This window comes from Rhamphochromis sp. 'chilingali' (assembly GCF_963969265.1).
Source record: "Rhamphochromis sp. 'chilingali' genome assembly, chromosome: 14".
Lineage (NCBI taxonomy): Eukaryota > Metazoa > Chordata > Actinopteri > Cichliformes > Cichlidae > Rhamphochromis > Rhamphochromis sp. 'chilingali'.
The window spans coordinates 8503102-8647280 of record NC_137941.1 but is presented as its reverse complement, the minus strand read 5'-3'; positions in this window follow the sequence as shown (position 1 = coordinate 8647280).

Here is a 144179-nt window from a genome sequence, read left to right as displayed (position 1 = left end):
ACCTATGGACTTTTATTGATTCTTCCCCTAAACACCGCTGACTGTGGATCAGATTCCTGGGACTGTAAACTATAAAACACGTCATCCAGATGGTTGTAAAGCTAAATTTTTAAGCCTTGAATAGAGCTCCCATGTTGGTTTTTGGAGCCGGATGTGATCACAATTAGCTTTGCTAGGAAACTAGAGCAATACACAAGCAACGGTACCTGTTAATTAGCGCTCATGACAAATAAAATGGTCACATTTCAATCGAATAAATTGGAGCTTAGAGTTCTTGAATCATTTATTATTACAATTAACTGCACAGCAGCCATATTATTAGTCGAATAATTGCATTATAAATGCTCCAAAATGCTCCAACAGCACAAAAATGGTCCAGATGTCCAGTTCAGGGACTCCAATTAGATGAAGTGAAGCCTAGCAGACAGCTAGCAGCTACAGCTGCCTATGTCGCTATCCGATCATTCAGTCTGACGTCACTAGCCGTGTCTGGGCCTAAACTCTGCTGCAGGCCCATATACCAAATGATCACTGTGGCATTACTGAGAGTTAAAACACTGTCTAAAGTTTTCATCTTTAATAAAATTATCAGCGTTCTGCTCTACCAGGTGTAACAACTGAGTTTAACATCCAGGCATCCATGAAAACGGAATTTATGACATTTAACGGAGTTAGAAGTTAGCAGGAAGTTAGCTCGCTGGCTTCCATCTAAATACAATATAGCATGTCCTGACTGCGGCGGTTTGGAAACAAATTAAAACGTACAGCTTTGCTATCACTTCCAACATAAATGAAGACAGAAAACTAAACAGCAGTGACGTTTGTAGTGTTACTGAAGTTGGGCTAGTTGGTATATAATGATGTGCTACGTGACCGCTAGCGACACAGCTATGTTAGCATAATATAAACAAGCTAACTTTTTTTCGACTTGATAAACGTTAACGTGAGTGTTCTCGGTGGTCAGGAACAAATGTAATCGCATGGCAGGATGCTGTAAAAGGACCAAACTTCAGCCAGGAGAACAACTGAGATAATCCATCCACAATACGAGGTTAGTCATTCATATACTGCTGCATGGGCTGGGCTGTAGTTACATCCTAAGGTTTTAAAAACTGAGCTTAAATAAATGATTAGCGGTAATAAAAGCCAAGGGAGGTCAACAGTGATCACTGACTTTTTTTAGGAGCTTTTTGAGATTAAATAGAAGAAAATACAAAGCATTAAACATGTTAACAACACAAAAGCCATATTAAACGCAGACTACTTTAGGCCTGGAAGTAGGATTCGTCACGTCATCACTTAATAATCGGATACACTTGTCAGTCAACGAGGTCACACCCCCAACTTTAAGCCAGTGTGCATATGGTTAAGTACTATAAAAGATTGATCTCTACAGTTATTACAAAGGAGGTTAACTAGCAACAGACATCAGAATTGTTTTTGCAGCAGGCTGTAAACATGTTTAGTTCTACTTTGAAGTTGGACATTTTAACATTGCAGTCTATGAGGACTAACTCATTGCTTGAGCCTCTAGTGGACATTAGTGACACTGCAGGCTTTGGAGTTTCCACAGAAACTGCAATTTTCAGCCTTAGATTGTGCTTCTTGATTTATCTCAGTAAGCAACGAGTAAGACGTAAAACACATTTTAAACTTATTATTTTGGTCCTGTTGAATATGAAGGGCTACATTTACAACAGCATGCATGGCAGAATAAAAGCAAAAGTAGAACAAACCTGCTTTAGCTCTTTTGATTTTGTTGCTGTTAGATAACATGTTGGAAAAACTGTTTACTTTTGGAAAAATATACAGAAATCATAGAGCTGTGTTTTGGTCTCCTCCAACCCCTGGGAAAAACATCTGGCTCTGCAGCTGCTGAGACTTAACTTTTTTCCATTAGCTTGTTGCTAACTGAGACTCTGTGTGGCCCATGCAACCGAAGCAGCTGATGCTAGAACAGCCGAGAGGAAAAGCAGCAATAATTCTTGCTTACGAGCAGTGAGTGATGTGAGGGCATTACTGAGTCATTCGTCTTAAGTGTCACCTTTAACCATCTCAATTTCTGTGGCATCCATCGTAGCTATGGGCTGGTATCATAAACACAGTGGGTACGGGGTTGTTTTTGGATTATTCAGCAGGAAAACATGTACAGAGCGTAGCTGTCAACAAACCCTGAATGAGTGAGATAAATTCCCCAGCTCTACTTCACTTCTCATATCAGTAATAATCCTGTACCTTCCAGCATATCTGGGAGGGATTACCGACTTCAAAGGGAGGTTAACTGACTTTTATCTTCTTTCTCAGCGGTGACATACTTCTTATGTGATCTCAGTATAATAGGTGTAACAAAGCTTACACAACCACAATATTATCGGTCTATTCTGCGAATTTACAATCAGGACCATTTGTGCTGTAGCTCCACATCAACACGTTCATTTAATCCTCCTCTGTTTTAGGCCGTGCTAATGAACTCGCAAACGAGTAATTTACTGCAAGCCGAAGCCGAGGACGTGGAGGTGTCCTGAAATGTCGGCGCGGTGTGCTTCGCTCCCCTCTTGCCAACAGATTTAATGGTGCGACTTCATCACAGAGCTCTTTAATAAGGCACTTTTTACAAAGTGATATTAAGCCTGCGCGTGTGGGAGATAATTACTCTTGCAGGGGCCACAGACAAATTTGTCCAAATGAAAAACACAATTAGGATTCTTTTGCTTCCCGGATTGGTGATAAAACATTACAGGCTCAAGTCATGTGTACTAAATGGTGTAATTCTATTTCTTATCAACAGAGTGTGGAATTAGCTCAAAAATGAATTTGACATAAAAAAGTTTCCACTTAAAAAACAGATAAAAGTTACGGGTTTCTTTTGGTCTGAAAAACTAGAAAAAAAAAAGAGAGAGGACCCCCCTCCCTTCCATGATTGGGACTGTGCCATAGAAATTCATCACATATCTCATTACAGTGAGCCACAGGTGAGCTCAACCCTGCTTACATCACACAGTATCATGGCACAGGAGACGGGGGGGTTTCCCAGGAGGTCAAAAAGGGGGCCTGACAGGATATCGAGTTAATGAAAACCACCAAGCTGGGGGGATGTCGGTGCCTACAGTAGGTGATAAAGCTGGAGACAGTTGGGAAATTTGTGGTTTGGGTTTTATGAGAGTGCGGCGGCCCCTGGGAAGTGTTTTAATTTAGTTTGTATGCTAAAGGAAGGTGTGGGTGGTCTCGTCTGCTGTCGCATGCTGTTCCTGAAAGCTATTAGCATGTGTGCTAGCTGTTTTACCCCATGTTTGCATCGCCATTTATTTAGCATTTTATTCGTTTGGGTTTTCTTTTCCTTTTTAATATAGAAGTAGACATAAGAACAAGCCTCAAACTGATTGTAATCACTTTATTAAAGGAACTAAAACAAAAGTCTCCTCCTAGCTCCGCCACGGTCCTTAGTCGGCTTTGAAAAGGGGAAGAAAAGGACTTGTGACTGTATTTAGAGCAGACGTGTCAAACATACATCCTGTCAAAGGACCCAGTCCAGCCCACTGAATGGCTGTGCAGATAAGTAGAGAAGGATTTTTGGACTTTTCATTACATTCATGTCACATTTTGCACCAGGAAGATTTGTGCTGCGAGTGGTTAGGAAGGTCTAAGTTCTCCGGCACGGTGCCAGAAATCCTGCGGCCGGTTTTAGATTCATAAATCCATCATTACCTTTAATGAGAAACATTTTTTGCTTACTGTCAAGAAGCAAGGATATGGCTGTATATGTATTTATGAAGGTACAGGCTGAGCAATAATGAATTTCTCTGCCGTTTGGAGGTTTCACATTGATATAAGGATATTATATAGAATCAGGTATCAACATGTAGGTAAAAAGCAGATCTTTCATTTACTCCAACTTATTTTGTGCAACCACTGATTCTGCGTGATGATACATTGGATTTGCACTTTTTTCCAGCAAATTATCAGATCAGACATCCAGGGTACTAATGCTTGTTTATTGATGGATCCCATGATACTAATAGTCGTTTTGTCAAAATTTTCGCTTTGTTTTGTTTTAACAGAGCTTAAATGTGTTTTTATTTTTGTATTTTTAAATGTAAGAGGGATCAAAAGTGCTGGAAATAAATAATTCCCTTTCATGAAGGTAAAACTTTGGATGGCTTCATTAATTATTTTAAAATTGGTGTACTGATGCATCAGGGTGTGGTCTTTGTATCTTACATAATCAAAAGCAGGATAAGTCCATGTAGTCAGGTTCATAACCAGAAGAGGAGAACGAGTTACTGGAACATATTTTTTCACAAAGTTTAAAATAAGACAATTGTAAGCTGCTAGTTGTTGTTGTTTGCTCATTTGCTGACCAGTCTCATGATATTGTAGCTTAAGCAACATATATGAGAAGTGCATGATGACACTTACAAGTAGCACAAACTCACAAGCTGACAGTTTCTCACCGTAATTAAAATATCTGCTCATATGTGCTATAATTACACTGACCTGACCCTTGTACACATACAGATTTGGCCCTCTGTGGGTCTTCGGTACATGGAGGTGGGGGTTTCTATCTCTTTTGTCCTTTTAAAGGACATATTTTGAGAGGACAGCGTTTCAAGTGGTGCCAACAGCTCTTCTGTCCTTTATCCTCCTTCCACCTTTTGTCTGTGAGTGGCGCTCCATGTCACAGGCATTCCTCCAGATGATGCTCACTGCACTCTCCCATCCCCCCAGCCATCCTGACCTGTCCCCAGTGCTGTTTATGGAGGAAGTGTCATCCAGGCTCTTATTATTCCAGCTGGGCACGAGCTACCTCTGCCATGCAGCCTGCACCACAGAGGTTGGCCCAGAACAGAAGCAGAGAGGGTTTCCAGAGCAGCACATCCTCGTCTGTGCCAGATATCTTTTTCATCCTTTCTGTTGAAGCTTAAAGATAATAAACAAGGGGAAGTCATTTTAATACAGCTCGCTATCTGAGGGCTGACTTAAAAAAAAGTTTGGATGACCCTTGTGAGGGTGTTATCCGCTATGTGAGCACTCTCTTGTATGTCTGGAGGAGGGTGGGCCGACTGAGGTGTCAGATATGAGGTAAGAAGTTGTCGGTCAGGGAGTTGGAGGGTCAAACAGGGTTGGGCTTGTTTTTCAAACAGACACTTCCAGCTCCGAGCCTTCATCGGAGTCTTGACGCAGGGCCGCTTCCTGCTCTGAGCCCTGTGTACACGATATGTTCCAGCTCGGATCGACCAGTCAGCAGCAGCTTAGGCGAATCTGGCAAAGAGCAAATTTAACACGGCACCTCTCATATGCTCCAGAAACAAATATTCCATCTAAGTGATGCCACCTCCAAATGGGAAGGATTTAGAAACATCATTCATGCAGAAAATCTTTCACCAGCAGTAAGTCACATTGGCAGCCGGGTTCGCCAAAACACCTCCCTAAGCCTTTGCTGTAATCATATACTGTAATGATATAGTACCCACATCAGCATAGTTTAAGGGCTACAGCCAAGCTTTGCCTCATTCAGCTCTATTACTCCTTTAAACTGCACAGAGACAACTCCAACACACAGCCACGTTTCAAGTGCGTTTTACCAACTTTTCATTTGTTGTCTTGCATCCAGAGTTTGCAGACAGCCTGTAATGTAATGCAGCATGTTTTATTAAACACATATACAACACTTTGCATATAACTCAGAACACCCCCCGACATGCCAGCGAGCATAAGTCATGCTTAGTAACGCATTAAAAGGCAATATGATACACGCAAGAAGAGAAAATTTTTTTTTATTTGTAGCCACTGGCATATCCTCATTCTGTCGGCACATCTACCATACGATTATTGCTTGTTTCCATCATCGTTATTAACCTGCTCTCTCCTCTGTGGTTCATCCCACAGTGTTGATTGCCTGCAGAAGCTCACCTGCATGCATATAAACCCAGAGAAGGTGGAGCATGAGCTCTCTTTTCCACTGCTCTATTAGCATTGGTATTTTTCCTGTTATTTTTTGGAGCCTTATTAATTATCAGAGTACCATCACTCCATGTTTTCCTTTTTCCCCCTGTTTTCATAATTTACTTATTTTAGTTTAGGGGAGAAGCCTGAGTCTAACAGCCTGCTCTGTGGTTGTTTCGTGATCTTTCTTTCTTTTTTCATTGTTTTTGCTCTTTTGCCAATCTGTCCTTTTTGAGTTAAATCTTTGAAAGAAAATATTAAAAATTTATGAACTGCAGCAACATTGTGTTATCTCATATATTGGGTTCACAGAGCAATGGATTTAGGGACTATACAGGGAGTGCAGAATTATTAGGCAAGTTGTATTTTTGAGGAATAATGTTATTATTGAACAACAACCATTTTCTCAATGAACCCAAAAAACTCATTAATATCAAAGCTGAATGTTTTTGGAAGTAGTTTTTAGTTTGTTTTTAGTTTGAGCTATTTTAGGGGGATATCTGTGTGTGCAGGTGACTATTACTGTGCATAATTATTAGGCAACTTAACAAAAAACAAATATATACCCATTTCAATTATTTATTTTTACCAGTGAAACCAATATAACATCTCCACATTCACAAATATACATTTCTGACATTTAAAACAAAAACAAAAACAAATCAGCGACCAATATAGCCACCTTTCTTTGCAAGGACACTCAAAAGCCTGCCATCCATGGATTCTGTCAGTGTTTTGATCTGTTCACCATCAACATTGCGTGCAGCAGCAACCACAGCCTCCCAGACACTGTTCAGAGACGTTTACTTGTGTGTGATGGAGCATTGTCCTGCATGAAAATCATGTTTTTCTTGAAGGATGCAGACTTCTTCCTGTACCACTGCTTGAAGAAGGTGTCTTCAAGAAACTGGCAGTAGGACTGGGAGTTGAGCTTGACTCCATCCTCAACCCGAAAAGGCCCCACAAGCTCATCTTTGATGATACCAGCCCAAACCAGTACTCCACCTCCACCTTGCTGGCATCTGAGTCGGACTGGAGCTCTCTGCCCTTTACCAATCCAGCCACGGGCCCATCCATCTGGCCCATCAAGACTCACTCTCATTTCATCAGTCCATAAAACCTTAGAAAAACCAGTCTTGAGATATTTCTTGGCCCAGTCTTGACGTTTCAGCTTGTGTGTCTTGTTCAGTGGTGGTCGTCTTTCAGCCTTTCTTACCTTGGCCATGTCTCTGAGTATTGCACACCTTGTGCTTTTGGGCACTCCAGTGATGTTGCAGCTCTGAAATATGGCCAAACTGGTGGCAAGTGGCATCTTGGCAGCTGCACGCTTGACTTTTCTCAGTTCATGGGCAGCTATTTGGTGCTTTGGTTTTTCCACACGCTTCTTGCGACCCTGTTGACTATTTTGAATTAAACGCTTGATTGTTCGATGATCACGCTTCAGAAGCTTTGCAATTTTGAGACTGCTGCATCCCTCTGCAAGATATCTCACTATTTTTGACTTTTCTGAGCCTGTCAAGTCCTTCTTTTGACCCATTTTGCCAAAGGAAAGGACATTGCCCAATAATTATGCACACCTGATATAGGGTGTTGATGTCATTTGACCACACCCCTTCTCATTACAGAGATGCACATCACCTAATATGCTTAATTGGTAGTAGGCTTTCGAGCCTATACAGCTTGGAGTAAGACAACATGCATGAAGAGGATGATGTGGACAAAACACTCATTTGCCTAATAATTCTGCACTCCCTGTAATTTTGGATCGCGGATAAGCCCCCAAATATGTTAAATTCATACTCCACATTTTGTCGCACAGAGGATAGACGCTAACCTGTTTTTGATTTTACAGGTTTGAATCATAAACTAATATATTGGACAAATAGTAAATAGTCTGGCCTGATAATGGTGCTGGGTGAAAAAAAGTCGGTATAAATGGTAATTCATCAGGGGGCCAATGAATCTTTAAATGAAATTTTTACAGTATGCTCTGTCGCAGTAGAGTCTGGTAACCGAGGGCTAACAAGGGACATTTTTAAAACAAAAACATTTATTACAGAAGCACTAAAATCAGGTGGAATAGTCAATGCTACAGTACTTAGATAAAAAATGGATTATAGTGAAACAGTCCAGTGTCCTACATGCAAAAAGGACAAGGCCAATTGTGCGACAGGTTGACTGCCCCTTTGAGTAAACCGACAACTCCCACAGGGTCTGGCGGATGCCCTCCTAGATCCCACTACCTTGTACAGAGCAGGGAGTTCAGCATCCCTGTCAGTCCACACTCTGCGTTCAGGCTGAGGATGTTCAGTAGACCCTGACCTGCGCAAAGAATCAGGAAATGTGACCAGCATTCAGCTGGATCTTAGTCATCCCAACCACAGAAACACAAATGATTAACTTATATCTAAGCCCTCTTAAATCTGAGGTGCATAACATATCAGCACATGCCTTCAATTAACCTAACCAAAGTTCACCTAACTCTTAAATTATTGCTAACTACTAACAGCAAATGTGGAGGTGATTTTCTATGCAGACGATACAAATCGGACCGATTACAGTTACACCTATCAGGTTGCGCTGAGATCAAGATGTGAGATTGACCTTTTCTGCAATATCAGAATTTATGTTCTGTTTATATCATGTACTTCAGAGAGTTCACCTTATAAGGCAAATTCATGGAAGGAAGATTGGAAAGGTGAAGAAAAGGATTAGAAATCCTATTTTTGGAGTGGACTTTTTTGAGCGGTGTTGGTTGAATGTTGGCAAATTGTTATTCATTTTCTTTCTGCTCCAGTGGTTTTCTTTTTTGTGTTTTGTTTTTTTGTGTTGCTGTTTAAACTAAATTAACATATTCATGTAAAGAAAATTTCTGCCAGCCACCAAGTCATTTAGTCTAGGCGAAAATGTTTGACCAACTGACTGAAAGCTCCAGGGACTTTACCGGGATTCTCACTGTCCTTTGTACTCCTGATATTTCCATTAACCTGCAGAAATGTGCTGAGAAATGTGGCCATCCATCAGGATTTAAGCGGATTTTATGAGCGTCTGCATGACTCATTGTTTGTTCCTCTTTGTGTCGATCTTTCCTACTTGTGCGGCCTGGCCTTGTGTTGACACGTTGCAGAAAAAGCTTTCCCCGACTAATTCAGCCACTTAATCACATCATTAAATGCATTGTTAGACACATTAGAAGCCGCTTGCTTCACAATACCTTTTGTTAATGTAGCGAGTAAAAAGGGCTTCAAGGGTTAGCACAAAATTAGCCATTGACAGTTAGAGTGATTACCTAAATCCAAATTACCTGTTATATTTTCCTTTTCATTTTCATTGGCCGTTCAGCCGCCGCTGGTCACTCTCCGGGAGGCTGCCTCTTCCCTGACAACAACTACTTGTACTTGCAGATGGAGCGACCTCGCCTGACCTCGCTTTGCAGGTTCGCTCTCTGTGTTTTTTCTCCCTGCGTCTCTTTACAGATCATTTATAATTAGCCCTGTGAGAGACAGAGAGTTTTTAGTGAGTGCTTCACTAATTGTGTCGCTTTATTATTTTTCTTTTGCTGCCTTTATGAAAAGGGGTATTTAGCGAAATCGAGCAGCGAGAACAGCTGCTGCATTTATCCCCCTCATTTGTTTTGACTGTCAGCGCCAATTCAGACCTGCCTGTTTGTGTACCTTTGCCCCGTGGCGCTGATGGAGGTGGGTGGTGGGAAAGCTAACAGCACATGGGAGAGAAAGTGCACATTATAACGGCATTGTTGGCTGATAGCAGGGATTATGAAAATTACATTTACCTTTCCACCGGCCTGTCATTTTATCAGTTCTGCTGTTGACCTGAGCACCTGAAGTTGTTGTTAGTGTCTGTGCCTGCATATATTTACAGTATATGTGTGTGTGTGCCTGTGTTTACTCGTTTGAAATTGTGTATTTGTTCAAATTTTGGTGCAAGCTTGAGTGTGTGTTTGTGTGTTTCCTGTGCTCGTTCGTGTGTGTCAGAGATAGATCCTCCTTGTCTACAGTGTGTCTGCTGTAGTTTGCATTCTGCAGCTACAGTGTAAGCAGATTTTCATGTTCTCCACTGCAGCCTGTGGGACTGGAACCAGAGGTCGATCCAGGACAAGGGCATCTGCCAGCGGTGTGAATAATGCAGGGCTGCTGTACAGTGGGAAATTTGTGTAGGGGTGGATTTATCGCTCTGTTGTTTTTGGTGGTGGTGCCGTGACGAGTCTACATGCCATATGGAAGTGTGCAAACATCTGTACATGAGTGTATTTGTTTCATACAGAATCTCCTTTCCTTATTTTCTGCCTCACATATCTATTTCCAGCCGTGGGTATTCATATTAGCATAATAACAAAGCTGAAGCTTGATGTAATGAGTTCAGTGTATGTATAGTAATCCCTCTGAGCCAACAGCTCGGGCTTCTCACTGCTCTAAACACTCACTTTTTCAAACCTTCTGTTTATGATGGGCAACCATTCACAAGGTGGAGGAGCCCAAACTGCTTGTTTCAGACAGTGTAAGATACAGAAGGACTATTGTGATCTGTAAATCATGCAAAGCCCTAGCAGAGACTAAAAATAAAAATATGGGTGTGGAGATGGGAAGAACTGATGCGCACTAAAGTGTAGACAGAGACGATGGTCTCTCAGGAAGAACACGCACAAACTTGTGTTGTTTTTTGTGATTGTCTTGTTGCCATTTTTTATTCATTCTGACTTTTTATGGGCAATTTATTTACATTTATTTTTTATTGTGTGGTTGTTTCTCTCTTTACTGTTTCACCTTTGTATTTCCATCCATGTCTTAACGACTCGTCCACTGAGGGCCACAGGGGGTGGCAGCCTATCCCTGAGGTGTACTCTGTACAGGTTGCTATTTTGTGCCTTAGTTGAGGTTTTCTTCTTCCCTGTAGCTTCCCTGTAACTCTCTTGCATCTCTTTGTGGCCTTTTAAAGAAATGTCCTTTTTGCCCACTGGCACTCTCACCACTCAGACCTCTTGAGAAGCCTGGTCAGTTATCCTTCCCTGCATGGACTCTGTACACTAAACAGACTGAATGAAATTTGTGAGCCTCTAAAACAAAGTAACATTTTTCTCATTAGTAACTACTTCTTTAATTACTAATGTATTATCTTCTTTTCTCATGAGACTGTAAAAAAAAAAAATCCAGGATTTTACTTTACTTTTATTTTTTTTTCGTGCATGTTCCATTAAGAGGCTGCTGGTCTGATGATCCAGTGTTGTTCCACAGCTCCACCCACTGAGTGATTCAAAGGATAAAAATGGTTTTCCACTTGTGAATTCAAGTAGTCTACTTTTACCTTATATGGGTCTGACTGATGAACCACAGACGGTCTCCTGTAGGTTAAAGTGAAGAACTGAGCACACTTGTACTTATTGCACAGTGTATGATCTCCCACTGAGGCTAAATGCCTTCTGTTTTCAATTAGGTTACTGACTAAAGAGACCTGGAGACGGCCTGAATGTGGGGCTTTCATATCTGATATGATTATGCAGAAGACCAGCAAGACCACCAAAGTAAACAATGCGTAAATAAAGTAAAAGTATATGACAATAATTTAGTCAGAAACAGTGGTGGAGGTGGGTTGCTAAGCAGCTTGCAGCTGTTCAGGCAAGAAGGCTAGAACTGCTTGAATTTTCACCACTTTTAGGCCTGAGATCTTCATCACAATCACCAAACAGCACTTTTCAGTCCTTTTTTTAAAAATGTTGTTTGAAAGTGTTCTCAGATAACCCCACACAATGGCTGCAGGTTGAAAGAGTCCGTTTGAACAATAATTATTTTCTCCAAACTACAAAGAGTGCTGGAGTTTCACCTTGGAGGACTTAAAGCAGCCCTTGAAATGATCAGTTTTTCACATTTAGAAATGAAATAAGCTCACAGCCACTCCAGCCCAAAGCTTGGGGACCTTTGCTTCTGCCTTCTGGAGTGTGTTCAATTTTCTATAAATAACTCAAGCAATAAAGGATTTACAACCCAGCTTTTGTTGAAAGGTAAAAAGCCAGCTCATAGTTCATACATCAGTAGTCATGAGCTGCCTGTATTACATGGTGTTCTTTGTTTTGTTTTTTAAAGATTGTTGTATGGGGCATTTTTGCTATAATACAGTAGAATAAGAAAAGTAAAATAAGAAAATTATAGTCAAGGTATGCAGCAAACAACCTGAGCAGTGTGCAACCTAACCACCCAGTGAATGGGTCACTCTCATGGGGTTGATGTTATTAAAGCTTCATTCTGTTGTTTGATGCTTAAAGGATAATTCTGGTATATTTCCAAAGGGCACATTTTCTTATTGCAGGAAAGTAATGGATGGTGAAAATGGTTTTTCCATCTGGATTACAGAGAGAGTTGATGTCCCAAATGACGGGAGGGATTCTAAAGACGGAGCAAGAAATGGACAGGCAGATCGATGCAGATGCAGCACTAATGCAGCAAGAGAGGTTTAGTGAAGAGAAAGCCGAGCCACAAGCAAAAGAGTTCAATCTACCATTCGTTCTGTGTTCCAGTCCCTCACCTTTGGTCATAAGATTTGGGAAGTCATGGAAAGAACGAGGTGCTGACTTCAAGCAACCAACATAACTTTCCTCTGGTGGGGGTGGCCTTGGAGATGCGGTTATGAGTCCAGACATCAGAAGCAAGCTCAGAGTTGAGTTGATGTAGAATATAATCAAGAGGCCTCCTCAATACCTTTCTCTGCAGATTTTCCAGCTATCCGCAACTGCCAAGTATCTAAGGCAGTTGGGGAGTGTTTCAAGATGCCTATGGAAGAATTTTACATTTTTGTTACATATCAGGACATCAGGAACTCCCTGCATGCATTCTGCTACTGTGACATGATGGATGCATGGACGGATGGACACATCATATTTTTTTTCTATCTTGACAATCAAAGCACATACACTAAAAAGAGATGCTTGTTTATAAAATTAAAAAAAAAGGTTAGAGTCATTTCAGCCTCCCCAAAAACACTGAGGATTCAAATACGGTGATCTGGGCCCAGTGGAAAATTTGTCCTGACATTAATCTGGACATCTCAAAGACAAGGAGGCAAGGTGTAACCAAAACAATCCATATCCCAATAGGACTGAGCATTGGTGAGGTTTGCTGATACAATACTGATCAATGGAGGGTCTATCCTGCAAAATCACAGGACCCAAAGGACCCACAAACAGAGGACATCACAGAGATCCTATGTCCACGCTCCGATGGGAGCTGTTCTGGCAACACAATGGGGTTTTACATAATATTAGGCTGGTGGTTTTAAAGTTGTGGGTGAGAGAAATAGCTGACCTTGGTGAAGGTGACATTCTCAGATCATGAAATAAAAAAACTCATGAGCATGAGCGCTGATTGTTATAGTACTGTGAGCATTTACCGAGTCAGTAAAGGAGAGAGGGAGCAGGACGGTAAAACAGCTCTATAAAGCTCCGGAGTTTCACAGAGTGGATGGAAAAATGAGGAGACGAAGGGATAGGGAGGGAGGCGACACACTCGACTTTCCCTGAGGCCTTAAAAGACGAAGGCATTACAGACGAGGGTTTAAGTGACAAAGTGGGATTGGACACACAACAGCTGGGACATTTCAGGCTGAATTAGACTATAATTGCTGTTCTGAGGTGGCCCTCTACAATTTTTATTTGCTACCAATGTCATTTGGCAGAAAGCAGAATTCCCTACAGCCTAATGTTCATTAACAGCTGACCAGCAACAAATTAATATTTACCCAGAGGCTCATTTCCTCATTAGCACACACTTTTAAAAACAGATTTTCATCCGCAGTCAGTTTGTGCTGCATGAACCCATGACCTTTGCTCAAAGCTCCACATTACTACCTTGAACTCACCGTGGCTGTTGTTTAAACCTGATTTGCAGGTGGTAACTTTAGATCATGTCATTACACACCACCAGCGTCCTTGACCATCAACACGCGAGGCTTTCGCTGCTAGTCTGCACATATTTCACCATCTGAAGACTCTGAGGTACATTCCTTGGAAGGACAATGGGTTTTGTTTAGCATATTTCCACCACACATGCGGGGAGAGGCCTGAGGTGTGGGCCTATGTGCAGCCACATGTGACACATTTACAGCTATTTGAAGGGAGGCTGTGAGATAGATAGAGATATCACGGTACTCTCGGGTGCAGGTGTCCATTACATTCCAAGTATCTCTTGCATTTTTTATCTTTTATTAATGGAGAAAGGGGGAAATATTCAAAGCCAGGGCTCCTCTTAGGGAACGACAGCTTCAGTATGTCACCACCTCCTTCCCCAAAGTCTCAGACACAACAAGGTGAGGAGAAAATGAGGGATGAGAAGAGGGAGCAAAGCATTTTTTACTACCTCTGCCTCTTATTGGATGCTCATGAGGCTGATAGCTACTTCAGGACTTCAGATATAAATGACATAGTTTGATTTAGAGGTGATGAAAAACAACGTTAGGGTGATATTAGAAACCTTTCGTTCAATGGGGACGGGGCTTTACTGGATTTGGAGATGAACGTATGTATTTAATATGCAAAAGATATATATGGTATCCTCACACCTCTGGACCTGGTTCTTGTTGTACAGTAAAGTAAAATAATGGATTTAAATATGTCAAGAATATAAAAATAATAAGTGCAGTTTAATTTTGCCATCTTTTTATCTTTTGTACTCATCATTTGTCTCTTTGTGGATAATTTTTATCATTTTATTGTCACTGATTTCACTGCTCTCTCATTTTTATTTTATTTTTTCAGTTTGCTTCTCTGTGGATTTTTTTTTTTTGTGCTTTTTCTCTTTGCATTGCCAACACATTTGTATCCCAGTGTATCAGAAATGATACAGTTTTCTCAGATGACGCTGGTGTCATCTGACACGGGTGTCTTCTCGTTACTCGTCTGTTATATCATCCCTTTATCCACCCGGTCACAGCAATATCCAACACTGAGAGATATAAAAGTTACAAAGTCCGGATTAGAGGTGGGATTAGAGTCTACTGTCAGTGGAACCACAGTACAAATCCTGTTTAGACATTTATGGTTCTCTTTGTTTTTACTCACTTGTCAGATGGGTTAGGTTTGGGGAAAGAACACAGTTTGGGTTAAAATGTGTATTTTTTACAACATTAAACCTATATGGTGAAAAATTATGTGAAGAGGTCATTTAGCAGCATTCATGCTAACACGATGAGTCAGACTGACACAAAAGGACACCCCAGAGGTGAGAGTCAAATATGTTACTTCAGGAATAAGCAGAGGCTGCTGTTTAACAAGTTTTCCTGCATCTAAAGTAGTTTTGGCTTGTTTTTATGCCCGCAGACATTTTTGTATCTTTGTTTCTGTTTTTCCATTTTTTTCCTTTCGTGTCCATTTTTGTGTCTTGTGGTGGGGATTTTCCTTGTAATTGTTATTATTCTGCATCTCTGTCCTGATTTTATTTCTTTTGGTCTCACCTTTTTTTCTATCTGTTGATACACAATAAAAACAAATGAAAAAAATCTGTAAAAATAAGGCACATGGCAGCTTTTTAAAAGTAAGGAATTTTTTATAATAATATATATATATATATATATATATATATATATATATATATATATATATATATATATATATATATATAAAACAGATAATATATTGTGTTTGCTTTTGTATGGATTTTTTACAGTATATATTGCATCAACTTATAATGGGTTTTTTGTTGTTTTTTTGACAGATACTTTGTCTTTTTATTACATTTTTGTCCTTTGTGAACATTAACACTGTTTCCTTTTAGTGTATTTTTTGTGTCATTGTTTTGCATCTTTTTATTCATGGGTTTTGTCTCCTTGTGGGGTACATGCATGTCGATATCTGTCAATCCTAAATGAATCATGAAGCAATACTAAATGAATTACTTCAGCTGACATCAGATAAACTAATTCATTTAGTATTGCTGGCTCAGATCAATCAAGTTATTCTATGTACTGTACACTCACAATAAACAAGATAGCTTAACTTAGCCAGCCTTAAGTTAACTGTAGTTAATTTTTCTAAGGCAACCAGTTTGCATAATGTTTTTTAAGTGCCAATAGCTTCTAAGATTTTACATTAAGTAGCAGTTTTTCACTCTAACATGGTTCTTTTTGTTGTCATTTTTGGTCATTTTGGACATTTATTTCTGTCAAATCTTTCTATAAGAGGCCTTTTTTTTTTTTATCTCTGTGTGGTTTTCTTTTTTGGCCTCTTTGTGGCCATTCATCATTTATGTGCCAATTTGTGTATCTTTGTTGTTCTTTGTAATCATGTTATTCCTCTTTGCAGGCGATTTGCATCCCTTTGTCGTTATTTTTTGGTCTATGATCCTTCAGCATGATAGTACCATGAAGAAAACAAGTCTGGGTGTCACTGGCAGATCCGTAGTTTAAGTGTTTACCTCGACTAAAAGACAGCAATCTGCAGTATAATGAGAGACCGAGGGTTAGTGAGAGAGAGGGAGAGAGAGAGATGGAGCCAAACATGTCGGAGGTGTAATGGAGCTCTTCTTCATTAGGTATACAGGACGTGAACAAACAGTGACGAGAGTGAGTGTGTGTGCACAGGGCCGAGGCTGTCGATGGCTTTTTGCTAATAGGCTGACACATGACATTATTTGCATTCATTAGCAGACAGAAGCTAAGTCACGGCCACGTATAGCAAAGGTCACCACAGGGCTTTGCATCCCCCGTAACCGGCACGAGTGACTGCCGCCTGTCTGGTGATCAAATGGGAAACGGATAATGGTCGGTTAAATGAGGAGAGCTGTCGGTCTGTGACCAGAATCAATTAACAAGCTTTTCCAGAATGTTTCAGTATTCTGATGGAGGCCTGCCTGGAAGTGTTTGTTGCATGTGGCAATTTCCCTCCATTCTAGCCGGCAAATAATAAACAGATCCTCCCTGAGTTGGGTTTGATGCATTCAGAAAGAGGTGGGTGAAAACATATCTGTATTCATCTTTCATATGAAACCTGAAGAACAGGGGAAATGTAGAAAAATCAGAGTGAATGTGTGCAGAATAAAGCAGAAAATGAAAAAGTCGAATAAATCCTGAGCTCAGAGGAGGCTGCAGCTGCTCTTATTTCTCATTCTGATAGAAGCTGTTTGCATAGAATGTGATTTTACACTGTTAACATGCACAACGGTGACGAAGATGCCCTGCATCGTCATCTTACCTCTGACACAAATTGCCCCTCCAATCAGCAGCCTGTCCATATTGTGCTGTTCTTAATTTTATTCTCAGTAGTAACCTCCACGGCTAAGAAAATAATGAGTCTGAAGCACGTTATGCCTCTCATTTATGGCTCTCACTTATGGTTTCCTGGAATAAATTGAGCAGCACCTGATGGGACTGAAAAGGACAGACAGTGTGGAAGTCTGAAAAGCTGCAGTTCCTTCAACGTCCACGAGAGACTCCATCAGTGAGTCCGTCCCCATAGACCCTCATGTTAAAAATGTCCAACTTTACAGCAGAAATAACTTTTTTTTTTTACACAGCCTAATAAAGCAAACTGCTTTGGGCTCTATAGATAATTATTTTGGGTTGTGCAGTGGGTTAATCATCTGATAACTCACTTTTTTAAATCGTATTAAGGCCTAAAGTTCGCATTATTAGAGGTGCGGCCTCTTTGACTGACAGGTGGTTGGTGACACAGGAAGCTGTGCTGGGCTTCACCTTGGCTAACTGCACATCAGAACTGTGCCTGTTCTGTTGGAATATTTGTAATGTAATTCTGAGCTCCAGTTTTTGTAAAATTCTTCGATTTTATTATGATGTTACTGAATACTAGGTTGCAGGTATCTGTGTCTGTGTGATGCACCCATATAGATGCAGCCAACTGCCGTCTTCGATCACCATAACAATAAATGGGTAGAAAACACTACCACTGACCAGTGGGTGATTTCACAGTGGCTGAATATGTAGTGTTTATATGTTTTTATGGTTATATTTTCAAATGGTTCTGGCACATGCTCTCATATTGTACAGCAAGCCAAAACATTTAGAGCATGGTTTATTTCAATCCAGATGAAAGTGCTATTAAGCTGAAAACACCAGCACCCTCATCCCCTTATCATTGCAGGCTGGAAATGGATCCAACCTTAACCATCATACCTTTGATGGGACATAAACATAGCATGTATCTCACCTTCTAACACATAGTAGCTCAAATTATGACTAGCTAAGCGTCAACAAATTCATGACAGCAATATCTGTAGAAAACCAGAGACAAACAGCTGAAAACTCTGAGTCTAAACCCAAACTGCAGTGTCCTCTGCTCTGTGAACGGCTGTGGAACAGTGAAAATTACAGCCCTTTTTGTGGTCCAGTTATGGTCACACATTGGTAAATGAAATATAGATGATTTTATTTTGACCACCTGTAATCTAACGTGTTTCACAGCAAGGCCAAAGAAACTGAGATTGCACCTAATTTGAGATCAATTCACAGCACGCCAACTCCACTAAAATAATTCCAACACACACACACATACACACAAAATCTTTTGTAAGGACACATGAAGAGTTTTCACAAACAAAGAGTTCCAGCTGACTGAAATAATAGCAGCAAAATAAAAAGTAGCACTGCCACCAACGAGCAAAAGAGACATTTTCCGATGTTATAATTTACTCGATCTTCATTGTTGTTTTTTTCCATGCTCTCTCATTGTGTCACAATTAAAGAGAGGTGTGTAATTATTGCACATATTGTGTTTGCAGTGTTTCTTTCTCAAGTTACTCTTTGTGAGAAATTTCATTTGCATGCAATGAAAGTTAAAGTGTTTTTAATTCTATTCCAATTTATTTATATAGAGACAATCTCAATAAACAGACATCTGCATATGAATATGAAGATGCGAGGATGTGAAGATTTGTGTTCTTCGAGGTTTTCTGCTTTCCATTTGAAGTCTCAGTTCTTCCAATAAGCTTTGAGCACGCTTTGGCTGCTGTCAGGTAAACTGTTCATGTGGAGAGCAAAAAGGGAGTCCATGAGGTGGAATGCAATCGTGAAACCATTGACTACCAATCAATCACTTTTCAAAGAAAAACTGGTTGAAAACTACAAGGCAGGGTTAGTAGACTTGTGGGTTTAAAGGGCTAAAGCAGAGCAGAGTGTGTTGAAATGTGCAGGTCCTGTCTGACTGCCAGAATGTTACCATAGACCTGAGATGATTCATTAATGCAGTGGCGATAAATCCCATATAAGGTTCTCATCAAAAATGGAAAGTAAAGTCTGGATTGCTAGTGAAATATGTTCAGCTCTGGTCTTAAATCCAGAGTTTTAATGCAAACAACTCTATCAAGGTTCAGCACAACTCTGATAATACCTGAACCTTGAGAAAAAAAGATTTTTGAAGGGATTAAACCGTGATCTTTTGGGCGGGAGAAAGAGGAGGAGAGAGAGAGATTGCCTGTGCTGCAGCGCCATGACCACAGCTGCTCCAAATCATGCTGGGAATGAGCAGAGTCAGCTGGCAGTGTCACCCTGTCCTTCATCTACACTGTACTGTACGGACACAGTGGCACCTACATACGATCACACGTGTGTGCGCTCACACCTTACCCACCAGACAAACACCAGAGCGTTCATGTGCCGGTTTGGTTTTCAGATAGGTTTGGATGCTGCTGGTTATAATTATTATAGTGAAATTTAGAGTCATATCAAGTGTACATGTGTGACTTTGAAAAAGGGTACGTTTAATTGGTTGTTTTCTGGGAGCCAGTAATGAGATTTAAACACGCATCAATAATCACCTGATAAACTCGGTTAGAAATGAGCCTCAGAGGCACTAAATTACTGCTGATGCATGTTTTATTACAAATGTATTTCTGACTGTATGATTAGGCCCACAGAGAGTGATCGGGTCCATGAATGAGCCAATTATTTCAGTGGGGATCTGGCTCGGAGCAGCATCAGGTGCGGCGCACGGTGGCTGAAGCGCGTAGCGTCACGTCAGTACACGTCCAAGCCGAGGTCGAGGTAACGTGGATGAGTCCACGCAGGGTGGGAACCAGGCTATTCTTATTTGCATGATGTCTCCCTATTCTGAGAATATGACAAAGGCTCACTGTCAATGAGAGATTAGGCTGTTAGAGTTTGAGTTTACATCCTCTTTCTAGTGGACGTTAACACAAAAAAACAGAGCAAAACCCATTTTAGCTTCTTTTGCATTTAATTTGCATAACTGGCAAAGCTAATCCTGAGCATCATCACCAACAGTATGTCCCTTTGTGAATCTAACACACATCTCTTCTCTTTTTCTCTTTCGGCAGATTAACCCTTTAAGACCTACCATAGAACCAAGTCCACCAGAGCTTATATTATATTTTTACCTGCTGTGGAGCCATTTTTGGGAGCATTTCAAGTTGCTATACATCAATACAACCATTATAGCCCAGATTTTAATAATATGTATTCATTAAGTGCATAGTAATTACATAAATTGCAAAAAAGTGCAATAAACTACAAAAAAATTGAAAATCGCTTTTGCTTTTTTAACATATACTTGTAGTTAGAGAAATTTAAGAGGCTTATCCCTCAAAACTGTAAATACAAAAAAGTTGCACAAAATAGTTTCCCACCACAGGAAATTTATTTTGAGTGTCTTCATAGTTTTATTTTTGAAATACACCAATTTTTATACACTGCAGGAAAAACGAAAATAAATATTATACTGCAAATTTGCAAAAAAGCAGCATATGCATCAAAATAAACTATTTCCAGCAGTGCAATATGAGTCCTAAGCATCCCAGAAACGACACAGAAAGTCATAAAGTCAAAGATAACTTTTAAAAAGACGAGTATAGGCCCTGAGGCCCTGATAGTAAAAAAAGACTACATTTCCGCGAAAATGACGTCACTTCCGGTTTCGGCAGGTAATGGCGGAAATGCAAAAGTTCGCGCTGACGTCTGTTCCAACGTAGGAAGTGTTATGAACAGCTGATCGAATCGGTAAAGCGTGTTTCTGGAATATTATGTTTTTGTTCCATCAAGCGCTTTTTATGCAGTTTTTGCAAAGCTTTATGTGGAAGGAAACCGTGACCTAGGGCAAGCTAATGGCATAAGATGTAAGTACAACTTCTCCAGTTTCATATGCAAAAAAAATTATTGCGCTAGCTTACGTGGTTGCAGTGCTACTGGGATTTTAAAATAGTTACGCAAAACAGAGCGTGCCCGCTCCGATCGCCTGTAAAGGGTTAAATTTAATGTAATTTTGAGCACTAAACTCTGTTTTAATTAAACCATATGTTCAAATTTTGAGCTTATGCTGAATCTCATTTAGCTCACAGCCTGAAAAAAGAACTATAATTAAACCAGAATTAAGTTGTCTTTGAGGATGTTCCTTCCCCCACACCCTATTTTCTGGAATAAAGTTTGAACACACTCCACTATACAGACTCCCAAACCCTGCAGTTCCTCTAATGTCCACTGGAGGCCTTAATATTCATTTCCAATTTTTTTAGTGACACAGTCTGCCAGGCTTTACATCAGCTAACTGGAGTCCCTGAACTGGATCTGTAGACCGCGTTTATGCTGTTGGAGCCTTTTGAAGCATTTTAATGCAATTATCTGACCAATAATATGGGCGCTGTGTGGATAATTGTACTAACAGACCATCCAAGAAGTCTATGCTCCAGTTTTTCTCATTGAAATTCAAGCATTTTATTTGTTACTGAGTACTAAATAGCAGGTATATGTGTCTGTTGGATGTCTGTGTGATGCTCCAATACAGTCTATTGATGTAGTTTCCTACTAGAAAAGCTAAATGTGATCACACCTGGTCAAAAAAGCCATAATAGGAGCTCAAATCTGCAGCAAGAGTACTGGCAGTGACTAGAAAGAGAGAGCATATTTCTCCCACATTGGCTTCTCTTCATTGGCTCAAGAACTTAATTTAAAATCCTCCTCACATACAAGATCTTGAATAATCAAGCCCCATCTTGTCTGAAAAACATCATAGTACTGTATAAGCTTAATACAGCACTTTACTTTTAAACTACTGGTTTACTTGTGTTTCCTGGGGTTTTTTAAAGTGAAATGCTTTCAGCTTCCAGGCCCCTCTTCTGTGGAAACAGCTCCCAGTTTGGATTCATGGGGACCTTCCAATGTAAAGCACCATAATGCAACTGTTACTGTGATATGACACTAACGAAATAAAACTGAATTGAATTGAATTGAAAACCAAGGCTTCAAAATGTAACTTTGCATCTTGTGGATGATGTGTTTTATAGTCTGCAGTCCCAGGAGTCTGATCCACAGTCAGCAGTGTTTGGGAGAAACACTGTTCTTCTGTTTATGCTTTTATTTTAAGGAGAAGCTGCTAAAAGAATTTAGCTTTTCTTACAGCTGCTTCACAAGAAGACCTCTAGTGGATTCTTTTTATTGTTGAGCAACAGCAGGATATTTTTTAACTTGTGGCTGAAGAGACTGAAAGTTCAACCCTTAATCTACTGAACAAAGCTGTTATCTGAGGCATGAGCTGAAGTGCAGAGTACTTGTCCTCTAACTCCAGGCCACTGAGGTGCAGTTAGAAAATCAAAACAGTGGATAAAGCTAAACACCTCCAGTCTAACTTTGGCTGGTGTGGTTCAGCTTTTGAGTCTGTTAGGGCAATTTAACGCACAGCCTTCAAAGAGGACAGAGACAGTCATTCTCAGAGCTGCAAAAACACCTGAAAAATGTTCTATTTACTTGTCTTCCTTCTTTCTGTGTTTTATTGACTGATGCATCTCCTGCTTAGCATATCGTACTGCATCACCCTGCAAACTGTGCGCAGCGAGGCAGTGAGTCACAGGTAACTGACTCCTTACAAACAGGAGTGATGAGTGCCAACGGGCTCACCTCCAGCTCTTAAATTCTACACAAGACTCGAGTCGGGCTGGAAAAAATTGATAACCTCACTTTGAGGTTAGTGATCTTCTTGTCTTTGTTATTTATTTTTGCCCATGAAACTGAGATAATGGCGATTTGCCGCTCTTCCGTTCTCCTCCCATTCCAGTTTTCTTGCCTCCTTCTCCTCGCGTTTCTCCGCCTCTCTGCTGAGCGCTGACTCCCTGTTTTGATTGGACCTGATGAGCGCAGGGAGTATTTGCCAGTTTTGGAGGCCGGAGTTATCTGCAGAGGACCGTAGTTTATCTGACCCCGCGGGCTGACCTCCTGTTTCCTCTCTGGCCCTCTGACGCTGGGACGGGACTTCCTCTGACGGCCTTATCAGTTTGAACCACAACATTGGAACAGACCCACCGACCAAGATCTCACGAAAAAAAATACAACTGCTGTCAGAAAAGTATGTCAGAGTATGAGAGATGTGCTCGAGTTCAGAAGAATCGCTGTTTGTTTGAGTGTGTCAAGATTCCTCTATTAAAAGGTCAGCTATTATTTGACCTGACGACACACACAGCTGACCAGAACACATAGGCCACCCGATGGCGTATCAACACTGGCTGACACTCAGACATCATCAGCCCCACAGCAAATACGACAGTGGGGATCAGGACAAATATTAGAACAACATAAACTGATGAAACAATTACAAAAACGGAGTGCGTCAACAACATTTGAGCATATTTGATTAATTAAATGTAAGGTGTCAAGCTTAAACTGAAGAAATGCCAAGCAAACCACATCTGTGTTCTTCTTGCACCTGCAAGAGCACCTGGGAAAATCTGTTAGCTTACCTTAATTTAATCAGCAGCAAGGCAGGGGCATTCACAAGGACCCACAAAGAAGAGGAGCAGTCCCTTCCACGGCGACAAATAGAAAATACCTCATCCGCACTGGACGGGCAGACACATTCTTTAATCTACACCTGTCTTTCTACCCAACAAGTAATCAAGGCAGTAAACCCAGTTTATGTAGACAACAGAGAAGAACTGGTTTCAAGACTGGGTACTGGACAATATCAGCTGAGGTCAGTCAGAAACATAGCTAGCTCCTCACAGCAAATAACACCTAAGAAGAAAAACAAATCAGAAAAATCACCGAAGAATGGATGGAGAGGAATGAGGGAGCTCCACTGGGGGAGAAGAAGCAATTAGTTTGCATTTAGTAGGTGAGAGTTTGAACAAAGGTCCAGCAAGTGGTTTTGGATTGCAAAGCCATTAGAAACACCCAGTGCACACACAAATGACTTCAGGCTTCTGGATTTGATGGTCGGAGCTCTATTATTCTTTGCTGGCTTTGAATAAACAGTGCTGCTCTGAGCCTGGCTGTGTTGATTCCAGAGGGCAGATAAGCAGAGTAAATAAAGCTGAACTCGGACTGGAAAAGGTTTCCACGACTGCTTTACTGTCTAAATGCCTCCAGATGGGTTGAGTTAAGGAAGCGTCGGTGAATCGCGTCCTGTTTTCTAGTTCTTAGAAAGTGTAAAATAATCTTTAACTCCACCTCGATAGGGCAGCTGGCAACTTATCCAGGGTTGGGACTAGGGATTGGTTTTGGTTTAGGCTCACACTAAATAGAAATATTCAGAAACTAGAATGTGTTACATTTCAAAAGAAGCAGTCTTCCTGCCTTTACACCTATCCTAGATGGGTTGGCAGTGACCTGGTGGATGTTAAGAGGTAACAAAAGACCTTCACTGTACTTTGCATGTAAAGCATGAGCGCGATGACACGCAGTCACAATGGAGCATTTATCAGGGCTGTCTGGGGACTTTCTGGGGGAGCGATGGGCATGCGATGACTTATCTTTGGCAAACACCTTGCGTATAAAGAGCACCGCATAACTTAGCGGTGAGTAATAGTTTTAAGGAAAAGACTAAAGATACGTCTTTTATAAAAGTCACCGTGAAGCAGAGAGAAAAAGCGATGTGGCGTTAAGTGAAAGATGAGTTACTGTATGTTTCTCCAGCTCCTGCAGACAGATTGCACCAAGGCGACTTCCCTCCTCTCCAAGTGACTGACATTTATGGTGATGGAAAGGCCTGCGTCTCTTAAACAGCGGCTCGTTATTCTATTAAAGGTACCCTGCTAGCGACTTACAGGAAGCAAAAGTGATGACAAGGTAAAATAGATTAATTAAGGCACCTCGGCGACGAAGCAGCCACTTAATCATAGATTGTGCTTGTCACAGGGATTTAGGATCTGATTGACTTGAACAGATTATGCCTCTCTTCATTTTCTGCCTTTGTGCAATGGAAAATTAATTGTCAGTGACATTTGGTTGTAATCCCCCCCCATCTCCCTCCTACCACCTCCACCACCTCCCCTCTATCTGTACTTCCTCAATTAATTATTGGCTCCCTTTTATATTCTCGTTCCAAGGAGTTTCTTTCGGAGATACACAAGGGGCCGAATCATTTCCTCAACTGCTGAGGACAACATCCGCCGTTTGATTGAGTCGAGGCAATCTAATCATCAGCTTCTGCTCTCATACTCAGACTGCTGTGTCAGTGCTATTACCCACCACCCCTCCGACACACACACACACACGCACGCACGCACGCACACACACACACACACACACACACACACACACACACACACACACAGTGAGTCTGAATGACAGCTAAATAGTGGAAAGGGTCCACCTTGACTCGTCACTCTTCTACAGCTTTGACAGCTGATTTCACTTCACTGAAAAGAGGAGGCGAGAGAGAGTAAAAAATGGAAAGAAAAGGAAGAGAGGAGAAAAAAGAAGGAGAGGGAGAGCAGAGGAGAGAGGAGGTGAAGGAAAAGAAGAGAGGAAAAAGTGGAGGCGGAAGCAGGTGTGGGAGAAAGATGAGAAGGAATGAGGAAGACGACGTGATGAGTGAGTGAAGGGAATGAAAAAGGGAGTGACGGAGGAAACGAGGAGGAGAGGAAATGGAGGGACTAATTGTGGGATGCTGGATGAGAGAGGAGATGGTATCATAACATGATGAAACTGAGGTCACCTGTGTGTGCGCGCGTGTGTGTGTATGTTTGTGTTTGCTTTCTATGTCGAATTAAACCACAGAGGCAAAGTGAGACATTTCATTTCCCAGATATGATTGATGGCTAATGTGTGTGTCCCAGAGAGGCATCAGATAGCCTGTCCTGACTCAACACACAGACACACACACAGAGTTACACACTGATTGTGGTCTTGTCTAGACAGGCAAATAAGGAAACAAATGAAAGCCAGGCGCACACAGTGTGTACACGTGAAAATCCTCAGGGAAACGCTGATAGTCAAACGATGCAGACTGCACGAGTAACATCTCGTTCCCACTGCCTTAAGTTAAATATCTGAGTTTGGACATTCTTTTGCAACAAACTGCATCACAATGTGAGTTTGTGAATGTGTTGTAATTGGCTCACTGATACATTCTTCCAGTTTTCAGCAGTCTGTGTGTCGTGATCATCATTGTTGTGCAGTTATTGTGTTATTGCATTGGATGGGAGAGAACAGAGTCCTGCAGTATGCTGTGGTTTGGTGTTCTTGGTTTATAAAGCCAGATTCACAGATGACCTGTGCATGCGTACAATTCGACTGACTTATTTTCTACAGTCATCCCATCACTGGCTGCACCTTTTCCAACATTTCCTCCTCTTCTTAACTCTGTGAGGTTGAAGTCATCCTCAGCCCTGAACGTGAGAACAGAAAACAATCAAAAAAGTATGTTTTTGGAATGAATTGTTTCCTGCCAATTGGACTGCTTTTTAATCCCCTTATTGCCAAAACGTTTGAGAACATCCATCCACCCATCCCTCCACCTTCTTCCACTTATCCAGTTCATTGTGCCAGGAGGAGGCAAAACCTGCAAGCTCCACACAGAAACTTGGAAGACATGGATTTAAAAGAAACACAATAGGGGTCAGAGTTAGGGTCATCACTGATCACAACTTCAACTTCACTGTGTATCAAAATAAGATCTTAAGCTTCTATAAATGTCCTCTTCAGTTTTTAAAGTTAGGAACTCTTTTAAGGACTCTACTTTGTGGATGCCTTTTATATTGATTTTTATTCAACACTAAGGGGAAATTCATTAAAAACATCTTAATTCTAACAATTTTCTTACACTCAGGTCATTTTGGTCATTAGGAGCTACCTTTAATATCAGGAAGCTTTGTGAAGGCCCAGAAGACCAAATTATCACTCTTACATTAATTTTGGATCAGATTTCAATGTGGGTGTGACAAATAGATGGAAATTCCAGATAATGGAGTTGATGTAAATTTTAAAAGGTCGCTGGTAACCTGATGAATGTTAAGAGGTTTACTGAGCTGTGTTAACGTCACCAAATCTAACCTTTAATTAGCCACACATCATTGTCATGGTGCACTCACTCACTCGGCTGCTCTACAACAATGAATTGCTTTGGATTTATCGGCTTGTCGATCTAATGTCAGTTAATGTCAGTGTCAGTGCTTCCTAAAGATGCTTCAGATTAACCCTTTAAGACCTACCATAGAACCAAGTCCGCCAGAGCTTATATTATATTTTTACATGCTGTGGAGCCATTTTTGGGAGCATTTCAAGTTGCTATACATCAATACAACCATTATAGCCCAGATTTTAATAATATGTATTCATTAAGTGCATAGTAATTACATAAATTGCAAAAAAGTGCAATAAACTACAAAAAAATTGAAAATCGTTTTTGATTTTTTAACATATATTTGTAGTTAGAGAAATTTAAGAGGCTTATCCCTCAAAACTGTAAATACAAAAAAGTTGCACAAAATAGTTTCCCACCACAGGAAATTTATTTTGAGTGTCTTCATAGTTTTATTTTTGAAATACACCAATTTTTATACACTGCAGGAAAAACGAAAATAAATATTATACTGCAAATTTGCAAAAAAGCAGCATATGCATCAAAATAAACTATTTCCAGCAGTGCAATATGAGTCCTAAGCATCCCAGAAACGACACAGAAAGTCATAAAGTCAAAGATAACTTTTAAAAAGAGCAGTATAGGCCCTGAGGCCCTGATCGCAAAAAAGACTACATTTCCGCGAAAATGACGTCACTTCCGGTTTCGGCCAGGTAATGGCGGAAATGCAAAAGTTCGCGCTGACGTCTATTCCAACGTAGGAAGTGTTTTGAACAGCTGATCGGACCGGCAAAGCGTGTTTCTGGAATATTATGTTTTTGTTCCTGCAAGCGCTTTTTATGCAGTTTTTGCAAAGCTTTATGTGGAAGGAAACCGTGACCTAGGACAAGCTGATGGCACAATATGTGAGTACAACTCCTCCGGTTTCATATGCAAAAAAACTTTTTGCGCTAGCTTACGTGGTTGCAGTGCTACCGGGATTTAAAAATAGTTACGCATAACAGAGCGTTCCCGCTCCGATCGGCTCTAAAGGGTTAAAAGCCACCCATCCACATATTCTCTTCTGCTCTTCCAGTTCAGAGAGGCGAGGCAGGCCCTGGACAGGTCACCAGTCACGTTCACACCTACTGCAAACTTTGAATCCCTCATCACCCTAACATGCATGTCACTGGACTGTGGGAGGAAGCTGGAGTGCCCATGCAGATGCACAGAAAGCCCTACTGATGCAAAGAGCTCGTGGATGCAAGCTGAACACTAATGAAATAATCCAGCAGAGGTGGATCATCTGTCTCCAGCCGGGCCTCGACCAAACATGTAATGTTTGATTTGGCAATGATTTCACCCGGATGCCCTTTGTGATGCAGCCCTCTCAATTTACCCAGGCTAGAGAGTGATGGGAGGGCTATACTGGCTTGAGGCCCCCAGGGGCAAGGTTACAGAAAAGTAGAAAGAATAGAAACTAATTAGTGGTTAATAAAACTACTTTATAGTCATGATTTGGCGTGGCTCTGCTGCTTCACTAGATTTAGCGCTTTGAAAAGTGCATTAATCTGTGTTTCACATGGAGCAAATGTTAGAAAATTAAAGCAATAAATAAAGTGAACTGTGATTACATTTCAGCTTGGAACGAAAGGTCTAAAATCTGTTTGCTTGTTTTGTGTGATTGTATTACATGTAGGTCATCATTTTACTCAAAGGGGACATATTTGCCTTCGGAACAGCAGCAGATCTTCGACCCCTGTCCTCCTGTATTTACTCAGAGTCAGAGAAGTGGGCTATTGTTTGATTTTCAGTTCTTGTGGTCGTGCGCGGCCTCTCTGCAGAAGGGCTTGGGATCATCTCCCTCGCGCAGTAATCACTTCTCTGACTATGACACCCGAGACCACAAAAGTTTAAAGTGGCCCCTGGAGGAAGAGAAATGTTTGGTGCCTTTTGCGGGACTCGGGGGAGATTACCGTAGGATTGTTTGACAAACAGCGAATGGAGTGAACTCGTCTGTTTTCCTTATGGTCTGTGTAAATGCATGTTTCAGTTTGGGGGATTAACGGGAAAGCTCTATTTATGCGACACGGGGGAACGCTAATATTCTGGATAATTATCCTATTTCCTGATTTACAAAACTGTGCGGCCATATTTGTGAGAAAGCAAACAGGGAATGCGGCTCCACCGAGTCGGATCTATTTTAAACTTCGCTTGTACATGCAAAGAAAAAAAAACGAGGAAGAAAATACAGACAGAGACAGCATGAGAAACAAAAACTTGAAATGAAGTAAAATAGCAGGCAAAAGAGGGGTGGAGGTCACCCTTGAGTCAAAGGGGAGGGAGAAAGCAGCTCCATTTAAATCCTCCAGAGTGAAGGTTACGGTGCTGACATGCTCGGTGCTCTGAGGCATCCGCCCAGTGTGGGTCATGCCCTCCGGGGCCTCCGCAGCTCACCGTGATGTATGTGCAGGCGGTAAGGGAACTGTCCCTGCTCACTCCACAAACGGAAACGACCTCTCACCTCACCGCTGAGAGGAAGCCTATTGGACGAGCCATCTGTGTCCATTAATTGTCATTAAAAACTTGAAGTTTTCACCACCATCGTCTGACCCTTCCAGCCTCGGACAGGCTCCAGCATGCATCATCACCATCATCATGCAGGGATTTTTTTTATTTCTTACAGTTTCCCTGCGCTGCATGTTTATTATCGGGTATAAATTTTGTCAGTTTAGACAGTTACACTCGACATTACAGGCCGTGAGGGCGAAGGAGGCTTTGCATTGTTTATGTGGATTTCTAGTGGCTGAAGCAGAAACCAGACAGCATGCTGATTTTAATGATCTGAGGCTTGACTGGCTGCGTTCACCTCTAAAAATTCCCGTCTGCTTGCAACAAGAGGGGGATTGTTCTCCAGACAGTGAGAGAGACACACGGAGGACGGTGAAATTTGACGTGTACGGGCGCACTGTAGAGAAAACAAAGCAGGTTTGAGGGAAGACGCTTCAGATTTCACAGGCTCCTGCGACCTTGAATGGATGTTTTTGACAGACGATCCAAACAAAAATATAATTCCTCACCAACTCGGCTTGGTTGTTCACTTTCACGTGTAACTTTTCACCACCTAAAGTTTACAACAAGAGGAAATTTTTAATTTAGCTTTCAGTCAGCTGTCAAGTTGTTGTTGTCTTTTTGCCATCTTTACTCAGCGGGAGGTTATGAAATGTAATATGTATGAAAACAAGATTATAAACCAGTTATTTTGCTAAAAGAGTATTACAAAGTAAAAACTTCCACCGGAGACCCCATCTAATCTAGGGTTGAGGTTAAGGTTAACGTTGGGTTTTGTTTTACTCACATACTAAATACCCACATTTTCAGAAACCAGAAAATATTAGTTTCTAAAGAATTAAGCCTGATATATTTTGACATTACAGTTTTCTGTTAAAAGCTTTTTCATTTGCCTGTTCCCAACTCTTTAAAAGGTGGGGTGAACATTAACGAAACCCTACCCCTAATCTAAGATTGGTCACCAATTAACTGATGGACACTAAGAGGCTAAAAGTACTCTCCTATTTTTTTCCTCGTGCTAAATTAATTTAATCTGGAAACTAAATGATGCAAGCCTGAGTTTAAAATGTCTTCTGAATGCCTTCATGAAAATTAGAGGTTTCTATTCAAGCTCAGTCGTCCAGAAGTTGAAGTGCTGACCAGTTTGCTCTTCCTCAAGGGGATTTACACGGTAATGTAAAGATGAACAGACGCTATGAGCAGCACAGGGGGATGGTTTCATTGGAAGAAATCCTTTTTAACAGGAAGTTAAAATGTTTGTTTTACTCTTTGGTCAACAGTGAGAGGACATCGATGTGAAGACACAACCAGTGGATCAGTTATCGAAAATCACTTTTCTGATTTTTGCCAGTTACTGTTCTGAAGAAGTAACTAGTAGGATCAATGATAGTTGGCTTCATAGTGTGCATACAGGCAGATAAAAGAATAGCGTACTAGTTCCTTAATAAAGTGTTGGTCTAGGCATTGATTAGCCTGAACAGCATTCTTCACCACATTTTGATGATCTTACGTTGGTGGAGATTGTTATCTAGCACATTCCCAAACCTCCTGTTGGTGTTTGCCAGTAATTTTTTTCTCTCTCCACCAACCCTGGTCCACAGATTTGAGTCGTCACGCGTTTGTGCTATTTCTCAAAATCAGTTTTACTTTGAAGAATCGGTTTTGAAACAGTGAAGGAGATCCAGGATGTCTCACGTAGTGCTCATTGTACTTCCTGGAAGTTTAATGTGATAATCCAAGCAGTGATAGAAAAGGTGTCTGGCTCTACAAGGACACCACTTTGAAGTAAAATGAAGGCCAAGGTTAAATCACTATGGTATTTTTTTGAGGCTTCATTTATGTTACTGTTAATATGGTAAATGGCGTGGTTCTTATATAGCTACATATATCAACTTGAGCACACCTACATGACCCATTCACAAAAGCAGTTTTGTCTATGCTTTTTCTACCAAGTGCTTTCTATCCAACATTTAAACACTTTCACCGTCCAATGAACGCATCAAAGAGCAACTTGGGGATGTTATCCTGCCCAAGAATACTTTGGACTGAGCTACAACCACCCAAATATCAGCCCATGCCTCTGTGAGTTTTGGACACGAGCTGCTGGAGCTCAAAGAAAGGCCTGTAATAAACCAAGCTGGTTTTCCCTTTAACATTAGTCTGTACAAACTGAACCGTGGGGAACAACATGGGGATAGCTTAGTTGTAGGATGAAATTTGGTGGCATTTCCTTTAAACCCAGACGCTCCTAACCCCCAGAGAGCAGGTCAGATGGAACTCTAACAGCCCCGGTGAGGGACATGATGAACGGGGCGCTGCACAAAGCCAGCACTCAGCTTTAATTGGACGGAAGGTGGCTGTACGCTTATACCATAAATAACTGTACCCAGGGACAGCATATATATGTGTGTGTGTGTGTGTGTTTTGGGGGTGAGTCGGGGTTGGGCGAGGAGGGTTAACCATCACGCAGTGAGCTTAAGCACCACTGAGCCTAAGAAAGGCTGTCAGGGACCTGGAATAAATATCCTGCAGGCTTACTGATTTGTCTACGGTCGTAAACACGACATAAAGAGCTAATATACAGGTCAGCACCAGCATGATTTACACCCCCAGGAGCCTGAAAACTTCATCAAAGCGTTTCATTTCCCTCCTATTCACAATCACAAGGAACTTTTCCTGCAGAGGTGACTTTTTTTGATTTGTTGAAGGAAATGTGGATTTATTTCTGCAATTAATACATACATCTTCTACATAAACAGGTTGGATGCTTTGTTGCTAAACTTCAAAGATTCAAAGAGAATCCGTGATCAAGATTTACCCGATAGAAGTCTTTTAATTTGTTTGTGGGCTGGGACTCATAATCAATCAGGCTCAGTCTCAGAGACTAATGCATCTGTCATTATCTGAGCCGCTCTCAGCTCAGCATAGAAACACAAAGAGAGATGAGAGAAGCATTAGGAAGAAGAGAGACTGGGATAGGACAGAACATTGATGAAAACTTCAAGGATAGCCACTTCAAGATATATTTTCGTCATTGAAATACGTCAAACCTCTTGGTAATGATTATGTCTAATTTACTTGGACAAACCAAGCTAGCAATAATTTCCATTTCTGGTTCAACTATTTTATTTTTCTTGCCCTATTTTTCTGAGAAATATACCACTTCTTTCTTCTGGTGAGCTCAAACAGCAAGCTATATTGTTAGAGACTTTTTGGTGCAAGGACACAAACAATGCTGCCATGATATTTTAGTATATTTCCATGTTTGTGTGCTTGTTAAGCTAGAAAAGCAGATCTAACCAACATGAATGTCGGCACCAGTTTGTGCCTCCATCCTCGCACTTGTTTATGCCAGGTACAAAGTCTATGCAAAGACGAGCAAACAAAGCAATTAGGTGTCCAAAATAATTGAAAAGACTTGATTTTTGATAAAAAATTGCTTGATGCTGTGATTTGAACCGAGTTAGCTAAGTTAGCTCACCTGTCAACTGTCGGGGGCTTCAGGGGAATCCACCTTGCATCAAAATACACCAGCTGAGATGTCGAAGAGGCCTACTGGACCCTCATAGGTGAGGTGTCTACCTGAGGGGTGTGCTAGGAAGCGAAATAAATGGCTTAAGTAGCTTGAAGTCAGAGATTTCTGTGTCAGTGAAAGCAAATCTTTCTTTAGGAATTCCCCTTTGATCTGCTGACAAATTGAAGCAGTTTCCACATCTCCATTATTAGGCTGTGGGCCAGTAAGCTCAAATATTTAAGCAGATCCAGTTTACAGTTTCAGATCTCTAATGTGCAGCTGTCAACTTACGAATAACCAAAAGCATTAAAGTCATTCGTTTGAATTCAAATGTTTATTTTATGGTTCTGTGTGATAAATCCCAGGATCAATAATTTTCTGCAGCATTTATTTCTTGTCTTATATCACGTATATCACCAGCACTTGCAGGCATATGACACATGGAACTGCTTATTTTATTAAAAAAAAACCCTGGCTTAACAAAAAACGTGATACCTGTTATCTCCAGCTGGGGTTTTAGGTTTTGTTACGCCAGCTAATGCAAAGAAATTCTGGCTGTGTTGAACTTCCTTCGTAGCACACCCCTCAGGAGGAAACCCTGGCAGAGACCCAGGACATGCTGCAGAGACTGCTTCTTTCAGCTGGCTTGGAAATGTGTTGGTTTTCCCCTGGAAGGTCTGTAGGTGGCTGGACGGGGAGGTCTCTGCTTCGAGCTGGATGCAGATGATGGATGGATGGAAGGAAATCTGGAGGCCTAGCTTAGCCTGCCTGTGATAGCTGCTGAACATTACCCGTATTATTGCAATTATCTTAAATAAGTTAGGTTTTTAATATATGCTCTCAGTTCTTGGTAAAAATCAGAGGAAGGTCGTGCTCGTGGGAGTTTAATTCATTTGAAAGAAAAAAAATGAATGAGCTTAAATTGATATTTTACAGCTTGTCTTTTAGAAAACAAACGCTCCTTCTGACTTACTAGTCAAACGCTAGCATTCAGGTCATGTCATTATTATGCATTTAATGGCAATTCACAACAAGAGCTGCCCCAAGGTGACTGAAAGTGACAACAAAACAGACTCTGAATTCTTCTCTCAAAGGAAGAAAACGCATCAACATCCTCAGCGGGGAGTCAGCTGAGTGTCAGGTGTTTCCAGTATCATATGATCTCTCTGTTGACGTGTTTTCCAGCGGCGCTACATGATCATGTGTCAAATACATTTCTTTCTGTCCATTATCTCACGAGCAGCTGTTTTTCTCATGGAATAATGGCTTTATCTTCCTCTTGTGTTCCTCTTGTGAGCACTCGACCTGCAGTACGTCCATAAATGAAAACCATGTGTTTCTGTGACCTACACTACATGCATGTTGAATCAAATGCCCCAAATCCTTTAAGCGAACTGATTTCTGGTGATACGCACAAGTCAGTCTAATTTATCTTCCTCATGTTTGCCCTTGGAAAAACCACAGCTTGTCCCTTTGTGCAGGAGAGTGTTCAAGATGAAAGGCGTGGAACGTAAAACTCTATCATCATCAGCCTTTTTTTCTCTGCGCTGGCCCTAATTGCTTTTTTCTCCTTGTGTGTGTGTGTGTGTGAGAGAGAGAGAGAGAGAGAGAGAGAGAGAGAGAGTCTGAGACAAGGTGTCCATCTATAACTTGCAGAAGGAGGGACCCCCGCCCGGGCTCGCCATCTGTCACCCGGGCACCTGCAGGGGCTGCAGTCTTGTGCGGCTTAAAAGGTGAAATCATTAAGATGTTAGAATAACAAATGCCTGGTTATGTCTGACTCACACTATCACACCGACCGGTTCGCAGCTCACGCCTCTTTCAGGGAGATGAATATCCCCACGTTGTTGGCTTGTTGAGGAGATAAAGAAGCATCACTTAGGAGGTGCTCCTCTTCTCGTCACCTCTGATCGGTCCGGTTCTCTGGCCTGAATCCTGAAACTGGATGTTATTTATTTTTGTGTCTGCAGTTAGCAGGGCCTGCTGCCCCGCTGAGACAGAAATTAAAATAGCACCCAAGAACGTGGAGCCGACCACATTCCATCACTTCTTCCGAACCCGTCTCTCCCTCATTTTTCTCCTCACACCACACAGGCAGAGACCCAAGGTCAGTGAAGGTCTGACGGGACGTTGATGAATGGATGTGAAGGGTGTCATCCTGGACAAACAGAGCTCGGGCCCACATGCTGCTACATCCTGAAAAATATGTCTGCTACAGCAGCAGCTGAGGGAAATGGTTTGCAGCTCTCTCACATCCTCTCCCAGCGCTCTCTACGTGGAACATACATATTTTGTCATTCCCTGAAAGTGAAAAATAACACGCCTACACCACTGCATATCAGACACACTCAGGTTAAGCTGACAACAGTACTGAAGGCTAATATCTAATACACGACACAAAGAACGCACGCTTTCTCCCGCACAAGGTCAATGTTTTTTGACAAACGGCGGTGCCGCCAACAGTCCCGCTTCCCACATGCTGATCCAGCCAAGTAAATTCGACTGCCTCTGCCCGCTAATCTCTGATGCCACCCTGCCTCGCTCCTTCAAGAGTGTGCAGATAAATAGCTTAAAGCAAACAGCCTCTTAAAAATATGACATCGCAATGCTTTCAGTGGAAGGAAGGGGGAGAAAAAAGGGAGGGGAATTTGGACATGGTGGCGGGTGATGGAGGAGGCCACGATGGAGGAAGACAGGAAAGATAAGTCAGCATTTTAAATTTATCACAAAGGACAGAGTGAATCTTAACAGCGCACATGCAGCCATAAAGATGGAAAGACCCCGAGCTTCGCAGGCTAATTTTCTCTCAGGCATGAAAGAAATTTCAGATCAGTCCAGACGTTTGTTCGAGTCACGTGTCCGTCTTCTCTCCTTTGTGCAGGTCTCCTCTTAATATTTTCTCATTTAATACCTTTATGACTGTCAAATAATTCCCTCATATCTTAGTCCTCGATGCTCTGAAAATGTCTTTTTGGCAGTTAAATTTGTTCAGCTAACACATAATCATCCAGGGTGTCAAATACAGCTGTTCTGTCACAGAGGTACTCGCGAGGTGTCCGTGCCTTGAGCTTTAGCAACAGCAGCGGTTGATACAGAGACATAAAGCTGTCTGTTCAATTCAGTTATATAAAATTATATAAAATAAAACAACAGTCGCCTCATGGTGCTCTACATTGTAAGGTAAAGATCCTACATTGGAAGGAAACTCCAGCAATCAGACGACCCCCTGTGAGCAAGGACTTGGTGACAGGAGGAAGGAAAAACTTCCTTTTAACAGGAAGAAACCCATCAGCTGCGACCGGCTGCGTAAGGTCAACTGTAGAAGACAGCCAGACATTAATGATAACTAACGACTGAGTGGTGTATAAAGACATAGTGAGAAAAGAAAAAAAATACTGTGTGCATCATGGGAAACCTCGTGGTCCATTGCACTATTACAGCAAAACTACAAGAGGATTCAGGGTCACCTGAGGGCTACTCGGAAGTGAAAGTGAAAAGCAATTTAAAACAAATTGCATCATATCAACTATACACGGCAGATAAATGATGATGGCTCAGTGAATTTGAATCTGGAGCCATTTTTGTCCTTTTTAAGAGTTCAAATATGAAAGTTTGCATCTGCATTATGTAAGATGGATGTAGCCATCATGATGTCCCGCTGTGTTTTTGTCGGTTTCTGAAGTCAGACACGAGCATGTCTGCTCATCAGCTAAATCAGGCTAAAGAGATTCAGTTTGATGAACATGTGTATTATTTAACTTAACATTAAATAAAATCATATACACTGAGTTCATTATGTATCCACAATAATTCTGTTACAAAAGTAATGTTTTTTTTCCTTTTTTGATATTTTATTTTAGAGTTTTTATTCCATTTCATAAACCCTGCAGAACAAAACACTTTGAGTCCCACTAATGAACATTTTCCCAATTCCAAAGATTTGAACTGTTGCTTGTGTGTTTCTCTTTCTCGCCAGTTTAAAAAAAAATAATCTCTTAATAATGTGAGAAAAAGAAACAAAGACACAAAGAATGTGCTGCTGGGCTTCCAAACCAAAGGTGACACAAAAGTGAACATATTTAGTTTTGGCTTTACAGAACAAATGGATTATAAATTAGCTCATTTTCAAGAAGCTAGAACACTAAACACTACTGGAACTGTGCAATCAACAGCAAAGTGCGCCTGTAGAAGTGTCTCTTACTTCTGGAGCTTTAGACTATTATATATATATATATATATATATATATATATATATATATATATATATATATATATATATATATCTTAATAGACTTTTTATATGCATTTTATTATGGGCATATTTTTAAGCCTTTTGTCTCAGACCTTTGCACTGTGGATTGCATTTAATTTCGTTGCACATCTGCAATGACAATAAAGACAAAATGACAGCGCCACGTCAGGTCGGACATATCCAACATGTAATCTAAAACTTTGAATGACTGTTATGGGACTTGATTTTCTTATTTATTTAACTCTTTTTGTGCTTTGAGACTGTTTGTGAAAAGTACTTAAATGAAATTAGCACAACCCAAAAAGTTCAGACTTCTACAGACACATCGTCCCTCTGATGGTCGAAGACTATAAAACACAAAGACATCTGGACATGTTCTCTAGTTCATGTGATTTATTTATTGTCTTTTGTTTCCTGTGACAAATGGTTTAAGTCAGCCTCAGATGTTGTTTAGACGAACCCACAATCAGCGCACATTCAGTGAGCGAATCCTTACATCTGTCCTCTTTTTAAAACACTGACTTGTCAGGGTCAACAGTAAATTGTGGCTATAAAAAAACAACCTGGGTTAGCTCTCCACAAACGTGCCCTGCACCATTTTTTTACAGCGGTCGGTGCAGCTTTGCATTATCTCTCTGTGCTTTCTGGGATTACAGCAGCTGATTTATGTGCTGTATATTAAAGCAGAAATGTTCTGAGAGATGAGTCATTGTGCTGTGTGGTTTTTTTTGTAAAGCTGCACCAAGCGCACAATAAAAACATATCGGCTCGCCACATCAGAGCTGGTTCGTTTGTTGCACGGCAACAACAGAGTGGTGCAACTGTCCTCATCCTTCAGAGAGGGATGACGGGAATGATGAGACCCCCCAGTCAAACCCCCTTTTATCTCGGTCCTGACTGGACTGAAGTGCGTTTTTGTCGACTGCTCTTCCTCACGTGGCTTGAAGATCCAGGCAGAGGCACAGACAGATGGACAAAAAATACAGTTTTACACAGTGAGAGGACGAGGGCGGGAGGAAATAAGCAGAAAGGAAAGAACGTGTTTGGGAGGGTGGAGGTGAGAGGGGGTTTCCATACAGTGCACGCGGTCGGAGATATATGAAGACTTGTCACATTGCGAAGGTTGAGGTATGGGCTCTATTGGTGGAGACAGTGACCTCCAGCACGGGGCCAAAACATTTCCAGATGTCTGCCAACAGCATTACTGGAGCTGCTTCTATGTGCAAGCTCATGTCAGGGAAGTCTGGGGGAGGAGGAGGAGGAGAAGGAGGAGGAGGGCGAAGACTACAGCAGATTGTAAAGGAGAGGAATGAATTGCAAATCAAATGACGAGCGCAGACATAAAAGTCTTTACAGAGAGGCGGAGGACTCTCCGTGTGTGTGTGTGTGTGTGTGTGTGTGTGTGTGTGCGCGCGCGCGTGCTTGTGTGTGTGTGTGTATCTACAGTAGATGTTGGTGAAAAATGAAGACAGAGACATTAAAGTGCTTTAGATTTCTTCCCTCTGTGCTTCTTGCCCAGAAGGGAATCTTTGACGTTCATTTATTTTGCTCCCCAGCGTGCCAGCTTTCCGAGGATACAACATCAATCACATCGTTTCATTTTTATTTTTTCTAATGTTCATTTTGTACCACCATTTTGCTTTTTTGGTTCGTCATTACTGGTGATAAATAGGCAAAGGCATTGTCTGGGCAATGGCTACATTAGGGGTGATACACCGGGGAGTCGGCATTATGAGAGGATTTGAATTGTCGGGAAAATGCTTTTTGCCTGAATGGAATTTGAAAGTTAAAGCTCAGGGGAGGAGAAACAGCACTTGGGCAAGAATTCTCCGCACAGCGGCGTCACACGGGATTAAAAGTAGGTATTAAAGCAGAACAAAATTTCAAACATGATCGCTCGTGTTTTGCATCAGCTGTCAGAAGCAATTGCGCTGGTTTCTATACAGTTAAATCCATTGTCTCGGCTCAGAACAGAGCTGACGAAATGCTTCTCAGTAGTGTTTCCAAACTTACAAAGCAGAACATCGTGAGAGCGCTCGCCAGAATTTCTGGGTCACACTGCATTAGTCCGTATGAATGACACTCCTTTAAATTCCTGGAATAGTGAAGAAAAATCACAGTAACCCTTACAGCAACTTTGAGAAGCAGACAGTCTAACTGAATAATTTCAAAGTTGATCCCTTCCTTCCAGCTCCTCTGCAAAACCTCCCGATGTGGGCCTTTGGTGCTGAGGAATGTCGGTGAGCCTCAGGCTGTCTCTGCGGGCACTCTGTTTCCCGTTCCATCTCACTTCCACCTGTTGGATATCCCCTCCTGTCTGCCTGCTACGCCTGCTGAATCTAAAGAGGTTTCCAGGCAAAAAAGGGAAACTTTTCAGTCAGTCACAGAGACAATGAAAACACGAGCTGAAGTGTAAATCTGCTGAGAATTTCACAAGAGGCTTGAAGTGCCAGGTTACAGTGGGTTTGATGCTAAAAACGTTCATGCTAATGGTAATGAAAGCTTGAATAAAATGGAAAGCATAACGGAGCAGACAGATTCCTGTGGAAAAATCAAGAAAAGGTTCTGCACACAAACACACACACACTCATTCATCTGTGTGAGTTCTTCCAGTGAGCTGTTTTGGTGTAGGGCTACGTCTTGTTGTCTGATTTTGCTCCATGCTGAAAAAGTCATCACATCATTTCTGCACATGCATTCTACAAAACCTCTCTTCTACCACATCCCAAACCAATGAAACCAGTTTGAAACCTCTCATTGTTTGCTTACCCGTTAAAACAGGGTAGACATAAAGGGACAAACATGGTCTGCAGCAACACTTGGAACGACTACGGCCTTAAAACCTTGATTGTTGGCATTAAAGGTCTCAAACTGTGCCAAAACTATCCCCCACACCACAAAGCAGGTGGGGTCTGTGGATTTATGCTCTTGATGCCAGTTTTTGAGCCTGCCATCTGCAGCCTCAGCAGAAATTGAGATTTATTATAGATCTATTCTTGAAGTTACCCACTCTTTCAGGTCTTTAGGTTTCTGTTCTTCGGGGACAGGAGTGGACTTCTGATTTGGAGAGCCTTCACTTCAAGGTTTGTCAAGTGAATGAATTCTGAGGAGCTTTTCTCAGCACAGATTTAAAGAGGGGTCAGATGATGTCAGAGAAATGGTTTGGCTCCAGTTTGCTGACAAATTTCTGGGCATTTCAACCTAAACGGGTTGATTTGGATACTAAGGTATTGTTAGCAGCAAGAGCTGGATCCAGGGGGTCAGGATGACTCAAAGGGAGGTATCTATGAATAAATATCTGCATGGTACAAGGGTTTTAATACTAGAAGACTTGTGGATTTTAACCATAGTTAACCAGTCATATGTGATCAGGCTTTATTTATCTGCACTTTAAGTGCTGCCAATGTATTTGTCATCTCAAAAAACCTGAGGTTTACATTCAGTTTTTGGAATAAATCTGAATTCAATGAGAAGCATTCACACCAGGAGCCAACAGACTTGCCATTCGTTTCTCAGACTTCTGTGGACTTAAAACTCTGTGAATCTGATGCTTGTATTATCTGCTGAAACTGAACTTGCACTGTGTGCGTAATTTCACTTGGAGAATGCATAGTTCTCTAAAGACCTGTTTTTCATTCATATTCTGTTGGTTTGCTCCAGGGTGACTGGTCCTATGGTTCCTGAAAAGAACTGGTGTGTGAGCTAACTGGTTCTCTGTTGGTTGGGAAAGCATCACAGGTTGCTTTGTGCATTTTGAGCTGCAAAGAGTTGCGCCATCCTACTCTCACTTATATCATCAACAAGTTTCCATCTGCAGAACGGCTGCTTGCTGAATACTTTTTGTTTTTCGCACCATTCTGAGTAAACGCAGCGCTGATGAAAATCCAGGAGATCAGCAGTTTCAGATTTATTCAAACCAGCTGCGTCCCACCTACAAAGCCACAGTCAGTGTCACTGAGATCACACTGTGACACATTTTAGAGGTGAATACTGGCTTTCTGGGTAGTTGCATGAATAAGCAGGCGTGCTGATGAGTCTGTATGTTCCTTATGAGATATCTAGTAAATTAAATGGGATTAAGTTAATAATATGTTAGAAAAAATGTTCATCCCCTCCTGGTCCTTGGGCTTTTCTTGCATGCACTTCAAATGTTTCCTGGAATAGAGTCTCACTACAAATATAAATGACCCCAGATAAAAAATAATCTTCTTTGACTTTAGTGGTCCTGACCGAAATATTGATCAGGAAAGTTTTAAGAAGGTGGTTAGAAATGTGCCGACATTTGGGAATCCATCAGTAGAAGCAAAATCCCATATCATCCTTTATGAAAACATATGGTGTTAATTTAACACGAACAGCAGGCAAAAGTACGATATGTAATATGAGCTGAGAGATTTTCTGTGCCAGTCTGAACATTTCTGTGGTGTCACCTCAGCACAATCCCGAACACTGTAATAAATACTAAAAGGATTCATTTCTTCACACTCCAGGATTGTGGTGGATCTATCGCTCTCCCTCTCTCTCTCTCACACACACACACACACACACACACACACACACACACACACACACACACACACATAAAACAGCTCGGCGTAGTGTCAGCGTGTGATTTATCTGAGCTGCTCAGCTGTGGACGGAAACATCTGCCCCAGCTGTCTGTGTCAGAATCTGAGTTAATGCAGCCATACGGAGATCCAGCTCTTTGCAGAGCTCCCAAATTGCAGAATGGGTTACCAGTTTAGTTGAAAATATCACCCAAGAGATAGGACTTAATCAGGAAATTAAAAATTTAGACGGAAAAACATGATAGTAAGTTCACTCCGTCCACCTGAGCACATGTGTGTTCCCAACAGCTTGGCTGGAATCGTGCTCCATTTCCCTTCCACAGTGATCAAATGTTGAGATTTAATCAGGGCGAATAGCCTCGCTGATAAATGCTCCAGCCTCACAGGTCAGGTTAATCGTTTCCTTTCTTATCTTTCTCTGGCTGTCACGCAAATTCCACACTCAAATTCCAAGGTTCAGACCTCACCTTCGTTGTCCTCGCGTGCCTTATAATGAGGCTGCTGGGTGTATGACCCAGGTGTCACTTCTGCATCCTTGCCTCTCTTAGTTATAACAGTTGCCACTGGTTACCTGGAATAGCTTCCTATAAATACACTGATTTCTTTTCCAAACCCTCATCATGACAAAACAGAGCAGTACAGGCATGAACAGTCTTCTAATGTCAATAACGGTTGCAGCAACAGGGTAAGAAGTGTTGGCAGAAAGAAGTAGAAGCCCTGAAATCACACAACACTTTCAACATTAGCAGCGTCTCTTTAAACGGCCTTGTTGGGGAGTGTCTTTGGGCTGATTGGGGCCTGATGAATGTAAAAACAAAGAATTACCAGATTTTCTTTTTTTTTTTTTACCTTATTTTTGTTTTTAAGAAAAATGAGAGCCACATATGAGGATATTCATTTAAAATTTTGAGAGAACAGTGGCAGTATAATCTCCTCGTAAGTGGATATCAGGCCCTTGTAGAGCAAAATTGAGTATTTTGGACTAAATAACCCAAAATGCGATGTCCACATATGTGGACACTAGGTCCAAGCCGAGGAACAGCAGTAGTCGAGGTGGTGAGTTAGTCCATGTAGGAAACCAGAGTTTATCTCCCTTTGGGGACTTTTTAAATAAAAGCTAGAACCGAGTGTCAGAGCTAAAGTTCAAATTTTCACTCAAATTAAAATGTCCAGAGGCACTCAGCGTGTCAAAGTTCCCTGAAATAAAAGAAATTATTAAGCATTTGCTTCTGAATTGAAACCAAACCTCAGGTATCAGCAATTTTTTCTGGCATTTATTTACGAAAACACAGGCAAAAGGGCAAACTAATAAAACACAAAGTAACCTGAACATGATAAATGCAACAAAATAAAATGATACGACCAAGACAAAAACTGTGGTGTTTTGTAAATATAATAATAAATGTGAATTAACTGTGAAATTGTGTAACTTTACTAGCAGCGTCCTCCGGAAATGCGCCAACAACATTAAGAGTAACATCCTCCTCTCTGCCCCTTAATGCTCCCTGGTCACAATGTAATGCGTAAATAGTTCTTTCAAAATAAGACACACAACTACAACATGGAAAAAGACCCAGAGAAACCGAGTTAACGATAAAAACCCTGAAAACCATGAATTTCACACCCGAGCCTCAACTCTCGCGGCCTGGTTCCAGTCCATGGCCCGGTGCCCTTTTTTGCACCACGGACCGGTTTATGCCCGACATTATTTTCACGGACCGGCCTTTAAGGAGTCACGGATAAACACAACAAAATAAAACTAGTACCGGTACCGAAAAAAGAAGATTTATTCATAACACACATGAAAAGACCCAGGAAAACCGAGTTAACGATAAAAACGATGACAAAATAACACTGAAAACCGATAAAAACCCTGAAAACCATACATTTCACACCTGAGCCTCAACTCTCGCAGCCCGGTACCAAACGACTCACGGACCGGTACCGGTCCGAGGCCCCGGGGTTGGGGACCACTGGTGTAACACATCGATAGTCCATGTATGTCTTGTACTTTGAAACTATTTTATCTTTTCACTACATTAACCTCCTAGGACCTGGTGTCCACACATTTTGGGTCGTCTAGATCAAAATACTACATTTAGCTCTACAATGGCCTGACTTCCACTTACGAGGACATTATCCTGCCACTGTTCTATCGAAATTTAAAGCTTAAATGTGGATCTCATTGTTCTCAGAAACAAAAATCAGGTAAAAAAAAATAAATCACATAATTCTTTGTTTTTTACATTCATCGGATCCCAATCAACCCAAATAGCAAAGATAAATTAAAAGTGCATACCATGAAAGAGTTTCGGTCTTAGGAGGTTAAAAATTACCATTACAGTGGATCTGAAGTAACAGACGTTTGACCGTGCTTCTCTAGTTTTAAAGAAGTTGCTTTTTATACTTTAAAGAAATATTGGACTGGTGTGGACCTATGTTTGCAAAAGTTGATAAAATCAAAGGGTCTCTGTTAAGATATGAAACAAGTTCCATTTAATTTTGTCAGCAACTCCTGAAAAAGTACCAAATACTTTGCGTTAGCCTAGTCACCCACAAGCCCAACTAAGAGGTGTGCAGTGTATCCAAATGTGATGTGAGAGATTAATGGTAATTGGAAAGGATGCTGAAGATCTGATGTAGACTTACAGCAGCCTGTTAGGGGTGAATATGAGCGTTTGGCCACGCTCCTGCAGCAGTACCTGTCAGGCAAACAGTGGCTAATGCTGACTGACAGCTTGGCTGTAACACCTAAAGAACTGAGAGCATGTCAGTGAAACAAGAGCAGTTAAACAAAGTCTTGATACTCCTCTGTTAAATTTTCATCATAGTTTCATTCCTGTGTGCATTTCTTTGTTTTTGTTATTGTGCTTCTTGATTCCTGGAAACCATCCAGGGTTAAAAAGATATTTGCTCGAGGAACACTAGCAGTCTGCTCAGTAGTAGTAGTTATTCTTGGCATGGCTCTTCTGAAGACGATCCTCCATTTAGTGCAAGTGATTAGAGCTAGTTATCCCTTATTAAAAAAGATTAATACCTTAGTCTGTGATGCTGTGATGTGGTTCTGTTGTGCTTTGATTTTAGAAGGATATGTAATTTAGTCTGTTACAGTCTTAAAACTTTGAAAGCAATATGGAAAAAAAAGGCATTAGAAACACCCCGCATGAAAGTTTGAAAGTCTATTGAGTTTAAAGTCCAAAATAAAACAAACAGAACTGGTATGTATTTATTGCTTTTGTTTTATCAGACAGGTGTGAAGCAGAGCAGGACGGCCAGGCATCGAACCCGACGATCGGTCAGTCCCAGACTCATTTGGGCAGCTGGCCTTGATATTGACCCTGTCTCTGTGGTGAGAGGCTGAAGTCCTGCTGACCAGATTAAAAGTAATTGAAGGGTAATGCTCCTTGCAAACATCGAGGCAGCTTCCCTTCTTTGAGGGAGTAACGATGCATGTCCTCCATGCTGCTCTTTCACTTTCTCCCTACTTCTTTTCCCTCTCTTTCTCTGTGATGCTTCAAGATGGCGCCGAGTATGGCAGCCTCGTCGCGAGCTCCCCCAAGCAACGGCTTTCTTCTGTGTTTAATTTTACTTTTCCTTTATTTTTTCACGAGCAGCACTTGTCTCCTTGTGTACGACCGACAAACCTTACTGGACATAAAAGACGGTCTTTCTTATAACTTTCCGGAGTTCAAGTTTTGCAACACGGACGCTCCGTTTGCAGACCCCCCATTCATCTCACCTGAGACGCCTTTGTTCTCTGGCCCTGGAGGCCGCAAACGCCGACGCAGAGGGAGAAGATCTGGCGTTCTGGTTCGACTGAGACGGCGCACTTACAGACCACCGTTACCCAGTTTATTACTGGCTAATATGCAGTCTCTGGAGAACAAGCTGTGCGAGCTTCGGGCACGGATCTCATTCCAGCGAGAGATGCGGGACTGCTGCGTGATCTGCCTCACAGAAACCTGGCTATTGGACAAAGTACCGGACTCCGCAATACAACTGCCGGGGTTCTCTGTGCACCGTGCGGACAGGTCACAGGATCTTACTGGGAAAAGCAGAGGCGGTGGTGTGTGTTTCATGATCAACAACAGCTGGTGTGATTATGCGAACGTGCACCCGGTCAAATCCTTCTGCTCACCGGACCTGGAGTACCTGATGATTAAGTGCCGGCCATTCTGGCTACCGAGGGAATTTACAGCAGTGATTATTACGGCTGTTTACATTCCCCCACAAGCCGACACTGACCGTGCACTCAGGGAACTGTACAGCGCGATCAGCAGCGAGGAAACCGCACACCCAGAGGCAGCGTTTATCACAGCCGGAGACTTTAATAAGGGAAACCTGAAGAAAGTCTCACCAAAACTCCATCAACACATCCTTTTCAACACACGTGGAAACCGGCTACTCGACCACTGTTACACCTCTTTCCGGGATGCGTACAAAGCCCTCCCCCGCGCCCCATTCGGCCAATCAGATCACTGCTCCATCCTGCTCCTGCCCGCCTACAGGCAGAAGCTGAAACAGGAAGCTCCAACCCGGAGGGCGGTGCACTGTTGGACGGACCAATCGGAGTTTGCGCTGCGGGACTGTTTTGATCACGCGGACTGGGAAATGTTTCACGTGGCCGCCAGAGACATTGATGAATACACAGACTCAGTCTGTGGATTTATCAGGAAATGCGTGGAAGATGTCGTCCCATCCAGAACAGTCAAATCCTTCCCAAATCAAAAACCCTGGATTAACGGAGATGTTCGCGCGGCACTGGCGGCACGGAACACCGCCTTTGCCTCCGCGAACACATCGGACTACAAACACGCACATTACCAACTCCGGAAGACGATCAAAGCAGCCAAACGTGAGTACAGGGACAGGGTGGAGCAACAGTTTGACAACCCTCGGAGTATGTGGCAGGGACTAAACACGATCACAGACTTTAGAGGGAAAACCAGCACACCGCAGACCACGGCCTCTCTGTGTGAGGATCTAAACGTATTCTACGCTAGATTCGACACAGCGAACACCATGAGACCGGACAGTGTGCGCACCGCGGATGACGTCAGTGCGCACACTGTGTCTGAGGAGGATGTGCGGAGGTGCTTCAGGAAGGTGAACGCACGCAAAGCTACTGGTCCGGACGGGATTCCCGGCCGCGTCCTCAGGTCATGCGCGGCTCAGCTGGCTGGAGTGTTCACGCACATCTTCAACCTTTCCCTCTCTCTGTCTGTAGTCCCAGCCTGCTTCAAAATGGCCACCATCGTCCCTGTACCCAAATCCTCCACCATCTCCTCATTGAACGACTGGCGACCTGTAGCCCTGACCCCCATCGTAAGCAAATGCTTCGAGAAGCTGGTCAGGGACTTCATCTGCTCTGCACTACCCGACTCACTGGACCCTCTACAGTTTGCATACTGCCACAACAGGTCCACTGATGATGCCATAGCCCTGACACTACACACTGCCCTGTCACACCTGGAGAAGAGAGACACGTATGTGAGGATGCTGTTTGTAGATTACAGCTCAGCATTCAATACCATCGTTCCCTCGAAGCTGGACAGGAAACTGCAGGATCTAGGACTGAGCAGCTCCCTCTGCAGCTGGATCCTTAGCTTCCTGTCTGACAGACGCCAGGTGGTCAGACTGGGCAGCATCACCTCATCCCCCATCACACTGAACACTGGTGCTCCACAGGGGTGTGTACTGAGCCCTCTCCTGTACTCACTCTACACCTACGACTGCACAGCCACTAACAGCTCCAACATCATTGTGAAGTTTGCGGACGACACTACAGTGGTGGGTCTTATCACCAATGGTGATGAGACGGCTTACAGGGAGGAGGTCAGCGCCCTGACCCACTGGTGTCAAGACAACCATCTCACCCTCAACGTCGCAAAGACAAAGGAGTTGATAGTGGACTTCCGGAGGTGCAGAGAAGTACACACCCCCATCACCATCAACGGCGCTGCTGTGGAGAGAGTGAGCAGCTTCCGGTTCCTTGGCGTACACCTGGCTGAGGATCTTACGTGGTCAGTACACACAAACAAAACAGTGAAGAAGGCGCAGCAGCGCCTCTTCTTTCTCAGGAGACTGAAAAGATTCGGCATGAGCCCCCGCATCCTCAGGACCTTCTATCGCTGTGCCATTGAGAGCATCCTCACTGGATGCATCACCACCTGGTATGGCAACAGCACCGCCTACAACTGCAAAGCTCTCCAGCGAGTAGTGCGGTGCTCTGAACGGATAATTGGAGGTGAGCTTCCCTCCCTCCAAGACATCTACAGGAAGCGGTGCCTGAGGAAAGCGGGGAGGATCATCAAGGACTCCAGTCACCCCAGCCATAAACTGTTCAGACTGCTTCCATCAGGAAGGAGGTTCTGCAGCATCTGGTCCCGTACCAGCAGACTGAGAGACAGCTTTTTCCATCAGGCCATCAGACTGCTGAACACGTCATAGACACCTCAGCTTCACTACTGGAACTTCAACATTATGCACTCCACACTGTATATAAATGCCACTTGTTTTGCACATATTCAACTCTGTATATTTTATATATTTTATTATTATTATTATTATTATTATTTTATTTTATTTTTTTACTATTTAATTTGTAAAAATGTGTATACACACACACACACACACACACACACACACACACACACACACACACACACACACACGTAGGAAAATATTTAGTATACACATCCAGAAATGCATACACTATTATATATTGTACATATATTTATTCGTTTCAGGTTGGCCATTCTTGTATTTTGCTCGTTTGTGTTGTTGTGTTTGCACATCTCTGTTGCTTGTGGGGCTCGCACACAAGAATTTCACTCGCATGTGCTGTGCCAGTGTGCCTGCACATGTGATGTGACAATAAAAAGTGATTTGATTTGATTTGATTTGATCTAACAAATTCTGCATGCAGAGTAATGAAAACAGCTTGTTCCAACAGCATTACCTAACTCTATCAGCAGGTCAAGTCAATACAAATGGTCAAATATATCAGCGTGGTTAAATAAAGAAGTAACCTAATATATCCAGATAAATTATGTACCGCAATCTTTGAGGAGTCGAGCAGACTTGCTGAAACTGTACTTCTGTGCATCCCCTTGGCTTTTTTTTAACAAGCTCAATTGGATTTACCCCCTAATGCTCTGATAGATAAGCACTTTACTCATTAGCATGGATTCAAGGGCCCTGGAAGGAATGAAGCAATCAAACGGTAATTCCACAGACAAACACGGAGCCCATAAATCACTTGCTCCCACACACTGAGATTCCAGATTACTTTGCCACCGTGACCGCCCAGCAAATACCAACCCGCAACCTGCCGACCAGCCGGAACGACCTCTAACAACTTTACATGGCTCCCAATGACATGCAACTCACACTGCGTATGTGAGGTATCGAGAAGACGAGAGAGGAGGTTTTACAGTGATTCAGCAGGATGAAAAACACTAGATAAATGCTAACCATCCAACGGATTCATGCAGCTTAAAGAAGCTTTAGGAAACTAAAAGGAGGCCGAGGCAAGCGGCGGCAAAAAGGCTGATCTCCTCACTCTGTCCAAACCTGAAGGTCTTGCAGGTCATGAGGAGAATCTTAGAATTTGATGGGGATGGAAATCGTGAAAACATCGAGACTCCTGTGTAATGGGCTGATGAATTATTTAAAGTTTTTCCTGGGAGTGTTTTCTGGGAGGCATCCAACTTAGGTGCTGGCACAGGTTCTGTAAATATACTTGATTTTATCACCCTGCTTGTATCTAGTACTTTGGATATGTAGTTGTAATTTTTAATTTAATGTTATACCTACAAGCCCACAGGGTGCAGATGCAAATTAGCACATGGCTAAATCTGGGATCATGCGTCTCAATTCCTATGGGAAAAATGTTTTTATGGCTTGGTCCCTGACTAAACTAAGCTAATGTTTTTCTTTAAGCTCGTCTAAAAATACCTCAGTGTTTAGATTGCCTCTGAGAGACACACTAACTTATTTTGGTGGTTTGCACTTACAATTTATAACCAAAACTTGTAACTATATAAGTAAGGGTTGGATTCCAGTCACACAGAACTGCAGTGATTTGCAATGAATGCAATGAAAATGCAGTTTGTCCTTCATGTAGCACAAAAACTACCCCAACCTGCCATAACACAGACTGTGTAAGACCTCAGAAGGTGTCTGCCATGTTTGTTGCAGATCCGAGTTGTGAGTTGGAGCCACTGTGGACCATCACATTGCAATCGTCATTTTCCTGTCACCAGTTTATGGTCAGATTTTTCTGAGATAGTTTAACTTTACCAGCGTCACTGGTTTGGAGCCCATGTCAATGTCAACAACTCTTTTTGAGGTAATGTTCAGATTTTTTCACAGTGGCTCAGGAGGTAGGACAGGTCATCTCCTAAGTGGAAGTTTGGTGGGTCAATCCTTGGCTGCTCCAGTATCCACAGGCAAGATGCTGAACCTCAAATTGCTCTAAATATGTGGTAGTCTTAGATAGATAAACCTGTTTGTGTGTGTAAAATGCATTGAGTGCTCATCCCATATGGAAAAGATATATATAAATCTTATAAAGTTTGTATCTGTCTTGTGTGAAACCTGTATGAAAAGCATACAAGAGTGAAAACAGATATAAGATCCCTTCAAAAATTATATAAATGAAACTTGTATGTTTTGGATACTTCCTAAAACAGTATATGAGATTAATGAGAAATTGGCACCTTTAATGAGTAAATCATATGAACCTTATATGATTCACTATATGAAGCAAGCCAAATTTGATGTAAGTTTTTTCTATTTCTTTTCCATATGGGATGTGGGGTGGAAAAGCACCATTTAACAACCAGTCCATTTACGAAAGCCATTCCATTCAACATCTAATAAACCTCTTCTGTATGCATAAGCTATCTTATTTCCATTTGTAGTCTGCTTGTTGCAAGCGTCTGTTGATTAGTCACATTTCGTTAATTTAAGTAAACATTTCACATAAAGAGCAGAAGACATTGTGCATTTTCCAAAATGCAGTTTGAAACCATTGTCTATTGTCTGATGATTATTTAGCGTAGCTTTTAAATTATGTCTGCATTCATAAACAACGATTAGTGCAGGGTCTTGGCTTGGATTTCCACTGTCTGCACCACCATGCAAAACTGCATTTCCCCTGGAGGCAAAAGTCAGCAGTTTAGCCAATGGGTTCAAGGCTGCTGTCTGATTGCTGGTTGTTGTCATGTTCAGACATAAATGCATACCACACCATAGCACCATAGTAAGAATAAAAGAGTTGAGATGCCCCAGGACACGTTTGAGCTGTTGGGTCCCGGCTAACACCCTCATTTTTCTATCTGAGAGGAGAAACTCTTGATTCATTTTGTGGTATTTACATCCTAATTAAATCTATAAACCTTTAAGCAGAGAGACTTTCTGTGAGAGTCGCCTCACAAACATTTTTGGCTTTTGCTGTTGATTTAAACACCTGCTAGTGAAACCTGCAGCTTGTTTGGGCCTGTTATCTGCGGGCAGGTAAATCTCGATCTGGGATTTGGAGGAAATAATAACTGCGGTGGAAATATGGATTATTCATAATGAGGGCAACACGGTAGACCAAATGAATTTCCAGACAAAAAAACTTCCAGAAGGCTTTCGATACCTCATACTAATGATGCCCACCAGCGCAGAGAAGTTCTGCTGAGGGCTCCTGGTCTATATGCAGTTCCACATGTGCAGTCATCTGAATACAGGCTGTGTAAACAGTTGCACTCCTGCAGTCATCTTCTGGCATCACATATTCAAAGAGAACGCATTACACTACCAGTACAGTGCACAACAAGCCGCTGCCTGCTGTGAAATGCAAACAGATAAAATGTGACCCCTCCAGAGGCCAGTGTAAATCAAAGCACGATAAATAAACTGAATTATTTTCAAGCTTGATCAAAGGCAGCAGAGGCCACGTCCCCCCTCCCCACAGAAGGGCGCAGTGTCCTGTCATCCCATTTATCTCTGCGATGCATCCTTTTTCACACAGAGTTCACAGGCATCCACGACTGCACGGCCTACATCGCCTCCTCTTCTGATGCACATAAACGTACGCCGCTTATCATCTGAGAAGGCTGCTGATTGAAGCTGGCTGGGAGCAGAATATATGGACCTGTTTTCATCTATCCTCTATGTTCCCACATATCTGAAGAATCAGTTATCTGCCTAGATGAAAACAGAGCACAAAACAGCTTCTATATGCGTTTAAACAGAAAACTCAACTTCTTTAGTTTATAAACTGTGATTTCTTTTTCAAATAGAGTAAACAGGAAGGGCAGCATGACACGAGATACACACGAGATACATCAATCACTTTTAAGTGGATCGAGTGATAGTGGGCAGGGCTTTGTGAGTGCAAAGAAACATTTCAAAGAAACGTTCAGCTATTCGCACTTTCATGAGTTTGATTTGAGGTTAAATGTGTTTCAATGTGATTTCGGAATTTCTACATAAGAGACCAGAGGCAGACAGAGGCCCAAAATTAAATCTGTAGAACCCCCGGTTAACTTCATACATGATTCAGGCAGGAAGTGGGCTAAAACATGATTAACAAATCCATTTTCCTAACAAAAATTAAGAAAAGATAGAAACTATCATGGTCCCCGTGTCTCTTGGGCTGGCTCACTCTGGACTACAGGTCATTGTTTTGATCTTCCTCGCTGTCTCCTTCCTGCCTGGGCGGAGCTCATTATTGGGCTCCCACCTTTGGCCCACCACCTGCTCTAAATGTTAACACCTGTTGCTGATTGTTCCTGTTTCCTCGGCCACTACTTAAGGCTGTGGCTCAGAGTTGAACAACCTGAGTTGGTGCAGCCCTGGCAAATCATAGTTTGTGCTTTCTATGAATCTCTAGCTCGTGCTAAAACTCTTCTCTGTATAGAGAGTGTAGTGTAAGAAGCAAGGACGTGAGTGAGCAGAGGAAGAGTGAGGTGTTCATGGTTTCCCCTTTTCCACCTTCGTGGTTCCCCCGCCCAACACTTTCTATATATTTTGGACTTTGGTGATTTTTGTGAATAAACTTGTGAACTCTTCTCTCAAAATCTACACCTAAGTCCGTTCCGTCCATTGTGACAGAAACAAAAATGATAGCAAGGCAGCTAGGAGATGTAGAGCATTACGGTTAGTAAGGTTATATAATAAGTAAGTGATTGGCTGATTGACCTTAGGTGAGAGGAAAACGCTGGAGAACAGTGGATGACTTCTAAACTAAACAGGAAATAACTTAACAATGAAAAAAGTCCAACTGTGATCTTACTGATATGTACAGTAACTAGGAGATGATGAAACCAATGTCAAAAAGCACATTTTAGGAAATCAGTTGATTCCTGTGACATTTTACTTCAAGTGAGACCACTGAGATGTTAATCTGACCTTCCACCAGCTCTGTGCATCACTCGTTTTATTTATTTTTAATAGAAAAGAGAGCCTACATAAAAATAATGAACAAATAACAAGGAATACAGACCGAGGCAAAATGTTATAATGTAACACTCTTTTATTAGTTCAGCTGATATCTGTCCATTTATGTTCCCTAAAGATGGATGAAGATGGTCTAGATTTGGACAACACTAACTGTGAGTTATGCTCTCTCACTGAAAGAAGATGGAAAGCAGGAACTAAGCTCCCCTGTTGTCGCTCTCATCACAAATCCTGTATGCAGAGATGGACTGAGGTTAGCACAGTTGTGCTGATCTGCTGCATTGTTAAAGCACAAAATTAAAATACATTTAAATACATTTAAAAGTAAAACAGTTACAAAACCTGCAGCATCACTCTCATTGCCCAATAGTAACATCCACAACCAAAAATATGCTCCAATTTCCTTTTCCTATCACAATAAAATTCCAATCAGAAGAAACTTCTAATGATTCTGAGCAAATGGCAAGCTGCTATAGTGGGAGTTACACTCTTTAATGAAGGGTGCACACACACAGTAGTGTACTGTCTCTGCAGACAAGTCTGCATGGTGGACAGGCAGATGTCCACTCAGGCGCACGATCACCATCTGATGGTGAAATTCATGCCACCTGGACCCAAGCAGACATGGAAACTACTCATCTCATCTTCCTGCCCATAAACCTCTAACAACAACAACAACAACAACAACAAAAGATGAAGTTGCTTCATTTTTGTAGGTACTAATCTGACATGTGGATGAACTTTATCACTGTTTTCACCAGGGTCTCATAGCAGTGGACATCTTCATAAACCAACAACCAGCGACTGGAGAAATATTACTTTTAATCATTTATTCAAAAACTACAAGTAAACTTTTGACTTTTCTCTCTGCCTCTCTCTTTTTTGTATAAGATGAGCTCAAAGTAATGCATTATTCCACTGTTACAAACAGTAATCCTGCCTCTCAAAAGACTCATCCTATGGCTCCATGTAGAAATATTTCTCAAAACTCCAATATGAATCACAGCATGTTGAAAGCGCTCCCAGGAGGAGTCTCAGCCCTGTGGGTTAGTCATCTCTGGAACAGTCCTGTGCGTCCCCAGAGGGCCTGACAGTGATAGCTGCCTCTGCTCAGAGAAAGGAAAAGCACTTAGCCTCCTGAGGAGTCTCCTCAGTGCCGCAGGGAGAGCAGTGACAGGGGACGCCACAGTGTCAGCAAGTCTGTGCTTTATGGCGCTCGTGAAAGCAGTTCAAGGTGCCGGATCCCGGGTCAGGGTTAGGAGAGAGTGAGCGGAGGAGGGGGTCAGAGGTCAGGCTTTGATGGAGGATACCAGTCAGCCTTGGGCTGCAGTTTGATTGACTAGTGCAGGTGTGAGGAAGCAGGGTGATGATGGGGCTGCAGAGAGTTACGACTGCTGCTCGATGTGTGTGTTGGCAAGGTGTATATGGATGCTATCTGAGAGAGCTACAACCCACTGAGCTTTTGATCACTTTGCAGGCGGCTGCTGGAGAAAGAGGGACGTGCTGAGAGCTTTTACTCACCCAGAGAGAAAGAAAGAGCAGAGGGTGTCCTGACACAGGTGGATGCTGGGAAATATGTGAAGAGGCACAGCTGTTTTAAAACACAATGAGGAATACACCGAGACAGCTCAGAAATATCTACAATAAGAAAATTTAAAAAACATCCCTGGAGTTCCTCTAGAGGCCAAAATCATCTTTCAGGAGTCGATGGGATGTTTCCACAGCAGAGAGCAGATATACTGTAGAGGAAAAGGGAGTAAAAGGGAGTGAGCACCCACAAATCATAGCAATAAAGACTGCAGACTCCAAGTTTACCCAAATGAGTGGCCACTGAACAGACCACAGAGGATGAGCGGAGGAGGATTAGGGAGAAAAAGTGGATTAAAAAGGAAGGGAGGAGTGAGAGCGAGAGCAAGGTGAGTGGAACAACTGTGTGTTCATTCCTCCCTGTGACCTCCTGTTCTGCACTGTCAACCAGCTGGAATCCATGGAGGATGAAAGACGTAGGGAGTGGAGGCATTAAAAAAAAAAGAATGCGATGGGAAAAAGGTGAGCTGGAGAAGGAAAAAGTGACAGGAGTGTCTTAAAAGTGATGACAGACACTAGATTTGTTTGACGTGGTTACAATAAAAAAAAATGTTTATGGCTGCATTTCTGAAGGGATTATAAAAATGATTCATCATCTTTCCTGTAGTATAGGGGGGATAAAAATACGCCTACCCATTTCCCGTTCAAACATAAAACCCTCAGAATGCACCAAGTTTGGACTCGCATGCTTTTACATCCAGAGCAAAACAAAATCAGGTGAATCAGACTGACTGTTGGACCTGTCCCCTGTTCCAGTGGTGATGTTCATATTAAACAATAAACATGGACAAAGTTTCAAATAATAAGCCCAGAGCTGAGGCTTCACACCTCTCTAAACACTGTTTATCACAGTTTTTCCTACTCTTGAACCCGTATGATGTCGCAGAGAGGGACGTACCTAATACTGTACGCTCAGAGCACAGCTCCACCACACTGTTGTTCAAACCTTGTGTTCAAGAAGAGCAATCAGAAGATAGCTGTCTTAAAGGAGGAGGAGGAGCTAAAGCAGATATATGATCAACTGATGGGATGCTCCAGGTCCCAGCATCATATAAAGAAGGATTGTTTTAAGCCTGAGTCATGCAAAGCTGCTCTCGAAGAGTTGAAGGATCAAATATGGGCACCATAGAGCTCCTATGCAAATGTGAGCATCGCTGCAGTTCACATACTGGTTGTGAGCGTCATTAATACCGTTGGTTTTGTGTGGTCACACAGAGCTCCATTAACAACTACCAATCAGAAAATAACAAATTAAAATGTGGCAGAAAAGCTTTTAACAAGAACAGAAGAACATGAGCACATTACTCAAATTTTAATGTCCCCACATCGGCTCCCCATTTGTTTTAGAATTGATTTTAAGTTTTTGTGATTACTTTTTACTCTTCATGGCCCCAGAATATAAAGCAGCTCTGCTTTTTAAAACAGTCCACAGCCTGAGATCCTCAGACAGGAGCCTGCTGACTCTTCCCACTTTAAAAACTAAAGCAGTAATGCGCACTCATCGAGGGTTCATGTCAAACTGAGATAAACAGCAGAGAACAGGGCCAGGCAGTTTCCACTTACAGCTCATCTTTGCTCTTTTAGCACATAATGGCAAATGTAACATTACTAACCGCTCAAAGTGCTTTAATAATAAATATAATAAATATATTTTATCATCATTGTTGTAATGCTCTTTCTGAAGAGAGACAGCATGTAATGGGTTTGTTTGTTTGTTTGTTTGTTAGCAGTCTAGCATCCACAGTTTTCAAGATATCGTGTTCAAATTTGTGGGTGTGGGTGAAAATCAGTAAAAACCACAACAAAATGCTGGACCTCAAGGGACATCAGTAGTTAGTTTAGCTTAGCATTTGACCTTGACCTTCATTATTAGCATCCAAGGTCAAAGAAACCATATTGGGTGATATATCATATAAAAGAGCATGGAGAGAGCTGTCCAGCACACTTTTTATGTTTTTAATACAACGCCCTATGATGTAACAGCGACACCATAATTTTGCAAAATTACACACTGCATGAATATATCTTAAAATCTCAAGTTTTTATAGCTTATAGAGGCCAAAGATTTGAGCCAGTTCTGCTCCAGTCATATGGATAAGATAAGATAATAAAATACAGCATTTTAGTATACAATGCGTCATGGTATTAGGTCAAAGGTCAGACATCAGCATGTTGTAATAAAAGCAGGCTGATGTCATGCGTGCATCTGGTCCATGAAGAGTTTTTCCATTTTTCTTCCTCCTTATCTGGGTTTGTTTGGCTGAACCAGGTTATTGCAGAAAATGTATGACATGCCATGAATTCCTGACATCTGTGGGAAAAATTAAAATGACTGATTGGATCAAATTTAAATAGCTCATTTTAGTGAGGCGGCATTGCGATTTATTTTGGAAACAATGATACCATTTGGAGGGAGATATATGTTCCCCATTGTGTGACAGGAATTTGCTGCATGTTTCTTTTTGACAACAAACGCCCTCCAAGGGGAAAAAAAAAAAAAAAACCCAGACCCAAACCAACAAAGAAAGTGATCCTACTAACAGCTATTGTGTATGTGTGTAACCAGAGCCTGATATCTTATTCCTCTGAGCTCCATTGTGGTCCAAAACCCATTAAAAGCACATCAGTGAGGCACACTGTTGCACACAGTGACATGAGCCTTCATTACCATGAACACACACACATTTTGATTCATCCCAGTACACTGTACTGCTGCTGCTGTAATGCTCAATTTAGAACAACAGCTGAAAATAGTCCCTAACAGTTGCACTATTTCCTCATGTTTAGGCAGCCTTCGTTAAAAACTTGGTATGAAACAGGACGCTGGGGATAAACTGGTTTCCATCTGAATACCACAGAGTCAAAATAACTTTGCTAACAAGAGCTTAAATACAGAATAAATGACAGTGAAGCGGACTAGGCATGGACACAAAAGCACATCTGTACAGAGAATCCATCAAATGAAACCAGTTTCCAGCTCATCCACTGATTTTATTGTGTTTGGGTGGTGTTTATGAGTAAAAGTTTGAGTGAGATTGCATTTTTTTTTTAACAGAATAGCAGTTTGGATCTTCTGTCTGTACTCATCTACATTAAGGCACCGAAGTAATGAGACGTATTGGTTTTAGTTAACCAGATGTTTTTTTGGCAGGCGCGCTCTTTTGAAAGCTCAGTTTTGCAATACCGTGCGGTTAACGCTGTTGCAGGCTCCACTCTAACGCAAACCATGATTTATTTTCTAAACCCCACCAAGTAGATCTGATGCCGGAACCTAACCAAGCGCACACAACTAGGTCCAAAAATAATATAAAAATATAACAGGAGAGGACCACACAGGACATAAATCCAGTCCTTGTGACTTTCCACCGCCACACCTCCTGAACTTTGTAGCTCTCTAAAAGAAAAATCTGTTATAATTTTATTTGAAGCTTATTTAAATCTTTTTATTCATCCTTTTATCGTAAAATGCCGTATGACTAACACACCTTACAGCATGATGTTGTCTGTCTGGCTGCCCTGCAAAACAAGCTATTCTCCATTCCATATAGACTAGCTTTGCATGAGTCATAGTTCAAAATCATCCTTCGTTAACTTATACATCTCTCTGTCTGAAACAAGCCACTTTAGCTCCTGTGAGATGATCCCGTCTGTCATTTTATTACATCATAAAGATCCAAAAGTAGATCACAGTATATCCATTGACCTCGTTATTAGAAACCCGTCCATGTTTAATATGAACATCCACTGCTGTTAAGAGGATTTGTATGACAGGAAATAACAGAGTAGAGTAGGTCTGTTTTAATTATGCTATCTCCAAAAAGAACCATGACCTATTTCTGGTGTGGATAATTATGGAGGAGTGGTTTAAGTTTAATGTTCTAATTGACACATTTTGTGTTTATTTCTTTATTTTAGTGTGTTTACCTGCTGTAAAGATCTGAGCAGGATCCATATGTCTTATATAAGGATCCCACGATCATATTCTGCAGCAGCGTGCTATTTATATGCAGTTCCCTTTTATCACATTATATCTGCAAAGTGAAAGAATGTGGGCGAATGCCAACAAAACAGCTTGGAGCGCTTTTATTGTGAAATTAATGTTTTAGTGTGTTCGCTTTAAACATTTGGCCTGTTAATGAATATCTCCTTGCACGACTCCTTCTGAGAACATTTCTCCATCCTGCTTGGTGTTTGTAAGAGTAATCCTTTTTTTTTTTTTTTTTTAAATCTCATGAACATTAAGCTCGTTGGTTAAGAGAAAGACCGTTTAATTCACAGCTCAAACTCTGTAAATGGGACGCCCTTTTTTCTGAGCGTTTATACACCGTGAAGAGGACCTGACCATTTGAGAAGCTGCGTGGGAGGGTGAGCTGCTGTATACTGGCCTAATTCTCTCTATTACGACGTACTGTAAAACTACCTGAGCAGTGGCCTCAGTTCTCCACTATATAAATGCAGTATACAGTCTGGCTGGTATTTCCCCGCGGGCTGGTTGGTCAGCTTGACCTCTGTTAAAGCTTCCGTTTCTGTCACCAGCAGCCTGACTGAAATAAATTGGCTTTGGTCTCTACGGGGGTTTTGCTGTTTCTGCAGACCTGAGGCCTTATTGGTAGAACTGCTTTCTCTATGGGGAAAGCAGCTCTACCGTGTGTGTGTGCGTGTGTGTGTGTGTGTGTGTGTGTGTGTAACCCTGACCCCAGAAAAAAGGTGTGTGTATGAATTGCTTTGACCTGAGAGACTACTGCAGTGTGTAGAAGAGTGTTTGTGTGTTGTGTAACTTCAGTAAAACCAGAACAGCTGAATGACCGTGACTTCTGCATGTTGACATCAGCATGTGAGTTTCTGTAAGTTTGTGTGACCTCGAAATGCCCTGAGTGGGAGAGCAGGGGGGGAGTATTCTTCGGAAAGCATCACTGGATGATTGCGGTCCGCCCACGCACCACGTGGGGTTTCATCACTCCGGGTGTGGCAACGCTGATGAAAAATTTCCTGCCACCATGCTCAGAAAATATGCAGAGACAAGACTAAAGCATTACTCGGAATGAAATACGATACAGAGGGGGTGCAGCTGCAAAGAAGACACAAAAAGCTAACTCCTTAAGCTCAAGATCAGCATCAGGGCTTAGTCATAGTGTGTAATCCAAACCACACAACACCAGATTAATCAGTAACCTCATGTTGTGGATGGATCAAGTTTGGTCCATTTTTGGTGTCTTCTTAATGCCGTATGACAACAAGTAGCACGTCATTGGGTGTCAACCCGCAAGACTACGCTAACTCTCCAAACGTTTAAGATGAGGGCTGTTGATGAAAATGCAGAAAAAGGGTCAGGTGAACTCAGTCACGGCGATAAAGGGGAAGGGAATTCAAAAGACAGGACGGTGCATGAGGAATTAACCAAAAGAGGAACACAGAAAGTTCCCCCAATTGCACAGACAGTGGGAACATAGAAGACACTGCAAAAAGAAACCAACATGGAAAAAACACAAAGGAGTAAGAACTAACTATTACAACAGAAACAGGATGTGCAGAGTGAGCATCAACTGAAAACAATGCATTATTCTGTATGAAACAGACATTCACATTCCTTATTCATTAATTACAAAACTGCCGAGAGTTATGTGGACACGATGTGACCTGTGTTGGAGATATGGCAGCCGGACTCACTCTGAGTTGGCACCATCAGTGAAAGGTGTAGGCCAAACACTCATCGCTATCCGGGAAGTGAGATGCAAAAGAGGTTCGCTGTTTTTGGTTCAGCGTCTACCCGGCTGATTAGTTCAGCTGGATGGCAGAATGATAAAATAATAAGTAATTAGGGAGAAGTTTGAATACGAAGTCATTTCATTTCTCCTAATTATGCATGGAGAAATGAAAGAAAGCCGTGAAATCCTGTGAGCAGAGTTGTCGAGGCTGAGAGGTTGCTGATCCTCTCCGTCATTATTCAGCACTTTAAAGTCAGGATGCCGGGGTACCTTTCAGCGCAGGCGAGAGGCTGCGAGGGCGCACACGCCGAACGCCAACTGTAGACTTCAGCCATGTGATGTGAATGTAAATGAGGCAAATCTTTACCCCATCTGGCTCTAACGCGGCTATGAGAGGCAAAGGCTGACAGCAATAGGGTGGTAGTGTGTGTGTGTGTGTGCGCGTGTGTGTGTGCATGCATGCGTGAGACAGAGTTCATAAGAGTGAAAGTTTCAACTATTGATTTGTTCAGCAGTAGCAGCAGTTTTATCATATCTTTGTTCTGACTCATTGCATCTGCTCCTACGTTGCATGTGTTTCTATACCATATGTGGGTTGCTTGCTTGCTTGTGTGTGTGAATATTTATCGAAGTCATAGTCATGGGGCAGATGGTGAAACTCTACAGTGCATCTGTCCAGTCATCACATGCTAGAGCGTGATGACTGGACTCTTTATGGTGCAACCCTGTTTGGATCAGCTGCTGGTATCAGTATTGCTAAATTGACCTCGGTCAACCACTGAGCAGCTCTTAAGAGTTTCTGCAAACAAAGGAAGTTGTGTTTAGAATAATTATCTGCCGTTTATCCCTTGAGTCAGAGAGAATGAGTGGATGCAGGAAAATCATCCTTTTAAAGATGTGCAAAGTTGGTTATGTCACAACATTGTTGAATGATGCTCTTTATTAGCTCTTTATTAGCTGTTTCTGTGATAACCAAAGCCAAATCCCAGAATAAAATGTAAGCATTGTGCTTACCGTGACCATCGGCATCATCCTGTCATTATTACAACATGCTTGACAGCTGTGCAAAATGTCAAAAAACTGAAAGCAACAAGTCAACAACTCTCAGGGCACGAATGACAGAGATTTCAGATACTAAAAGGAATGGGACAAATGCTCACCATACAATAATCATACACTGTTTATAAAGCCAAACATGGCTTTTATCTGAAAAGTGATTTTTTTTTCTTTCGTCAATTTATCTTTTTTTTTTTTTTTTGGTGCACTTGAAGTCCTGCCAGTCATGCAGACACAGTAAATAAGATTAGCAGTGATAGCTGGCAAAGCAGGAGATGAGTTAGCACGCAGCTAAAGTTACTGGAAGTTCATAATGAGCTATCTGCTTGTTAATTGTTACAGTAAACACTCCTTTAGTCAAAGCTAGGGTTCAATAAATGATCATAATGAGACTCCCTGAAGAGAAAAGACAAACTTGAAAATGGATCAAACTTCACCCAAGAGATGATGAGTCATTAATATGTTACTGTGTGGTTTGGATTACTCGCCATGAAAAGGTGTTGATCTTAAGCTTAGTGTACACAATGAAATGAATGGTTCTATTCTGATGTTAAAGTGGGTCAGAATCATCCAGATCCAGCAACTTCTGATCCGACAGTCACTGTTGAATGAGTTCATTTTCTGTGTCCTACATCCTAGTATTGCTTCCAATGATGGCATGGAGGTATTTATAGAATAAATATAGAATAATGACACCCAACAGCTCGCTTATACATTGAACAAATCCTTTTTCTTTCTCTTCCTTTTGACGTGTTCGTGGTGCAAAAGTAAAGTTGCCGTTGCAGTACCTCAAACTAGCTAGCTACAGATGGGACGAGGATAAACAGAGTAGCGGGTAATTTTAAATGCAACCTTTCAAACAAATATCTGCAAACAGAATGCGCTAAATGTTCAGCTCGTAAGAAAAAATATGAATGCAAGACTGAGAGATGGAGAAAGATAGTCAGATAGAAGAGAAGGACTGCTCACCAAGTGAAACACCTTGCAAAACAAATTGAAGAACACTAATAACACTAATTTGTGTTATTCAAAATTTGGGTGAAAATGTTGTACTAAGCAGTTTCATGTATTGTTAGATAAAGGGCACCAATCCACTTCTATTTAAAGTGATAATGCTGATCAGATTCACTCACTGAATTCTGCTTTTTAGTTCTAGTTTTATAGTGTATATAAAACTAGTGTGTGTAGTGTTAACTGTTGTCTGTTTTGTTTTATACTTTGTTATCCTTGTGTGAAGCACTTTGTGATCTTTTATCTAGAAAGGTGCTATATAAATAAAGTTTTACCTACTTACTAGTGCCGAGTGGTCTTAAATCATAACTTGTGAAGCATCTGCTCATATCTTCTTAAATTTGATTGGCTATTTCCATAAATATCAGAGATCAGAGAGAAACAAACTTTAACCCCTGCATCCAGGACTTTTTTGCTACACATGGATGAAGATTGAAGATAATTGAAGATTCAGTGGTTTTTCGTTTATGTTAGGGAACAAGCGATGAGAGCTTCACTTAAGGCAGGAGACACCTGGACAGGAAGTCAACAGGTAACAAAGGTACTCCTGGGTAAGTAGTAAGTGTCTCACTTACTACTACTCCGTTTGTGTAAAACAATGCAAAATATCATCTTATCCGTCAGATGATGAGCCCGTTCTCTCTGCTGACGCAAGCATCTCTGCAGTAAATCGTTTATAATATCGAGCCTCCTTCCTGTGTTGTCACGCTGCTGAACTGAAGCCATAAAGCTTCAAAAAGAGCGATCCACTTTCTGTTTTCCTCATCTGCCAGATGTCACAGCTTGTCTCCACCTGTGACCTCTTATAGCAAACCCGGTGCTCAGAGAATATTAAGCAGAAAGAGCCTGCATAATACAGGATATTCATTCAGTGTAAAAGAATTCATACCTCAGTGTACGTCATAATTAACACACCATTTTCACCATGCAGAATAGCCTCCTGCAGATGTGAATGTCTCTACAGTGCTTGTATGCCATCTTTATTTTATCTACTGATAAATGATCCCTAATTTGGCCACTGAGTGTGTTCTTCTGATATGTTGCTCTGCTGTATCCTGATCCTGTTTGTTTGAGATTTACAGATAAGACCTAAGAGGAAACAGATGAACATGCTGGGTCACAGCAGCAAACACTTAATTAATAAATCCCTTTCTGTTATTTTTGGACCAGCCAAAAGTTCTGTATTTAGATTTTATAACAGATCAAAGCTGCCTGGTATTTTTAGATAATCATGATAAATGAGTTCATTCACCGCAAAATGCCGTCTTAATTTTGCAAAATGTTTCGAAAATCAGCTTAAAAAGGTTGCTTCCTGTATTTTCTGAACAGAAAGGTCAAATCATTCATTTCAGTCTTCTGTTTTTCCAGAAATTGTTAATTTGCTCCATTACAACAAACAACTTGCACATTTTTGTTAAACATGGCCACCAGAACCAGCTCAGCACAGCTGCACTTTAATCACTTTTAGCTTTAGTCTTGTTAAAGTACAACCAGAGACAAGAGAGCGTGAAAACCACCTGTGGAGGCCTTTGGGCATAAAAACGTTCCCTTGCAACCAAAAGCATCATGACTATCAGGTTTGTTTAAGGTTTAATCCAAAGGACGATGCTTTGTGTTTGGTTTTGTGGAAACTGATAATCATCTGATGAAAGTTGCCATCCCAGACCAGATGAAACAGTCCTGAAAGAAGGTCTCTGTGGATGGGATGAGAAGGTTCTAAAATGGTTCACACGCTTCTGAACTGGAAACCTGTTCTAGCCTGCAGAACATGTGAGCACGACAAAGTGTAAAATATAATAGATAAATGTGCAGAATTTTGGCACTCAAAAAAAATGTCAGTAAGTAAATGAAGCGGACTTTAGAACAGATAAGGAAGGATATACCCATTGCTTATACATGAGTATCCTGGGAGTCTATCAATTAGTTTAGTTTCCTGTATTATACATCATAAAGCCCGTCTTTAATAGTCTTGTGCAGCAGATCCCTAATGCCGTGTTCTGACATTTATGGAGCACTTGCCTGGTCTTACTGACCACTCAAAGAGCTTTAGTCCCATTTACTTTATCACACATATTCACCCAGCACTTTATTCTGTAACCTAAAACACTTTATCTACCTCCTGTTCACACCTACGCCCAATTTAGACCCACCAATTAACAGGCACGTCTTTGTGTCTGCATGGCTTCTCTTTGGGTACTCCAGCTTCATTCCACAGTCCAAACTCCACAAAGAAAGTTCTGGGATTCAAACCAGGAACCTCTTCAGCATAAACAACCTTATGAATAGTTTTGCATTTATTTATGTTTCAGCAGTCTGGATGTGTAGTGGTCTTAATTGTGCATCGGGTCCGTTTTTCCACATCCTGGGCCCACATCCTCATTTTAGGTTTAACAGCGTTTTAGTAGGTAAAGGTGAATGTTTAGACCAGAATTGAGCTGCAGTTTGGTGAAGGCCTCAAAGGGGACTGGCGGCAGCTCCTGGGCCTGGCAGATCCCCGTGTACTAAACAGGGTGGGACACGTAAACGAGAATGAACAGCTTGCAGAACTGGGGAAACCTATATGGATGACAACCGGAAGGAGTGTGTTTGGAGGCGTGGTCCTGCTGCTGAAATTCCGATACATAATCTCCAATAAATAGAGATGTTGAGTTTTCCCTGCTTCTTTTATGAGCGTTTGTGTAAAGAAGACTGCTCCAAAAGCCCGATTTGTATGCTGGGACAATGACTTGGTGCAATGACTTTTGGGTGTATCAGACCAAGTTAGTCACACATCAATGGAGAGAAAATATTTAAGCTTTTTCTAACTGCTCATTTAAACATTAAAATACAAATTTCACTAATGCACTCGAAAGCCTAAGGCGCCACTTTTGTGTCCTCATGGGCTGGCCTGAACCACAGAGATGTTTCTGAGTACTGAGTTTTGCTTCACATTTGGTTAAATATCCTAATTAGGACAGTTTCTGCTACAATGCAAATGTAGCCAAAGTCCCACATGTGTCATTTTCATGATTTATCTCCATGCACTTTTCCCCTATGTGTGCTTTCCGCTTAATCTAACGTCTTAATCTGATGTGCAGATGTATTCACAAACATGTTCACAGTGTCTTTTACCAGCAGCATCCCGCTCGTGCTTATTGTTCAGGGCTACATGCAATGGACCCTCCTGCATGCCACTAAATCTCCTCTCCAAGGTTAGACCTGAGCTTCACTCTCATAATTACCACTGAGGGTAATTAGTCTGCACAGCCCAAGGTCTCTGGCGCCCCTCTGCACACCTTTATCCTGTCACCTGGGTCCTGGCAGGAAAAATGAATGGCTGGTTATGCGGGGTCGAGCAGGCCCTCATGATCCATAATAAGGTCCCCTTTGGAGTGCTACTGGATGTGTGTGTGAACAAGGAGCATTACGACAGAACTTAATGATGTCTCTTTCTTTTCCAAAGACAGTATCACAATGTCAACGGTGAGAGAAAATCATTAGCCTTCACACAGTTAATGAAAGTCAAAGATTAAGTCAGCCGTTCTTAAGAGACTGATATTATTCAGCCCACAGACGCCGGGCATCATTAATAAAGTTTTGTCCCTTGCAGCTACATGTGGGTACTTTCAGCTTGTTGTGACTCCTTTTTTTTCTCCTTCAGCAACTTTGGGGAGGAGAAACTTTTTCAGCAGCTGCTACGAAGGCACAGAAGTAACCCCTCCTCCTCCTCCCACCAGTCTCAAGTGTGCATAACACCACAGGAGAATCACGCTGACTCGTGGATAATCTCTGCCACATAAGTGCCTACCATACGGCGAATCCTCGCTGCTGAAGCAGGCCATAATACACCTGTCACTCCTGCCTTCTCCACAGAGACGCCCAATGTGTTGACCTCAGCCTTTATTTTTCTTTCCTCCACCTGCACCGTGTGGTGCTTAGGACCATGGATTCGGCCCATTTCCATCACCTGTATCCCATCTGCCCTGTCCTCACCTCATCACGGGAGAAAAAAGCACGAGCCGCACACACCATCCCTCCTTCCCCTAATGTCCACCGCCATCTGCGTCTCCTGCCATCAGCTCTAATGCCACCTCATAAGAAGCCCGTCATATCCGTACAGGCAAGCGCTAATGTTTACCCCACCATGTCCTTACTCGCTCCTCCTCAGCCTCCCACTGTTAATTCACTTAATGACGGCAGCACACCTTGTAAAGGACCAGTGATTAAGGGGAAAAAGTCCTCCGGTGTAAACAAACTTTGTTGAGGAGCTTTGTGTGGTATTGACCGCCCTTCCTCCACAACCTCATGGCAGTTTGATGTGGCTAAGAGTAAGACATCGATTGAGAGCATCACAGTCTGACTGCAGATCAATGGAGAGCAACAGTGAACACGGGTTCTCCAGCAGTCATGGCCAAATCCTGTGGACACAAAGAGGTCAGGCTCGGTTCTGCCGATACACATCAGGACTCCCACGCAGGAGAAGCCCATTTCCTGTGAGACTAATGCACTGCTCACAAATACACACTTTTAGCCCGAGTCGGAGCCTCTCGGGGCTGCTGATCGTTACTCTGTGTGACTGGGCCCGAGCTGGTCCGAGCGATCCCCTCCAGCAGCGGCCATTAAAAATGCCAATAGCTTCCTAATCAACATCAAGCCATTACACATTATGCATACAGTTGGGAATCTGTGTGGAGGGAGAATTTTTGCCTGTGGAAATATCCAGGACATAAGATCAATGGAGCGATTCAAGAGGGCACTCTTGCATTAAAGCGTGCCTCTTTTTAATTATCTCCAGTGCAGATGGCCCTAACGAGGGGAAGGACTCTTAATTGAGAGGGGAGAGGAGGGGGCTAATGAACCCTGGAGACACTTGGAGGCAGCATGCCCTGGCTTGCCAAGGCCAAAATCCTCATCTCTGCGCTGGCAGCCAGTCACTCACCCCACCAATGTCGACCCGCGGCACAACCCATGCGTGTCAATAAAGCTTTAGAGAGTCAAATGAAGTGAAGAGGAAGCTGTTTGCCTGTGTGTTTTTCTCACACCTTTCATTCTGATGACAACACAAGCCTCATTTCACAGGAAGCTGATAGAAATATCGGCCAAATGACTCTAACCTCTTCACCTCCATCAGGCCACCAGCGACCCATCCAGGGTTAGGTTTTTGTTTTGCTTTTCTGATGAAGTCTTGACTCTCCCAAATAGACACAAATTCTATAAAAGGGAGTGGATGATTATCAAACCCACACCTTATTCCTAACCCTAGATGGGATTTTGGTGACCTGGTGGGTGTTAAGAGAAGCTAGAAACTAGAAACTGAAGTTAGCCGGTTAATGTGAATCGGGTATTTTAACAAAATGCTTCCATGGACATTTTCTAGGCATGCTCAACTCGGAGGAGACCCTGGTATAGACCAAGATATCTATAACTGTATATCTCACCTGGCCAGAGGAACTGGAAAACATTACTGTGGAAAGGACATACCCTGATCCTGCGCCCACCGCAATCCAACCCAGACAAACACGAGGCCAAAAGTCGAAAATGCATTTTCCTCTTACTGACATTTTTAATTCTGTATGAATGTAAATTAGTTACTGATTAGAAATTACTGGTTTCAAGTTTCCAAGGCCTTACTGCATGAAAGTCTAGATAAAATTACAGATAATTTAAAGTCATTTGAAAAAAAAAATAGTCTGAGGATGGTCACAAACTTCAGCTCAGTAAGTTCTTGCCACTGTGGCACTGAGCCAGGCACCAGGCTCTAATACTGATCATCACTCCGGCTTTAACCTGCACTGCTGAAACTTTCTGAATGCCTGAATATTAAATTAAAAACTCAAATCCAGTTAAAAAGCAGCCTTGTGTCAATGTTCAGCAGCCTATTTCATATTCTAAATGCTGCAGTCTACATTCAGATGGCAATAGGACTAAATACTATAACTACTGTCTAAAAACTACATGACAAGTTATTAAATGTTATCAGTCCTTCAGTTGACGATAGTTTCATATTACAAAGATATTTGGTCTGCTAATGGTTAGTCAGCTGGGCTTATCAGCTCAATTCAAATTAATACCATTCAATAAAACAAGTGAATGCATGCCTCCTTCACTGAGTCCAGAAGGAATGTGAAGGAAAGCTCTTTAGCAGCTGACAGCCTGATGTAAAGACTTCTACACTTTAAAGACCTTCCTCTCTGCAATTGCGCTGACTGACCTGACTGACAGGTGAGGATTGGATAGCTTCCATTAGCATGCAGCTGCGTGCCAAGAAGTTGGTGCAAGACAGAAACATTGCAAATACATCAGGAATCTCCTCGTTTATTTATTCTGTTGTCACAAGGAAACGTTTCATTGGTAATATACTGAAAAAGCAATCAAATGTGTCAAAAGCTCGAATTTCAATACTACACTGTTGTATTCTGAGTACTTGAGTGGGTTATCCTGTCATGCCTACAAAGATGAAAAATCACAATAGCTACAGTTCCTCCAATGTCTACTTGAGACAGGCTCCTAAAGTGAGTCAGTTCCCAAGTTAGAATATATAAATACATTTACAGTCTGATACAAAAAAACCTGTTTTGGTCTTTTGGGATATTTTCCACCTTCATAAAAACTGTATGGTAGCTGCTAGCTGCTAGCTGCATGCTAGGATTCACCAGGGATAATCGATATCCCTGAACTGGACATCCGGACTGTGTTTATGCTGTTGGAGCCTTTTTATGAAGTAGTTTTTTGCCCTGCTATGTAACAGAGATCATCCAGAACATATGTACTCCACTTTTGGTGAGTGAAAGTAGTATTTCTGAGGCTGTGTAAGCTGTGGATGCAGCTTGCTAGCCAAACTAGCTGTCATTAGCTGATGACTTTCCACTTTTCTAGTCCTGAAACCAGGGGATGATATCCATCTTGTAAACTAAACCTCACCAGTTAACACATGATTAAATGAACAGCTCATAAATGATTAGCATCATCTATTAAATTTCAAGTTCATGCCCTGTATTTACTGCAGTGCTTTAGATTCAACAGGTGTGCCCATTATTAAAGTAGCCTTGGAGCACATGTGTCTGTATCCACCCACCTGCAGAAAGAAAAGAAGCTCATGGCTGCCTCAGCCTTCACAGACTGAGTATCAGCGATTGTAGTTATGTACGCTGGGTGCGCGCATACTTGTTGTTTCTTTGTGTTCAGCGCGTATTAACCGCTCATATCAGGAAATCGTATTTGCATTTGTTTACATCCCCGCAGTCTAATGACCATGTAAAGCAAAGCACGGATCAGATCTGAGATGTGCAGCTGCATCCAATCCTCCTAAAGCCTGTAATTGTATTTCCTCCTTTGAAGTTGCGAGACGAAGATTGTTACACAGCTAAAACAATTTGCCCTTAATAACCCTTTATCTGTCAGGAAGTCGTACAGCTGTAATTGTGATGTTTCTATCCCTCTGCCGGGTCAAATGAAAGAGCAGAGCGGAAATATGGAAGTGGAAGAGGAGAGGAGCGAACTGCGCTGCAGCAGTTAAAAAGTCGAGTGTACAAAGTGACCTTTCAAGTGAAAATGCCACGTCAGAAAGCCCGCACATTTTCTTCACCGTGTGAGACGTGAAAATCAAATAACTCCAATTTTTTTTCCACCTATATCTGATTTTTTTTTTTTCCACTCAGGGCTTCATTTCTCTCTGTGGGCGCTGGAAATTACATGTTACTATGAAGAAGAAGGGAAAAAAAACTTCCAGAAGTGGAGAAGAGGCGATCAAACAGAAAATAAAGCTTTAAAGATACAAGGATTTTTTTTCTTTAGTGGGTTGGATTTCTTTCTGCCTGCTACCTCATCTTCAGGGTCACGTGGGGGTGCTGGATGCCATCCCAGCTCACATGAGGAGGAATCATGCTGGACCCGTCTGCAGCCCATCGCAGGGTTGCTGTCAACTGATTTTTCCCCCGATATAACAACAATTTAATTAAAGCATGGCAGCCTATGCTTAATTAACACCTACTTACTGTTCGTAGCATGAATTTTCACAGTTTCCTCATCCCTCCCTACCCACCCCAAAAAAATCACGCTGTGACCAATTAAACAGTCTGGTTTCTACAAAAAGGATTTTCAACCCCAGGCTGGATTCTCTAATCAGGAGACATGTGCACAAAGAGGCTCGCAGTGATGTATTCAGCACTTACTGGAGTGTGTTTGGCTGCTGCCTCTGAGCTCGAATAAAATGTGCCCTTTTTTAAAAAAAAAAAAAATTGGCTGAAGCATGCAGGAAAACTGACATTTGTCTTTATTATCAGATCAGTGATGTGTCATGTTTGTAAATATATATCTGGGCCTGTTGGTTGGATTGGAGTCAAACAATGATGACGTTTAGTGCAAATAGAGAGTAATTAATAAGAAAATGAAGGAAAACATGTCATCAGAGCTGATATATGGTTGAGTAATGAGTAAGTGCTTTAAACATTTATCGAAATTCATTCATTTTGTCTGTCAATTATGACCAATTCATTCTCAGTATACATCAGATAATCTTTAAAAAGGCATTTAAAATAAAAATCAACTACGGTAATCTATCTATAAATAGTTACTTCTTAACTACTTCATTAGGTTTTTACTTCAGAGCTGCTTTAGTTCTTCATGGCTCAGTGAGCAAGGTGCTGGAAACATCTCTCATGATACCATCACACAGTTGTTCCAGGTTTGTCAGCTACACGTCCATGATGAGACTCTCCCATTCCACCACATCCCAAAGGTGCTCTGTTGGATTAAGATCTAATGAGTGTGGAGGCCTTTTGAGGATCAGTAGACGAAGATAAAGGGGAAGGCATAGTCAGCAACAATACTCAGATGGGCTGTGGCATTTAAACAGTGCTCAGTTGTGTCCAAACAGTCCCAAATTGTAGCAAAAAAATGTCTGCCGCACAATTACATCCAAGTGTTGCAGCAGAAATTGAGACTAAAACAAGAACAACAACTTTTCCAGATCTTCTATTATCCAGTTTTTGTGAGCCCGTATGATGTGTAGCTTTAATTTCTTGTTCCCAGCTCACAGGAGTGACACCAGGTGTGGTCTTCTAGTGCTGTAGTACATACACAAGTCCACGGGTGTGGTGACAGCACTTTTATTTCATTAACAATGTTCACTGTGGTTTCAGCACAAACACTCACGCTCCGCTGTCACATCCGCTCACCACCCTCCTCGACTGTCATTGCCACATAAAGAGTCACAATCAATCACTTGTTCACTCCGCCTCCGCGCCGCCCTGGGAGCTCACTGTGCCACCCCTCCCCTGCAGCGGGCCAGAGACCACACCCACGTCACAATGTGCAACGGTTGATGTGCAGTGTATTAAGAGATGCTCTTCTGCATACCTTGGTTGTAATGAGTGGTTACCTTACTTTCTCCCTTGTTGTGAGGCTCAGTTTGAATTTCAGCAGGTCATCTTGATCATGTCTAAATTGACCTGCTGCCATGCAATTGGCTGGGTGGATACTTGCATTTTGAGCAGTTGAACCAGTGTCCCTAATGAAATGGGTGTATAGTTTTCCTATGCCCATTCTTCTCAAATTATTCAGTGAACTTTGTTAAAATAGGACTCATGTGACTTGTATTTGACCTTTTGACCACTTCTTTTACCTTGGATTTGACCTTTTGTAATGCTGAGATTTTAAAGTTGGCAAGTTGTTGTTTTTTTTAAGAATATTAAAATATCCAAGGGATATTTTTAATTTTCCTTTACTGTTCGCTGCAGTGTAAGTCTCTGAAATGCACATAACCTTTCCTTTTCCTCTATTGGTGGGTAGCATCATTGAAATAATAATGAAATATGTTTGGCTGTGGATATTTCCAGGGACAGAAACCAGCATATCCTCATGTCACAGAGTTCTGATGTTGACCTGGTCTGACAGGCTGGGATCTAAACAGATTAAGTTCAGTTTTGGGGGGAAATTAAGGTGGAATAACATTGTTATGGTTTCTAACATAATGTTTCATATTAATCCATCTCTGTGTAGCCCTTTTTCTGAATTTCAAAATGTGAAGCAACCATAAACAGATCAGAAGACATAAGTTTATAATTTATGATAAATTTTAATCTAAACAAAGTACGGTGGTGTGAAAGGTAAAGATGTAATATGTTGGAAGCTAATAAACTATTTTAATTGTGATATTTGGATTCAACTTAAAAACCCATAAGAGGAAGCACATTTAATCTCTGAAACAGGCAGCTTTCAAGACCAGTGATTATGAATTACTGAAGTAATACTTATAGTGACATTTTGGTGGATTAGCATTTATATTTTTCCACATATTTGTCTTTTTTTTATTCTATTTTGGATCTTTTATTCATTTTGCATTCATTTATTACGCAATGGTTTGTTGTATGTTTTGAATATTCACTTATTTAGTTATAAATTAGAAGACTGTGCCACAGATATTGTTGCTTTTTAGAAATTTGGGCGTGGTGTTGTTTAGGGTCTATCTCAGTAACTTGTTGGCCCGATTGCTGCTCATGGTGGAGGAAAAAGTTTCCTTCGTCTGCCGGACTGGACAGAGTAGACTTTACTGTTTTTGATAAACGTCACACATCCATCCTTAGATTACAGTGAAGCTGCGGTACATCTCAGAAACAGCGTCTGGACGGCCACATGTTGTTGCTGTCGCTGTGATGGTGTTTTGAGGGAAAGCGCTGCTCTGGCGGTGTTGCGACTCGAGGCAGGAAGCAGTAAGCCAAGACTCCAGAAGCTGCAGGAGCTCAGGCATTGATCAGCATCTGTTCTCCCCACTTCTCCATCATTCTGTCTTCTGCCTCCATCTGCTTTTGTTTGCTGCATTTAGTTTTTGGTTTTTTGGGGGGAGGGGCTTCGTTCTCCCTCTGCTTCTCCTTCCTCTACCATGTTCCCTCTTCCATTAGTACCTCTCTTCACTAGAAGCATTTGTTCATGCTGCCATTAATGTTTAACTCCTATTAATTAACAATTTTCTTGACTATTATCCCATCACTTTATTGCCTGTTTTGCAGGCTGACTGTGAAGTAATGACCTTCCTCAAAGGGGGCAAGCCAAGAAATAATTCCCCAAAGCAATCATCACATTAGAACGAGGGTGCTGCTGATTTATCATTTAAGCTCTGGTTGTCCAGCTTTTTTGTGGGGCGAACCTCATGTGCAGGGACTTCAGTGAAAAAGAAACGCAGTTAAAATGAAAGCTGGAGGCCATGAAAACACTTCAGGAACACATACAGTACAGGCAGCAGATGAAGCGTGCTGATTTGGGTTTATGTTTCTTATTGTTTTTCAGCAATGTTCACGACATGTTCCCCGTTTGAAGCTCTTATCTCCTCAGACATCAAAGCTTTCCACTAAACAGAACAAGCCTCCATCCACTTCCTGTTCACTTGAAGGAGTCCTTTGTTGCTACAAACATATGTGCCATCTGTGCTTTTGTTTCTAAAAAATCAAAAATTCAAAACCTTGTTTAACATCCCCACCAGTTAGATACCAACCGTCTTGAGTATCAGCAGCTTCATCCATAATTCTGACATGATGAAGCTGATTTTGGTCCTTTTGAAAGGCAGATTGGACAGATAGAAGTCACAACACTTTGCTCTTTAAAGGCATGCAGCGCTGCTCAAAAGATCCGAGACACAGCAGAGGCACAGAACTGACGGCACACAGGAAGGATCACAGTGAACCCTGATCTATTGCTTTCGGCAAGGTATAGGAAATCAAGATTTTCTACCTCTGACTGAAATCCGCTGTGCATTAAACAGTGTGGGGGGTTGTGTAAGTGGGGGGTATGATGCTTCAGGCAAACTGAGAAATGAAATGAAACCTGGGAGTCCAGTCTGAGTAACAGGCTGGTGAATTTGAAGGTTTCTCAAGCGTAACGGTTTATAGTACTCTGACTCAGGATTTTATAAGTCTGGAAAGTTATCACTGCTGCATAATTATTGCAAGCTAAACTCTCCCCAAACACCAATCATCCATGGATGATGTTTTCTGAGGGAAATCTGGTTGTAGCTGTTAAAAAGAAATCCCCTTTATGTCTAAATTTGATTGAAAAGTGAAAGGTCAGGCAGTTACAAAGACTTGAATTCAACCTCATTTCACATTAATTCACTGAGCAATTTTCTGTTGATTAGAGCTCTAACAATGCTCTAAATGCTGCACAGCCATCAAGGCAAAAATTGGGTTTGGTTCAAAGGTTTAGTTCACATATAAAGCACATGTAGCTGTTTTACAAATGTACCTCTCTTTGTTTTCTTTTAATACATTTGATTTGACTTGGTTGTGATCAGAGAGCTAGACACTTAAAGATGCATTTTAAATGGAAAATTGCAAGAGTATGTCTATTATATACACAGAACCGCTGGTTTCTCTTTCATTGGAACACTCTAAGTTTATCATTCCCACATGCTTTGGTGGCACGGTGGTCCAGTTATAAGCACAAAGAATGATTTGCCTTCAAAGTATACAAAACTCGAAGCTCAAGCACAGGTTTGGCATTTCTGTGTCGCAATTTTCTCCTCATTAATCTGCCAACATCCTGTATGCTGGAAAGAGAAGCATGCCCAATGGTCATGAAGACCCAATTTTAGTATGCATGCAATACTTAATTTGTGTTATGTTGCTGTTTTAATATCTTAATGTGTTGGTTGATTGCTATGGTTTAAACCACCTACCTGATACTGTGGACACAGGATCTCTGGGGGTGTGTTGAGATGGCTGGCAGTAGATCTTTTGGATGTTGTGGGCTGCAGAGTAGGCCCTTCTTGGACCGGGCTTGTTCCAGTGTGTTCCACATAGTTTGAGGCTGGGTCAACAATTCAATCTCTTTGTTGTTTTTTTGTGGTATTCCTGAGCAGTTTGCAGTGTAACAGGATGCATCATCGATGTGGGAGAGACAGCTTCCATTATGAAGTACCATTGTGGGGTGTGTTTAGTCTTCAGGAATAGTTACATGTCAAAGCAACATCTATTTGAATGCCAGAAAACTAAAGTTTCCCAGTGAATGTTTCAAGCCTTCCTTTGAGCCTCACTTTCACATTTATTAATTTTGCCAGATTGTTTAAACGTTCTCAGATGAGGACCTACTGGTTGGGAGTGTGCACTGCAAGGGTATCCTCTCATTATTGATTCCACAAAAAATAATGTAGATTTAAAAACAAATCTAAAATGTAAAACCAACGAACCAGAAAGCAAGGGATCAGAGGCAGCAGGAACAGGTCTGTAGATCTTTACAGGGATCTTTACTGAAGAAGTTAAAGTCAAAAAGGATAGTTTGCACTAACAAAGTACCATGTAACACCTCACATTCAGAAGATAAGAAGGCTGATCTGATGATGAAGAACAGGAACAACTTTTCTAGAGTAATTTTTCTTAAGATATCTCTGGTGAAGCTGAGGAGTTCCAGCTTCCTGAGAGGCAGCTACACGGCATGTGGTTCACTGCTTGTGGTTTCCACAGCAGTCTTCATCAGTCTGTGCCCATTAGTGCACATATTGAAGCTGAACTCGCTATTGAGGGCTCAGTAGTTACAATGGCTCAGTTTTCTGTGCAGATGATTTCACTACTTTGTTTTGATGGTGCACTCCTTTGATAACACTTGAGTTAGCAGTACAAATCCATCAGCAAGTATCATGACTTACCCTCTTTAAGACAACAACAAATTTTTATGTGCTTTTGGTGTTGTTATCTAAACTTTTACACTGGTTACTGTTGTCAAACTGTAGGCAACAAGCGTAATTCCTCATTAGATCTCCAAGTCGACTCTTTAGTACGTGCATCCCACCTACATCGTGAAAGTTTAAGAGCAACTGTAAGCACTGAATATTTACAATTTCTCCTGACCGAGATGCTGCAGATAAAGAGAGACACTGTGAACTATGAGCAGGTGCGCTTTCTTTGTGGCCCTTCATAGACCCAAAATACTCAGAACCATCAGCAGACATTGGGCTCCTATAAGCTTCATTGGTACCAGACTTTGTTCAAACCATGTATTTAGTGAGACCAAATAGATTTGGTTAACCCCTGAAAATCTGTCCCACTACATATTCACATACAGATATCCTTTTAATAGATACCATGTTTATAACTAAATTGCTCTCAGATGCAGCTTAGGCAGTTGCCAAGTTACTAGGAAAATTGTATGACTATTTGCGATGTACCTTTGTGTCTCTATATGCTGTATTACCTTCTGTTATATGCCTTCATGGTATTATTTATGTGAAGTTACACATTATTGGTTAAGGATGCAGGTTGTTTTCAGTATTAACTTTACCTTAGAAAACCCCGCCTAGAACAGCTGTGAATAAAAAATAAACTTTGTTGATTGTTGAGATCTGGATTTATACAACTCTCATCTCTTCAAGTATCCTCTAATCCCTTTATCGCACAGACTGTGCTTACTCCAGTCACAGGTGAGATAGTCTCCAGTTTCACTAAAGAAAATTTTGTTTTTCCTTTCTCTGGAGGTGACAACATTAACAAACTTTTCCCTTAGTTGGTGGAGCGAGAGTTCCAGCGAACCCTCTACAGAGGATTATCTCTGTCTCAATGCAGCACTTATCTTTGAACTAAACCTGTGCATGCACACATGCACGCACACACTCCAGTGGGCCACCTGTTTTTCTCTCTCTCACACACACACACACACACACACACACACACACACACACACACACACACACACACACACACACACACACCTGGCACCAAATTTCTTTCACAAACTTCAAACACCGGCCTTCATACGCTTGCACCGTCTGTGGAAAAGGCCTGTTTTCAGCTCAGCCATGGGTATTGTGGCAGGTATTAAGAGGTGGCCGAAGGGTTAATATTGGAGGCTGAATGAGGCAATCTGCAGCTTTTACATACCGCTGAGGAGAAGAGAGCGACTTGGCATCATTTCATGGGTCACTACATCTGCAGAAATTAGATTGGAAGCAGTATTCTGAGCGCTGTGGAATATCAAGGTGCGTGTGAGTTTGTGTGAGTGCGTTCAAGTCTAAAAGCTAGCTCAGCAGGGGACGACGTCTGCAAAAAGCACCAAGAGACTCAATCATCAGTAACAGCAAAAGCACTTCAATTTATCCAAATCCATCAAAATCAGCCGAGACGTGTTGAGTCATCAAAGCAAATCCAAGTGAGAAATTCTGTTTCTTGCCTCTCGTTTGACTTATAAAGGTCATAAACTGACGTTAATTTCATTTATCTCTTGAATTGTGGGGATATAGTCTCTGCCGCTTGGACAGATGAAGAAGAATGACTCTAAGGACTCTCTTTGACCACATTTTTGTCATTTCGTTTAAAATACCCACTTGTTGCTACTTGTAGTTTGTATTTTGATCAACAGCACCGGGACACTGCATCAATACAGCTCTTTAATATAATGCTAAACCCCCTTAGCACATCATTATATTTCCCATTTTCACCTGAAAAAGCAACACATAATTCAAGTCAAGAACAGCCGCGAGGCCAAACCGAGCAGCATTAGGCTTTACTTTTATGAGACTGTTGTTTATAGTCAGATAAATCACCATGCCTGAGTGAGAGTTCAGCCGGATCCAAGCTGTGACTTAGAGAAAAACAGAGGAAATATAATAAGGGTCAGCACCAGCGTTATCAAACCTGTTAAAAATGTTCAATTTCAGCTGAAGCAAAGTTGATGTAAGAGAAGCCTCCTATGCCCTTTTTAATCACAGCAGTACTGGGTGGCCTCTCCATTGAAAGCTTGAATAACGTGAGCTTGTGTTGTTTTCGTAGCAGACAGCAGCCTGGATACGCCGGTGATCTCCAGGGTTTACACACAGAGGCTGAAATTTGCAGGTATTTTGCACATAAAAGCATCGGACAAGTTTTGATCTGATCTAGGAAAACTAAATAGGATTCATTTTCTGCCATGTGTGTCAGTGCACAACGCAGAATGACTTTGACAGAAATCCCTGCAGGATATTTTGAGGTATTTTAGTCTCAAACTACCCAAGAACCAACCATCATCCCTAACAACAGATTAATGTTTGACTGCAGTACAAGAGGAAGAAACTGAACTCATTCTTCCTGCACTTCTTTCAGTCTCACATACTTTTCTTTGGACTTTTGCGCATGTTGTTCAGCCAAGTACAATAATCAAAGGAGCGTTTCTTATGTTGGATGATTTTTGCAGTTTTGGACGCACATGGAGCATCATTTTGTGACAAGAGGCCAAATGCATTTAAAGGAACCACCTTTAATTTCTGAAATAGTTTTTGTTAGCATGTGGCTAAAAGGCAGTCGAACACTGAGCAGTTTGGTGCTGACCTGGTGGACAGCGGCGGCTAATCAAAAGACGGCATTAGGGCGTAAAAATACCCAGTAAAAATATTGCAAGACAAGAAATTCATCACAAAAATAGGAAATGTATTTAAAAAAGGCACAGTTTGCTCATACAATAGAACGTGTGGTTGCCCACCTGCGTCTGCCAGAATCGGTCTAGTGGACAACTTCCACTGTTCGTTAATGAATTTATAATATAATTATTTATCAACTTCTTCGTATGGAAGGCTGAGCTTCAACTGGAGCTTGGAATTCGCAATTCGGGGGTCATTCTGTGCTTCCTTGGCCATTTAGCATGGATTACCTGCCTTTGTTTAAGAATTTGGTCAGACAATTCAGCATCATCCGCACATCGTCATACCACAGGCAGTCTTATCTTGAAGCAGAAGAACTGGCACTCACTCCTTAGCTAGCTCTTTAATCAGAAAGTCATTGAAACATTTCCTTTCTTACTCTCTGCGCCAGTCACAGTGGTTATCCCTTTAAACAGCCCAAAGTTTTTACAAGTTTAATGTGAGGCAGAAGTTGAGTCAGCGGCCTCCATCTGGTGTCTCGGGGCTAATTGGTTGGTAATTCATCACCAGTCGGCCATTTTCGATGGGACGTGAGATCCGAGCATCAGCAGCACTGAGCGTGCCTATTCAGAAGTATGAGATTAAAATCTGCTGCGTACAGGCCACAATATGGAGGAACATCAACAGTGACAGATGGGCAGATGATGGGGCTGATTGGAAGCTGGGCTGAAAATGACTGGGTGACGAGCTCAGAGCCAGCACCAGCGCTCGCGCGAGCCAAAACCGGCTTCCTGCACAACAGTTTAACATAGCCAATGAAAACATCTCGCTAGTGAAGAGCCGTCGGTTTGATTCACAGATAGAGCTGCATCTCGGGCTCCACTTATCCTTATGAAAGAAAAGTAAGGAATGCTACATGATAGCACATAAATCTATTTCTACACTTTGAAGTGTAAGTCCTCGTGGATAATCAGCAGTAACTCTGACAGCTAATGGCTGTTTTACAAAATAATAAGTGAACTTTAAAGCATTGCCACAGCCGAAGAACATTTTCAGAACGCAAAAATCTATATGTATTTTGACACCATAGAAGTAAATGTTTAGTGTTGGTGGGTGGGAGTACTTATCTTTGATGAGGACTTGCACCTCACAGCAAACAGATGCAAAGTGAGGAAAGTCTTTGATTTGGGAGTTTGTTAAATACACGAACAAAAATAAACTGAAATCAGCTGATTTTAGTGCAAAAGAAAAAAACATGTTTTTCTATCCACCTGGCACGCAGATAACTGAAGACCTTTTGTCATGCAGTAGTAAGTAACTTTAATGTAATTAATGAATTTAGTACAGTAATGAGTTACATATTCAAAAAAAAAAAAAAGTAGTTTAAATGACAATGAATCTAATTGAAACAGTTGCATGTTATGGACTTGGCCTCAAGGATTCTTAGTTTAGATTTAAAAGCACTTAATGAAATGAATGCAGTCATTTTCCAGTCAGATATATTTAACTCAAATACAGCTGACATAACATGATGAAGGACTGTAAGTGACTTTTAGAGACAAACAGAAATTTGAACCACACAGACATGACATTACTGACAGCACTTTTTTTCATAAGCATTAGAGCAATGCACTGGAACAACTAACGGTTACAAATATTTATAATACAACATCATGAAATGTGGCAGTGATTTTTACTGTCATAATAACTGTAATAATATTAATAATGATTGTAACAATGATGATGTTTGCAGCTCTGTCTTGTAGTATTCTATTGAAAATAAATAAATGTAAAATTGTTTTCTTCAAAGTTCAATTATTAAAAGCCAGAAAGAGTCTTTTTTAAAATTGACTACAGCAGCATTTGTTTGTACCTGGACTGGCAGAGGTGCTGACTTTACATTGTTTTCTCTGAATACGTCTCAGGATGTTCATCGTCACAATTACGATTAAAATCTTGACAAACTTCCACTCCAATAACAGGACTGATTCAGAGGTGTTTTTTTTATAATATATACACAAATGATCATGAGAAAAACCTTCTGTGGTCGGGCCCACTTAAGATCAGATTGAGGTGTTGGTTACTCGTGATTTAAGTTTGTCAGACAGACAAACAGCTGTGGCAGAGAGTGTTGCTTAAAAAAGTTTCTTTTTTAGCTTCCTTATCGTCATTTCTCCTCATGAGATGGGGATTTTGTTCCCATTTAACCACAAACCCTGTCAGTGTCAGCGCAGATAGATCATCTGTCTCTCGGTGAAGTGAATCATGAGAGTGTCCTTCTGACCGCAGGCCTCCACAAAACTTCCTGTATGTATACACCCTGATCGTTTATGGGAAACACTTCATGCAGAATCAGCAAGAAATTTCCTCCCATTAACTCATGACTGCGAAGGAGGCAAACAGATCAGGGAATAATCACATCATTAGGTTAAAAACGACCCGTCATATACGGCATGATTACTTAAACCACACCAGACATGTGACACATACTGAAAAAGTGCAGTCATAACAGAAACAGTTTTTATAATAATCCCAGGCAGCACAGAGCAACACAGGTAAATTCTCCTGCTCTAAGAGTGTATATAAAAGAGCATCTTTGAGCTTACCGCCGCTCTAACAGAAATCCAGCTTTATTATTTACCACCGAGGCAGTGCAGTCTCTCACACTCGCAAATGCTTTTAATTCCTTCATTTCCTGGGTAGGGATGGGTATCGTTTAGGTTTTATCTGACACCAGTACCAAACGGGTAGTTTTGAAATGGTGCCGGTGCTTAAACGGTGCTCGAACCAGTGCTTAAAGAATGGAGAACACAAAATTGGTCCAAATACCTCTCATGTTCAGCTGTTTTTTTGTAAAAAGATATCAATGTTAGCCTTTTCTGCAGCTATAGGGCATATATGGTATCACTCTTGGATGGAAGCAGTGCTTAAACAATGGAAAAAACACAAACTTTGTCCAAAAACCTCTCATGTTTAACTGTTTTCCACTTTTTCTTTGGTCATTTTAGCCTTTTTGGCCAGGGTGAAGGGAGTATCTGCCATCAAACAAGAAGACAGCCCCAAGTAACTACGACGGTGTTTGCTAGTTCACCTTACATGCATTAATGTAATAACGTGGTTAGCCTACTCAACGTAAATCACACACGAACAATATTAAGCTACTCACGCAGAGAAGAACGGCTGCTGCTGCCATCATCATCCATCATCATTTCTGCAACACTGGCAGGGCTAGGGGCCAGGACTCTCCTCTTCGGGTTTTTGGGAGATGTTGCTAACTCCGAGTCCGATAACAGGCAGCACACCCGCAGTAGATGTGCTCGGTGTGAGGTCTCGCAGCAAGCTATCAAATACGGTGCATTTCCCGGCTTTTAAAAAAACACTATGCGTCACCAGGTGTTTCATCAGATTCGAGGTGGTACCTCCTTTGCACAGTATCAGCTTAAAGCACTTGTTGCAGGCTGCTGAGTTTGGCTGTACTTCACAGCAAAATATGCAGACTTTTGACCGCTTCGCCTTGGGCATTTTTAATCTGTAGCTCTGCTCTAAAAGAACGTACATACCTGGGCCCGCCTACTATCCTCGGAAACGTAAAATGATTGGCTAGAATCTAGCTGAGATGTGATACGTATCACATCTCAGGAAAAAAAAGCACCGAAATAAAGCACTGAAATAAAGCACCAAAATGTGCGCTGCTTTTCGGTCTGGTTACTACCGTTTATGTCAGAACCATCATGGCACCGGATACCGGTACCCATCCCAATCCTGGGAGGCTTTTGATGCGAAGGAGCTGCAGAAAGTGTTTTACTGACAGCTTCTAAACAGCGATAAAGATGGAAAAAGCAGAAGTGCTGGAATTAATTAATGACTTCAAACTCTTTAATTTATTTTTTAAGATAATTTGATCAGCTGTCAGCTTCTATTGGAGGAAATGAAAACACGGAGAGTCGTTGTGTGTCATTAGCGTGACTCGTTGTTTTGGCCTGCTGATCGTGAAGTGATTGGCTCATTTGAACCAAAATGGACACCTGAAAGTTAAAACAAGTTGAATCTTTGGATTTGCATTTTTTAAAATGGATAAAAACTTCATGTCAACCATCATCACTGGTGAGGAGAGCAAGCTCGCAGCTGTGACTCAGACCAAACACCGTCCCAGCCTAAAGACAGTGCACTTACAGGACCGTGCACCATGAATTCTTCAGAACTGCTAACACAGACTTCTGTTGTAACACCGAGATGTTTCTCAAGGAGAATGTACACTGAAAATGATGAGCTTGCATCCCATTGTAACTGTCAGGTTTCAGTTAACAGACGCAGGCGCAGACCGGGACTCCTTACAGGATTTACAGATTTTATTTACACAACGACACCAGGTGATGCTATTTACAAAGTGCTGGAGGGAGGGGAGGGGGGTCCAGGGTTCCGGGGTATGTGAGGGAAAAGACGGGAATCTGACGTCCTCCAAAGGCTCTCTCTCTTCACTCCCCACACTGGGGAAACACCATCCACTCACTCGTCCACGGGATGACAGGCAAGCAGGGAAAGGTCCGGGATAGATCTGTACACAGAGATTATAGTTAGAGGCGAACAGACGGAACGAACTCACAGATCCTTATTTACAATCTACTGAGCGACTGACGCTGATAACTCAACAATCCAGCGACGAGTGACACAGTGCTGCTGTCTTAAATCGGCCTTGTGATCATCCCGATAGGCAGCAGGTGCGTGGGCCAGGGGCGGGAGCCCATAATGAGCATTGCCCCGGCAGGGGGGAGAGAGAGAGAGAGAGAGAGCACATGTTGCCTAATACAGAATCAGCTGGTGAGGCACAGGGACCATGACAGTAACCCTCTGAGGTTTGTCATTGTCAGTAATGACCCCAACCCTAACCCTAAATCCCAAATCTTTAGAACCAGTGAACAAAGGCAGAACAAAGTAATTGTATAAAACTATACACAACTATTCATTGGTTCCCAAATTATAGTGTTAGACTTTAGCACCTATGATGCCTTAAACCTCAGAGAGTGAAATGTATGTCAGGTGGCGATTGTGTTGGTGCAGTCAAAACAACTTTTAAGAGTCACAGTTTGTCACCGTGAAGGAGTCTCCGTTCAGACTTCCAGAGAAGCTCCACCTGCTGTCTCTGTCCAAACATTTCCTGCTACATTAAAGCGATAATGTACCTCAATTTCTTATATACAGCAATGGCACAAGTATATTTCTATTTTTATTTATTTAAATTGTACTTTTTGGGAAACTGATTCTCCAGTGCATTGTTGTTCAGACACTGAGGTGGGGACAGCACGGTGACACAGGGGTTAGCTCTGTCACCTAACAGCGAGAACATTATGGGCTGGAACGTCCTTCGAAGGTCCTGTGGTGTTTGCGTGTTCTCACTCTGCAACTCTGAAATGGATAAGTGGAAAAAATGGATGGATGGAAACTGAGTTGGGCATTTTCCTCAGAAACTTAGAAATACTATCCCGCCCCCCTCGTTTTTATCCAAGTTTCCCTTCATTAATAGGCAGTGAAGTGGACAGCTGTCTCCGGAGCAACCATCCATCTATCATCGTCCTCCACACATCTTCATCAACTACAGTACTGCCTGGGAACCATGCAGGATCCTCAGTGTGTGTCACTGATGGATAAAAGAACAAATAGATCATTTGTGCTTCTGTCTTTCTTTTGCATGCAAGTAATACTCGTCTCTCTACAGTGAGTCTTTCCCTCTGCAAAGATAAAGGCAGCCTTTTCCTCCTCCTACTAACTCCGAACAGATGTGGTTGAAAGAAAAAGAAAGTGTAACCAAGTCACTCGGTGTAATTATCTAATATTTTATGTACCTCAGCAGATATGGGCGATCGTGGCTCAAGAGTTTGGTGTTCGTATTGTAATCGGAAGGTTGCCGGTTCGAGCCCCAGCTTGGATAGTCTCGGTTGTTGTGTCCTTGGGCAAGACACTTCACCTACCGCCTACTGGTGATGGCCAGAGGGGCCGATGGCATGATATGGCAGCCTCGCCTCTGTCAGTCTGCTCCAGGGCACCTGTGGCTACAACTGTAGCTTGCCTTCACCAGTGTATGAATGTGAGAGTGAATGAATAGTGGTATTGTAAAGCACTTTGAGGGGTCCCAAAAAGCGCTATATAAATGCAATCCATTATTATTATTATTATTATTATATGATCTCTTTGTTTTGTGTAAATTCGGAGGGGATTTGCTGTCGGTTTAAACACAACAGGAGCTTCATGTTCATCTGCTGTTTTGAGAAATTCAAATGACTGTCCCGCAACATCATCTCGCTGCAGTTCATCAAATAGTCACAAAAATAGTCTGGACATTTGCATTCATGGTTCCAGTTTAATGGGAAAAAAATGTATCCAAAATGATCTTGTTAAAATATTTAAATGGAAGTTGTTGGCAGAACATTAACATTTTTATAAACTGACATATGGACCTTTACATGACAGCATTTATTTTGCAAGCATAATCCAAACTCACCTGCGAGGACTTTCCAGTCCTGATAAAGTCAACCCCCCCAAAAATAAGAACACTACCTATTGTATATAAAAAGCTGCATTTATCCACCTTGCACCTTCGACAGCACTCTGTTCATTGTGTAACCTCTGATCGGGACAATACGCTGGGCTCTGCAACCTGTAATCGAAATATTCACCCGTGATTGTGCGAAGTGGCACGATTCCATTCAGCTGCACAATCACCGTGCTGCAGGAATAATCAGCCGGAGCGTTTAATCAGCCGTCATTGTGCTGCTCTCTATTGTCCGAGCCGTTTCTGCCAGGGAGGTAAATGACCATCAAACCAGGGAGGAAATCTGTCATTAAGTGTCACAGAAGAAAAGCTCAGGTGGAAGGTGTGAAGCGCCATCGTTACGTAGCGTTTGATCACAATGTGAATGCATAATGAAAATGCTAATGGGGTCCCGGTTCCAGCGATTCGCTTTAATTTTTCTTCTTTTGACACAGCCTCGGGAACTTTAGTCCATTTGAGTTTCCCTGCCACATGCAGGTCATCAGAAACTTCTCGACTCACAGGTGCAATCTGAACTTTTGTGCGAAGGAAAGTTATAGTGAATGAATTATGAAAATCATGGCGTAAAAGCAGAAAGGCGAGAAACCCTTGAAAGTGTATAGAGTTGAGCATGAATAAGTCATTCCGGGTTCAACTTTGTCCCATTTGAAAGTTTTTCCAAGTGCATAGTGTGCCTGTGACTGTTTTAAATCCTGGGATTTGTATATACAGTATAGTTTCCAGATCAACTGGGAAACACACTCCAAACATAACGGTCCAGTTGTGCTGCTGATGGCTTTCTGCAATCTGTCCTTTTTATCACGATTTAAAGCCTGTGATCCACATTGCTTATTGTCCTAACTCCATTCATTTCCTCAGCTCATCAGTAAGTCTTTTATTCTGTCCCTTTACATGTATTTAAGAAGCCTTTTAGCTCGAGTGCCTCGCTTATTCAACAGTATTGATTTCATCTCCATACGGCGGCCTTATGAACTGACAAATCCCAGGCGTGCCTGTTCCAGCGGGCCAGTAAGAGTCAGCGGGACACGACAAACTCTGGTTTGTCTGTAGCTGCTCTGTCAGCCTGTGTTTGGTCTCCGAGGGCCCACGGTTCATGGCTAAGACGCCAAAGCTTGTCTTTAACGTAAAGGCGGTGGTTAGCAGGGAGAATGCTTGTTGAGCCTGCTTTGTGTTGTGTCCCCGAGATAACGCACTCTGACGGCCTAACACAATCCAGCTGCCACCCCTGCAAGGGAACACAGACACTGTCTCTGCTGCTCTCTTTCACTTTTTCCTATTCCTACCTTTCACGTTATGCCCTCTTTCCTAAAATACAGGATTTGTTGTTCATAGCCTGGGAGGTAAATTCTGTTCTGTGGTTTGTCTTTAGATTTATTGTTCACATGGGATCCTCTGTGGCCGCACAGCTGCACGCTTAACTCAGCCACGCAGTGCACTTCATCCATCCGTGGTGAGCAGGAGCGCTAAAACTGCAAAGCGAAATGCAAGCCAGGGGGGGTGAAGCCCGAGGTCTGCTGTGGACAGCTCTGATCAACGGTGATACTGAGTGGGACAATGTTTACGGTCCAAAGAGGAAGAGGGTCAGGAAGGGAAGCGAACAGGCCGGCTGGACGTAAACTGTAGCAGAATGGTGTTTCATTTGTTTGAGTCGGCTCTGTCGGTATCCGAGGCCAACGAGGGAGGGAGCAGCAGCGGTGGAGTGATGAGAGCAACTTGCTTCCTCTTAATTATCCAATAAAGTCTGCTTTTTGCCTCAGCGCGCCCACCCATCCAGTTCAAGAGCACTTACACACGCCTTATTCCTGCATCTTTTTTGTCTCTGTTGCCACCTCTGTTTCTCACTTACACATGAACACACACACACACACACACACACACACACACACACACACACACACACACACACACACACACACACACACACACAAATACAAACAATCTGGACTTTTCTGCGCCTGTGAGGTGTAAATGGCGGGTAATGGTGTGTGTCAGACCTGCGTAACAGCTCATTAGGCTCGTTCAGTGACTTAATCTGATCTAACGTCTCTCTTCCCCACTTTAAAAACCCCACCAGCCGTCTCCTGGCTCAGACTTAGCAGAGAGCGGGAGCTGAGAGGAGGGGGGGAGTACGGGGAGGTGCATCCCAGATCATCCAGCAGCGCCGTGCACCCGCCTTGACACCGTCCCCAGCCCAAACCGCTCCCATGTGTCCCATCCGAGGGGTGGAATTGCTCCACTCTGTGAAACGTTGGGGGGTTGCATCCTGTGCAGCATCAGCTTCTTCTTCGGGGGGGGGGGTGGTCACGATGACATGACATGCAGCCTGTCAGGATAATTGGAGAGTTTAAAAACGCAGGGATGACTCACACAGAAGCGCCTGTTGGATTCTGATTTCTGCACACAAACACATGCGGCGCTCCCACCACACGCGGCGTGGACGTATAGGCTGAGAATCAAACAGTGAGGCGAGCCTTTGAGGGTTAAGTGCTTTCAGACGGACGGATTCGGTTTCAGTGCAGCCGATGTATATTTTTTAAGGGGGCCGAGCGCTGGACACGCCGGTGCTGCGAAATGTCTCGGAATGCGTTCCTAAGAAAATACAAAGGCGTAATTATCTTTATTACAGGTGGGTCCATTTATTTGTAGAAAGAGAGCAGACGAGGGGAGAAAGATATGCTGACGGACAAATAATAACAGAGTGGGATAACTTAAATACTTCACCATAGTTATTACATAAATTAAAAATAATTAACATTATACAACACAGCCAAGAAGGCTTAGTTACCCCAAAAAGGGTAAATGGAGGTTCAGCTCTCGTTTAACTTCTTCACATCCACCAGATCACCGGCGACACATGTGGGGTCGGGAATTTTCAGCTGTCTCGCATCCATTGATGGCTGGATTCAGGGTTGTGAAAAGATAGAAGCTCCAAGAAGAGTTTTATTTCTTGAGCCTCCATCAGGCGAGCGTTGACCTTTTCTCAACGTTACAGTAAAAAATATGGTAAAATACAGGGTCAGGCACAGGTGTTAAATGGGACCTTAATGTGACGATTAAGCACTAAGATCCTACAGTTGAGGATGAAATTCAGGGTCAGGGTTAAACATTGAGCTCCTGTTTGAGCTTCATGCCAAACAGGCAAATTCTCAGAAACTAGAGGTTGTGACCTCTCAAATAAAGACTCAGTCATTCGTTTTGGTGTTACTGTCACGGTCCTGGGTCTCCTGACCCAGCGTTTTTAGTTCTTTGTGATTTTTGTATTATTGTACTTGTGTGTGATTTATTCTATGGCTTCTAGTTTTGATCCCTTGCCCTTCATGTCTCTCTGTGTCCCCTCTGTTCTGTGTAATTGTGTCTTTGCATGTTTGAGTTTCTTGTTTTCTGTCACTCTGCATTGTGCATTATGTTCTCATGGTTGGTTTTTTGTTACTCTCTCTAGTCTAGTCTCTTGTGTTCCCAGCTGAGTATTTCCCTGTGTATTTTGGTTCTTAGACCTCTGCCTTATGGTTTATGTCTCTGTATTTCTTAGTTGCTGTCTCCACTGTGTCAAGTTCGCGTCTCTGTGTGATACTTCCTGTTTTACTTTGATGGTCCGTGTCTCATGTGAATGCGTCCTGCTTTGCTTGTCTTGTCAGTCCTGATTTCTCCCAGCTGTGCCCTCCTTCTGTGTCTCATTCCCCTCGTTACTTCCCAGTGTATTTAAACCCTGTGTTTCTCTGAGTCAGTGTCGTGTCGTCCCTCATGCTGTGTGTGGATCTCCCTGTGTCTTGCTGTGAGTTCTTAGTTTGTGGCTTCCCAGTTTAGTTTAGTTTGTATGTTTGTTCTACCGGCAAATAAAGCTGTGTTTTGAGTTCATTCCCTCGAGTCTGTGAGTCCTGCATTTTGGGTCCAACTCCCGCCTGCCGCACAGCGATTCATGACAGTACGACGTCACCAGACATGGACCCAGCAGGCTCCTCCCGGGAAAGCGATTTGGCCCGCATCTTCAGCCTGTGGGAGCGAGTTTCCCATGCCTCGGACATTAAAGCAATGTCCATTGGGATAAACGCCATCGAGGCAATTCTCAAGGGGAATCCCCATCTTCACGAGCTCTCAGGATTTTCGGGCCTACTGTCCAATCTGCAGAAAGCCAAGGAGACAGTACAAGCTCGCGAGCTCGTCATACCGCAACAGCGACCGCCACAATCGGGAAACGTTTCCACGCCGCTGCCACTGGACTCCTCTCCATCCACCCTCCACTCTGACTGTCACTCACCCGCTGCTTTTCTCGCAGCAATGTGGTCGGAGGACGAGGAGCCGGCCGTGATCTCTCCGTCGTTGCCAGTTTCCTCCATCACCGCACCTCCGGCTTCCCGAAGAAAACGGCATTCACGCCGCCGACACCCACCGCCACAGCCAGACCCCGAGACGTCTGAGTTGCCAGCTGTGGTGAGTGGAAGGGACAATCAAGAGTTTCCTGACTTTGGGACTGTTTATTCCGGGGCTGTGTTTTTTCACTTAGCTGCCCAGCCAGAAGCGCTAGCTCCATCTCCTGTGTCCCCGCTAGCACAGCCATTAACTCCACCACATGCTCCATTTTCACCTCTACCATCGCTTCAGTCATCAGTTCGGTCTGCCACTCAGTCGCCCTTAGTTCCGTCATCCACACTACCACCTGTTTCCCTTCCACCACCACCATCACTACACCCAGCCATTCAGGCTGCTACTCAGTCAGACATTCAACCCATAGCCCTGCCGTTAATATGCTCTATAGCTGAGCCACTAGCCGCCCGACCCGCAGCCACTTCAGCCACTCCTCCACCCGTCACACCTCCACTACAACCATCACTGCAGTCCCCAGTGCAGTCTCCAGTGTCCCCAGTGCAGCCTCCTGCAGCTCTGCTTCCCCCAGTGCAGTCTCCAGTGTCCCCAGTGCAGTCTCCAGTGTCCCCAGTGCAGTCTCCAGTGTCCCCAGTGCAGTCTCCAGTGTCCCCAGTGCAGTCTCCAGTGTCCCCAGTGCAGTCTCCAGTGTCCCCAGTGCAGCCTCCTGCAGCCCTGCTTTCCCCAGTGCAGTCTCCAGTGTCCCCAGTGCAGCCTCCTTTAGCACAGTCACCCACTCAACCACCAGCACCACAACCGTCACTACCTCTAGTTCATTCCCCTGTGAAGTCATTAACTCCACCACCTACTCCACTCTCACCACCACCGTTACTACAGACATCAGTTCAGTCCCCTGTGCAGTCATTTACTTCTCCACCGTTAGCAGCTCAGGTCCCCGTGTGTCCAGCAGCTCAGGTCCCCGTGTGTCCAGCAGCTCAGGTCCCCGTGTGTCCAGCAGCTCAGCTCGCACCTGAACCTTTGGCCCAGTTCCCCGTAGCAGTGCAGTTTTCTAGCCAGCTTAACGTTGAGCCCGGGGTCCCAATTCTCTCTGGCTCTACATCGGCTCCTGCTGGAAGCTCGGATGAGCTCATCCAGCACTCCGCGGCTCCCATGTCGCCATCTACCTCGTCCGCTGGGGGTTCCAGTGAGCCCAGCCAGCACCTCCTCGTCTCCGCTGGAGGGTCCGAGGGGCCCGTTCAGCCGCCCGTCTCCGCTGGAGGGTCCGAGGGGCCCGTTCAGCCGCCCGTCTCCGCTGGAGGGTCCGAGGGGCCCGTCCAGCCTCACGCCTCGTCAGCTGGAGGGCCCGAGGAGCCTGTCCAGCCGCCACCTGCGACCGCCTCGTCGTCGCCTGGTCCGGCTGCATCCGCCTGTGCTTCTGTTACGCCTGGTCCAGCCTCTGCCTGTGCTTCTGTTACGCCTGGTCCAGCCTCTGCCTGTGCTTCTGTTACGCCTGGGCCAGCCTCTGCCTGTGCTTCTGCTACGCCTGGTCCAGCCTCGGCCTCTGCAGCTCCGCCTGGTCCAGCCTCGGCCTCTGCAGCTCCGCCTGGTCCGGCCTCCGAGTCTTCGTCCTCGTCTGGTCCGGCCTCCGGGTCTTCGTCCTCGTCTGGTCCGGCCTCAGCCTGTGCTTCGCCTGGTCCGGCCCCCGCATCGCCACCGTCTGGTCCTGCCTCGTCTGGTCCTGCCTCGTCTGGTCCTGCCTCGACTGGTCCTGTGCCCACCAGGCCATGGCCAGCACGCCTGAGACTGGAGGGCCGCCGCTGCCTTCCGCGCGGTCGGCCTCCTGAACTGCTCCGTTGTCTCCTTCGCCGCCGCCATTGCCTTGCGCACGGCCGGCCTCCTGAACTGTTTCCACGTCGCCGCCGTTGCCTTGCGCACGGCCGGCCTCCTGAACTGTTTCCGCGTCGCCGCCGTTGCCTTGCGCACGGCCGGCCTCCTGAACTGGTTCCACGTCTCCGACGTTGCCTTCCGCATGGTCGGCCCCCTGAACTGCTCTGTGTTTGGGTTGTTTTCTTGGGCTCCGGTGTTTGCCGTGCTCTTCTTTTGTTTTCTGTTCCGAGCCCTCCGTCCTGGGCCCCCGCCGCCCGCCCTGGGTTGTTTTCTGTTTGGTTTTGTCTTTCTGTGTTTGGGCTGTCTGGAGCCAACCCTTGAGGGGGGGGGGGGGGGGGGGGGTACTGTCACGGTCCTGGGTCTCCTGACCCAGCGTTTTTAGTTCTTTGTGATTTTTGTATTATTGTACTTGTGTGTGATTTATTCTATGGCTTCTAGTTTTGATCCCTTGCCCTTCATGTCTCTCTGTGTCCCCTCTGTTCTGTGTAATTGTGTCTTTGCATGTTTGAGTTTCTTGTTTTCTGTCACTCTGCATTGTGCATTATGTTCTCATGGTTGGTTTTTTGTTACTCTCTCTAGTCTAGTCTCTTGTGTTCCCAGCTGAGTATTTCCCTGTGTATTTTGGTTCTTAGACCTCTGCCTTATGGTTTATGTCTCTGTATTTCTTAGTTGCTGTCTCCACTGTGTCAAGTTCGCGTCTCTGTGTGATACTTCCTGTTTTACTCTGATGGTCCGTGTCTCATGTGAATGCGTCCTGCTTTGCTTGTCTTGTCAGTCCTGATTTCTCCCAGCTGTGCCCTCCTTCTGTGTCTCATTCCCCTCGTTACTTCCCAGTGTATTTAAACCCTGTGTTTCTGAGTCAGTGTCGCGTCGTCCCTCATGCTGTGTGTGGATCTCCCTGTGTCTTGCTGTGAGTTCTTAGTTTGTGGCTTCCCAGTTTAGTTTAGTTTGTATGTTTGTTCTACCGGCAAATAAAGCTGTGTTTTGAGTTCATTCCCTCGAGTCTGTGAGTCCTGCATTTTGGGTCCAACTCCCGCCTGCCGCACAGCGATTCATGACAGTTACAGATTTTTTCCATTTTGGATTTACCAAAAAGTGAAAGTTTTTTTTTTTTTGTAAAAAAAGATTAGATATTAACCTTAAACCTAGATTAGTTCATCAGTGAGCTGGTGATTCTTTTTATCCAACAGAGTGAGAAAGAGTAGGCTGAAGATGAGCAAAAGAAAAAAACTAATTTAGTAGTTCAAAAGCTCCGAAAAATAAAATAAATTGAGGCAGTAACTCTAGTAATAGTAATAGTCCTTTCATTCCACTGATTTACTTTATTAGCATTAGAGTATGTTGGTTTGTAGTAACAGTGTTGTGATGCCTCACCTGTAGGCAATCATACTGGCAGTAGTTTGAAAACAGAGCTTTAGCAGTCATGTCAGAGCCGGTCTGTTGGTCCTGTTGTGCATGAATTGGCTGCAGATCAGCAGGGTGCACAGTAGTGGGCGCTCCACGGGTGTTCCTCAATGAATAGTAAGCAAATGAATCTCACCTGCTAAAATGATTTACACATTACATCTACACAAAAGAAATCCCACGTTATATTTTCGTTTTCACACCTGTGTTTAGTTTTTTTTTTTTTTTTTTTTTTTTTTTTTTTTTTTTCTTGCCAGATTTGTAACTGTTTATTTTGGGTACAATGCTTTACACTTGTGCCATATTTGACTATTTTTTTTTTTTTCCAACTTCCAACTTTTTCCAAGAACCCCCCCCCCCCCCCCCCCAAAAAAAAAAAAAAAAACACAGTAAAGAAAATTACAAACCAACAAACATACAAACACGCTGGAGTTTACATTTGTTTTCCATCTATTCCATGCACATTTCTTGTTGTGTTGTTTTCTTGGTGCCACTTCGGAATGCTTTCCACTTCCTCCATTGTCCATCATATTTACATCCTATCAGTCTGATATTGAATGTTATTTTTTCCATCTCTGAGATACCCTCTACAATACTAATCCAATCTCGTTGAGTGGGAGGGTCTGGATGTAACCACTTCTTTGTAATTGCTTTTTTAGTTGCGGCTAGAATAATTTTTACTAAATATAAATCCTCCTTTTGTATCTGTTCCTTTGTTTCCAAGATACATCACTTGGCAGGTGTTTGGGAGTGCATATCCCAGAATATTATCCATGGTCATTTTAAGGTCTTCCCAATACTTTTAAATTTTTATGCACTTCCAGAATACATGTGAATGGTCTGCTTCTGTTTCTCCACACAGTCTCCAACATTCCTGTGGACTTGAGATCTGTTTACTTTTAATCTTGGGTGTAATGAAAAAACGTGTCAAATTTTTCCAGCAAAATTCCCTCCACAACGGCGAATTTGTTGTGCTGTGTTGTATTTCACACATACTGACCCATTCCTTCTCTGTTATAGTTATGGCCAGTTCAGCTTCCCATTTCTTTTTGAGGTAAAAAGTTGTGTCCTGTCTCTCCTCTTCTAATGAAAGTAGAAATTGCTTTGAATTGTTTATGTTCATAGCAATTTTTTATTATTCCGATAACACCCAATGGTTTTTCGAACCAGTCAGATTTTATTTGCTTTATGTAATAATGCCTTACTTGCAGATATCTAAAAAATCACTATTTTCCAATTTGTATTTATTTTTTAGTTGTTGGAAACTCATTAGTGTTCCATTTTTCATTAGAGTACAAATCCCTTTTAACTCCCACCTTTTGAATGTATGGTCCAATTGTCCTGGCTTAAACTTTTTATCATGTCTAAACCATCTCAGTAGTGTGTTTAGTTTTCTCTAACTTGCTGATTAGTTATGGGTTTATGAGAGGCAACGTTTCTGTAATTCTTTGGTTTTCTTTGTGTCATACCAAAAATCTGCGACACATTTCCAATCGTTTTATTCTGATCGTTCTATTATGATAAAAAATAACATTAAATTGTGTTTTGAGAAAGTTTAGCTTTCATTGTGTCACGAGAGGATGAGTGTGTCGCTATTTCCACAAATTTTGTGCCATCGACAACACCAGAAGAAACAACCTTGTATGTTCAGCGGTTGGAGAGCGCCACACACTGAGTCAGTCAGTTTGGGTGAGGTTGCCATGGTTATATGCATTCTGTTTGCGATTAATGGTAATTACCTGTGATTAATCAGCAAAAATTGCTAATCTGTTGCCGTCTACATGCACATAAATTAAAATTAATGACTTGGATTCAGACTCCAGGCAGAAACTTCTAGATTTGAACAGAAATTCCTCCAAAAGTAGCAACGCCATTACTCAAAGGCACTCAGCAACCAGAATATAACCAGAATACAGCCATTTGGCAACCAGTTGAGTTGATTCTCCTCCTGAAAAGAGACACATCCCAAATGAGTTTGAGACTGTGATTATTTGCAAACCTTTGCCAGTCTGCCTGAAGGTGACTGCTGTCAGTCTGTTCAAAAATAGGTGACCTGTTTAACTGACTTCCAATCGCCAGTGATCATCCAGAGGTTCATGCTACTCTCAACAAAATAACATCAAAACACTGAGAAGGACCAATTCAATCTATTCTACTATGCTAGGTGAAGGTCCCTCGATGGGTAGATATCAAGAACATTTAATCTCCAAAGCGACATCTATGAAAACCTTCCCAGAGGTCCATATGTTTCAAAGTGTAATCAAACGGATCCTCGGGGTGTGTATACAGGAGGTAGACGGCGTTACCTCGTACCATCCCTGCTTCACTCTCCAAGTATTTTCATACACTACATTTTCTACATAACTGTCTCACCAGTTATTATCTGAGCCGGCCAACTGTTTATTTTCTAGCTCAGTTTCTTTGTGTGGGCGTATGCACGGTAAATGGGGTTAATACAATTCTGCAAGCAATGATGTGGTGACTCAGTACAATAGCTTGGCAGAGCAGTTTATGTGTGTTTGATGGCGGTCGGTGAATTGTTTCAGGGGCATTTGGATGGTGGAATAATTGCTTCCAGAGATCCCCGTGGAGTAATTGCTCTTCCACCACCCAAAATCTTTACCTCCTGAGAATCTGCTGCCCACTACCACTTTACAGAGATTCTTGGTCCAGAGCGACCGGCCAAATTATTTTCTCCCAGAAAGAGCGAGAGAGAGAGGTGGAGGAGCCACAGCAGCGGTTAGGGTGGAGAGGCTGATTGCATGCACACACTTCAGAGTGGGTTTGATTTTCTCCACTGTGTACTGTGTGGCTGTGTGGGTTTGTAAGTGTCCACCTGCAAAGCGAAGGAGTGCGTATTCTCACAGTTCGGATTAATTAACGAGCAAGAAAAATCCACTCAGAGTGATTGTGAGGAAATTGTCCTCAGCTGCACATTCAGACACATGCTGCCCCTCATCCAGAAATCAGCCAGGGGTGAGATTTACATTCCAGACATCCACTTCAGACCACGTCCAAACGATCTGAAAACTCTCTGGGAATGGACCTGCGGCCGCTCGCACGTGCACCCGTGGCTGAAGGGCTTCCTGTGGTTTTAAAATGACTACCTCCCAGGAATATGTTTCACTCTTTTCCTGGGAAACTCTGCGTTTCTCACATGATAGCAGCCTGATTTTTGGAAAAAAAAGATAATGCAGATAATGTGTGTTTATTCTCACTTCATAATATTTTTTCTTTTCTTTGTAGGATAATTATATGGTAATATTTTTGGTAGAACAACACCCTTTGCTGCAAAACTGCTAACGTCTTTGAGGTGAGAATGAAAAACAATCCAACCACAGAGCTGTTTGATGTTTTTCAGCACATCCTGTTGTAGTAGAAGGACAATCTGTTGTAGTCTAGCTGGAAGTTTCTTGTTTTGACACTCACTCGTTACATTAGTTCAGTCTTCACCTGTCGAGTGCTGCTCTCCACTTTGATGTTGTGATCAAGCCTCCATTTTTGTACCAGATTTTACCAACTGCTTAAAAAGTTAATGACTCAGTCAGGCTGGAGTAAAACACGATGGCAGCCTCCTTACAAAATTCACACTTTATTTTTCACAAGAGCGACATCCTCAACATCAACATCACCACTTTCTATTGCAATGTGATTGCACAGGTCACCTGGTGGGAGGCAACAAGTAGTGGATACGGTACTTCCAAACTGAATGAAAACAGCACGACGGGGGGAAAAGATAAAAATGGGAACGCAAGCTAGCAGCTCACAATCACGGTGGATAGGAGACCTGCTACACGTCAAACCAAAGAAGCGAGTATCCAGGAAACTGTTCTGTTTTTGACAAAAATAATAATAATATTTATTCCTTTTCTATACAAAAAGTGCTTTTCCTTGTAAAAGCTCGCTGGGCTCTACTTCACTATTGTTTCAACACAGGACCCTGGTACTGCCAGGAGATGCTGAAAAGAGGAAAAAGAGGAGGAGATCACCAGGAAATCAGACAGATAGGTGTGTTTTTTTTCAGTAAGGTACACCCTCTCCATTTTGAAATATTCTGTGCTCATGTATGGACACGCTCCTGTATGATATGTCTAATTATTTTAAAAAAAGAAAAGAAAGTCTGATCCTAAAAACAAGCTGCCTAGGGCCCATCAAATACTCGATGATCTGGGCATGCCAACCATTCTTTTCCCAAATGTGACTGTAGAACTGAAAGCACGTTTTTCTTAAAAAATAAATAAATAACTAATAAGCCATCCTCCAGTGGACATTAGAGGAACTGCAGTCGGCCTTTGTGGTTTGGATGTGCACCATCTACGCCGCTTGGGCACTTTTGAGTCCACGTATAGATAACAGACACAGCTGCTTCATTTCTGCTCAAAAGACCAAAAATAAAAGAAGTTAGATGAAGCGAAGGCCGTAAAGAGAGACAAAGGAATGTCGACTCGAGCCAGCACGCATAAAAACAAAGAGGAAAAATAGAGTGAAAGAAGTGAAAAGAGAGAAGAAGAATGCAGCTCAGAGATTTTGATGGGCTGTCTCTGTGGGCATACAGCTGCTAGTTCAGCTGTTGGATGAATTAGGGAGAAAGGTCTGAAAATCATTAGCACTTTTTGAGGGCGGGTAGGCTGAGGCAATAAATATAAAGAAGTGGTTTCAGCTAACAGGCACATCTCAGTCTCAGGCAGCTGAAAGTGATATTGCTATTTTTAAGACAACAATGCATAATGAAATAAGTGTTGCTGAAAGAGGTGGTCTCTGAGCATGCTGGAGCAATTTTCTGGGTGGAGGAGTAAATCTGTGTTTTTAGTTAGTTTGTTTTTGGGGGAAGGTGGCGGTGTGGGCGCGTACATCCTGTTATCTGGTAATCGTTGCATGTGCATACACTTAAGGCGGCTCCGTTTGTTTTGTTTTTTATATTCCTGATGTTCAGTGTGGAAAGGCGTTTCGGCCCGTGGTGAAGAGAACCTACAGAGAATCTTCAGTGATGATTACAGAGAGTTATATGGCAACTTTTAGTGGGCTTATTAGGCCATTACAGACATGCAGGTTATTTGTTCCTTCCAATAAAGTTCCCAGAGTTTGTATCCAAATGCCGAATGCTAGGTTCCAACCACTTAACTGTAATATGCTTTAAAATGGCCCCTAAATGGTGCTTACTGAGCACTCAGTGTGCTCGCATACGAGCCGCGTGCACCCATTCACACGCATTCATGCAGAACTTTTTTCTGTCACGCACGCGCTCATGGGGATGCAAGAGGAGCATTTTGTTGTCCAGTACAGCCACAGCCCGTCCTAACAGGATTTTTAAGGATACGTAGATTTATTGGCTGATACTTGCATTCTTGTTACTGGCAGTCAGTGGCTAAATATTGTGATGTTTATGGCTGCAAGACTTTGTCCAGGCATCCATCAGGTCAGCATTCCAGATTCCAGAATATATTGCGCATGGATAAAAGTTATTGCACAGATTTGAAAGCTATTTCTGAGCAGCGTTCGGTGTTTTGGTGGCTTTCAAATAAAAACTGTTAGAGATTTATCGTCTGATGGTGAGGTTTACCTCTTTATATCAACTGATCAGAGGTTTATAAATCCACCTCTTCATATAGATTTTTCAGCTTTTTGAAGCATCCACCCATTCTCCCACTTATTGGGTTTGGGTTCTGGAGCAAAGAGACTTCATCTCCCCAGCCATGTCAGCAAAGTCTTTCTAGTGTTTCCTGGGTTCACCCCAGGTCTTCTTCCCAGTTGGGCATGCCAGAAAAACCTCATGTAGGAGGGTCCAGGAGGCGTTCTTGTTAATTCCGTCTCATTCATTATCCTTTATTTATCCAGGCAAATTGACTCATCTCTCTGAGGAGCTTACCTGGAGCCACACAACTTCCTTCCTGGTTAAGAAGGCACACCACCACCTCTGTTTTTTCTCAGGGTTGGGGTTATACTAGAGAAGTGTGGTGGAGAGCATCCTGTGCTCCTGCATCTCTGTGTGTCATGGCAGCTGCTCTCTGGAAGAGAAGAAGGCTCTGCTGATGGTGGTGAAAGCTGCACAGAGGAATGTAGAGAGCACCTTCTCCACCACCACCATGGGACATCTACACCAGCAGATGCAGGAGCCGGGCCCTACTCAGCCAGGATGTACACTGTTTCTCCCCCTCGAGCAGGAGTCTGCACAGCATCAAGAGCAGAACCACCAGACGGAGGAACAGCTTCTTCCTGGAGACTGTTGAACTCTGGTGGTGCTCTCTCAGCCACAGATAAGTTTTGTGCTATCAAATGCGCATAAGGATAGGATATAAACGAGAATCCTTGAAACAAGACTCAGAGATACTTGAACTCCTCCACATGTATATATCTTTCTACGTAGCACTCTTAATTCTTATTCTCATGTATATATCTCATGTATAGCTCATGCATATATCTTTCTACGTAGCACTTTTAATTCTCATCCCTACTTTTATTTTTTCATGTCTATTTAAGTGCTATTTATGACACTATTTAAGTGCTATTTATGACACTATGTTTGCACTGAAGCACCGCAGCAATTTCCTAATGTTGTAAACCTGCTCAACATGAGCTGATGAGGCAGCAGCTCATTCCCATCCTGGCCACCTTTTCCTGGCCTCAGATTTGGAGAAGCAGCTTCACCTTTGCAACTAGCCAAAGTGAATAACAGAATTTATGAGTTTATTAAGAGTTAGTGTCAAAGATCACTCCCAGCTTCCTTATAAATCCTTAAAAGACGACACATCCTCCCCCAGAGTTAGGCTGAAGGATGATAATAATCTTTATTTATAAAATATTTACACAAGATTTTCTGAGTGTGCTTAAATTTCAGGCTGGCCCCCAGACGTGAGCGTGGGGTCCATGTGTGATCTCAGTAATTAGACAGGGCAACAGGCGGTTTGACAAAAATAAACAGGCCAGCTCGATTTATTGTTTCCATTATGTGAGTGCTGCAGTGTATCAATCTTCAAGCAAAGGGTTGGACGGCCTCACACGACCGCCGGCATCAGACTTCATTCAGTGTATTGAGTAAATCTAATGGTGCTGATTTGCATTCATAACCCACTTCTTCTTACACTGAGCTAGCCTGTGACTTGCTGCGGTCACAGTATAAATGCTGCTTTTCCAGGAATTGATTGAAACACAACTCGAAGTAAATTTCACCATTTGCTGGTTCCTCACTGGTGTTTGCCCAGAATTTGAAAAAAATAAATGGTACAAACAGATAAATTTAGGACATTTAACAGTGTTACACTTTCAAAAACAGCTCAATCACAGAAACTAGCACACACGCACAGAAGAGTCAGTGTTTATGAGGTCACAGAGAGAAAACAAACACTTTTCATATCACAAAATAGTTTTTTTCTGCAGGTACACCCGAGTCTTTGTGCCTAAATGGAGAAACACGAGCTAAGCAGACTTAATTTACTTGATTTTGAACATGATCAGATGCATCAGGTGGTGTTGCCGCTGCTGTAGAGCTGATTACTTTATTCCCTTTTACTTCTTTACGTCTGTTTATATATTCTTCTGAAGGCTGGTCCCCTCGCTCTGCGGGACACTGAAGTTACATTTACAGTCAGTAAAGTTACCAAGCGTGGGACTTTCTCATTTTTGAGGTGCTCACTTCACCTGCGAGGAAGCCATAACATATGAACTGCCTCTGCACCTCTGACCGTGCAGAGGTCACAGACGAGTTTATTCTTGTGTTTAATCTCGTGTTGATAGAGACCGCCCACAGCTGTTGACAGCTCTGTTCTTCACGGTCGCTGCGAGTGAATTATTTAGTGTTAATCCCACTATCTGTGTTCTAATCTGTCAAAATGACGGACAGCTTTCTGATTTTTCAGTTTCTGTCAGTGAAGGAAAATATTCACATAACACAACCACAGTACAATCTCGAGCGTTGACGAGGGACTGTTTCGGATCTTTTGGAAAACCCTGTTGTAAAACCTTAAAGGGAGATCAAAAACTATAAAAGAAAAAGCTGTTAGTTCCTTGGGCTGGTTTGGTTTGTTATTTCTTTCCTACACAGTCAAGCGTAGGTGTAGATTCGCAAGGGGGGACAAAGTGGTCTGTTTTACTCCCAAAATATGAATTATAAATTCATATCAATGTATCCTCTGTAGTCGTGCTTTCCTTTACATACATCCTCAGTTATCAGCCTCTCCTTTCTTACTCATTCTTTATCTCATCTTCATGCCATGCCGCCTGCATTTCTGTCTCAGTTGTCATGTTACCCATCATATTTTTGTTTTACTTTTACTTCCTGTTTTTGTTTCCTCCCATTGTGATTGTGATTCTTTCCGCCTGTGCCCTCTTTGTGTTTCTCTTCCTCCTCTTTATCTTTCTGGACTTCATTTTTTTGCAGACCATTACAAAAGCTCACTTTTTGTCATTCATTTGCCTCACACGAGTTATTTCTTCAAATAACAGGCTCATTTATAGGCAGGCCTGACAGGTCTTCAGTTTTTTACGCACAGTCTGGAACCAGGCAAACATAAAAGAAGACAGATGAGTAAATCATTTGTGTTCTCCCAGCAGGGATCATTTTAAATTAGAAAAGCTGAGAATATTTATCTGAAAGAAACACAGAATGCCAGAGACTCAGTGCATTCTCATCCTGTATTGAACCGTCACCTTGTGCCTGTTTCTTTACACAAAGAGGATATTTGCACCGTAAAAATCGATGGAGAATGCACAAACAGAATATGGGAAATTATGTTTGATGCTCAAGTTTGTCTCATTTCACCAGCAAAAAATAAATGCATCTCAAACTGTTTGCACACTCATATTTTATTGCATTTGTTGGCTTTAACTTTTAAAACTTAATGTGCCGTCAAGGAGGCCGAATTGATTCTCTTCCGTCGTTTGTTTTATTAACAACTGGCATTACAAAATGTTTGATGAGTAAACATCTCAGGATTAGAGTGGCCATAGCTGAATAACAATTAAAAGCAATTAAGTCATAATTGAGAATGAATGTTAAATCAAAACTCCTCGGGAAAACTATCATCTTCAGACCTCTGGGCTGAGGAATATTCATTTCAGCTCACTTAAAAAAAATCTGTTAATTGGATGAGCTGCATGCTTAAAAATGAAGAGATGATGAAACATGAGGCCAAACATTTTAAAGGAGCTGGAGCGAGGAAGCAGGTGAGGTTTCAAATTCTAACACAGCCTGAGGTGAACACGATAATCTGATTATATTGTGCGAATGCAGATGCCGGCTGCTGCATGTTTTATTAATAGTTTGCACTCCAGCACAACAAGATGTGAGCTCAAAGGACGGCTTGTTTACACTCTTATGAAAATACATATTAAATGCAGCTCTGCAGGCACATAGGAAGCCTGTAGGTCCAGAATCCCTGCTCTCCTTCTGCTTGGGACGATCGTTGACTTTGTGGTGCGGGTGGATCATCTCCGACGTTCTCTTGGCTCAACTTTGATCTGTTTTTCTTTTATATGGTGACGTTTATCTCTGCCTATCTGGAACCCTCAACAAGAACTGTTACTAAGAACAACTTTAACATCATTCTTCATCCTCATTAATCCCCACAATCCTCCATCAACTGAAGGAGCATTTGGACCCATAAAGGTTATCTTATCTTTTTACAAAAACGAAATCTACTTTATACTCCACAATAGTAATGGTACATCACTGAGGCTCGACATCTAAATACTAGCTTTTTCATGGTATCCACCAGAACATTCACTTTCCATACTGGAGAACTTAAAATACCTCCTATAGTCAATCATTTCCCCAACAGTACCTACTCAATAGACACAACTGTTTTGTTTTGTTTTTCACTGTTTTCACTGAGATTTGAATTTGAATGCTAATCAATAAAATCAAAATCAATCAAACTATGAAAACTCAGAAGAAACACCCCAAACAAGACGCCTTGCGCCTTGAATTCACCAACAGATAACACTGAGAACAGTCAAACAGTTCCCTTCACAGCACCGTTAAAACCATTGGGGCAAAAATGGACTGGGTCATGAAGGAAGCGATACTGGACATTTGAACCAGAAGTGGACATGGTAACGTGTACTTTTCTCCCAGTTCACCATCTTCGATCAAAAAACATCCCGACCGATCATCGCTAAACTGGAATTACAAGAAACGTAAACAACTCATCAAAAGCAAAGGAAAGAAACTAAAAGGAACACAGTTGTTTTTCTGCCAATCACTGCATCTGTCTTATTAAGGTTATAACACCCATCTCTATCTGCAGCATCAAAGAGAACTACCGTATTTCCCGGACTACAAAGCGCACCTGAATATTAGCCGCACAAGCTAAAATCAGGGGAAAATCCTGTTTTGTACATACATTAGCCGCACCTGACTAAAAGCCGCAGGTGTTTCAATGTTGACTTATCATATGTAAGAGAATATGCACAAAGGGAATTGTCAGGAAAGAGATGGCTGTTTGGAGACACACCCATTATATTAATATTTTGAAAAACTAATTAGGGGTACATATTTGCATAACTTTTTAGGTATATGTACAAGTACCGGTAATTACAAGTACGAAACATGTACTGTGCTTCATAAATGAGTAACAAATGTAGTACATAACAATAACCTACAGCACACCAGAAAAATAGATTGGACTACCTTTTAGGCTCAGGTGTAGTGACACGGCTTTAACAAGAAGAAAAGTCAGTCATTCACCATCATCTTTCTCTTCCTCCTGCGCACTAAACCCACCAAAGTCCTCTTCTCCAGTGTCGGAAACGAACAGGCTCAGGATGGCTACGTCATCCACTCTCAGCTTCTTTCCTTCGTTGTAACTTTCAAAACCAAAGAAATCCTCGTTGTCAGTGTCAGAGTCGAACACCCTCTGAAGGGCCCAGTGTTGCCAACTTAGCGACTTTGTCGCTATATTTAGCGAGTTTTCAGACCCCTTAGCGACTTTTTTTCTAAAAAAAGACGTGAAAGCGCATATCACTTTTACTCTCAACAAGCAGCGGGTGCTGTAACGCAGTCAGTTCTTCTTTTACTCTTTTACTCTTATGCTGTTTTGTGGATCACGAGGTTTAAAACTACTTATAAACAAACACACACAAAGTAGCTCCACCAGAGTGCTTATTTCGGGTCACTTTTGCCGGTCCAAGCCCGGGTAAAGGAGCAGGGTTGGAATTGTGACATTAAAAAAAACAATAATTGCTAAAAGAAATTTAATTTGTAGTTCTAAATAAACTCTAAATGCATTTAGGACGTTTTTTACTCACTTTGTCTCTTCCACGATGTTATTTCTCTCTCCAACAACATAGGTTACAATTAGATTAGCATGACCAATTATGCAAATTAGGCAATGACATCATTTAGCGACTTCTAGCGACTTTTAGGACAACCAATAGCGATTTTCCTTACTGAGGAGTTGGCAACACTGGAAGGGCCGTGGCGGTGTCCTCCTCTCCATCATGCAGCAGTCCAGCCCTTCGAAATCCGTTGGTGATCATGGATGTTTTCACACTTTTCCACGCTGTCAGAATCCACCGGTGGAGTTGAGCATAACTTGCTTTTCGCAAGTTTATCGCCGCTCGTCATCCACGCCTCTCGCTGAACGCATAGCGCTACTTTGAAGTTTGTTTTTCGCGCTACTTGTACAGCGCTACGTTGCCTGGCGGATGGACACGTGACCAACATACCACTCTTGAACCCCGATGCTGTGTGTCTGATCACATGCCCTTCCTCCAGGCAACGTAGTGCCGTACAACAGCGGAACAAACAAAACAAATCGTCTTACGATATGACAAAAATCAAGGACAATCCATAGAAAAGCCGCACCTGACTAAAAGCCGCAGGGTTCAAAGCTTGTGCAAAAAGTAGCGGCTTATAGCCCGACAATTACGGTAAGTACTTTTACTTTAGGTACTTTTTTTATTTATATGCTAACGCTAATGTTTGAATGTAACTAATATTAATTTAAGCTGGATTATAAATACTTGTTTTTTCAGAACAGCTACTCCGGGAAAAATTTTAACCTCTTGTATTCTGCTGGTTTTAACAGGCACTGGGATCAAAATCATGAAGTGTAAAAAGAAAGGAGGCAGAAACAGGTTGCAATCTAAACTAATGATTGTCCGTCAAAATATACAAAAATCCAAAGAAGGGAGCAAAAGGCAGAAAATGCAAAGTCAACATAGTCAGGAGGCTGATACATGAAAACATCCATGGATTAAACAGCAGGGAGATGGGACTATACACACACAGAGGATTGATTGGGGTCCAGGACACTGATGGGGCCTGAGGAAGTTAAAGACGGGGTGAAGTTGAACAATCTTTCAGGGAGCAGCTGAAAGATGAAGTTTTTCTTTTTGTCTTTTCTACTTCCTATCCCCATCATCCTCATCTGTCGCGCCAACCCTCTCCCTCCACCGGTCTTTGTGGTCCTTCAGCCAAGCTGCATGGACGTAAGACAAAACAGCTAAACTTTTTATGAGGCTTCCTCACCAAATTATCCATTACAGGGCTAGAAATCATGTCCAGAGTTTTTTGTGCCTAAGGAAGCAAAAGGTGCTCATCTTTTTGAGTATTTATTGCATTTTAACACGTGTCTGTTTACATTATTGCAGCTACAAGTTCCACTTTTCTAGCCCATTAAAATGGTTTGAATTTACAGCAGGAGAAGAATTTATCTTTTTCATCTTCAGGCCATTTAACAAACTCTGAAAAATGATTGTGGCAACCAGGGAGTTAATTATCCATCTCCTTATAATGTTCATTTTTCTGACTGTGGGGAGCAGGATATGCACCATAACTATGCAGCTGCTAATGCTGGTGGATTCCAGTAAATACCATCATCACTGAAATACAGGCATTTAAAATGATCACTACTTATTCAAAAAGTCCCCAATTGTTCAATAAAAGCCCTCATTTCTGTATGAATTTTCAAAAAACGTGCAGATGCAGGTAGATTATACCCATCTTTGCCAGCTCCACTCTGCCATTTGACTTTTCAAAGCGCAGCACCTGATTATCTGAAGCACTGACATTTCAGTTTAAACACAAAGCAGCTGCGAGGAGACTGTGTGTTGGTTCACTTCCACTGTTCTTGCACAGTGTGCTGATAAGCAGGTGTGATAAAGAGCTGTTCCTCAGACATTTGGGCGATATGTTCCCGCTTCCTTATTACATTCACTCTCTGCAATCCCAATTTCACACAACTATTTTTAAAATCCCAAGAATGTGCACTGCGAGCTCCATCTCAAATTGGTGAAGAAAATTACATTACAACAGGTGACTGAGAGTTTTCAGCGTGCTCAGTGTTATTGGAGTTTTTTCCATACAGGAAGATTTTCGTACCCTCTGATTTACATCCAGAGCCGGAGTTTAGTGCCAGGAAATATCGTGATCTTATGCAAAGAGTTGGAAAGAAAGCTGGCATTCAGTTCTTAGGGAAACCTTGAGCTTTAAATGCTTATCAGATGTCCGAACCAACAGTACAAGAGCACAAGAGTTTACATAGATGGGAAAGCTGGTCTCAGATAAATCCAAAGTTATCACATGAGGCAAACACTGCAATATGACTGAACTATTGTTCAAGGTTGTATGTGGACTTTTTACTAGTCAGTGCCAGGCCTTGGCCAACAACATTGTATTGCACTGAATATAAATTTTTACCTAGAAATCATTTGTTCTTGGTGAAGCCCTCCAATCTCATATAGCAATAAACATTTGGCATATGTATCTGTGTTGATTCAGCACGAGCCTAGCTGCCGCCGGTCCACCTGATATGGCCCAGATGTCAGGTGTCCTAAGAGAAAAATGATCATTAACGCCAAAGTAGCTTAGATTAGACTCAAACATGCCTGCTAGTTGGACTGGTACACTATATGTCTGCTATAAGACTGCACTGCTGTCACACAAATAAATGACAGGGCTCTGTTTTTTACACATAAAGGTAAACACTTTCCTTCAAAAGTCTAAAAATATTCCACAGATCTAAGCATGTAAAGTGTTTTTCTGTTTTGTGTTGTGTTAACTCAGCCAAGGACGGTCCTAAGCACGACTGCAAAAGGAGGAAGGTGGTTGCCCTGCCGAAGTGACCAGAACCGTTAGACCGGGGAAAATAGGCACGAAACCAATGGACAGCTCTGAATTAGGTGTTGACAACAGATGGATTGCCTGCCAATGTCAAACTTGACGGCATCCAGTTAGAGCAAGTTCAGCAGTTCAAATACCTGGGCTCACTGATAGAGCAGAAGAAAGTCGCTTCCACGGCGGAGATCCACAGTCGAATAGTCAAACAACCGCAGCATTCGCTTTTCTAAAGTGGTGCTTGTGGAGGCAAACCAATATTTCCATCTCGACCAAAATCTGCCTTTTCCGGACGCTGATCCCGCCGATTCTACTCTATGGATCCGAAACGTGGACGGTGCTCAAAGCGGACCTCAACAAACTCGAAGTTTTCCAGATGCATTGCCTTCGGCAGATATTACGAGTATCTCTACGAGACCGCCTTCAAAATGAGGACATCTGATGGAGATGCGACAACCAACCACCAATCGGGGAGCACATTCAAAAACACCGATTGCTATGGTTTGGCCATGTGTGTCGAATGGACATGAGCCGACTACCACACCAACTCCTCTGGTGTAAACGACCCGCCAAGCGAACAGCACCGAAGAAAACATGGCTAAAACAGGTCAAAGATGACATCAGAGATCGCACGATAAATCTCGACGAGGCCGGGACAATCGCCAATCGTTGTTAAAAAGGTCAAAATAATACATAAAGAGGTAGATATGATCCTAACACTACTGTTCAGGAGTCCACTGGTTGCTGTTAGAATCTACCTGCAAAATATCAAGCTTTAGCTCCCAGAGCATGAGTTTTCTCTGCCCATCGGTGCTACGCTGCGGCTGGTTTAACATCCATTCATATGCGATCAGATTCTGTCTATCCGCTCTGTAATGGGCAGTGAGCAGGTTCAAGGTATCATCTTGTAATAAATCAATTCAGAAACAGAGAAAGAAGAGTGTTCAATCAGACCACATGATGTTTCATTGCCTCAGTGGTTATGAGACTCCCCATCTGGGCTGATGATACATCTAATGTTTGTACATCACAGAATGAACAAAGATAATCAGTGGCAATCATCAGCAGTTTATCAACACTTTCCCATTATGAGCCACACTGTAGACTGTCAGGAGTTGATGTTAAAACACTTTCCCAATTACCTGTCCTTATGGCAGCTGAGGTGTAAATGAAATTAACAGCATGAGACACATCTGTACAGTGATGCATGGCCGTGTTGGACGTGTGAGCCGACCACGCTCATCATTTAGAAGACAGCGAGTAAACAGAAGTTTGGATCCAGTGAATGCAGCCCATTATAACGATGATGACTTTCCTCCTTTGCTCTTTCCATCCCTTGGTCTTGCTCCCTCTTTGCTGTGTTAACTGTCTTTCATTATTGCTCTCCGTTATCCAAATTAAGTTATCCCTCCTCATTATTTTGCCAAGAGGGAAATGGGACGTGTCAGCAGAAAGTAAAAATATCATCAGCGGGCCTGTGCAATGACAGATTAATTGGATTAGAGTTGCATTTAGCCTAGATTAGGTCGTGCATTGGGACCTGGATGGTGACACAGATGGATTATGTTAGAAAGTGCAACAGTGACTGGAAGAGCTCTTAATTGTGTCGGGTAAATGCCGTGGCACCGGGGTGACATCACTCTCCCACTATTTCCGGCCCCTCAATAGTTCTGCTTAGCCTTGTTTTCCTAAACTCTCGTGTTTTGCACTGGTGCCCATCAAATTCACACTCTATCTGCCCATCATCTGACGCATGGAGCGCTGGGAATGAATGCAGACGTGGTAATATGGATTCACGTTAACATTTTTCTTCTTGGAGTGCAAAGACATTGTATAAAACTGAATCTGCATTCAGTTGCCTGCATTCAGACGCATAGTTAAATCAAAGTTATTTAAATTACACATGTGGAGGCTTCTTCAGCTGCTTTATATCATGTCTCAAATAGTTTCATGAACACTGGACTTAGCAGTTATACTTCTGACTTCTGGAAAATCTACCACCTTGGCCCATATTACCTCGGTTCCTTGAGAAAAAAATTAATTAGAAGAATTAGACGATGAATTAGAAGTGTTTTTCTGAATGCCTGTAAACATCCAGGTCATGGTAGTGTAGGGAGCTTGGAAAAGAAGTGACTGGACTTCGGTAAGTTCTTATTAAAAAAGTCGATTTGCTTTAATTTCCAAGCTCCTCGGATTATTCTGAAGTGTGAATCATGCAGAGCTGCAGAAATGAGTAGAATGTGTCCACTTTAATTCATATAAAAAGTATTTATTATGCAAACTGTTTTAATGCAGTTTAATTCATACATCACTGATAGTTTTCCCATGAGGTCTTACTATAGTGTTCATGAGAAAGTGGAGAAACTGTGGTTAATGTAGCCCTGTTGGAAAAGCAACAGGACATGAAGGACTGAAATTTAAATACTGAGTTAAAAACGCAGACCTAAATCACAAAAAATTTAGTGTATCTCTGAATTCATACGAACACGTCCACAATAAACATTTTTCTTCAATGACACATGAGCGAAACGCTAAATGAGACACTGTATCCAGTTTCAGACAGTTTCAGACCTGACCCCATGACCTGGATACCACAGGCACAGGTGCTGCCGTGTTCTCACTGTAATGATTTGTCTTGGTGAATTCATGAGTGAACATATGAGAATGTAAATGCACTGCAACCTCAAACCGTCCTTAATACCAGCTTATCGCTAGAGTTCACACAAACTAGCTTTTTTATGTTGTTTTTATTTAATTTTTTTCAGCTAACAACTGCTGCATCCTTGGTGACTCATCTAACCTTATGAATCTAATCTTATTAAAGTTAACTCAACTAAACCTAGGTGTTAAAATATAGAGCAGTGGAAATGAGTTTCCCCTGAAGGATGTGAGGGATAAAAATATCATGAAATTGACCTTTACTGCTGACAGTATATAAACTGTATCTTTCGTTTTAAAGTGAATGTCTTTGCACTCGAAGGAAGACACTGTTGATGGACAGCTCAGAAGGTTGTCTTTGTAAGAGGTGGCTAATCTTAGCTAGGCAGCCTTAGTACTTGAGACACTAGCATCTCCTCTTTCCGCGGAGAGAGGCTTTAGATATGGATGTGGTTAGCTGACTGTTTGGCTCACCTAATATTATTAGATGACTTACAGTGGAACTGAGAATGTCTGCCTAATATCATTGTAGACCTTGATGAAGGTGGAAATGGAAGTGGCCATCAAAGTGGTTGTGGTTTGCAATGGCGCTTTTGGCAAGTACGATCCAACATTGCTGCAAAGGCATTTTCAAGCACCTCGGAGTGGCTGTTGAATTGAATTTGGTGGATGGATATGTTTAAAAGACATTTTAGCTTTAACTGAAATAAAAATACAAATCCTTTTGGACAAAGAAACTACAATAAATGATATGCTGTGCTTGCAAATCCACCTACAGCAAAATTTAAACATATATATATATATATATATATATATATATATATATATATATATACAGGGATCATTATTAACTTTAGTCTTTATGGTCAAATTTGTGAACCCAGCAAGTGTCAGGAAGCTTTAGTAAAAAAGGCCTCAACTGGGATGTGTGTTTGTTTCTGTTGCAGTACATGTCCTGAATATGAACCTTAAATCTTGCTCCTGACAAACATCCCCCAATAAAATTAACACTGAAAACTTGGGTTTTCTAAAAATAAGAGCTAAACTCAAACAAGCAAACTATAATAACTCTGAACCTGTCTATAGTTAGAGTTAGTGTTTGGGTTCAGTTAAAGTACACTCTTATTAAGAAAATTTCAGCCTGTTTGCCCGAGTAGAAAACCTTGAAACTGTAATGAGACTTCATTTCAAAATTAAAACCCAGCCATAACCCTACTTTAGGCTGATCACAGGTAATTTAAGAGGTCAAAAAGCACTGTTCTTATCCCTAACAGGACTGTCTTTTTGCACTCACTACTTTCAGTAAAGTTATTTAAACTGTTGCTGTCACTGCATATGTATCATCTCCACTCGCAACCTTGATCCATCCTCGAAGCCTTCGCTGTGGCCAGCTGTTACCTGGCCTCAACTCTGACCCCGCTGCTGGCTGGCGGACATAACTCAGCCCCGGCGGGTTCTGAAAGATGTAATTTCACGGTGTCTGCCAGATGTTCATGCTAAACTCAAAAACAGAGATATCATTCAGTTTGACTGCAGCGAGCTGGAAGTGGCCACGCCTCGGGTTCCCATACAGAACATCAGACCTTCTATAGGGGTTTATGATGAGTGTCCTAGGAAGCTCGGCTCCATGTGCCCCACAGGAAAACACGCAGAGGGTCATAGCAGTGAACTACCAAGGCAAGTGATAGCAGCACAGCTGGTGGGAACACATGTAAGGGGCCTGCACATATGTCAGACATTTAACCCATCAAAGAGGCTGTAATCCACTGAATTGAATGGATCATCATTACAAGCGTCCTTTGAACCACCTTTTAATAAAGATAACACACCACTGTGACCTTCTTATCGGGTAACCTCATCCCATCCAGATGAGATAAATGAGAGCACATCAGACCTACGTTTGGCAGATTAACATTCATCTTCTTTTCTTTTTCTTGCCCCACAATTGATATAATTAGGTTGCGTTGAGGGACTCACTGAATGTATTAAGGCACTCAATAACAGTAGATTAATTTAATCTCGCTCAAAATGGAAACATACCTCCTTTAATGCTTCAAAGTTATTTCCTCTCAATGTCATTTGCTGTTGTTCTGAAGCAGAGCTCCATTAATAGGGCAGGGAATGTCCACGGGAGAGCAGAGGCAGCGTCCTTTGCACCTCCCGTGCCACTGTGTTCAGATTTTCAAAAAAGTAAAAAAGCTTAATAAATAATTGAAGGTCCGCTCGGGCCGAGTTCTAAGGGGAGGCTGCAATAACCAAAGTCACAGGCTTCAGATGAAGAGGAGCTGTGAGTGCACTGGAGCCCATCTGATTTGTGCATGGGAAATAAGACGAGGAATTAAAGCTTGCTACAGTAGCTGCCACCTTGCACAACGCTGCTCCTGTGTATTCCTGTCAGATCCATCAAACTGCAAAGTGCTGCTGCACAGACATGTAGCACGAAGAGAGATGGAGGAACTAGGAGGCGTCTATGTGTTAGCTGCGATGCCAGTGTTTGTCAAGGGCTTTTAATCTTAATGTTAATGTCAGCTGATGTTTATGTGCAGGCAGCATAAACACTGCATTTAAAAGAGGTGCTGCCTTACTACTAGTGTTACTGACACCATTGGCCACTAAGTGAACTCAGTCATCGTGTATAGACTGAGTGTGTGAGCTGCAAATCAGGCAAAGCCATGATGAAAGAAGTACAAGACTACCCTGCACTATGTTTCTCTGTTGCATGCACTGTGTGTCATGCATATTGCACAAAGACTGAGAGAACAGCATAGTATTGGTATAGTACCTGAGTATTAGTATGATGACAACTGAGGTATCTTGGATGTGATAAAGTTATCAGTGACCGAAACATATACTGTGTAAAGGATGGATGTAGATGATGATGATGATGTCAACCACTGGTTTTCGTCACCATTAAATCCCAATTTGAAGCTTTGCATTTAGTGTTTTCACCATCACCACCATGGTTTCAAAAGACCGGATGTGACAAAGTTTTGGCTATGAAACCACTAGCTCATTGGCTAATGACTTGTACATCATAAATCACTGGCAAATGACCATAGCCTGTAGACCATTTTGAAACATAGTATGCTCAGTTTTTACTAGATAGGCTTTTTTTTTAATTCAATATGGCCAAAAGCAGCAGGAAAGTGTTTAACACGGTTACTCTGTTTAGGTTTTTCACATATTGTCATGTGCACATTGTTTGAGAGTTGTCCGCCATATTGGATGTGAAAGCAAACTCGAGGGAAAAATGTTTATTCCCAGACTGGTTGAGAAGAGGTTGTTTGCAGAGGTTGCATAGAGGGTACCTTCAACTTTTTTGCAACCACAGCTATCGCTTTCTGGTGTCCATCAGATAGAATACACTGCCTTAATTTTTCCAACCTATGGCAGCCATATTTTTCACCATTTATGGGTATAGGCTTTGTAGCTAAGTAACTAGCTAACTCCCACCAGTTGGCTGCTTTCCTTTGTGCCAACAAATGAATAAAATCAATATTATCTGACACTGTACACAAATTATAGTACTCTCCATTTGAAGTTGGAACTGGAATGTACCCTCAGGTAGGACTTGACGCAGCCCCACCAAGCCCAGCTTAATGGCAGCTGTGAACATAAACATTAGTAAAACTGTAACACTTGTACTGCCACCGCTGTTTATTTCACTAAGTGAACAACTCACTAAATCAGGGGTCGGCAACCCTAGGCACGCATGCCACAGTTGGCACACAAAGGGTTAACTGATGGCACGGCCATAGCTGGACTGGCCATTGGGCATACCGGGCATTTGCTCGGTGGCCCGATGATTTTTTGTTGTTGTTTTGTAACAGTATAAACAATGAAAGGTGGTGGATTGGCCAGATGCTGGCCGGTGTGTAAAAATAACTCAGTTTGGTGGTGGCATTGCGGAGCTTCCACAGATTCAGTAAAATTAACAAGTGGTGGAGGACAGCAGGTGGATGAGGGAGATCGGAGGCAGGACGAGGAGAGACCCGAAGCGGCCACCAGTCCGAGCGTCAGGTGAACTGAACTTCAGGTAAGAAGTTATGACCTGCAGTCTATCTGGGTCAGATATAAACCAAATTTAGGTGGAGTTTACCCATACGGAAAAGAAATAGTAAAAACTTATATGTGATTACTCATGAAAGTGGCCACTTTCGCATTACTTTCATACATTGTTTTAGTAAGTATCCAAAACATACAAGTTTCATTATATAATTTTTCAAGGGATCTTATATCTGTTTTCACACTTATATGCTTTTCATACAAGTTTCACACAAGACAGATACAAACTTTATAAGATTTATATATATCTTTTCCATATGGGTATTTTCGTTGTGCTGACTTTTTACAGTCAATTACAATAACTCGAAAGCTGATCAGGGAAAGCCTCAAATTCTAAGTCCTTTTAATATATGTAAAGAATCTAGATCAAACACTTCTGAAATATATCCTAGTGTTTCTATAGCAGCATGTTGTCAAAAATAACCTTCAAAATATAAATGAACATAACACCTCCCTGTTCTCTAAGGAGCTGCTACATTTCCTGCAGCTTCAGTCAGTTAAATATTCACACACACACACACACACACTCACTCCCAGCACACTCTCTTCACACTGTGATCGTGATAAACGAGCTACACTACAAGTCAACAGACACTTGTCTTCAGTTACTATTCTGTTCTCATCTTCCTCCTTTATTTGGGTTAAATTATGCAGTCCAAAGCTCCTTTTTTAAATAATTTACATGTGTGCTGCTCGCTGTCTCCAGGGTGCACTACATTAGATTCAATTTCAATCCCGCGTCAGGCAAATTTAGGGCAGTCATGCAGACGCTTCCTGAATGCACAGGCTGAATGGCTGCTGGACTGTATGCATGATTGTCTGTGCATGGTGGACTGAGAACTATCCCCCGTGTCCAAAAGCCTGTGCACCCAGAAACCCATCCACATCATTATCATTAGGGCCGTCCTGCAGCAGATCGTCTGGCGTAATTCAGAATTAATTGTGTGGTTTTATGCTAGTAGCTTCAAACATGGCTCCCATATGGCGCCATGCACAGTCAAGTAGGCCATTCTGTGGAGGAGCAGACGCAGATGTGCAGACCACAGAGCATCGAAAATGAACCCCTGACTGGCTTGTGTGGACCTTTGCTGTCATTTCCCAGAAGACAGAACAAGCAACAGAGACTTTGTTAAACCAGTTGGCTAACATACCTCACCCAGAGATGGCTTTTGCACGCTGACTCGCCGTTGTGCTGAGGCAGTGAGAACAAAGCAGCCAACAGCCAGAAGAGGAAAAGAAAAGTCAAAGAATAAGCTTTCTACAGCGCCGGAAGAAGTGTATTCGGATTGTTTCCACAACACGACACAACAAAGAGCTGAGTTCAAAGTCCTGCTGATGGAAAAGTACGTTCAGCAAACTTAAAGTATCTAAAGTTAGTTATTCTGATGAGCACTGTTTCTTGTGAGCTATCACGACAGTCAGCCATAACACAGCAGTCCTGTGTGGGTCTTTGCAGCTGTGACCTGTCCTGTGGATGCTTGGTTGGAAGGCTTCATGGGGATTTCTCAGGCTGAAAGCCTTGGGCTGTTTCTTAGCAGTTTTTGTCATCTGGTGCGATGTGTTGCTCTCCTGCAAAAGGCTGCCGCCATTGGGGAGTACTGGCGTTCTGTCACAAACAGTGTTTAGGTGGATGTGTATCACTCACCTGACAGTCAGAACCCACAAAGATTTTTACTGTAATGATTAATCTTACCTGAATGACTTCTTATTGGATTTCACATGTGGCTGATTGGTGTGATTATGTGCTACATGTGCTTAGAGTTAGTATGGTAAGGTCAAAGCATGGATGGATGGATGCACCCTGCTTTTATCTCGTCTGTATTTCTTTGTATTTTAACTTGTTTGTAATGCACTTTCAGATGTATCACTCTATTTTAATTGTATAGATACCGTACAGCAAAATTTCAGACTTACCAATAATAGTGATATTGAACAACATATCCCTTCCTCCTCTGAGCAAAAATCTCAAAAAATAGAGCTGAAGAACTTCCAGGTGGCCACTAACATTATAAATGAAAAGAAAGCACTTGAAATTTTGAAGATAACTTAGAAAGAGGGCTGAACAGGGATATCAGGGGTCTATGACCGGAATATGCTTTTGAACATATTAACATCTGCCAGGTGACCAGCTACACTCTGAATAATTAAGGTTTGATAAAAGCGGGATATTTATTTCTAAAATGTATTGCAATAATTGATCAATATCAGATTTTTTTTTTTTTTAACTGAGGAGCACTGGATGTCTCCTCTCCAGAGCTTGGAGTTTAGTTTGTAACTGCAGCTCTGGAGAGGCCACGTTGTCGCAGGTTGAGGCGCTGATTACAAACCATCATCTCCGTCAAATGAAGCTTAATTAAGTAGACAATAAGAGCTGATTGCTTCTCCCTCCCACTGATGCTGTTATGGTGACATCAATAGAAGATAAAGAGCATCACGAAGGCTGATCAGATTTACAGACGTAGTCTTTGTCTGCACACTGGATCCTAATGCAAACGAACGAGTCTACTTACACCATGTTGGTGTCTCACAGCCCATAGATGCATGCTGGTTGCCATATTTCATGTTTAGACATTAACTGTTACTTATATGTAAATTGTGGAACCTCTAGTCCACCCTCGCTTTAAAGTAAGGTCAAATTTCATGCAACACCATGGCGTTTGTCCCAGTCTATATATCTTAAATACCGACAAAAAAAATAAATAAATACACGCAAACAAGGTGACTCACATTCTTTACAAAGAAATAAACTTTAGGTATACACAACGTTTTTTAACAAAATTACAAAGGGATTCACAGAAGTGAAAAATATGTTATTTAAAAATCCTAAATAAAAGAGAACAAAAGGAATAATAAGGAGAAGGATTATAAACATAGTCACAAACATTAAAATCAAACATTAATGAAAGGATGTTTTAAGCAGAGATTTCAAAGATAATGCTGATCTCAGTGGGCAAACTGTTCCATTCTTCTTCAGAGAAAAATAAATGCTAATATAGCAAACAAACAAAAAATAAAATAAAATTCACATCAGAAAATATTTTTACTCTTTCAGAGACTCAACAAGCTGAGCGCGCCATGATTTTCAGGTCTCTAACCTAACTGAGTTAAAGCTCAATAGGTGTCACCAAACCTTTAAAAACAGATTTTGTTTGTCTTTTAACCCCCAAACCCCAGGCTGCTGTTTGAAATCTCCACAGATGTGGAAACAAAAGTCCTGAAACGTATTCAGTAAAAAATGCAAAAGGTCAAAATGATCTAATTTGAGCTCTGTGGGTGAGAGCATGATGTTACTCAACTGGAAATCTGATGCAAAATACATGAAACACTTCCATTACGGCGTGGAACATTTATTGTATAACTTATTTTTTCCAAACAGGTGCTGTTAGCGTTTGACCTTAAACAAAAGATTCATTTTTATTATTGCGTCCTTCTGGATAGAAACCACGTCGAAATAGTTTTAGCATTCGAGAAATTTTTCCTGAAATCGTCTCCTGGCATGTCACTCCGACCTTTTCCCGAAATGTTTTATGATTGGAGTGTCTTCTCCAATCTACAGAGGAAACAGAGGAAACGTTAGAAATGTTTAACAAAGAAAAAGTATGTCAGTGTGGATTTGTGCAGTTCAGTTTGCATCAAAAATAAATACCAAAAGAATTCCCTGTTAATATGTTGAAGTTTTTTTTGTGTGTGTACAAACTGCAAAAACAGTATGCATAGACTACTGCGAACAAAAGAAAGAAAACTATGAATGGATCTGATCTGATCAGACTGTATGCAGTGGTTGTCTGACATTAAAGATAAAGTATCAGTTCAGATGAAAGCTAAGTTTAGAAACCCAAACATAGAAACAAAGATTAAGTAAACAATAAGCGTATCTGTCGGCGGGGTGAACTTGTGGAATTTCGATTGTCTGTTAAGAAATGTGTTGAATCAACTGAAACCATAAGAGCAGCCGGCCGATGTCCATGTTCTCGTGTTCGATGCATACAGAAGCAGTAAGACCGGTCCTTAAATTCTGTTATCTTTGAGTGTGGCACGCCTGTGGTGTTTAACAATCAGCGCCTTCCTAAATAAAGGCGCTATCAGGTACATCAGAGCACATCACGGTCTGCTGACAGATGAGGAGCACACTTACTGTCAGACACTCTGCTATCTGCAGCACGTCTCAGCATCGAGAGCAACATGAAAGCCTGGAGATGCTATCGGCTCGGAGAGAATGTGAAGTCAGGATTGTTTGTTATAAGGAAGTGCAGCCGCACGGAAAGTTCACAGAGACGCAAACCGACACGCCACTTCTGACCTTATTTGACAGGTCAGAGGTCGCAGGGATTCTGAGGTGGATGGTTTTTATCACATTAAGTACTAGCAACCCGGGGCGATGCAGCCTTTTAAATGCTGTGTTGGCCTGTTTGGTCTAGATGGAGGGCAGGTGAAGGTTAAAGGGCACAGCAGAGAGTGACGGACAGCTTAAAAAAAACACAGGAATTATCACCTGAAAAGATTTTGTCATATTTTAATTTCTAACAGACAAACAACAGACTTGGGAAACAAGTATATCAGAGTCAGATATCAGCCTTACCCAGTCCAATTTTCTCAGTGAAGCACTTCAGGTCTGCTTTTAAGTCAAGAATAAAAAGCTACTCTTATCTTTTCTGACATGCACAAAAACTCTTGAGGTGTCCCGACTTGTTAGGCGCCACCAGTTATGGTGCTCTGATAGAAAATGGTAGGGGCATTTTTCCTGAGGTGAGATTATAAACACTTGTGAGAGCTGGAGCAGCCACTGGATTGTAGTTGGAATGACACCGTGAAACCTGCAGAGAACAAATTATACAGCTTCTTAAACTCTGTTCACAGGAAGTTGATTCTTTTTCTGTTCTGACGTTGTGTTTTCACTGGGAGAACATTTCGTCACTCATCCGGTCTCTGTATGCAGGTTTCCCAAACCTTAGAAACAGTGCATTTGCATCAAGACCAACACAAGCACCACTGACTAACAATCGGCTTTGAGGTCAATTTCATGATTATTAATATGCAAAACATGACCACTGATTAATAGCTATGAGTGCCATTTTCGGAGAGTTGGGGAATAGCTGCAGTCTGTGAAAGGCAAACCCTTAGGCCCCCTTTTTGATGCAGAAAATGGAACAGCCATCTCTTTTTCCATTGATAAAGTTTTGCAAATATACATCACTGTTTAGCCTATTTAGGGGAAACACACTGTGAAAAAGATCCAACTTTCCCAAATCCCAGGGAGACACAAAGCAACCTTCCCAGGTCCACCTGGTTGCTGGTGAGCAATGCAGGAATCAGAGTTGGGTTCCCATGAACTGCTCTATATGAGATTTTGGACGTAAGAGAATGTATGTAAGAAAGATTTCTTGAAAAGTAACATCTTCTAGTTTGTCAAAGTTTGCTTTTTTGGCAAAATGCAGCCTAAGTCCAGCAGTATGGGTGATGCTAAGATGTTATATCTGCTACTCAGAACTTGGAGCTTCGGAGATGTTTTACTGCTTGTTTTATACTCTTGCCCTGACCTGTCTGGATCACAGCGGTTTTATCACCGAGGGATACACCAAGGGATCTTTGGACTTAATGCACGGTGAATTGGAGGACCTCAGCTGCACAGATGGGTTCCTCTTTCCATCTATCCCATTTAATTTGCTACAGGTGGGATTCAAACAAGCTCTTTGCGCATCTCGAAGAGAATAAAAGCAAACAAGACGCACCTGACCACAGTCTGTAGCCACAGAAAACTGTCGGAAAACTTGTGAAGAGCTGAGATTTCGGTTTTTGAGTTTTTAATCCCTTAACATCCACCTGGTCACCACCAGCCCATCTAGGATTAGGGGTAGGACTGGGGTTTGTTTGAGCCCCAGGCAAAACAGACAAATGTTTGGACGCTGCAAGATGTTACCCTACATTCATTTTGGCGTTACAGTTTTTCTGTTAAAAGCTTTTCCATTCAAATGACATACATAAAAAACTCCAACCCAAAACATCATCGGTTCCTGTTGGGGAAACATTTATAATAAATCCTTTAAGTGTGCTGTCTGAAGGGGTCTGGATACTTCCTGAAGCGACTGAGTGTTGTTCTGTATATATAATCGACAGGCGAGAGATGCAGTAATGGCAGTAAGCCTTTTAAATGATACCATTGTTGGCAAAAGAGACGGCTAAACAGCAATAATTTAAGCACCCCTACAGCTTTTGAGGTAATTCAGACTAATTCACTTTGAGTGTAGTTCTGGGAAAACAAGCTGCAATCATGCAAAGCGCTCATTTTAAAAATGTAAATGATGGAGAGTAATAAGAGATATGCACAGGATATACTATTTACATATAATTATGCTATATTTCCCAACATGAGGCAGTGGAAACAATGTTGAGTGCTGCAGCGCAGTAATTCACCGTGCAGCTCTATCATGGCCATTATACAATGAGGTGATTGGATCGGGCTGATTGGAAAGCCGCAGGGTCACAGCTGAGTAACATTTTCCACCTTAAACACGTTTTCTGTTTAAGCCGTGATATTCAAAGCTGTTCTTTTTTGCACACTCAGCATATTTACACTTGACATATACATGAACGGTGCAATCTGTCAAGACAGCAGCCGTTCTCAAACAAGAAACTAATGATGCTATAATCTTAACTTTTATTTTTACTTTTAAGTTCAACTGGAGCCTTTTTCTGTTGGCTATGAACTTTTCTGAAGTTTTTTGAAGTTGGGCATGCCAGAAATATTTAGTTTATTTTTCTTTAAAAAAAAACAAACAGTATATTTATGAGTAGGTCCCAGAACAGAGCCATGCCACCAAGCCTAAATGACTGCAGATGGAAATAATGTTTATTTTACAAATACACATCGACCGTAGGGTCTGCAGAGTCCGCAGGGGTGATGTTTAAAACAAGTTGTGGAGGTATTTGAGTTTGGACAGAAAAATGTGGCACCGACCGAGCTGCTAAAAAAACGTGCCATCTGTGGTTTTGAATGTGTTCAAACACTTTCTCTGCCACGAGTTGTTTGCCACGGTTGGAAACTTCATAAAAGCCTCAAATTCTGCTCAAGTGTTTCTAGCCTTAGGTTAACTTTCAGAGTGATTCCTTTGAGTGACTCTGAGCTGCTTGATAAACACAGACTCCAAAGTCTGGAGGAAATAAAACCGAAAACAGGATTTCAGCTGCCTGCATGCCACCGTTTTCCCTGCCAGCCGAACCCTCTGATGCCACGCAGGGTCACTCCGGTCCCTCCGGTGGATGATTTGGGGTTGTGGTTGGCCGTGGCAGAGGGTGGAGGCGGGGTGACCTCTGATGCAGGTTGCCGCTCTGGCTTCGCTCCACGCTGCTCGACCCAACTCATGTTCCAGTTCCAATCCCCCCACCCTACACCTCCGCCCTCACCTTCCCTCTTCTTTCTGCCTCGTGCACTCCAGCCAGACCTCCATCCTCTCCGAGGACTCTGTGTGCCCGTCCAACCCCTCCAGCCCTGCTGCAGGCTGGGCAGAGTGACAAAACCAGAGTGAGGCTTTTGGCTAAAGACCTGGCAGAATCTATTAGCTCCCAGCAGACCCACACAGGTTTCACATGCTTGCATTACAGGGAAGAATAAGAGTTTGACACAAAGAGAGAGGAAAACTGGAGGAAATTAGAAAAGGAATCAGACTGTGTAAGACGAGAGCCACGAGGCCAAAATGAAACCAATTAATAAGGATAAGTAACTTCTCACTGGAGCGTGCTTTCAGACTGCTTTACACAACAAAGTCCTGAGTTGGTTGAAGAATCAGAGGAATTTTCCCATGATGCCCTCTGAGTTTATGGAAATTTAGTTTCATATCATGAATTGACTCTACTCTGCTTTGTCTTACTTCCTGCCATATACAGTGTTGTCAGAAAGTATTTGCCCTAAAGTATTTGACATATATATGTCAAATGTTTCCAGCCATCAAACAAATAATATTGGTCAAGTAGTAAATAATGAGTAAATACACAATGTAGTTTTGAAATGATGGCTTCCAGGTCCAGTTTATTTAATGAATATCAATGGGAAAAAGCTATCCAAACCTAGCTGGACCTGTGTGAAATATAATTGGATAAATAAAACCAGTACTCGTGCTAAAAAAAAAAGAAAACGTGTTCATAACACACCGGAAAAGACCCAGGGAAACTGAGTTAACGATAAAAATGATGAAAAATAACAATAAAAAACGATAAAAACCCTGAAAATCATAAATTTCACACCCAAGCCTCAACTCTCGCGACCCAGTACAGCTGGGGGCCGCTGATCTTGATGACTTCTCTGCACTGATGAGACAAAAGTTGAACATTTTGGAAGAGACCCATTATATCTGATGAAAAACTAAAACAGCATTTCATAAAAAGAATATCTTACCAGCTGCTTTGCTGCTTCACGACCTGAATGGTTTGTCGTAGTTAACAATTCAATGAATTCAGTTCTCTACTGAACAATCCTAAAGGAGAATCTCGGGCCATCAGTTCATCTCCTGAAGCTCAAGCTCAACAAAACCATTCATGCTCAAAAACCTGTGACTAAATTACAACCAAAGTTCTTTGATAATCTGAACCATGTAAGTATGACAAACACTGTTGTATTAAACAAACATTTTTAGTTTATTTCTTGTTTTGATTTTGATGGTATTTCCCTTTCTGTCTTTTCTGTGTTCCTCTCTGTTTGAGGTACCGTTCGTCTCTTTTGTCCTGTTTTACTTTGATAGCTGTTTTTTTTTCATGTGTCTTTTCAGTTTTTACTTCCAGCCTTCATGATGTGTCATCCCTGCCTTCATTGTTTTCACCTGTTGTTATTGTTCCACCTGTTCCCACCTGAGTCTTAAAATGTAATCAGTGTCTCTGTATGTATTCAGTCCCATCATCCGTCTTGTCTTTGGTTGTTTTCCCTTTAAAATTTTATTTCCAGTGCATTCTTTTCTCTTAGTCACATTTAAAAACAGCCACTCTTGAACAAAGTTTTCTTTAATCAGCAGAAAGGAGGAGGAACTAAAGCGGCTTGTTTCTGATTGACCGGCTGCTGCGGCCCAGTATGAGTTAAATAAAGATTATTTTGAACTGTGACTCACATAGAGCAGCTCTAGTACTACTCGTACTATTTTAAATCTGTTCAGTCTAAATAAAGTGTTTTGCTTTTTTAATCTCTCAGAAAGTACTTGCACATCTTTCGGAACTACCTCTGTTACACAAAGTCTTTCTTTTTCCTTTTATTTGCCTGTTTCCCGACTTCTATCTTCTCCACAACCTTCCTTTTCACTGTGATATCTCTCCAATGACCTACAGGACCAGTTTATTTTCACATCTCTTTATCTCTCACTGTGTGTTCTCCTTCAGCTTATCTCTGTTTTACTTCCTTTCCCTTCTCTGTGGGCTTATTCTGCCCATTTGATCTGTCCACCAGCCTCTTTTTCCTCTACATCACAATTTTCACCACATTCTTTTGAAGCCCTGCTTTCAGCTGCATGTGTCTCTGCCTATTCAGTCATCTATCTGTCCTCCTGCTGGCTTCATTTGTGATTCACTTGTTGTGGCTTTGCCTTGTTTTCATCTCCGTTCCTGCATTTTGACTTTTCTGCAGAATTAACATGAAGATGTCAAATGAGGGCAAGTGAGGAAAATAAAGACTGACAGCTGGAAAAGAAACAGTCAATAACTCAAATGCACCCACTATGAAAAAAAAAGTGGTTTCTGCATTGTATAATCAAGACGAGGCATTCCACTTCCTTTTAATCCCACTGTACAGAAACAGGCTTCAGTTCACCGGAGGGCACTACTGACATAGTCCTCAACTAACATTTTGGTCAAAATTAAATCACGTTTTATTCTAGTATTCACAAATATAACATAAACAATATATCTGAAATGAAAAACATTTGTTCTTTCGTTTTTCTTACAGGAAGCCGGGTTCTGTTTACAAAATGCTAGCATTATGCTAATGTGTGCTGATTGGGCGGTTTAGGACTTTCCCATTTCCAAACAATAACTCCAAATGACATTAGGTTTGAAACTTGTCTGAAGAACAAGCAGCTGGCTGTGGTGGCTGAAGGTCAAGCAATAATGAGGCTGCTGCTACAGAGTATGTGTGGCCGCTCATTTCATGCCTCTAAGCAAAATTGTGGATGCTCTAACAACTGAAGGAATAATCCAAGAAAGGCGTTTATTTTCTGTGAACAAGTAAAACTATTTTACTGATTCAGGATTCAGCCTACAATAATTAGATAGATAGATAGTTGACTAGCTAGATAGCTAGCAAGATTGCTAACTAGCTAGCTAGAGTTCAAATCATTGATATTAGTGGTTCACCCCATGAGTCGCAAACCTGTGGCTCTGGATCCATACATGGCTCATTTGCAATGGCTTTCACAGAAAATTACACGAATGTCTTCTTTCTCCTCCTTGTTTTCGCTGCTCATTTAAAGCGAATCATCTGTCCTCGTCTCACCTTCTCATTACATCAACCCTCTGTGTGTCTTCCTTCACTTGGTCTTTGTCTTTTCCTCATGAATATGGAAATGAACAACAGATCCTAAAATATACTTTTTTTCTTCCACTTCATAATTGTGCTCTTTTGTTGCCAGTGAATAAATATTAGCAGGACAATTTTTATTATAAATGCAACAAAAACATGGGATTATCGCAATGATGTTTCAATGTACTGAAGAGCCCACATCACAGTTCTCACATGTGGTAAGAGTAATTATCTATTATTACTCTATTATACTACCTTCAGCTTCTTTATAAAGCTCTTTTGTTGTAAAGGTTACCAACTCACTGCTTTAGGCTTTCTGGGTGTAATAAAAAAAAACAAGTTGACAGCAACTGACAATAAACATTTATAAAGATTTTTAAAGGTAACCCACAGGCACATTTTTATGGGGACGTTCTGGCCGTCACGTCTTCCTATCGAGTACTGTCAGTGCTTGGTGTGGTTTTAAGATCTGTGGCACATCTATGAAGGGAAACACATGAAATGTATGCAGTATTTGATTGTAAATTATTGATGCTGAGCTATGTCTCAAGACCCAGAGTGTCGTCCATGAGGTCAAACACAGTTTGCCTGCAGAATATGATGCATATCCACCGGTGCCAAGCAGCTGTGTAACCTTCCTTTCAAATGGTAATCGAGCTAAAGGTCGGTGGCTCTTGGAGCCAGCACTTTACACTTTACAGCATGTACAGCATGCAGTGTGCAGCTGTCAAAGGAGCACCTCAGTGTTTCACATGTTTCTAGAGGTGGAACAAGATCAAGCTGCAAATCTTAAGAGGTAAGGCTCAGCAAGCCTTTTTTTTTTGGTTAAGTTTAAGCTCTGGAGTGAGCCTGAAGACACGGACCCTCACTATAAAACTGAGATGTCAGTGACTTTCTGCCAAAAGCTCAACTGCCTTCTGGCCTCCTCTTTCTCCTTCACCTCCTTCTGCTGAACCACAGCCTTCAAATGTCAGCCTCTAAACCCATGTCTCCCCCCTGCCCAGAAATAATCAGCCCAAGGTCAGGGGTTTAAACAGTTTGATCGCCCAATTTACTTGGATGCTGAAAATGGGGCAAGAACAAACAGCCTAATTAGCCGAGAGCACGACTGGAATGCTTCCCCTCTTCCCATAATCCAGTGGGGCTGATCAGTGATGGCCGCAGGACAGCTGGCTGGAGACCGTACAGTATGTACGCTAACTTCTTCACAAAGGCACTTATTCAGCTTTTTTTGGTGTGGCCGTTAAGCCGGACAATTACCGTTTTAGGCACGTTTTGCCCCAAACGAGGGCAGATGTGATGTGTAATTTCCCCTCATCAGATTTCCATGTTGGCCTCGGCCAACAAGGAGTAATTTGTTGCGCCCTCCTTAACCATCACCACAAAGAGGAAAAAGTCAACTGGGCCCATCAAAACGAATCAAAAATCAAGCGGACCTCCAGCCCAACGCTTCCCTCTGCCCCTGCTCCCGCCCCATCATCGGACCAATCACTTATGTAAACCCGCTTAGGATAATTGACGGCTTTTCTTTGACATTCATCCATGTCGTTTCTCAACTGCCAACAAGGAAACTTCCCTTTCTACCATCATACTCGGCTGTCAGGCACAGACACGAATTGATTAAGAGAGCTGATTATGGGTACGGTCAAATTACCTCCTGATCTGTGTGGGAATTATGAGATTGTCTTAATGATTCTATCAATAATGGTGATTCTGACATTTCCTCTGGGGCTTTTAACTGGAAGCGACGCCTGAAAGCAGAGATCCCAACGAGTGCAGAGGTGCACAGCTCACCGCTATACAGGAAACATCAGACTTTGCGGTGTAATAAATGCTAAATTTTACCTTCCTGCTCTAAATATTTTCTTTTGTAGGCCCTTAAATTTCAGAGGGATGAGTCCAAAACTTGGGTAAAAAGGAGATTTTTCATATACCACCTATTCCACACAGTTATATGAGTTTTCAAAATATGATAATTATGCTCTACGTTGAATATCGACTATAACACTTGGAGTAGAAGTTGCACAGCTTAAATATGTTTTTCAGCATTAAAAATTTGTGAAATTCTTCTGGATTTATGAAGTTATGAAGGCTCAAAAATGCTGGAAAAGATGTGGTGGAATCTGGACCCACCCCTTTGTACTTCAAGGGCCTGTAACTCATATAGTCAATGAAATATTCATAGTGTACTTTGGATGGCTTCATTAACTAAAGTTATGCTACGCCCAGTCACTGCATGAACTGTGCATGTGGAACAAAATGTGCTGACCCACTGTGCGTAAATGTGATGCCAAGGAATTCTTTACATCTCTTTATAGTTTCCACATCTGTGAGTGTTTTAGGGTCTGAGCACTGAGCAATTTGTTGTCTCATCTGAGAGACACTCCGCTGCAGTGTATCCTCTTCAGGTGGACTTGAAAAAAGCATAAAATAAGCAACTGCATGTCCATCTGAAACTGAGGCTTTAAGCCCCACATCTGCAATCTAACTGTAGCTGAATTTAACAGAAAATGTTGGTGTTACTTCTCATCACTGAAAGACTTTCCAGTGTTTGAGGAGATGATATGGAAGGACACTTTAAGTCTGAAATGAGGAGCAGTGACGAGAGCAGAGAGGTTGAGAGTGGGGTCCAGTCAAGGGTATCAATTCCTCTATCCTCCAGGAACTGCTTGCATACTCTCTCTACATGAGGCAGGCATTGTCGTGCACCTAGATGAACTTAGGACCGACTGCAACAGTGTACAATCTGACAGTGGGTCCAAGGACTTCATCCTGATACATAATGGTAGTCAGGGTGCCGATGCCTAGCCAGAGGTCTGTAGAGGTCTGTGTGGCCCTCCATGGATATGCTTCTTCCTGCTTATCCAGACCACTTTACATGTGCCACAGCATATTCAGGGTGAATCTGCTGTCATGTGTAAAAAGCACAGAGTGCCAGTGGACCTGCCAATTCTGGTATATATGGGAAATGCTGCCGGGGAATGAGCACAGGCCCCACTAGAGGACATCAGGCCCTCAGGCCACCCTCATGAACTCAGTTTGATAGTTTGGTCAGACACATTCACAACCATAGCCTGCTGGAGGTCATTCTGTAGGGCTCTGGCAGTGATCATCCTTTTTCTGGCAATGGCACGTATTGATGTCCCATCCTGGAGGAGTGGGGAATACCTTTGCAACCTCTGTGGGGTCCAGGTATCACCTCATGCTATCAGCAGCGACACTGACCCTAGCCAAATGCAAAACTAGGGGAAAAAAACAGTCAGACAAGATGAGGAGGGAAAAAATGTCAGTGCCCTCCACCTGTAAAACCATTCCTGGGTACCTGTTGTTAGTTTAATTAACACTAAAAGAGCTGAAACGAGTTATCGACCTCCTCTGCTACTTAACTGACAAGATCAATATACCAGAAGTTCAACTGACTTGCTGCTATACTCTGATTAAAAACTATTCTTTTAACTATTTTTGAGCAGTGTATGCAACAGTATTTGACTCCTTAGGAATGGAAACAGGCTGGACTTTTGAACTATTAAATGGTCTGGGGTCTAATAGTAACCAAGCAGATAGCAGAAATCGGTTTGAACTTATCAAATATACCAGGAATGTGAGTTTGCACTGACTACCTGCTCAACTTCTGCTGCTTTAGTACATTTTTGAGGCCTCGTCAAAATTTGTGAGACTGTGTCACGCCGTCTTCTACCTCTACTGTGAATGCATTACTTTTAAACCTTGTAAGATAACAAATGACAGATTCAGCGACAGCCTGAAATATGCGCACAGTCATTTGTGTAACATCGTTAAAGTCACATCGAGCAGTAGATAAAAGCCGTGGCGTGACATGATATATTTATTTAATCGCTACTGTAGGAGTACCTCCCGCTGTATTCATTATAAGCCGTCATTATCCAGCTGCAATCAGTGTGGACAAAAGGACTCAGTCGTACATCAAAGGAAAAAAACGCATGGATGATTTGCCAGTTTAATTAACCGGGCCACAAATGGCTGCTGCAGCTTTAGGACCGCTGTATGTCTGAATAAACAAAGAAAGGGGAGAGAGAAGTGCAGCATGGTGTTATTCACAGGACGAGCCGGTAAAAGCACAATTAATTGGCATTCGAGCCTCTGACACCGCAGGTTAAGCATCACAGTTTGACCCGACTCAACACCACTCAGGGGTTTATCAGCAGAAGACTGCAGGCAGGAAGAAAGCAAGGGAGGAAAAAAAACACCCACCATTGTCCCACTTTTGTCATGAAAAGCAGATGCTTAAAGTGAGGTAGCCTGTAACTGGAGCTCTCTCCTCTTTTAATTAAGGTGAGAAATTGAGTGCTAAAAGCAATTTGCAGCTTCAGCCTGTCTAGTCAGATCTGCGTGCTGAAATAGTGCTGCGTTTGCCGCCCCCCAACTCATTTCTCTCTATGTTTCGGTCTCTCCATCCCTTCTTTTACTCTTGGGTGTTGGAAAGCCTGCTTGGAAACAGTGCTAAAGATATTCAGAGAGGTGTCTCATGCTTTAATTAACTCCCGCTCTCCTCTCAGAGACGGCGAGAAATAAGTTTTGCTGCCTTTGTCTCCCACTGATGAACACAATATGTTTCCTCTAAGACTCTCTGAACTAAGCGCGGCGAGTTCGGCCAGACGGCTCTGTGAACGGATGGCGCTGCTGAGTGGTAACCTTTGATTTAAATGTACATGATTGTTAATCCCGCCCCCCGCCCAACCCTCAGCTCGATAGCTTTTATGGTTATTGCACATTGATCGTCATAAATTTGGAGGCTTGGAGGATGCTATCCCTGTGATTGAAATGTTATGTCTGCAGCAGATCAATGGACATTAGTATTCTGCAGAGGACGGGCCTCGGTATCTCCAACTGTACAGAGAGTGTGTCCAGGAGGGAATCTTTCACTAGAAACTGCATAGGAGAGGAGGCTGAAAGGGATGAAAAAGGGACAGAAGTTTGAGATGTGAAAGAGTGCCGGACAGAAATGAAAGATGATCTGTGTGAAGTTCCAGCTTCAGAAAAGCAAGCGGGCAGAAAGAGAACAAGGCCGCGGCCATGAGAGCGACTCTGCGAGCACATACTGAAGCACAGTAATTACTTTAGATGATTCCTAAAGCCACCATCACAGCATATTCACCAGCCTAATGCTAACATGCACGGTTTGAATGTGCAGACTTTAGCACCTAAAGTCTGTTCACATGTTGCTTTGAAGCTTAGATTGGTCGTTAGAAGATATTCGATGCTCTGGTTGCCTAGGTAACCCTCTATTCTATTAAGCATCCTGTCATATGTCAGTCAACAATATCCATTCTCATTGGTAGTTGATTCAGTCACTCACATCCAACTCCATCCTGATCATGTCACGTCCCCGGCTGTCGTTTGAATTCACTGAATGTTTTGACTTTATACATCATATTAGGAATTTAATTTTAATCTGATGGAATGAATCAAAAGTAAGAACTTGAATTCCTTGAATAGGAGAGCCTAACGTTTTGTCAAAGCACCTGCCTTCTTATAGACTTACAGACAAGTTGCCATCCTGAGCATCGTGGTGAACTGGTTAATGGCCAGAGTGAGGTCTCACTTGTAAGCCATCAGCTTTCAGGCCCCCAGCATCCAGTTTGGATTCTGGAGGTAGACCACCCTCTGTACTTTTAAGATTAAGCTTTCACCTTTTTGATAAACATATATGTATCTAGTAAGGGCTGTATCAGGTGACTGGATCAGGTTATTAATCTCTCGCGCTCTTCCACAGCGTGTCTTTGTCCTGTCTTTCTCCCATCCACCCCAACCAGATATTTCCTAATAAGTACTATTGATGTAGTTTACTAAATAAGCTCACTAGTATTAGCTGACAACTTCTCACTCCATCCCACAGTCTATCTTGAGCTGTCGAGACATTTGACCTGAAAGTACAAGTTTCACCCTCAAGCTGCTGCAGTAGATAAAATAAAGACATCCCTAAAGTCAGTTTGTTACATCTGGTGTTATTCTGTCGAGTAGAAGTGGAAATGTGTGCAAAGGTTTAAGGCTATAAATGTGGTTTGAATTTTGGTTGGTGCTAAATGAAAAGTCAGGAGATCACAAAACTGCCAGCAGAATTTGTGTTCTGGGAACAGTGGAAGTCTGAATGAAACTCGATGGCAGTTTATTAGTCGCTGAGATATTTCAGTGTGGGCCAAAGTGGAGGGCCGACACTGCCTCGAGCTACGCTGTCAGTGTGGCTAAAAATGGTCTGAAGAGAAGGGTAATACGGAGAGAAAAAGGGCAGAAGGTTAGAAAAGGGGGACTTCAGAAAGAGACGAGGCATGTCAGGCTGAATATAGATAATTTTTTTAATAGATCACACTTTTAAATGTTAACTTTTAAAAAGCAGCAATGATTCGCTGCACATTTAGTAAGTGTGCCTGCGTTTATGCAGTTTGAAATAATAAATGCCAAAACACTGTTTCACCTTAGGCTTAGTTTATACTCAGTTATTACATCCTTTATTTATTTATTAGGGCTCATGGCATTAGATGTTTTAGCATTCGGCACTTCAGGTTGATTGTAGGTGTTAAAGGACATTTTTTCTACGAATTTAAAGTTGTAATGGTTTTCTTCATTTTGTTGCCTTTCATTTAAAGTGAACAGATCTTGCTCATTCATTCTTGGAATCCAGTGAAGTAGCTTTGTATTACTCAAAGTTCAAAATAATCCTTCTTTATCTGAAACCTCAGGCCTTCTGGCATGGTCCCTTGGTCTGGGACCCTTCGGTTTGAGTTTGCTATTAATTTATTTTTCTTCTGGGTTTTGAGAGGTGATTTATGTTGAAAAGTTGCTTTGTATTTCTTTGGACACATGCGTTTTATTATCTTCTGATGCCTGGTATTAGTTCCTTATTGTTTTGTTTTTTGTGTTATTTGTTTTCAGTTTAGTTTTAGATGAATTTAGGTTCATTAGTTCCTTTTTTTGTCCCCTTTCTAGTCCTTCAGTCTCGTCTCTGCGTTAGTCTTTTTGTCCTCCATGTTTCCTTGTGTTTTATTTGGGTAAGTGTTGTTCTGTGTCTTGTGTTGAGTTTTACTTCCATGTGTCATTCGGTTACATGTCTGAGGCCATGCTCCCCATATTCTTCTTCCCTCAGTATTTTTTTGTATATACTGTCTCAGTCTCTCCTTTTCCTTTGTTGAGTCCTGCCTAAAGGTGTGGTGTCTCTTGGTACTGGACTTCTATGTTTAAAGATTCATCCTTGCTTTGGTTTATTCTCGGGCTTTCTGGACTGTAATTTTTTGTTTTTTGACATTAAAGTCTCGCTCTATGTTCACCCTCACTGATTTTCGCGTCCTGTATTTGGGATGGCAAAATTACCAACACACCCAAACTTGACACTTTCAGATTATCCTGTCTGAAACAAACTCGCCTCGCCTCAGGCCAGCTGTCTTCTGATTGGCCGCTTGTAGGCTTATCCACTCTGCATGACATCATACAGATCCAAGAGTAGAAAAAAAAAGAAACTCCCTAAAACTGAGTGCCTGAGCTTTGAGCTCACAGGGATTACTTTTCATACAGTGATCTCATTATTTGAAACTCTGGCCACGTTGAACATCGATGACTGGAACAGGAGATACATGACAAAAACACTAGATTTTGAGTCTGCTAGGCTTGAGTCTGAAGGAACATTGAACGTTCTGCTTGATCCTATAACACCCTGATCCCATTTACACCCCACATTAAAGAGCAACTGCTTTTATCCAGATGAGTTATGCAGATATAGATGATGTCTTAAAGCTAGACATAAAGTTTAAAGCTTATATCCGATTGCCATTGGACCTGCTATCATCACAGAAATGTATGCACTGTCTGAGCTTTGACTCTAGGGAAGTATTCACATTTAGACAGAAGCCACATCAATCAACACAACAAAAACCTGTATTGAAAGATCACAAATATGCAAATGAGCCTATTCTCAGCTGGAGGGAAATAAAACCTTATGAAAAGTGTATAATGAAAGAGAAGCTAGATGGAGGTGGATGCATAAAAAAAGGAGTAAGAGTGGGCAAAGGCGAGAAAACATGAACTGCGAAAACACTTTTGCTATCAGAGAGGGAGAACGCTGGGATAGTGTGTGTGCAAAAACACAAGTTGGGAGAGTGGAGGTGTTGGAGTGAAGATTAAAGGTACACAAAGGAAACAAGGATGGAAAAAGCCTGTTAATGTAATGGATTAGAGGAGAAAAGAAAGACGTCGCAGCTCCAGCAGCATGTTGAGTGACAGTCATGGACAATTTCATCTATTCCTAACATTTCCCTCCATTTTATTTTTACAGCACGCTCCACATGTATCAAACAAACCATTTAAATCATTATCAGACTGTTTATGAATGCAGCAGTCAGCCCGATCATGTTTTCTCCTTCATTGTTATCTTTACCCCGATCACTCCAAACAGATTTCCCTCTGTGTATTTGCCCTTCTCTGACCATGGATATTATGATTTTCGCTGGGTTTGGGTGGCATTGCCTTAAGTACACAAAAGAGAGACACAATTCCCATGCCGCCCCCGTGTAAACACAACAACTGGGCAGAATATTGCAAGCTTCCACCCCTGCAGCCAACAACAGCCAAGGGTTTGTTTAAAAGGGCCGGGGTTGGGCAGATGGCAATGTCCACAAGGGCTGCACGATAATTCAAAACACACAAAATCAACCAAAAGAATTATACCGAGGCATGTTGTAGGACAAAGAAAACCCTCACTGGTAAATCCTTTGGTGTTAGTAGAGCTGCTGAGCTGTGCTGTTTGTCACCCCGCTTCCTCATAATAGCACAAACCTAGAGGACAAACAAAATGGCGGATTGCCTCGCTCCTGTGGCCACGGTGGAACCGCTACTGTTTACTCAGCACAAAGCATGCGGCGGCTGTGGTGCTCCAGGAAAAACTGAGGAATCAGTGAATTCCGGTGTTTGAGGATGAGTCCTGGGGGGCATTCTGTAAACCTCGAGCGACCCAGCCAATTAAACAAAGGATATCAATTTCATAGCTCAGTTCCTTCGAGGGGGGGGTCTCCCAATCAGGCCTCGAAGCAGAGACGCCAAACGGGACAAAGTATTATGTTCTGTCCCGTCTTTGCAAAAAATAAACATATACCGAACCGCTGATTGCAGCTCAGTGAGAGAAGGTCCTCTATTATGTGGAGCCTCAAAGAGCGGCCTGCTGATTATGGTCACTGCGAGCCCTGCGTCCATGCTGGCACAATAACAAAGCATGTGGCCAAAGGGTGGCTTATATTACCAATAGTGCTGACCAATTAAGAGTACACATAAAAGGCTTGTTTGAAATGAGTTTGGACAGGGTTTGTCTTTCTGTTAGGATTACTCTGCGTTTGAGAGTGGGCTAGTGCGGTCTGATTAATTACTCTTGAAGCAGCCTTTTTCATGTTGTTTGTAATCGGTTCTTATCTCTGCGTTCGATGTTAATGAGGCAGTGCGGTCCTGTCATTCAGCCCGAAGAATCCCTCTGTTGAAGGTTCTGGAAGGACCTTGTGCTTACTCAGCTAGTGATGGTGAAAAGGAGAAAACACAAATGGAAGCAGATACAATACCCGCCCACCTACACAAACACTCATTACACCAATTCTAACAGTGATTGTAATTTCCCTCATGGTCAGCGGGCCATCAGAGCCTCAGATGAATGGCTCAGAGAGTGGATGAAGTGGTTCAACCGAACATCTAAATATAAACCCTCCGTCGTCTGTGAGAGCACACAGTATCTACGCTGTCAGGCGTCAGCGGTTTGTCAGCAGGGTGATACCATCTGAGGTACTGCCGCTGTACCCTTCACAGGGGGTATTTATTAGTACCTTTGTGGTTTTTACCTTATAGATGTGGCGAGACGAGGATGGGATATAAAGTAAATACTCTTTGCAGTTTTAAAAAGACAACGCCACCCTGGGAATTTCACCCAGAGAATACTGAAAGTAACACTAAATCACCAGAAAGGCACTTAGGTTCGCTATACTCAGTCCAGAGACGAGGTTCAATGATCAACAAATTCACAATTTATTAATAATTATTTAAAACACCATATAAAAGCACAATCATAAATATTCAAGTACAAATATGCTTAAAAAGGTATTCAGAGCTGAGGCTTACCAGTGGAGGGGCAGGGATGCCACACACAAACTAAAGAAAGAAAACACACCCAAAACACAAGTGGAGCACACTATCACACACACTCACACTAATAAACTAAACAAGGCAGGTGTGTACACTCAAGGGATCCCACCACCAAGGCACCCTAGTCTCCTCCACGTCGGCACTCTGCATCTGAATAAAAGAAACAAAGAAAATTTTAATATATTACAACAAACTAATGTGTAGCACCGGGGGATAACCCAACTGCAGGACCACACTGGTGATCTACAGCTAGAAAAAGGGCCTCCCACCAGTGGTGTAACAAAAATCCAAACTACAAATCAAAAGCAATAAAACAACATACAATCTGGGTAAAACTCTAAAATCTGGAGCAAACGGAATCGCCGTACTGCTCCAGCTTGCCGTCACACAACGACAAGTTAACAGTCAATCAATATGCACGCCAGCTGACTCCGATAACCGGCATGCATATGGCCGTTGTCCACGCCGACGTCCACTGTAAAAGCTGACAGCAGCAGGGAAAGAAATCTCACAACGGGAACAGACGATAAAAGCACAGCAAGGCAAAACAGCAGCACTTCAGTTCACGTAGCTTGGCGCAAAACTAAGGCCCACACTTCCTGCGAAACATAATAAATAATTACTATAAAAGAACAATAGAAGGCAGAGAGCGTAACAAAAGTTGATTACGTACCAAGTAAGCCGTGTCATAGAATGTAAGCAGAATAGCTCAGAGGAGGCTTCTATAACTACGACCAGCCGCGATGGAGACTTTAGAGGAGTAACCCACAAACGATCTCTACCACACCGAGGAAGTCAGGTGACCAAAAAGGAGATCACAGGCAAGCGATGCAGAGATACTGAAATGGCCACTATTTATACCAGCGCCCCCTAATGGGCCAGGCTGAAAGTGGGTTGGACCGAGGGATAACATTCATCCTGCCACATAGAGACCAGTCTTGAATCTGTTGTAGTAGTTTTGTATACTAACGTAAAGGTACAAAAGGTGAATTTCTAAATTCCTAACATGCACCAGGTCGCCAACATCCTAGTTACAGGGATGGTGACTTTTAGCCTTTGAAGCAAATACAGTTACTGGAGTCTGCACTATTATTATCCATCCATCTGCGTATCTTTATCAGGTATGCCAGGGGGCTGTAGCCTATCCTAGGTACCATAGGGCAAGAGGCGGGGTACACTCTGGACAGGTCATCAATCTGATGCAGGAATAACAGAGAGAGACAGACAACTATTATTTTTACTATAATTACCTCTACAAATTCCCTGAGAAGGCCTTTAGTACTGACAGGAAACACAAAGAGAGAGCATATTCCTCCCATACTGACTTCTATTTATTGGCTCTCTGTTTAAAAAAAAAACCATGTTTTTTCTTCCCACTTTCACCGAGTGCTTGCTCATTCGAGGTCGACTGCTGGGGTTCTCTCTGCATTGTTGTAGGGTCTTTACCTTAAAATATAAAGCACCTTGAGGCAACTGTTGTTGTGATTTGATGCTATATGATTAAAACTGAATTGAATTTCTGGAAAGCTCACAACTGTTATTTCTAAACTGGACTTTCTATTTTGTTTTTTGTTGGTTATTTTGTAGGTCAAAACTTTGTTTTAGCCACATTCTATTAGCCACAGGCAAATAAACAGGACATAGAGGATGTTCATTTCAAATTAAGTGTAATATATGTTTTCTGATTGAGTTCAGACTGGAGACCTGTCCCGGGGCTGCCCACCTCTCACCCTATGATGGCTGGGATTGGCTTCAGACCCCCGTAGAGGCGAAGTGGAAGAAGTAAGTCAAGTACCAGGATGAATGGCAACATTTATTTGGCATTAAAGCTTTGCCCTGAAAAGCTTTTTCGAAAAATCTATAAGAAGCATTCAACACTAACCATACCCACATTTTACCCCTAACCTGATGGTGGTATAAAAAAAAGAAAATTGGAAGGACAAGCAAGACAGAAACTTTACCAACTTAATATCTAAGAGCAGAAATTATGTTTCACCTACTTTCGTTTTATAATTCACCAAACACAGATGTGTCTCCAGATATTACAGCATAAAATCTAGAAGAAACTTTGCAAATATGAACCTTTTACTGCTTGGCCCTCAAAAAGCTACATGAGGTCCAGTAATTAGTATTAGCAGGTTCATCTGTGTAGACTGCACATGCAGGGACAGAAACTGAATTTTTTATTTCTAAGAGGATAGCTTTAAACCATCAGGAGGTCATCTTTATTTTATCCTGTTTTCTATCTCTGCTGGTTCTCCATTTGTTCTTCTCATCCCAAGTACATGTTCTCATTATTCACATTGCCACTGGGGTGTGTATACGTGTCTCCACTGTAAAATATAAAAGGAGAGTGCCGGGCAGACTGCCAAGGCAGCCTGCAGACGATGACTTCAGCTAAATGTTTGGGACAAACTTAAAGAAGATGATAGACTGAAGGGGAATGGCTTTAGCTTTAGTTTGCAAAGGGTAACTTCAGCCTCGGGGAAAATGAGTTATGACCAGAGGGTTAGGGGGTTTTAAATCCTGAGGGGAGCTGGGAAACATCTCGGTTAGAGAAAGAAAACATGTAACGCTCACCTCTGCAGAGACGATCTGATACCAAAGTGTCCTGTAAGCAGGCACTGATCCTGTTACGTCGAGAGCAGATGACAGAGGTATGGATGAAGGTTACTCAGGTGTAAACCACGTAGGTGTAGTTTTTGTTCTCTAGATGTTCAGCAGACCTTTTGCAGAAGCTTCCTTTAAAAAGTGTAATTTTCTTATGATGCTGTAACTAAAATCCAATTTTATTTTGCTCTGTAGTTGCAGTTACCCCTCCATCAATAGTCAGCACTATCCTTTGATCCAACTGGTAGTTGCTTCAATCAAGTTACTGAATTTTATTCACCCTTCATGGTTTCAATGGTTTCCTCTTTCATCCAAGAGGCTTCAGTTCTAAAACAAGGTCTTCCTACCTTTTGTTTTTAGAACTAAAGAAGTCTCTTGGATAAGAAATGAAAAATCTTCACAAACTTAAAGAAGAAGTCGCCTCTTATTTTCAAGCTTTTCAGACTACAGCTGTCTGTGTCCATGTCGACAGCCGAGTATAATGTAAGCTAAAGGCTACTTGTGCATGTATGTGTTTCAGGTTTCATGGCGTCATGTTGCTGGACTAAACTGTCATTCTGTTTCTTTGCTTTGCTCGCACTTAGTTATCAGAGAGACTTAAACTTTAGCCACCAGCCAATCTAAACATGGTTATTCATCTAACCTGGCAGTTAGACATTGTCTTACAGTAAGAGGGGGCCAAAAACAAGGCTAGGCGGTTACTTTTGTAGCCAGCCTGTGTTGGGCAAACAAATGAAGAAGTTATTCATTGTGGTGAATAATCACCCTGCTGTACATGAACAAAGTTCATGTAACTGCATGCTATATTGCTCAGTTTTTGGTTGTGGTTGTTCTTTGGAGACTGATCCAACAAAACATCAGCCATACCCATGATCAAGGACTAAAGCAACATGCGGAGGCTTTCTCACAATCATAGTGTTTGTCTAATTAATAAAGCTGTAGCTGAGTCCAATCTCAAAGAAGATGTAAATATATTTGTAAAAAGAGACTTTCAAAAGATCACAACAGCTATATATACATATAGCTATTAGCCATGTTTATGGTGGTTTTCAGCTCATTGTTTACCTGTCAAACATTCAGATCTGCAGTTTAAACACACCTGCACTACTTAGTTTTGTGCCATTACAGATCTCTGAAAGTCTAAAACACCACTGCACATTACCTACCCAGCACTACACAGCAGACAGAGATAGTTAGCGATTAGCTGGTGAAAATATTGGAGCAGCTAGAGTCAGATATTTCCCTTAGGAGTAGGTGGAAACTAAAAGCAGAGATAAAAGAGAGTGGATATTGAACTTAGATCCACCAAACAGCCTGAAAGAGAGAAAGAGACACGACTCCAAATGAATGCTAATTAAGTCCATAACTGCTAGATGTGTAAATAAAAACATAAGTCTGAAGCTGTCCTGCCGTGTTTCTCCTGCCACCAAGTGGACAAATATAACCAATTATCGCAGATTGAAGTAGAGCCCCTACAGAGTACTCAGGATGCTCTCATGCGTAGCAAAGTGAAGTTTGGGAGCTGAGCCAGTCCAGCAAGATTCTCCATCCATAAAAAAATATATTATACAAGTTATAAGTTCCAAATCTGGGAAAAGCTTTAATTTAAGGTAAAGTTTTTCAGACGCTACAAGACCAATGAAGAAAAATCTGTAGTTTTGGATCTAAAAATCATGGAAATTAGTAGCATGATGACGCAGGTTTCCTGTTAATAACTTAAGCTAAGCAATAGTGCACAGAGGTAATTTAATAGATGAGGTAGTTGTACGCTAACTTTGAGAAAAAAACCTCTTTTTTTAGTCCTACATTTTTAGTTGATGTGGTTCAAAAGACCTACAAATAGGTTAGTGTTTGGAATCTGCTTTTTCAAGCTTTAGCCTTAATCTTTTGGCTGCAGACAGAGTGCTGAGTTACCAGCTAATGCTAGCTAGCTTAATTAGCAAGCTGCATCCATGCAAACAACATGCAAACAGATTCCTGCTGAACAGCACTAAGCAACATGTAAATTTAGCACAAACACAGTCCAGAGGTCAAGCTCAGGGACTCAAATTAGCTGGTTCCTGGTTTGAATCCACTAGCCAGCTGAGGCCTCTGTGCGTTTGCTGGTTCCACTGTGTTCAGCACAGAAATGACTACATTATGTGGCTAACAGAACTTCAGCTCTTTGCAAGCTTCTGCACAGCTAGCATGCTAACACAAAGCTAGCCAAGTGATGAGCAGTCAGGCTTTCTGATCATGTGTCTGAAGTAGAATCGCCGTGGCGATCGCTTTGATGTCTCTTTGGGCTGGTTTTCATCTTTGCTTTGTGTTCTCGGCTTTGTGTTCAAACAGTAAGAAAGATTGTATGCGTGTGCTCATCAGGATAGGGATTTGTGTTGTGTGGAGCTATAGCCAAGAAGTTTATATTGTTACCTTGTAATTATGTGACCGTGTGTTTCAGTTCCTTTTACTGATTAATGAGAAAGAAATATACCGAGTGGTGTAACAAATTACTTTCTCTGAGGAGTAATTAAGTAATGTACAAAAGTAATGAGTAAATATGTTGAGTAATGACCCCCACACTGCTAGTGAGTCTAAATTAGCCATGTTTTCTGGCATATAAAGTCCTATAAGTGTGCAGAAAATAAACACTGTATGAAAGGTTAAATGTAGGTTATGGTCTTAAATTGTTTGAGTGGTCAGTGAGATTAGAAGAGTGCAACATAAATACCAGTCCATCTCTATTAGGTCAGCTGGCTTTGGTAACAGACTTTGCTACTGAAACAGTCTTAGGTGGCTTGTGCAAAGTGTGTGTTATGATCTTCAAATGAGCACAAATGTGTGTTATTAAAATCCACATAGGAAAGACCTGGTATGGAATCCTTAAGTGGTGCATTTCACCAGGAGGGATATCCTTTTTGCAATCGGACTGTCACGTTAAATCCGTGGACTCTGTGGGTGGCCAGATATTCGTCACTTTATAAGATCAGAGAACGTCACTGTAGCTCGTTTCACCTCAGCTGTTCCTCTGCAAGTCAGATTACCTGCCTTTGATTTCCTGCGCGTAGACAGCCTTTCTCAGCTCTCGTCTTCCTCTTTGAAACTTCTTATCAGAAATCAGATGCCTGATCGTGCACGATGCAGCTCCAGCCTACTACCATTAGGAGCTCAGCGGGTGTGCGTGTATGAGCCTGTGTTCAGTTTTAATTGTACGGTTGTGTGTCCTTTAATACAGCAGGAAAGCCATAATCCATCTTATCTCACTGTGGATAGGTGGTTCAGGCTCTCAGCTCATGTGGAATAGATTATGTGAAGGTAGAAATGTGTAGAGAATGCCTGGTTTTCAGGCTCTGATCTCATCACTCCCCACAGTGAAAACTCAGAACAGAAACCACAAGCCTACAGATGGATGCTGAGGAGAAATACTTTATAAAAACACAGAAGGTGGATGTAAGCATGAGTTTATAGGCCAGGCTTTCAAAGAGCACTATGAATATCAGATGAGTCATAGCTCAGGCTAATTAGCCATGTGCCATTACCCTGGCACCACAGTACAGTCATGTGATTAGCTTGTCATCTGGTGGAAGTATTTTGTTTTATGCCTTCCGTTTATGTACATCACACTTTCCTGGAAGGATGCTTGTTCCAGCCAATTAACAACAGCCTTCTAACAGGCAAAGACCAATAGGAGGCCTGGTGGGAGGCATAAGGTTGGAACAAAGGTCAGAAAGACACAGGAGCCCTGGTTGTGGTTTTCTTTAATCTTTGGGAGTATGAGTAAAGTCGACCCCCAGTATTCACGGGGTCAGGAACCACAACGGCCTATTCAAACACCAAATATACCTTAATCTATCATCCTAATGAAAATATTTAGCAAATATTTTAGATATGCTCTACAAAAAAATCCACAAATTTCCCACAGTAATTTGGAGTTTGAATAGGCGGGGATCGACTGTAACTTGAGTTACTACTGGCTGTCTCTCACCTGTGCAGGATGCTGGTGTCGTGGAGATCAGAGAAGAGGCCGATGTGCCCACAAACATTTAGAATCAGTAGTTGTACCCCTTACACGGCTTCCTGGTCCACCGCTGGGTAAAGCATATTCCTGCTGCTACACTATAAAGATTGTTTCTTGTCTTATGGTTTTATAAGCTGATGGCTTCATTTTTTTTTTATTTGGACTGTTGATTTTTTTTTGTTGATTTTTTTTTTGGGTGGAGGGAGGAGTATTCATTGATCTTTATCTTTTTTTATCCATTTTTAGTTAATGTAAACTTTCATTTGACAAGCATTTATGGATTTATGTTGTTTCATTTTTTATCCTTACTTATTTAACCATGTAAAAACCTTGCTTCTCTTGACCCAACAAACGATTTCTATACTTTCATCCCTAATCTTTTACGTACTCAGTATCTCAAGATGATTTTCACCACTTTACAGAAAGCCTGAGTCAAAGGAAATTCCTCCACCAGAGAGCTAACATCTTACCAAAGCTTCCTCTGCCAACTTTTCAGAAGCGCCTAAGATATTGAAAATAATGCTCTGGTTCATGACAGCTCCTTTCTTAATCCAACAGATCTTTGTTAGTGGATAGTTGTGTGCCGTTTCAATGCTAAGAAGATGTTCATCCTTGAATTTAGTGAAAACTGGTCAGAACCTTCAACAAAAGGATTTCACATAGGCCATAGTTAGTTAGTTAGGACCATCGGTTCGTTTGTGAACCATAATGACTTGACGAAAAGACCTTCTACAGGAAGATCAATCGTGTGCGAGTTGATTTAGTCTGGCAGTAGCTTGTTGTGTGCCTTCTCACCTATAGGGACGCACCTTCCAGTTATACAATCCGTCAAGTTTAGTTGGCAAATACAGAAGTCGAATTCTGGCCCTTTCTTGGAGACAGTTGTATAACACCTGAAAGGCTGTCACTGTTGTCAAGTTGACTGACCCCTCCAGCAATATACACTAACAAGATATAGGGAGGGCTTAGGCCATAGGCAGTTTGAAAGATTGATGTAGCCACTGTTGCATCAACCACTGATTTGTGAAATCCTCTTTTAAAGCCTGATTAATGAGTGACTTAGCCCATAAACTTTAGTTTACAGAGCTCAGGGTAGAGTATTGTTTTCCCCCTGCTTTAGCACTCTAAGTCTTCTTGAAACCACAGGCTTTTCAGACCCTGAAGCTACATCCATGTTTTGTTACTGAGAACGACTAGTGCCATCTTAAAGATACCCTTGAGTTTATCATTGCAAGGCTAAGAGACTTCTAATATAACTGTGGGTTATATGTTTTCAGGAACTAACAGCATAATAAAAAACTAAGACATGGATTTGACTGTTAAGAACACAATAACCCAAAATGATTCAACCATTAATTTGGCTAGTCATATGGACCTACAGGATAAAGCCTGCTAGTCTCGAGAAAGCTTTAATGTTTGTGGATTCTCAAATAAACTGAAAACTTATCATGCCTTTGGCTTATAATCCAACTAGATATATCAAGCTGGTGGTAAAGAGAACTTTTCCCATTTGTTCTATTCAAATACCAGCTATAAGTGGTCCAAGTGCATACCGTGTAAAGCAGCAAATATTTATACATTTGCTTATTTGAAATCTTTTGTAACAGCCCTTGACCATCATTGAAGTATAAAAATATAAAAGAGAAGTGAGAACAAACAAAGAGGTTATGTAGATTAGCACCTGAAGCTACCAAACTACTTGTAGCCAGAATGTATTCATATCTCACAAAGACATTGTGATTTTAAGTGGTGGTAAAACCACCAGGAGGATGTTCCAGAACATTTGTTACAGTAGAAGTAACAACCTTCAAAAAGCACCTACCTCGGTCAAAGCCCAGACTCCTGTATCTGTACCTGGTAGCTCCCAGGTGTGAATGTGAAGCACTGCCTCGTTCCAAAAGAGCACGCTCGCTCCGCAAACACTTCCTCGCACAAATAAAGGTTGAATTACTTAATATAACCCGAGCTATTATTTCCTGCTCCTCTGAGACAATTCATCTCACCGTGAAGTTCGTCCTGTGTGGTTATGTAACTGATCCTTGATCAGTTCTTAAAGAGCAAAGCATTTTATGAGTACCAGCTCTGCTACAGAGACTGTGCAGATACATTATTAATATGACATTACTCAAACTAACAGGACTTCCACGGCCAATAACCGTTTCTTTTTTTACCTCTCCTCTCAGCACAGCGACGCTTGAGCAGTTATGCTGAAGGGCACCTTGGTGTTTGAGTTTGTACAGATCCTGCAGAAACTTCCATCTCGTTATTCACTGACCTTTCTGTTGAAGCAGGAATAAACTGTGCGAGGCCTGGCATTGTTAGATGAAGTCTAAATAACACTTAAAGAATGCAAGCACAACACTGCAGCACACCATACAAACATGAGGTCAACCCCGACTCTGTCAATTGGTCTTAAATTTATTTATTTATTTATTTATAGTTAATCAAAAACTTTGTTTTGAAGTCTAAACAGAAAGCAACAATGCTTTCGTGGACATCATGCCAAAATCAATAACTATATAATGTCATTCAGTGATCTGATAAGACCTGATGTCCACTACAGGGGACAGAGGACTAAAGGAATTTGCAAAATTAATTTGTTTCTTAGAAGGACACCTAAAGTTGGTTACTCGAGGCATCCAGAGAGCATGACAGCAGACAGTGAGCATCTTTGTGGATGAGGGTAACATTTTGCTGTATATGCTCTGGAAGCAGAACTATTTGAAGTGTTTGACCCACATCTGCAGTTTGGCCTTAACTGGGAGTCATCTCAACCTCAGAGGGGCCAGACATCTAGTGCATTGTGACACCTCGAACACATCCAGCAAACATAA